Genomic DNA, 140,152 nt, shown 5'->3' with positions numbered 1-140,152 from the left:
ATGATGCAGAGTGATCAACCCGGGCTTTTGATTTTCCAGGGAATGCTTTTCCCTTCATAAACCCCTTGTCCTCCCCTCACAGAACATATGCATCTGCTAAACTGGAACATAAAGTTCTGGAAATCTGTCTGCCTACATGATGGTATAAATCAGCCCAAGTTGCTTTCCTGATGTAATGCTTTGGACAGATCCCTTCTGATTTCCTGGACAGGATTTTGGAACAACCAAAGAGAAAATAGACTGCCCTAATTAATGTACCCCATCATGGACATTAAGCCTTGTAAGGCAGGACTTCATTAGATAATTTGAGTGCTACATTAATGCCCAGACACACTGTAGATGTTCTGTAAGGCTGTTAGTTAACAGGAGGTAAAACACAATGGGGAGATTATTAAAATGCTTCGTTGAGAAACTGCAAAAACTCCAAAATACTGTCATCCAGTTATGGGACATTATGGATTTCAAGTAGAAAATATTTTTAAATCTCTTAAGCAATAAAAATTTTAAATCTGTAATAAATCCTACATCATCATGTGTCTTGTTTATGGCTTCAGGTATGTGTATGAATGATGATGCACTATTACAGCCTGTTTTGGAAACGTGCCTTTGCCAAATTAATAGATAGGCTGCAATGGAAATATTCATAACAGTAATTTTCTGATTAAATGCTTTCTTCCTGAGCCTCCTTAAAAATACACATAGCTAATACAAAGGTAATAATAAGATACATAACTGCCAGCAATCCATGCAGCATCATTAAGGTATGCCAAAAAAAAGTCTTCTAAGATCAAAATATCTGCTCATAGGCAATGGTAGACTTTTCTTATCATTACCAGGATGGCAGTTATTTTAGGGGAATGATTCACTCATGCTATAACCCCCATGAAGTGAATGAACTAACCTCTTTTGAGTCAATTGAGTCACACCTAGCTAGGAGAAGAGTCCGACCCAAATAATACATAATTAGATCATCAGCTGCTAACGCTATTGATCTCCTGAGATTTGGGGTGGCCTGAGCTGCCCTCATTCTCCAGCTGCAACTCAGAGAATGGGCTTAATTCTTGAAAGAGAAATTTTTAGAAGGCACGTGGAATGCTAAAATAATGCTGTTGGATATCCATCTTCTTGGAAGTATCTTAATTTGTTGCTGTTAATATATAATCAGGAATCAGATTATGACCTTGTCAAGCAGAGCAGCTATTGTACTATTGGTTATATAACTGGGGAGCCTGCCTGCTGCCTTGTATCACACCTTGCAGGAAAATGCAGATGCTATTCAAATAGACTTAAGTCCTTAATATCACATTCAACCTGCCACAATCTCTTCTCAAAAGCTCAGCCACAAAGACGTTCTTTAGATAAATCCATGTTTGGAAAGTAAAAAAAAAATGGATCAATATTTAAGTTTAAAAAAAAGAACCTTTGTATTATTGTCATGTATTGGGTATTTCATGTCTATTGCTTTTGAAGAACACGGTGTTCTTGGAATCACTCAAATTGGTACACTCTGTTTCTAGCGCTACTTTTCCGGTGACGGGTACATAAATGCAGTGGGTTACATATGGCTTTGAAATATCACAATGGTATCTCTTGAAGTAAAAATAAATATTTCCATTTCAGGAGCTTATGCTGTAATTGAATTTAAAATGTTACATGCAAAAAAATAACTAATTTTATTTAGAATACCTTATTGACAGCACAGACTCTTAAATCTGTTTGAAAAACGGATCGGGATCAGGTACAAATAAAACTCCTTCCTTTCCAAACACATCTGTATTCAGTCCTTCAAGCACTAACACACTGAGGCACAGAGGATCCTTCAGAAAGATCAGAAGGCCCTCACACTAACTGCAGGGGTTTTTTCCCTCCTTTCTATGGCATCTGTTGTATCAGAAATCACAGTGAAAAGAAATTTCATGCTCAAAATTGAAATCTTTTCTCACATTTAACTCAGCCAAAATCCCTGTGATGGCAGAATTAAATTTGGGTTTGTTCTCAAATGGTAAGGAAGATACAATATGGAACAATTACTGGGTTTTTTTTTACTCCTAACCACAAAGCCTCTCACTTTCTCTCAACATTAGCACCATCTGAAGCGCCGTCGGTAGCTGCCGAGTCAGTCTATTGTCTCTGCCCAGAATTTCTCATGACTGTTTTTTTGGAGGGACTTGTCTGTGATCTAGAAGAAATAACATTTTTTTTGTATAATGCAGTGAGTATAGCAGATGGGAAGTGATATTCACTCACAAAATCTTACATGTAAGCAGCATGTAACCTCAGCTGGGGGCTCTCTCTTTCCCAGCACATTCAGAAAGGTGGGCTGCTACTCTAGGGCCAGACCAGGGACCACAGCCAAAAACTGAACTCCAGACTGGTCAGACTCAGACTGGGGAGAGAAAAATAGTGGTGATTTCTATGTCTCTCTCTTCTGCCAATATTTTTATTTCTCACAGTAAAAAATATCACTAGAGGAACAGATCTCACTGTGTGTAACTCTTTTTTCTGCTATTTGGTTTGTTTAGTATCCTGGGTAGAAGTGTAGTTCTACAAAATGCCTTCTGCATGCAGGAAGAACTCCCCTCTGAACATCTTCTCTACCTGAGCATCAGGGAAAGAAATAGATCTGTAGCTGATGACATTTCAAGGACAAGGAAAATAAGTGTTCAAAGGAGAATTGTCTGGTTTGTGTTTATTTTTACTTGTATCTAGCAATCTGCTCTCCCACAGAAGATGCTTATTTGCAGAAGAGAAGACTGTCTCCTTTTTGGACTGATGCCTGATCTGGAGCAAGAGTGCCACTAAGAACAAGAGGTATGTGTTAAGCATGTATTAGTTAATGCAATAGGTGCCTAGTGTTGTAAAGGCAATTGTATGTGTCACGTGTTAACCAGTTAAGGAGAAATTTTTCATTTCTTCCCATCACACTTCTTATCCACTGACAGAGGTGAAAGCTGCCTTACACTCAGGAAGATGTATTCCAAACCAGGATATTCCACATGTGAGAATTAACTGCTCCCTTGGTGTAGAGCAGCTCTAAGATACAGCTTGGTCAAGTTAGACCAAGTCATGCTTACTGCCAAGTTGGAGGGCTTTATAACTTCACAAGAAATCTTTTCCTTTCAGGAACTGTTTGGAGGAACTTTTCCAACCCTAGTATCCTGTAACAAAGGTTTGAGTAACTCCAGGTTGCAAACTGAAGTAAAACAGATTGTAGCAGAGTGGTGAATAGGTTAAGCAGCAGAAAAGACCTGTTACTTTTTGCTGGAACTGGATCACTAAGAAAATGCGAAAGGGAAAAATCAACCCTTATTTTTAGGTTATTTCTACTGTAGTGATTTTATCTTGCAAACTGCTTCATGTCAGCCATTAAATAACGTTGAGTTACTGGTGTGCCAGCTATGGTATCCAGTAGTTACTGAATATAAACCTGAGTGTTTGTGTTCTCCAAGCCTTTGCCTCAGTAATATCTTTCAACATAATAGCCTCTGCCTGTTGGCTTGTTTTCTCATGGGGAGGGTGACAGAACATTTTGTGTTCTCTTATCTTCAATAGCAATGAAACAGGAGGAGCTCCACAATGCGAAACCAAATCTACTGCTATTAATACAACATCCCAGCCACAGAGAAGAGATTTGTTTATTTACCAAAGCTAGAGATGCCTCTCTCTGACCTTTCCAGAGCTTGTGTGCTTTAGCTGGGAATAGATTCCTCAGAACTGGGTGCTCTTTTTAAAAATATACAGTAAAAAACATACACAGACACCCCCGAAGCAGAGCCCAGGCTGTAACCCCAATCGCATCGAATGAAATGACACACAGGTTTGAATAGTTAGAATAAGTCTAATTAGGGCACAGTCCAAATTCAGTTTTGATTGCTTTGCTAGTGCACAGAGATCAGTCAGCTTTCCAAAGCCCACTCGCCTTCCTTACTGCCACTCAGAGACACATTTAGCTGACTATAACCACACATGGGCCCACTTTCTGTCTGAGACTTAACATCTGTCTGTAGCCTAAAAAACCTGTTGGTATAGAATATTTTTCTTGAATAATTAAAAAAGTGCTTCAGACTGTAAGGTATTTGGTTTAAAATGGGAAACAAACCACACATATTGTCTTCTGGAATTCACCCTGCTGTACCTGTGCTTTAAACCAGTGAAAATCACTGCAGACACAAATCAACATTTGTTTAATGATATTTACACACCTTGTTGTATTTAGTCACCTGTCTGTGCAACTTAAGGTAATATCTGCAAGAGTTAAATCTTGCATTAGCATTAAGGATTTGACCTGGTTTAACCTCATAGACTCAAAATCCATTTTGTTAAGCTGGTACATCTCTAGTGTAGAAACAGCCTGAGAGTGCTTGAAGGCTAGCTTTGGTGATGTGTGTTGGACAACTGCCCTGCAACACAGTTGGCAAAAATGAGTGTGGGCTGGCTCCTCAGCCATAGAGTGATCCAGCTCAGCATAGTCAAACCACCACTTACTTTGGTATCTGCTCTGTGGCTGTTGAGTATTTTAGTCTAAGCACAGAGGCAGATCTGGAAGTAGGAACTGGAAACCAGGGAAGAAACTGGCTCTACATGTCCTGATTCCAAACCAGCAGCAAGGTATAAGGTGGGAGCATGACTTCTTTCTTTGGGCAGAAGTACCATATTTGGGGCAGGTTAAGTTGTTCATTGAACCATATATTAAGTCAAAGTCTTGTTTTAATTATCATTTTCTAGGTTCTATATACAGGGTCCTGTGGTTTGACAATGCCAATCACCTGTAGAATTAGAAATACAAGCCAAGAGTCTTTTCTCTATAAGCATTGGCCAATATTATCTATAAATAAAATCATCCAAATATTATTCACAACCATACAACAGCTTGGAAGGCCAAAAAACTGTCTTTCATTACTCCAGAAACTACTTCACACTTTTGAAGAAACTGGTTTAGCAGTGATGCATCTCCTCATGCTCTGACCAACTTCACACTTCATTCTTCCTCCAAATCTAAGTAACAGGCTTTGGGGACCTTGTCTGTATTCCTTCCTACTCAAGTCTGCTCCCATCTGCCTGATCCCCTCAGTGACTTTATAATACTTCTTTTGTGTCACCAGAACTACTGCTGCCTCCTAGTCAAACTTCCCACACTGGCCTCCAAAGCTCCACTCCCTGCTTTTGGATGTGCAGTTTCTGTATCTGTTATTGCATGAATAAGGGCTTGTTTATCTGCACAAAATTTACTATGACCATTGTTACAATTTGGGTTCAGGCTGAGAACTCTGTACACATAGCAAAGCTCTGTCTCCATGGAAAACTGCCAAAAAAGCATCTGATCCTGGTAACTGGGGGAAGGTTTTGTGAAGAACCTGTGGAAAGAGGTCCCTCACCGCGCCAAACTCTCAGCTGGGGTTTCTCCCTGGCAGCCAAGACCGGTGATGTGAGAGGTTAGTCAAAAGTGGGAGCAGATTCCTGTGGGGCTTCAGCAGCCAAATTCCTATCTAGCAAAAGGTTGCTACAGCAACTCTGAGCCTCCAGAGATACAGAAATTATTGTAATGGCTGATGAAATGCCTCCCTACTGCTCTGATACAGGATAAGGAAAATCCTGCCCTTTGCTACAGAGCAGTTACCCACTGCCTCACTTTATATGTTGGCTCTATACAAGCACTAGGTTTCCTGAACTTGCTCAGGAACTGATGGCAACCTATCCCTCCAAAGCAAGATGCATTTCATCATTTACATCCAATACAAACACAGAAATAATAAACCTAAACAAGGACTACAGTTTTTTTCCCATGGAGATGGTAAGAGAAAAACAAAACACATGACAGAATTTAATATACTACTGAGTGGGCTGAACAGAATATAGAAACCTGTACAAAGCCAGAATATGTATTTTCCAGGCTAGAGTGTGTGGTTTTCAAAAACCACATAGATACAAAAAAACCCCATAAACAAAGCAAAACAGGACAAAACCCCTCATAGCTTCTCAATAACTGTCCAGTAGCTTTTTGGCTGCTTTCAGCCTGAGCATGTTTTCCTCTGGCATCTGGCCCGCTCACAGGTCATTCAGTCCACTGGACTATGTAATAAATACCAGACAGAGATGATGCTTTAGACAGAACAGGAACACTTGTGACCTAAACAAGTCCTGAATCTAGAATAGGCTGGACTGAGGATACTGGGGGCATAGAAACAGTAAACATCAGTGTACACCATAAGTGGAAAAACTTTCTCAAAATTGCCCCCATTTCCCTCTTTTCACTTTTTAGCAACCCAGTTTGCTCTGGAAGCCAAAGATGAAAACAGCAGAATCAATTATCTGAAGCGGTACCTCTGCTTACCTGAAATAGCTGGATGGCTTTTAAAATCATTTATTTAAAAAAAGAAGTCACAACTTTTGTACAGCTGCTCCATTGAAACCTGAGCATTTCATTTTGACCACAGCAAAAAGGACCAAATTCCTCTGGGTATAAATGAAATCAAATCGATACAGTTACCTCCTGGCTGAATTCGGTCCAACATGCCTAGAACATCCTTTGAGATTGTTCAATTCAAAATAATGCACTAATCCAATCTCCTGCAGTTGCCAAATGCTGTAACATTAGGTGTCAGCATGCAGCATTTTAGATTTTTTGACTCAAGCTTGGTCCCTTGTTAATAAGAGCATTTCATTGGTTTCTTCTCTTTTGCCAGGTCTCTGAGCTTCTGGATTAACTCTGAAAAGCCTGAGGACAAATTGTGCTTTCAGGGTGTCAAAAAATCTTGCTCAAGTCAGAGAAAAAATTATTTTTTTACTTTCCTCAGTTTAGTGTCTACTGTGAAAATGATTCTCAGAGATCAAGAAAAGCATATAATGTTTAAAACAAAACATTTGTTAACTAAGGGTTTCCTGGATTTTTCTGCTTTCTTATTTATACTGTGTCCTGGACCTTGTGAAATCACTGTTTAACTTCCAGTGTTATTTATGGAAGCCAGCCTGTTGCTGTTTCCAGATCTTACAGAGAACTTGCAGTTTGCAGTTTCAGTACCAGGTGCATAGTCCTTGCTTAAATTAATCAACTAAAAAATAACATACAGTAAGTACTTAACCCTCTCTGTCTGAGTCTTCATAGTTAAGATCTCTTTCTACTTCTTCATTAGAATTTGGATCCTGAGTCCTGTAAGCTCCCCTTGTGTCACAGTTTAGCATTTGGGACCGTGCAGCCTTTTCAGCGCAGCGGAGGTTTTAGAGCATTTTTGTTTTGGAGCACAGAGATTTGAAGCATCCTCTCAGTTATCAATAAAAATGACTAAATGCCTAAGCAAGGAAACAGATTTTCAAAAATGAACCATTTTTATGAGGCTTTGCATGCTGCCACTATTGATCAAAACTCTTCAATCCACAACAGAAAGGAGGAGACAAGGAAAAATGGTTTAGCACACTGGAGCCAACTTCTGTGCTGTGTGGCCAGTCTTGACTTACAACCACAGGGAAAAAATCAGCTTAAAGTGTCACCCTCCTCAGCATCTGGGCCGCAGATTTGCACATTGTAGCATTATGTGCTACCATCCACAGCTGCATAAATGAAGTATAAAGTAATGTTGTTGAATCAGAAATCAACTTTTTACATTCATTTTGCCTGAGCAGAAATGATCACACGTAGTACGAGGCAGTCCAGAATCAGGTCGGTCAGGTTTACATGACTGCTGTCTAAGCAAGGTTCTTAACAGCTGCACAATACAGAGCATTAATGAACAGAAAAGAACCAGAGAGAGCAATAATAAGTAACTCATTTAGAACTCTGTTCTTGTGCCCACTTACCTTCCAGCCCTCGTGTCTGACACCTATAGCTTTCAGTCACATGACAGAAGACACGTGGCATCACTGCTCAGGCTTCAATATCACGCCAACATCAGGTAAAGCTGCTCAGCAGTCTCCTAGGATGACAGATAAAGGTTACAATCTGATGATGACCCATCTGGATGTTAGTGGGATGAAATTACATGGATTTCAAATGCTTCTTCAAAACAACCTGGGGAAATACATCCCAAAAGTTTTTATTTGAAAGAGAAAGTATTGGCTCTGAAATGAAGCACACACTGGAAATAGAAAATTTCAGGCTTAGAAAAAGAATCAGAGAATCATGTAATTAAAGATTACTTTAGGGCATATACATGGAAAGACAACCTTTATTCTGGCATTTTCTAACTTCAGTGTGCTTGCAAATTATTCCTATTTTGGCAAAGATTTTGTATATGTAAAGTGTATATATTATATATAGAACTGAATTAATCTCTGATATATTTTTGCCTCATAAATACAGTTTCCTGTTTCCATGCTAGAATCTACAGCATTAACATATTCAGATGCCAGTTGCTGGATTTATTCACTGCTTGATAATCCAAAGGCTGAGCCTGGACGTGCTCAGCCTCTCCAACTCCCAGTCTTATCTAGCATTTTTCCCAAGCCACCCAGATAAATTATCTCAATGTACTGAGGCAAAGTGAGTCTCTTGTCCAGGGGCTTTGAATTGCTCCAATTTTTTTTTTCATTTATTTTTTGCTTCATCTGCCATACAATTATGAGCTCAAGCATTAACACTGAGTAACAGAAAAGAATTCTCTGTTGCACTGATTTGATTTTTCAAAAATGTATAATGCTGTACCAAGATATTCTAAATAAAAGAAGTAGCTTTAAAACCACTGATTTATCAGGAGTGTGGCAAATTTACTTTAGTGTGCAACAAGCCACAGAAAGAAACACCAACACAGTGGATCTGAAAAGAATTAGAAAAGTGGAAGGAAGACTAGAGGAGAGCCACTAATTCATCTTCTTGCAGAACATATAAGAATGTGCCATATTTGTTTGCACTTGCACAGGTTATTTTCATTAACAGAAGAAAGCAAAAGCAAGTTTCCTGTACATTTTTAACTACAAAAGATTAAAAGAAGACATTTAACTTGCATTGTGTTCAAATTTTGAATTATACCTCCAGTTCATTTTCTTTCATGTCCTCTTTCTGTAATAGAAATGTTCTGCAAAGGCAGCGAAACTGCTCTTTGTGGCTCTGCTAATGTCCATTATCTCAAAGCCCTTTAAGTGGAAGTGAGCTTCTCTGTGTGTTACGCAAACACTTCAGTCCCATTTAATTCAGTGAAAACTGAGGCACACAGTCAGGCATTGAAGCTTCTGTTAAATCTGAGAGCAGAGCAGAGCACAGAGCTTTCAGTATTCCATCTGCACACCCATTCCTTAGCCTTCCTCCTCCTTTCCTGCATATGTACACTCTCAGGAGAAACCCAAAAGGCAAGCAATGCACTAAGCATCCTCTGACATGCTTAGAGAACTATAGTGTCCACAGACCAGAGAAAACATTTCTTCAAAATGCCAAGGACACTAAACATGTTAGGATCAGGAAATCCTGATTGCTTTCATTGAGAGGTTAATAAAAGATAATTGTGTACATTTGCTGTTTCGCTACTCAAATATCACTTCCTTATGACAATATGCATTACTTAATCTGCAAAGGTCAATGGATTACTCTCTAGTTCCTTCCAAGTGTCTGTGGAATGAACTTTGCCATTTTTAATACAGATTTCCCAGCAGAGAACTGGTGGTACAGGTTTGGGGCTTAATATGCCTCTCAACCTGAAAATGCCTTTTATTGCAACGTATTTCTACTGCTCCCCATATAGCTTTCTAACTGTCAGACCTAAGCAGAGACATCCCTGTAGTGTTTATTCACAAATTGCTCAGACCCAGTACAAGCTAAGCATGTGGGGAGTTCAGGTAGCAATTTTTTTAATCTTCTTGCAATAGAAATGATCAGCCAATGTATTGAACCTGAACACAAATGCAAAGAGATTTAGGAGAAGTGAGATATGCTGTCATCTGAAGTGTGACCACAGTTAATGGTGGTTTGGATGAACAACTTCCTCTGCACTGTCAATTGCATCACTTAAAAATATAAACCAGGACTTAAGATAGAAATATTGCAGGTCAACAGATTGTCAAAACTGCAGAAATACATGGAGAATGGCATGAATGAACACTAATCCTGTGAGCTAAACTCCACAGCTGCTGAGTCCCCTTTTCAGCCATGTGGTGCTCCACTGGAAGCAGGCATGTTTGCATGGATACCCCACACAGCCCACAGGTTTGGGAGCTACATTCTCAACCAGCACAGATAGTTTGAATAGCACTAGAAATCTCCATGCAGAGCCAGGACAGCGGGGTTTAACTTAGCAGGTAGTGGAATGCACAAGCACAGCACAGAGACAAGACTGGGGAATTAGGCTGCTGGCAAGTAGCAGCTGAAAGCTGATTGAATACAACAGATTGGGCTTTCATACTGGACAGATAGGCAGCAGCTATTTAAATGGTGTATTAACAGTTTTCCCCTTAATTATTTCCAAACCTTCCAGCAAAGACAAACTCAGTATGACATGTATTTTGGCCTCAATTAATTATTTGCTGTTTCTGTATTAATCCAGTTAAAAGAAAGTGGAATGGTTTGTTGAGAATTTCTGCCTGTTTATTCTTCTAAGTGCCTGGCCTCTTTCTCCAAACAGCTGTCATGTAAGTAACTGAATATATACCTCACAAAAATGGTCACTTTCTCCATATCAAGTGGAATTTATTTTTGAAATGACACTGCCCTGCAAGCAACAAATGGTCACCATTCTGTCCCAGTGGCAGGTGGAAGGCCACGGAACTCCAGAGCTAAAAGTGGAAACTTTATCCCTTCAGAAAAGGGAGATTCCTATCTTGTCAGTGGGTTATCTTTTTTGGTCTGTGGGGAGTCTGAGATTGTGGCATTTTTATGTCTAGTAGAGCTTTTTTCTAGAATTTTCTGAAAGTATATTACTTACAAGTTTTATCTCAGATTCTTACATAGTTAGTCATGCAAAAGCCACAACAGCTGGTTTACACCTCAAAGAATAAACAATTACTAATAAAAACGTCAAACCTCTCCCAAACATCTCTGAAATAAGAGGGTGACCTTCCAAAATATGTTTCAGCAGGCTGTTTCAATGCTGGTCTTTCCAAAAGTGAGCACTTGAGCTTTGTTATTCTATCTGTATTTCCTGTACATCCTCCACAGTACTTCTGGGATCCCTCAACAGTACTAATCCAATATGGATCCAGGGTAAACACACGATAGCACTTGTGACAAATGAGACAGCATGTACTATATGACTTTTATTCAGCTTGTGAGAGGACAGACATAAAGTTTCTAGCAGAATCAAGAAGGTTCATACAGACAACACATAATCTAGTGTAAAGACTGCTGACTGGAACTAAGACAACCCATCAAAAAACCTGATACATATTTTTACTGTCAGGGTGAATTTATAGCCTGAGATTTTTAGATTCCCTTCATAAAAAGAAACCCTCAAGTGTCTGCTTTTTATTTCATCGTACTCAGGGAAGGAAGAACGTCCTCTCACCAAAGCGATGTGAGAATGAATGTAACTGAGACTCTTTCCTAATTAAAATCATTGAATTGACTCTTCTTTGAGACAAAACAGCAAAAAAGTAAACTACTGGTACTGCTTCAGTTTGCCATGGTCTTCAGGCCTCTTTTTTGGATGATTCAGAAGGAATGAAAATGTATAGAAACAATAATACATGACAATCTTGTATGTGTCAGCCAGGATCAAACAAAAGGATTAACTGGAAAGTCACGGTTTCAGGTGTCAACCATAGCTTTTCAAGTAAAAATTGTAAATATTTAGGAGATAAGGGATTTAATCAAAAAGTTGGACATAGCATTTATCAGCAGTTGAGATGAGCTGTATATCTCCCTAGCCACACAGAAAGATTTAGGTCTTGCTCTTTCCCATTAGCCAAGACATCTGTTACAGAAAGAAGAAACACTGAGGCAATGGAAAGTGTTAATGGTTCCAGCTCATCATGGCTATAAAATTCCCACTTTTAATATTTTGAGGCCTTAACAAGTGTCACAACGTAGACCCACACTAAACTTGTCTCAAGACACAAGGATACTGAATATTCCACATTTTCTCCTGGATGATGAGCACCCCCAGGCTTGGACAGAACACCTGTCCAGTGACCACGGCTCGGGAGGTGGGGACGTTCTCAAAAAAGTGGTACTTGCCTTTAAAGGTCAGCCTGAGCAGTGGAGATCTTCCAGCTTTGCAGAGCAGCACAGAGTTCTGCCCAGCAAACAGGAATTAGCAAATCCACTTATCCCCTCCTACAGTTGTCCTAAACAGGTGCCACACGAACACAGGCCAGAAACAAATCACATCTTTACCGTTCTCAATGAGGTTTTTATTCAGCTTTCTTCTTGGTCTTTTCTGTGACATTTGAAATGTGAAAACTCTTGTGTGTACAAGGTAATAAGGTTCACATTTGGGAATGGTACATGAACTCAACATATTGCCCTGAGGCTCAGGCCTGAAGGAATTTCAACTGTGCAGAGATGGAATATGTGAAGACACAAACACAAGGAACATAGTGGCACTGGTAACTGTAGGAAAAGATCAGCATTATTGGATTGATAAAAATAGCATGGGGGGGTAGAAGTGCCTGTAAAATCATATGATTTGGAACAACAGTGCTTCACACTCCTTTTGCACAGGTGTAAAGAGATACACAGGCATTGTTCTAGAGAGTTCAATGCTGCCGTGAGCTCTTCAGATGAAGGCAGTACCAACTACCATTGCTGAGCCACCATGAGGTAGCCACAATGCTTGCTGTATTCTTTCAGTGACTGCTGCAAAATTTCTGGCTGCCACACCTAAATTATTCCTGGAGTACCTAATGCTCCCCCTCCACCTCCTGCATGGCTGATTGAAGCTACAACCTGGCCCTAATTTTGCAGCTAGTCTCAACAAGTACAGTTAACAGTCCAAAGCATTCCTGGCACAGTAGAGCAGATGTGAGCAAGAATTGTCTTTAGGCAGTTGCTATCCAAAAGAGACATAATATATTTTCCAGTTATGCATTCTGGATAAAAATTATGCACTCCAGATAGATAGTTTGTACTGCACCTTCCATTTCAGCTACAGATGTGAAACAGATTCTTGAATTTGCAGTTAGAACAAGGTAGGACAATGTCTGCTAATGCTTTTGCTTTCTGTTTGCAAACACTGGAAAAGAAAATCTGTTTTCTCCACAGTGGAGTGAGTATTAATCCAAGTTTCGTTTTGCTACTCGATTGAAGGCAACATTACACAAATGTGTTCAAAGAGCAAAATTTGGTACTGTATGGTTTTTACATCTTCTGTGCTATAAACCAGGAAATACAATTATTGTTTCATTTTATTTAATCATCCTTTCATACCTAATATTTATCTCTTTGTCTGCCTATCACCGTCTTTGAATGTTGTTGCTAAATGCCATCATTTTTATTGTACAAAGAGGACACAGAGAGACAAAATGCCTATCCACATGGGCCACTGTTGAGAGTTAGAACTGTGGGGTTTTAAATTCTAATCCACCATTCATTAACAGAAAATTCAGAATCTTCATCTAGTATGCACATATTACATCTCCAGCTGGCTTTTTCTTAGAGCTATACAGCTGGAGTACAAAAGTGTTCTGAAATGTCCCAACTGAATTTCAAATGACTATCAGAAATAGGCAAGGATATACATGATACGTGCAGAATACGTATCTAGGGAAATCACAGAAGATCTAGTTCCCACTGGTTGGTTATACATAAATTATTCAGGCAATCTTAGTAAGCCTGTTGATTAGCTGGAGGCAAACGTATCTATTTTAGGTGACCTTAGGGTCAGGATTAACTCATGAAACTTGGATGTCAATGCCCATGAAACAGCTTGAATCACTTCAGCAACCTCATTCAAAAATTTGGTAGTCTCCTTTTATTATCACTTCTTAGTATTTTTTTTTAATCTTCCTTATCAAAGAGGACAAGATTTTTTAAAACCATGTGATAAATGTCTTACAAAACTACACTAGAAACTATTTAGGGTGACTGGAGAAGAAACAGGACTGGGAGCCAGGAGACTACTTCTATTTCTAGTTTGCCAGAGCCTGTGTGACTATGACTTTGAACCTCAGCTCCTGTTTTTGTGAAATGGGGATGGATGATAACACTTGCTGTTCTCTCAGGGATATTGTATAATACAATTTTCATTAAGGTTCATGAAATGCTTAAGATCCTTGATTAGAATAAGTTGCAAATTATTAATCAAGTTACAGTAATCACAGTATCAGCACAACTCCTGCTATTATTATTGTCATTGTTAATGACAGTTAATATTATCAATATCAAATTATAAATTTGATAGCATTGTTCCCATAAAAAGCCCAACCTGCACACAGCAGGAAGATCATTGTGGCTCACTTCTAGGAATAAGAACGCTGCCAACATAGTTTCAACATGGGAGTGGAAAAGAATTCTTCGAGTTCTCCTTCTCAGCAATTGTAGGTGGTAAAAATGAATATCTTTTCAATAACGCTTTGTGACATCGGAGCAGAAGCAGATTGAAGAGCTTAATGGTATTTTTAAAATATGACTCAGGAGAGGTGTTTTTCTAACAGAACTGGCGGGGGGAGGGAAGCCACCCAGGAGTTAATCAATCTTTTAGAAACCCAGAACCTTGAAATAGAACAAGTAGTGTAGGTCACGATAATTTGAGCGCACATGAAACACCATTGACATATTAAAAAATTAGGCATAAACAACAGAGAAAACCAGATCTCTGATACTGGAAGCCTTGAGTTCTGACAGATTAACCCTAAGAATTTTTGTTCTGTGAACGACCAAAAACATTTGGGAGCATAAAGCCCAGACACAGTGTAATTGCACCCATTAATCTTACCACGGAAATATTGCCTTTTAAGAAAACAAACTCCACGTGGACTACACAGATTTATGATGTTTCAGACGGGAAGAGTTTAACTGGTAAACCAAGCACCACGTTTGGTTTTGATTTCTCACTTTGTCTTATTTCAAAAGAGAAAAAAAAGGAACAGAAAAGAATTTGATATTTTGAAGAATTCTGGAAATTCTATTTAAAATACCACATAATTAGTACAAGAGCTTGTCTTAAGGTATATGATAATTTGATCAATGTCTCAAAACTGAAGTGTGTTACTTCATTATGTTACTAATAACTTGCTATGAATTTGTAGGAAATCCTCCACAAGAAACATAGAAAGTAACTTCAGCTTGTGTTCCATCATAAAATGCCATAAGTCTAATAAAAGAGTGGTAATCATGTGCCATTAGTCCAAAACAATGGCTGAAAATGGCATAATGTTCATGACTAAGAAAGGCTTTTCAATCTTAAAATATTACTACTCACCTACATGGAGTGCATCTGGATATCTTCCTTTCAATCTTGAAAAGTCAGAGTGTGAGTTTTTGTTGTGATTCAGTAAATACATGAAATGACAGACACCCTTGTCATGGTGGAACTGTTCATGGCACAGTGCTGTAACACTGAAAAAAAGAGAAATATATATTGTTTATACCACCTGATTACAGCATTTTTTTAATGAAGAGATGAAAAACGGGAGAAAAAAGAAACCATCCAAAATAATGCTATAAGAAACAAGGCTGTATTGGGTGTTTATGTGCCCAACTTGGAATTGGTACCGTTCTCCTAACAGCTTCAAAACCAAAGCAACTTCTTTTGCTCAGGAAGTGGTAGCCCATGTCCTGTTCAACTCTCATTGCACTATGAAGTTCTACAGGTAAGCACTAGTATGATTACAGCTATGACATCCTAATTACCCATCAGCTTCTTACAGATCTAGAATGTAGGGCAATTTTATAACACATTACAAACATCAAACTCCATCACTTTAGAAATACGGTGCTTGGCCACACAGCCTCCTAGAAGCCTGATAGCCCCTAGCCCCTTCTACATAGAGCAAAATTGAGATCCAGAAGCACACAAGAGATATTTACACAGGGAAAAAATGGCAGCTAGCTACCAAATTAATCATAATTAGACCTTAATTAGATGGAAAATTCAGGTCAGGATGAGATAAGAATTCAACTCTCGTGGGCACGGACCAGTGCTTGCTTTCTGAAGTTGTGCATGTTTAAGACAGCAGTCAGGCTGATTTCTCTTTAAGAGAAAAGACTTGGATATCAAATAAGGACAAATTATTTTCTCAGATATGTATGATGAAGCTTGGTTCTGATAAAATGTTGCTCTCTCCCATACTTCTGGATCTCCTATTGACGTCAGCATGGGATAGACAGAAAGATTTTTCCAAACAGGGAAATGGAGATCCTTGTGGCAAATAAGGAGTCCCAGGTGACAAACCAAGTGACTATCAATAGGATACAGAAATAAAAAAAGAAATCTACCAGGCCACACTGTGATCTTTTATAGTTACTGTCACTGAGATCAGAATCTACCTCACTTTCTCTTTTACACTACCAAGGCAGCAAGCAGCTACTTTGTGCAGGAACAGTGATCCAGATCTAGAAATCTCCCAGCATCAACACTGTCCTCTGTATTCAGAGTCTCTCGGTCTCAGTGCAAATCAAATTCTACCTGCTGCTGATAGAGGAACACACATTGCCTAAGAACAAAAATTATTCAGAACAAACTCAGATTATCTTCACTATCAAAATTCAAACTCATACTTTATCACTGATTTTTCTACTGAGTTTGTGGATCTGTTTCATCTTATTACTTTTTGCATTTTGCTGTTTGAGCTATAATGCTTCTTAAAGGGGGAGAAAGGAAAAAAATCCTTGACATAATACCATGAAATCAAAGAGCAGGCTGACTGGAAAAAAGAAATAGTTACTATATTTAAACTGCATTATCCTATGACAGAACTGCAGCTTTAAAACCTTTCTACTTTGATACAGCATTTTTGCAGTATCTGAATATGTCTTAGTAGATTTGAAGTGGTTGAAACATTTTAATAACTGTAATTTAAGAGGAATAAAATAGTACTGTAGGAGGAAGAAACAATGCCCCCATTTGTCACTTATGAAGACTAGTATTTGAAATCAGCTGGGGTAGTAAGAGCAATGAGTTTGGTGATGGCAACCTAAGCCTCATAAAACAATTAGCCAGTCTGCAAAAATCATGACATAATTTGGCACAGTTAAGCAGAACAGTCTATCCAGGCCTGAAATAGGGAGGCTATAAAGGTCAGCATTCAGGTGTATTGGCTCAACAAACTGGCACTTTGTGTAGTGCCCTTCTGTGCTGCATTTAACTCCAGTAAAAACTATTAATCTTCTTTGGAAATTGAGCTATAAAACATATGCTTATGTGTACAGCAAAAGACAATTCACATTATGAGCAGTAACTCTACTGTGAATCTGCTTTGCAGCAATAGGGGTGACCTAATGTTATTGCAATTTGAAGGAAAGCATCCTGCAGTCCTCTCTCAGGCCAAATTCCCATTTGCTTCAATTAGTAAGCATTACAGGAACTGTTTTAATGCTGCTGCCTGATGTGTTGGCTGCTGCTTCTAATATATTACAGTGAAAAAAGACAGTAGGCCAAAGGTATGAATGGTATATTTCCATTATGTGAATGAAATTTTCAACATTTTGTCGTGTTTCTCTTCAAGGTACCGCTCTAAGAGGGTCCACTCTAAAAACAAACCGAAACTTCACTTTGCAGCAGCAAAACATATTGGTTTCCTTCCTTCTTAAAGATGGAAAAGTAAAGCTACCTGCACCTGCTGGAAGTATGAATTGCCTGGAAGCTTTCATGGGCTCACATTGCGTCAGGCAGGGCTGAGGTGCCACCATTCTGATTTGATCAAGATAACCATCCTCTTTAAGAGATGAGACAAATTTCACAGGAAACATTATGAATCCTTGAATAGCATTGGGAAATAACACTGATTTCAATTCACAAATCTAAATTTGTGTGATATCAAGTGATGCCAAAATTAGCAGGTACTGCTTCTGCTGCAGTATCTACATGGGTATTGGTAGTTCGTTCTGCACTATGCTGTCTAGACCAAGCATTGTATCTGCAAATGTTTTTCCAATGTACAGCTGTCAGAAGATCTTTAATGATTTGGAGGGTATCACCTCACTGGTCAGCTACCATCAGTCTTGCACATTTGTGGAAAGAGAGGGAAGTAATTGTGAAGGAAATGTAGAGATTGTTCTGCTCTGGAAGAGAAAGAGCTGCAGAACAGTCCTGAACTCAGTCATTCTTCTCTCAAAATTCACTGAGCTATAACAGAAAACACAGGAAAGAAACATAGGCAGAAAACTATGCTTTCAGGTTCTTTCTAGTTTTATGTAGGGTCTATATTCAAAAGATGGGGGAAAAAAAAGAAGAATCAAATCCTCTATTTATAATGGATGAGAGAGAAACAATGGAAGTGGAGCTGTCAGACTATAGCTGAACTAGTGAATCCCAGAGAATGAGTTCCCCAGAATTCGCTTTCCTTAGCGGCACTTCCACCTGTTAACAAGTGAGATGGAAAGGACACCATATCTACTTTATTATACACTCTGCCAAGCTCTAATTGCACATGCCATGGATCTGGTATGCTTAAAATAATTTTCCACAAGCCTTTTTGGAAACAAGTGCAAAAAGGAAACCAACAATGACACACAAAATTTATCACAGGGAGAAGTAATATGGAATATGAACCAGGTTTATTTCTAATACCGGTTTGTTTTGAAAGTTGCTACTGATGCTTAATTGTATTGCTGTGTTACAACATTTAAAAATAATACTTCAAAAGGGTAAGGAAATTAAATACAAGACTTTCAGAGTCCTTTACAGGTGCTCTGTAAAAATGTTGCTGCACTAAGTGTATTTTTATAACAAGCTTATATATAATGCAGGCAGGAAATTACTCATATAGGTGTGCTGTGCTGTGAGTAAAATATGTTAATTCAAGTACTTGGCTTTATTCCCTATATAATGATTGTGGAAATTGTGTATTTTTCAGTGTTGCCTATGCAGATAATATGGGGACTGACACTGAGTCCATCATGTCTGAAGACAGAGTAACTTGCGTGTTACACACTGAGAACTTCGGTGTGGGTTAGGCAACAGGCATTGATCAATGGTTTTGTTAGCAGAGTGCCTACTTTTGAAGACATCATGTTTTGTAAAAGAATATTTACTTCAGTTATGTTTTGGGGCTGATGGAATCTTGTGTTCATACAATATCCAGAAAAGCATTAACATTTCTGAGAAATGGTAAACTATGAAACTGTCATATTGGCACTCTTTAGCTTTGTAACAATTAGAGGATGTGCAGTGTGAGGTAGTGGCATGAGAAGCAACATAACTGTATTCCAAGCAACACCTTGTCATCTGGCCATGCCAATTAATCTTGGTGATAAACAAGATAAAATTAATACAGGTAAGGCATGGGATAAGTACCTGGACTAGATAATCAGATCTCTAACTCATGAATTTTTGTTCAGAGCTGCCTGTGTAGACATGCTATCAAGTTATCATTATCTGGACAGTGGCTAGTTATAGAGGAGCTAAGGCATTTGTACTTTTGCTACAAAGGATTAGGACCATGTATACCCTAGAACATTTTAGTTTTCAATCGACTGTCCCCTCTCCTCACTCATTTTGGCAATACAGAGGTAAGACTAAGATATTTTCCTTCCAGATCAGATGTACAGTTTCTTATAGCATGGTACTGTGGGTGGTTTGTAATCGTGACGGATATGCAGATTGTATGTAGGATCTGCATTTATGTAAGCCAGCACACATGTAGAGATCAGCTTTTATATTTGCACACAAGAACACAGGTTGTCCCACAGTGCTTTTAAGAGAGGGCATTTATACTGTGCACTGAATTATTTGCTATATGTTGTGTATGTATTGCAGGTGTAATTGATTTCAGTTGGTGTTGATCTGTTTGTATTCACTGAAGTTGCTGTGAATTAACTGGGCGTCATGGCTAAATCAGTCACTTTCCTGTGTTCTATATTGGTTTGTGAGCCCGTGTCAGTTATCAAGATACTGTGCTAAGGAAAGCTGGTATCTCACACCACACACGCTGCTGAAATCACGCTGTTCAGCTTATACCTCCTTACTTTATCTCTGTGCAAGCCAGGGCTGAGTGTGCGTGTTACTGTTATGCTGGCGGGGCTGCGTGCGATGGCTTCAACAGGAATTAGGGAAGTTGTGCAAAAGACATTGCTCGGTGTCATATAATCACAGGATCGTTGAAGTTGGAAAAGACCTTTAAGAACATCGAGTCCAACTGCTAACCCAGCATTGCCACGTCCACCACTAAACCATGTCCCTCAGCACCACAGATACAGGGCTTTTGAGTGCCTCTAAGGATGGTGACTCCACCGCTTCCCTGGGCAGCCTGCTCCCCTCAGAGCAGGGGCAAGACCTCTGGGGAACAAATTCCCCTCAGTGTTGCCACAGAGGCACACAGCTCTCAGGTCTCTCTCTCTCACCTCTGGCGTACACATGGCTGGATGAGACTCCTGTCACGACAGAAGCGAGGGCAGCTCCCACATGCAGGCTTACACTCTTGTCACGACATACGCCGGGGCAGCTCCGCGCCGACCAGCCGCGCCGAGGCGCCTATCGCGACAGCGCGCTCTCCGGGATGCTGACGGCGGGCAACTCCCCTCAGGCGGAGCGCGCGGCTGCCCCGCTGCCCCTCAGGCACCAGCAGCCGCGGGTTGAGGCCGGGACAGAGGGCGGCCGCGGCGGTTCACGCCAGGGCACGAAGCGGTGTTGGGGGCGGGAAAGGGGACGGTCGGGAAAACGGCCACCCCACCTGCGGGCCTCTCCCACTGCGGAGCGGAAGCGCTCCCGCCGCCGCATGAGGCCTGCATCACCCTCCTCCTCCGCCTCCTCCTCTCAGCCGAGGGCGGGCGGACGGCCGCGCTGCGCAGGGCCGCGCCAGGCGCCGCTGCCGCCGCCTCAGCGCCGCGGGCGGGGCCGCGCCTTCCCCCCGCCCCGCGCCGCGCGTCCCGCCAATGAGCAGCGTCCACATGCCGCGGCGGCGAGAGGGGCCCGGGCGGCCCAGCTCCCATAAGTTACATTAGAGCAAGCGCCGCCGGTGTGCGACCGGAGCGAGCGGGAGCTAGGGGCGAGGCCGGGCGCGGGCGAGCCCAAGCCGTGACGGCAACAGCGGCCTGGGCCGGCGGGGGAAGGATCAGGCTGCTAGAGGAGAGAGGGGGGAGGAGGCTAATTCCGAGCCTTCCCGGCGGTGGCGAGGCGGGCAGCGGGACAACTGCGCTTTTTTTTCTTTTCCCCCGGCTTCTGGAGGCGAGCGGGGTGAGGCGCGCTGTTATCGCCCTCCGCGGGGGCGTCTCGGAGCCTGCTGAGGCGAACGGAGAGGCCGCTCGGCCCCTCGGACGCGGCCCATCCCCGCGTAGGCACCCGCCGCGCCCCCCACACGCCTTCCCGCGCCCCTGAGGCGACAGCGGCTCCAGGGCCCGCGTCTCTATCCTCCTTGTCATCAGCTGCCCGCCCGGGGCCGCCTGAAGCCCCGCTCACCCCCGCCGGAGAGGCGGTTTGGCTCCCGTGAGGGGTGGGAGGGGGGCGGGGGCGCCTTTTTCGGCGGCTCTTTTTTTTTTTAGTATATATTTTTCTTCCCCTCCTGGTCTCCTCTGGGAGAGTGGGGCGCTGAGGTGGGCTCGGGGACTCCTCTCTGTTGCGGGAGGGGGTCTATGGTTGATAGCACGGGGGCGCTGGGGAAGAGAGCGAGGGGCTGAGGAGGGGGCTCGCCGCCGCGCCCGCCGCCACTGAGAAGCAGGAGGAGGAAGAGGCGAGTCACCATTTGCTGCTCTCTGCCCCAACCATGGAGAACGCGCACACAAAGACTGTGGAGGAAGTTTTGGCTTATTTCGGCGTTAACGAAAGCACCGGGCTCAGCCTGGAGCAAGTCAAGAAGCTGAAGGAGAAATGGGGCTCCAACGGTAGGTGAAGCGGCCCCACGCCGCCCGCCTCCCTCCGCCGCGGGGATGCTGTCGCTGGCACTCGTCGTCTTTCCTTCCCTTTCTGCTCCCTTTTCCACCCTTTTCTCTTTTTCGCTCATCCTTCTCGGGGCCCCGTTTCAAGGCCTAACGTGTGTGTATTTGCAAAGCCGGCATCTCTTACAGGACCCGGAATAGGAGCGAGGGAGAGAAGATGGCTGACTTGAACTCCACCTCGTGGGTTTCTTTCATACCCCAAGCTCACAGGGCTGCTTTGGGAAGGAGGATGTCACCTCCGTTTCCTTTCACCTTAACGGTGGGAAATCTTCCATTCTGAAATGAAGAGCTGTGGGTTGGTTTTTAGTATTTTTTTTTTGTCCGTCTTGACCTTCATTTTTCCCTGCTTTCTGTGCCTTTCTGTCCCTTACTTTACATTCTTCTCTCGAGTCGGAACGCAGAATTCATCCACTAAGGTGTTTCCTTTTTTTTAATTACTTCTTGCTTGGCCCTTTTACACTCACGCCGTTATGTAAAAATGAAGAGCTAGGAGAAGACAATGCGATGGGATTGGGGTTTTTTTTCTAGCTTTAGCACTGCTTTTGTGCCCCTTGAATTCCTAAATCTAGTTGCAGGGAAATAAAAGGGAGAACAGAAATAGGAAAGTATCCTTAAAATGGAGGAAAGAATTTGAAATATTTTGAGCCAAGTTTGGGTTAGTTTTTCTTTTAAAGTGAATGTTGAGGAAAACCTTTGTCAGAAAAGCATTTTGAGCCTTTGACCCTTTGTGTGCAGCAACAGCAGAAGTCCCACAGCTGGCTGGAGTGATGACTTGGCTGAATTATAACCTGTAGCACCTTCTGGCTAATGTGTATGTGTTTTAAAATGTAAAACTATAGGGCCTATTCAAGTGCTCTAATGAAAAGAGCCACCTTAATGAGGCTTTCAGTATGTCTTGTCAAATCCAACCCAGATGAGTGTGCAGTTCAGGAGCATTACCTGGTGAATGCATTATAATGCTCTAATGTGTTTCTTCAATGATTTCTTTGACATGCTTCCTGGAAAAAAATCTTCGCCTGACAGAGTTACCGGCTGAGGAAGGTAAGCATGTTCATGAAATCTTTTGCTAATTCTGGTTGATAAGTCATCTTTTTTCTTTAAAAAAATGTGCATAACTAAATGGCTTTCTTATACATTGCAGGAAAAACCTTACTTGAGCTTGTGATTGAACAATTTGAAGACTTACTAGTTAGAATTTTGTTGCTGGCAGCTTGCATATCTTTTGTAAGTACAATTTTTTTATTTCATAGGTGTCTATCACAGAATGACAGATTTTTTCCAGTGTAGAGGAACTGTACATACTGAAGTTATTGTCTTTCTCAAAAGGTAGAAGTATAAGATGTAAAGTAAATGGCCGTCTCGTAAATTAGTTTCCGTGTGAAGAGGTTTCTGTATGCCAGAAGAGAAAATTTCAGGGAATCTTTCATTGCATGAGTCATAAATACGTAACTACACGACACAAATATTTTTAAAAGTGCTTCCCAACCTAGTTTGCTTATTTGAGGTGGGATTTCCCAATGCTTTTGTTGGCTTTGAAAACTAACCTCGAGTAAGTGTTTAACTGGACATTCTTCTTGCCTTTGAGTTAATCGTTATCAAGCTCAATGTATAATCGTTGGAAGACATTTTTGGATGCAATGCAGACTGTAAATAGAATTTACATGGTGTATATTCCAGTTGCCTTCCCTTCCTGATAATAGCAAGGTGACAGTTGTTGCTTTTGACAGTGACAAGAATGATGACGGCTGTGATGGCACCATTGTTGACCAAATTTGGTAACTGACCTTTGGATAGTCAAGTCATTAAATGGACATCTTATTTTGCATCAGGATTAAAAGAACAAGAACACTTTTAACTTAATTTTATATTTTTTCAAGTTTGTTTGGGCAGTCTCTTTACAGAATGTGTGAAGGGTATGGATTTGCTGGAAGAACTGGAAAACTGAGGAGAGGCAAAGTATAGAAAGAAGGGAAAGGGTGTATGTCTTGGAGCTGGACAATAGGAACAAAAGTGTGCAGACTATTAAATTGTTTAGGTAGGAGTAAGTTTATAGTAGACTTTGCCCTGGAGTTGTAATTAACTACTTGGGAATAAAAAAAGAGTAATGCTGCAACTCTTGGGGGGAGTGAAAATTGTGGTGACTCTTTAGCTAAGGGCAAGCTAATTGGGATGGGCAGAGGAGAATGTACTCTGAAGCTGTTCTGTTTGATGGACGAAGCGTTGCCCTGTTGTGGCTGCTGCAGTATTTATTCTCTTGTTCCACCACCAAGAGAGGCTTCAGCTATCCTCACACTGACCTCTTTCAAAGCACTTTGGGGTTTGGTATGCATATACCTTTACCAGCCGAGCAGTGGTTGGTGGCATTGATCTTGACCATGGAGGCAGATGTGCTTTCCTGACTCTTCTGTTTCCTGGGGAGGAAACTGGGCTGACTATAGAAAATTGAATAAACAAGTCGTTCAAAAGCTTTTATTTTTTCCTCCTCTTTTGAATTTTCCCCTCCCAGAGGGTGAGAAGGGGATGTGTTTTTGTTCCTGGAAAGTCAGGAGCGTTTCTCATCTCACGAGACAAATGACAGTACAGAAGTTTGTTAGGCGAGATACGTTATGTATTTTTATTGCAACCAAGCAATTGAAAAATCAGATTCACTAAACTTTAAGCTTTCATTGCTGAATGTCATTAAATAAGATACCAGACAGAGGTCATAGAACATACACTGCCAAGCTTGCCTTGAAAACTTGATTAGTAACTGGATTCGGGTTTTTTCAATATGCTTAATTTTTTTCCTATCTAATTAAGAGGAGACTGTAGTCTGATGGAGTGTTGGTTAGATCAGGGTTCTCGGCTTCTGTGCATCTGGCATGATGTATGACCTTGGGCTCATGCTCTGCCTTTTCTGTCTCCTATTTAAGAGTTACTGGTTACCCACTATAAATTCATGTTAGTAGTAAAGATTTTTTTTTTTTGATGAAATGTAAAACAACCTCACTAGGTATATTTTATTTTTACTACTTAAGCACACCAGGGAAGTGCTTTTAGTTTCTGGCTTTATCCTTGCTCAAAGGTGATAATCTGTTATCTGATTTTCTTATTAATGAAAACATATTAGAGACTTCTATAGTAGCTGTAAAGAACTGTGAAATTTGTTGATAGACTGTATTGTTGTAAATATTTGATGTAATTAGCTCATTAAATTCTGGTGGTTTTTACCAGCTACAAGTTCACAATTTAGAAAAAAGTTGAAGATTCCGGTATGAGAGAGGATCTCTAGGTACAGATGTCACTGTTTTCTTTCATGGAGGCTTTTCCAGTGATTGTGTTGGGATTGTAAGTCATACTAGATTCTTACTATAATGACTGACAGCCATTGAGACCTGCACTAGATTTTTGTGCAGAAACGTCCTCTCTTACATGCAACATCATAAATGTCTGTGTTCAAAGTGCCTTTTGTGTCCTTTGCTCCCACACCCCCTGTCAGGTATGTGTCAGTAAAATAAATCAGACTAACAGCTGAATCCCTGTCACCCTAGCTGATTGTAGGGGTCAGATGCTGCGTGTTTGTTGGCTGTAGATACTGTGTCCTACATTCCAAGTTGGAACTGCTGTTGCAGATGTTCTTAGTTAGTAAAAGCCTGGCTTTTGAAAAGAAACAATATAAATAATATCTGATGGTGAGTAAATAGATTCACATATAGACTTGGACGTTGCCTTGGTGAATCTATTAAATCTTTGAAGCCTGTGCAGAAAGAAACCTGCAGAGTGTATCTCTGCAGTTCAGGGGCCTTCACTAGGCACATTAAGGGATGTTTAATTTTTCCATGAACTGTGGCTTTTACTCAGACCTACAGTATTTTCATAAAAGAACAGCTTTTTTTGCTGCATAAATGACTTGGACAAGTTGATAGATGCTAACTGTGCATCTGATACAGAATAATTTCAAATGCCTCAAGCAGTGATCTGTGCTTAACCATGCAGTCTTATCTTTGTGGCATAGTGAATTGTCTTCTACAAGATGCTGCATATACTATAAATTCTTACTTAAATATTAATAGAGTTTCCTAAGACTGTTCCTCTCCTGCCCCCAAATTATTTCTTTGATTCTTAATCTAACTTAGAAGGGATTGATCTGGGAATGTTTTCTAATAGCAGGAATCTGTGTTTAGATAAAAACAATATAATGTGATTTAGTTCAGAGATGATTATAGGCTGTAAATTATGAGAATAACCTAATCTATGTTAAAAGGGAGTGTGCCAGAAAAAAATGTTGCAGGCTTTGCCCTGAAATCACCCCAAAAACTACCTGTTAAGGTCAACAGCAGTGAGTATGTGACACAAGATAAGGACTGCAGTAGAGCATTACACCAACATGGTTTTAGCTAAACTCAGGTTGCTTAGTAGCACCAGAGATACCAACTGATGGGTAGGGGTGATAAAGCTGTGAGAAGTAGTTAATTCCATTTCCATTTTATTTTGCAGAAACTGGGTGCTGTGTATCTTTTTTTTCATATTGCAACATTAAACACTGGAATGTTTTTATTTTCAGAAATATTGAAAAATATTTGATGGATACTTAAGATCTGCTCACCTAGTGGAATTCTAAATGTTGTACTTATGTGTGTGGTCAAGATCTGTTAGGTTTTTTTTGGTTTTTATTCCTCTTTTCTGTTATTCTTATATTCCTCCTCTCAGTAAAAATCTGATGAACAATGGAACTGAAATTGCGAGGCTTTTCTTTAGTATTTCCTGATGTTCAGTGTAACTGATATGGAACAAGTATCAGGACTGCTAGAGTAGTTTTCATCTCCTTCATTTTCAGCTTATTTTTTATTGAAAAGAGATCACTAAAAGAGAGTTTTCTGACTAATAGTTAGTACTCTGTCCAAAAGAAATCTCTCTTAAAAGCAGTCCACAGTTTTACATGACCTGCTTTAATTAGTCCAGGGCTTCTTTTTGTTAGGATAAGATCTTGCTCTCCCAGTTTGCTTTTAAGTTTCCATTGTCAAAATGAAACACAAACAAAAAACCTTGTTAGGTTGCTGACAACAAACTGTTTGCTTTGCCTCTTAGTGGCAAGCGGGTACAGTCTGCTGGGCAACAGAATTCTATCTTGAAACTTCTATTCTTCTGTTTTCTGTTAATTAATGATGAATAGTCATCTGAGATCACTTGCCTCCGTAACTTGTGTCTGGCAAACATTTCCACAACTATCTCTGTAAAAAGCTGTAAGGATGCTTCTAACTGTTTTCATCAGTAGTCACCTCATTGCTAGCTGACTTCTGCATTGTACAGCTGCCCCCTTGTTATGACCAGCCATGAAAGCTAAGTGCTATTTGCCTGTCATTGTGTATTTTTTTGGCTTGGTGTCCTGCAGGCTTACCCCATTAGACTTTCATTAAAATAGAGTTCTGCAAGCCATGGCTCTAGCAGCCCTAAAGCAAATATGCTGAATAAAAGTCGTCCTTTAAGCTACTTATATTGTCTCTTTATATGGGTCTTTTATATCTTGCTATTAATTTCCCTTATATTTTCAGACGTGTTTCTCTTGAGCAGTTATCTTACTATTTTTTTTCCCCTACTCTTTTAAGCTTCTTAAATACATGGTTGCTTTATTGACCATAGTGCCTGAACAGTACATTGGAGATCAATGACCTGGAAATTAAGCTGTTCTCCATGTGATTCTTAAAGTGATTAGGGCTGGAAATATGGTGAGGCCCCCCTGAGTAGTAGTCAAAGAAAAGATTTCTCATTGTAAACCTCTCCAGGTTTTAATGTGCTAGTGGAAACTTTTTTTGACAAGGACTCAATTCCTTGGACAAGGATTGTCTCGTCTCTACCAGCCTTCAGCATATGATCTGTTATTACTAAAAACGCCTAGTTAAATATTTGTATTCCCTGTTGTACTCTCTCTTTGATTTTTACTGTGGTTTTGTTTTTACTTAAAGCTACTATCAAATAAACAACCTGATCTGTTACAGCAAGTGTCCTAAATAGAATCTTAATATAACTGTAGTCTGCTGTAACAAAACCAAGAACTTGCTGTGTATGCTGGCATAGGCTGCCCAGGGGGATTGTGGAGGTTCCTTCCTTGGAGGTCTTCAAGATCTGCCTGGACATGTTCCTATGCGACCTGATCTAGGTGAACCTGCTTCTGCAGAGTGGTCGGACTGGGTGATCTCTAAAGGTCCCTTCCAACTCCTACCATTCTATGATTTCTAAGTCTATATTTACTGAATATTCTAGAACTAGACCTTAGATTGTTCTACTGTTAGTAATTGTGTGGAAACTTCTTGGGGGAGAAGTGGATGTTGCTGACTTCCAGGATTGAGATACTTCATTTTAAGCAGGTCACAGACTGATAATTTAGCCAAAAATCAACAGTGAAGATCTAAAGTATCAGCCCTGTGCTGTCAGAATGTCTGAGTTCACCTACTCGTTTTGAAATAATGGCTCACTGAAAGAATAGATCCCTTGAAAATTTAATTTTGGTTCTCCTTGACATACTTGTATATTGCTGTCCTTGTAGCTACTTTTCTTACCTCTTAAAGCTGCAGGCTTCCTCAATGTTACTTTACATCACATGTGATCTTCAGTCTGAAAAGATGATGGTTCAGCATGGTATAAAGTAGGTGTTTTGTTCCAGTTAACTTTGTGGGTGCCTGCCCTTTTTAGAACATCACAGAACGATTGACTTTAGATTCTCTCTTGGAAGCAAAATGGGCTCTATAGAATTCCAGTAAAGAAAAGGAGGGAAGAAACAGATAGTAGGCAGCTTTTCTGATGGCATTGTGTGACCTTGTATATGCTAAGAAAACTGGAAGTGTGTGATTAGCGTTTTCGGAATCTCTGTGGGAGACAACAGTGCTAACGCAGAGGAGAAGCTGCTCGTGCAATAAGGGGTGATGTGTGAAGTGAAGACTAGGATATAGACAGTATGACTGCTCTGGAGGTCAAAAGGCAGAAATTGTTACTGGGGACTGGAGATTAGTGTGGGAGGAGGGAAGAAATTCTGAGATGGAGAGAGCGTAAGAGATCCTTACTAAATCTCTTCTCCAGAGGGATTACACAGACCCTCAAAATGTTGTGTTGCCACTTGGAATGTTTCAGTGTTATCAATTGTAACCTGGATCTTTATAAGTTTATCCTTTTGTAATAAAAATGTGTTGTTGCATTGGATTTGCTTGACAGTCTGTTTTCTGCTTGAGGCTTTCATGCTGCTGCTCCTTCCTTTTAATGTCCTGGAGTGTTTCAGAATTGAGCAATAGCTCTGAGCAGCGTGTTGGTGGAATTATGGTACTTGCTTTAGTAACGGTTTGCTCACTGCAGTCTTCTAGTGATTCAGAGTGCTGTTGCCTGACTACCAGCCTTAATTATCTCAACACGTTGTTCCTATTTACTGTCACTTTCCAGGCTTCCTGTTGCTCAACATGTTGATGAAAAAGCTCTTCCTCTCTGGTCATATTGGCCTGACTTTTCTTCAGTAGCTACAGAATTCTGCAGAGGCCCTGTCACATACCCATTCAAGTCAAGTGAATGGCAGAAGCCTAGAACTAGAATGTATTTCTACAGCAAATGAACAGAAGGCTCCATATAGGTTTTATTTTAATTCAAGTCCTCAAGTTGATTTTGGTTTTAAATTCCATTTTTTAGTTTTATCAGCTTCTCAGATCAGAATTCAACTTCAGATACACCTATATCATTAACTTAGATGCTTCAGTAAGACACTACATATATTTAAATAAGTAAATGCCTATTTTTCATATTTACTCACCACAGACATTTAAAGCGATTTTCAATTGTGTGTCTTAAGTTATTGGTTAATCATTAACTAGGTTAAAAGTCAGATTCTGTTCAAGTTTTGGAGTTCTAAGTAGTCAGACTGATCTATCTGCATCCTTTTTAATACAGTGCTGAATTGTTTTTTTAAAAGTATTCAGTGCCATAGTTGTTGTCACAACTTCTGCTTTCATTTGTGAAGCAAAAGTAGCAGTATGTTTCCCACATACATAGCTTGCTCCTTTAAAGGAAGAGCAACCTTGGAAATGAACTTTGTACTACTTGAGTAAAGATTCTTTTTCACCTTTTCCGCTGCATATTGCCAACTCATTCATGACCTACAAAACTACACCTTGGAAGACAACAGTTTCAAAAGTTGCTGAAGCCTAAGCAATTGAACCTCAAGCAGGAGCTTATTGGGTCTTAAGCTTGCAAGGTGTCTGTGTAAAGCAGTCAATAATTTAAATAATTGTGTTTCTCTTACAGGTCCTGGCCTGGTTTGAAGAAGGTGAAGAAACAATCACAGCATTTGTAGAGCCTTTTGTAATCTTGCTTATATTGGTAGCCAATGCAATTGTGGGAGTGTGGCAGGTATGCAGATATTTTTCCAACATCGAATCACAAACGTTTTGGACTTGGGTTTTTTTTTTTGAGGACAGACTGTAGGGTCTAGTGTCAGGTACTTCACACAATGCAAGTAATATGTGTTGCTAATTTTAAACAGACAAGAGCCAACATACTGTAAACAGTCTGGACATAAAGTATTGGCTTAGAAGTATAAGGAAAGCTTCAGAAGTATTTCCAAAAAGGCAAAGTGCCTATCAGTGTGTTTGGCCACACAGTGGTGGACACATGAGCATAGGCAGTCCAGAATGAAGGCCTGAACTTAGGAAATAAATCCTGTCTTACAAAGCTGAGAAAGAATCAGTTGTATCAGCTTGTGAAAAAAGGGAGTTGTCTCAATTAAGGGACAAAGAATTAAACACTTCTAATCTAGTTTGTGTCTCTTTCCTCTTGAGACAAATATTGTATTTTAGTATATTTATTAATACATTTAATACCATATTAATCCTTCCTATTTAATTACTGTAGTACCTGTTAAGTGTACATCTAAAGGCCCCACGTCTGTCAAAAGGCAGAAATTTCTTCTGAGAACCTCTAAATACTATTAATGTTTTCCCTACATTATCAACTGTGAGATGAATTAGATGGCTTTTTGTAGTTCTTATTGGCAATTAACACAATTAACACTTAAAATGCCAAGACAAAATTATTTGTATAACTTCTGATTTAATCACTTCAGACAGGGCATCTTTTGTTAGAATTGGTTTTCTGCAGGTTAAAAGTATTCTGGGATTTTTAGTATAAAGTTCTAGTCAAGGTTGGGTTTGTGTGTTCTTTTTTTAAACACATGGTGTTAATGTGATATAATTACTTACTATCTTAGCCTGTTTGGTTTAATGCTTAAAAAAAAAGGCAAACCTGTCCAAAATAACAAGAATAATTAAGAGACATGTTAGAGAGGACTCTGTGCACTGGAAACTGCCAGAAGTGGCCTTGAGTGGCACTGGTGCATGTTCCTGCCTTCTGTTTTGTGCTAGTCCAAGTAAGATGACTGAAGACTGAGCCCTGAAAAATGCAGTTATCAGCAGTGCCCAGCTTCCTGGGCAACTGCTAGAGCTGATGTAGGGGAAAAGGTAATGTTTATAAAGGAATGACAGCTTTTTGCCCCTTCAAGGTCAGAAGTTCAAATCTTCATAAAGTAATTGTTCAAGAATTAATCTTTAACTTGAAACCGAGTTACAATTCTGCATGTAGTAATTTTAAGCATGAAATCTTTATACTGTCTGTATAGTTTAGGGATTTTCTTATGTAGTTGTAAACCCTGTTGTAGGAAATACCCATTTTTTTCCCAGACATGATAGTGTGCATAGAATACCTATATCTGCATGCAGTGAACTTAATTGTGAAACAGAATTGCTGTACAAATTAAATGACTCATTCCCTTGTTACAATAGGCATGGAAAATAAGTCACAGCACATAGTCTCCACCCATAAACGTATCTGTTTCTACAGGTACTAGATGTGAACAACTGAGTCATTGCCTTAGCTCTGCCCTCCTCAACTTTTCCTCTCACATGCACATTTCCCGAAGTGCCATCTACTAGTGCTTCATTGGTTGACAAGACAGTCTAACTACCATAGCTTCAAGTAAACTGGGAACAAAAAGGTAGTCTAACACACTGAGCTGACAGACCTAGCTTAGTCATCTTGAATTCTTTCTTATTTCTCCTTTTTGAAGGAACAGCTCTGTTTAACCCTCTTTTTGTGGGACTTTTTGTACCTTTAAGGTTTTGCTGAATGTGGACTCTCAGTTAATCCACAGAAAAGCAGTATCAGCACTCTTCCTCTGAAGAGCAGAACTAATTTACCTGGTGGATTATGAGGCTAGCATTAATTATAGCATTATGGGTCTCTGCTGGTGTGTCTGCACTGCCTGACACTGAGCTGTGCCACATAAATGTTAGTCCTTCAAGGTAGTTTTGGTATTGTTGGTTGTCAGCTGCATTGTTACGTAGAAGAAGCAGTGTAACCTAGTACCTCAACCTTTGAATATCTGAAGATTAGATTTCTGCTTTGATACCTGCAGAAGGAAGTTTTTATTATCTGGAAAGACTGGTAGATGAAGGGCAGTCATACTGAAAACTATGTGCGCCTTTTCCATTATCTATAATCATCAGGAATGACGTTTGTACTTGTCAAGAGGCTGGAAAATGGAAAATCGGTTGCTTCTCCATGAGCTAGAGAGGGAGTACTGCTAAGCTGTTGGTTTCTTATGTTATCCTTTTATCTAGGTGGCATCATGATGTTGATATCAATCTCCACTAATTCTTAGCTGAGAGAAATGAACTTGAGATAAAAAGGGCATTGTGCTACTATTACTGAGAATAAAAGGGAATGGGGATTCATCCAAGTTTGTAAACTGTTACAAGACTCTGGGGAAGTTTCTTGTCTATATGTTTTAATTTCACTTTCATGTGACTTGATTTGTTGAAACAAAGTTGATAATATGCTGTTTAGGCTTTGTCTTAACTTGATCCTCCATTTCTATCAGTAAGTGAAATTTGGTAGTGCTAGTCCTCTCCAGTCTGAGTCTAAACTGCTGCAGCTGGCACAAGACTATATCCATGAGTATTAATTCTACTTAATGCATTTTTTATGTCAAAAAGCATCCATATATTACATAGAGCTCATTGTGTGGCCTCTCTGTAACAAGACACTGAATATCCTTGATGGGAAATGCTGTAGGGTTTGAATAAACAACTTCTAGGTTCTAAATGCCCACTAATATCTGAATTATGTTGAAGTAATTTCCAGTCAGCAACCTTATAAGGGAAGGTCACAATTCTCTAACTAAGCTGAGTCAGTAGTGTTCATATGATAATGAATTTGAAAAATTGTGTTTTTCCTTGAAGGTTTTAAAAGTTACACACTTTTGCTGTCTTTTAGGAAAGAAATGCTGAAAATGCTATTGAAGCTCTTAAAGAATATGAACCAGAAATGGGCAAAGTATATCGACAAGACCGAAAAAGTGTACAGAGGATTAAAGCAAGAGACATTGTCCCGGGTGATATTGTAGAAGTGGCAGGTAAGATTCATTTATGTAGTACGTACATGTAGTAGTGTATCATTATAAAATTGTTGTGCAATTTGAGACCCTAGGGGGAGTTATCGAAGATGCCAAAGTGTGTGCTTCACTTACAAACAAACTTGAGTCTGTTCATCTGTAATTACCTTAAATGTGCATTTGCACTGAGGGGATTGTTTTTCAAATTGCTTCTTAGTCTAGTTGGTCTAAAAGCAAAGCATCTTAATTAAGTATGGGTTTTAGCACTTGCTCTAAAATTTTATTTTCTGAAGTGTAGTTTCAGAGTATCTTAGAATTTGTCTGTTTTCTGTCACCAAATACTCTTTTCCTTACTCTTAAATACTTAGAGTTTCCTCAGGTTCTTGAATCCAGAAGTGGTGGGTTTTTTTGTCATGCTTTGTTTTTATCTAAGGAAAGGTAATTTAATATAAAGGGTTTTTCAACAGTTACACTTACAGCAGCAGTGCTTTTCAACTTATTTTCTCAAATGTCTTCCTCTGTCCTCTCCACTACCCTGACTGCCATGTGACATCACTACTTTCTCATCTTTCATAATTCTTTATTGCTTCTTTTGCCTATTGCTATATAGAAGACTGCAGATAGCATCACTGTACAAACAGAGCTTCCAATTTCTCTGGTGTAAGCTTTTGAAGTACAAGTCTTAAAAGATTGAACTGTTGCAGCAAGCTTTCTGACAACTTAGATTTGTCCTAGAAGGTGTATCTTTGTTTGGACAGAGTGTAAAAATAAGAGTATTGTATTATCTCTAACTCCTTCATTTTGGTGATAGTGCCATACTAGTAACTTCTCTAAATGGGCTTCAATGTTTCCTATTCCTTCACAGATAAAACTAGGTGGTTCTTGTTAAGTGTCAGGAGTGATTGCATACTCCTGTCTTGTAGGTCATTATGAACTGCTAACTGAGTGATTGTTCCTTTGAGAACAATTTGGGATGTACATCAAACTTTCTTTCCACTACTGTCACTTTGCTTTTAGAGGTGGTAGCTGTCTCAAGAGGAGGTAAATGTATACCTTTAAACTTGACTATCCTCCTATTTTAATTAGCAGGCAGAGAGAGTATGCACTCAAAATGAAGTTGGTGTTGGCTGACTGCCCAGCTTTCATTCCTTGAGAAACTTTTAACATTCACTGAGCTCTGTCTCAAGCCTCCGTTTTGTGCATAAGATGATTCAGCTACAGCAGCCTTGGGCTAGGGTAATTCAGAGTGTGAATCTCTTGAAGGCTGAAGCTAGTTTCCTCTTAGCATCTGTTGGTGAAGAACAAGTACAAATGCAAAGTGCTGACAGCTGAAATAAAGGGTGAATTACGATACCTTCTCACTTACGGTGCTGTTTTGACTTACTATTACCCCACTGTACAGTCAAATCCATGAGTTCTGCAATGGGATTTTGTTTCGGCAGCTGATGTTTTCTGTGGACTTTTGAGGCAAAAAGAACTGTATAAATTTAAGATTCTGCAGTAGATGTCTAGTCTAAATCTTTATTGTATTTTTTTAAATGTCAGCAAGAGAATGGTAGTTTTGGAGGCAGTTTGTATCGCGGGAATACACTGAGGTTGTTGGCTTTGGTACCTTTTAAAGCGGTATTGGTAGAATTGCAAGTTGATGACTATGTATTTTGTACTAGCTTGGGATATCTCACTAAGGAAAAATGCTGTATTTTGCTGCTCTGCCAGGTGTCTAGAGCACAGAAATCTTTCTTATTGGAAGAGGTAAAGATTGCCTTTTCATATTGCAGAAAAAGAAAGCTAAATCTGCATGTGAATCACCACGGGGATGTGCGGGCTTCTACTTACCTTGCTGTATATTGTCAGTATCAATAAATTCAATTACTTCTGCCATCTCTTCAAAAGCCCTGTGTCTCAAGGAGAGAAACAAATTGGAAACAAACTGACTAGCATGCCTAAAACACTACATCTTTTGCCAAACATAGTATCCTATTTTTCGTAGACTTACTGTTGTTTTATTTTAAAATCTGCAAGCAGGACAATGTCTGATAGTCTAATATGTGTAGAACTGATTATCTTTTTAAGGAGGTGATCTAGCTTGTTAACTACTGTAGAAGGTCATGTTGGTTAAAATTGTCACTTAAAACAGTCACAAGCTGTTCTTAAGCACTCATCAAATCTTTCGCATACTGGCAAATATCATCAACTGCAGCTTCAAGTGAAGGTAACTTAAGTGCAGATATTCAAGACAGAAATAAGTGGTTCAGCACGATACAAACTGATTTTGAAACAAATTCTAACTTACAGACAGACAATGAAATTTTAATTGTAATCAGACTCATAAAAGCTACTGAGCAGGTAGAGAAGAGCAACACACTGTGTACCAACTGTAGTGTCAAGACCTGGAGGTGAGAGAGACTGTATGCATGCCTGTGCCTCAAGGGTAAGAGTACTGTGATGGCCTTTGACACGGTGTTTGCAAAAAGATGACCATGTAGGGAAGTGACAGAGCACTTCATACTAGGATACATATCTGGGTATGGAATTCTAGGCAAAGTGCCAATGACATTTGTGTGTCCAGGCAAATATCTTTCAACCGAGTGGCATAAATAACCAGGTGATAGGTTTCTCCCCTATGCCGATATCTAACTTTGAACAACTCTCTACAGCTCTTCCATTACAAAATAGGTGTATTTAATGCTATGACAGCTTTGTTGATTTGAAGTACCTACATGTGAGTCTGACACAGATAATGTTTTGTTGTAGAAGTTGATAGATTGGCATTGCAGTTGGGGGGAAAGTAGGGGAATATATTTTCCTCTTTACATTGCAAAAGTTCCCTGAGAAGAAGTACCACTGAACCATTTCCAAAACCATTTGCTGTCTTCAATAGTTTTGAAGCTGTTAAAGATAACCAGGTTGGTTCAGCATAACCCAAAGGCAGTTCAATAGTGGTTTATATGGTTTCTTTGCCTCTTTGTAGATTTTGACTGCATTCATTATATAGACTATTCAGTCTGCTTCATGGCCTTTCTAAAAGAAAGCTCCTGGAAGATATTTTCTTTAATTGATCTCTCAACAGAGGAGACAGACATGAGTTTGACTTGAACTAATAGGGGGAAGCTGTATTGTTACCTTAGAGTAAATGTGGAGTAACCTGAATTAGATTATCCATCAAGGGGTAGATAACCTACTGTCTTGTATGTCTTGGGCTTCACTGTGCATACATCTATGGCAGAACACTTGGTGGGCAATTACTGGCCTTTGTGTCTAGTAACTAATCAACATAAATGCTATACTATGCCAAAATTTAGCAGATGTACTAGCAGACACTGTAACCTGTTTGCTCAGAGACACTGCAGACATGAATTTCTTAGCTATAGATGTTAGGAAGACTTTCTTCCGCATGTGCTTAAGCAAAGATGGTGGAAAAGATACTGTACAATCAAAGAAGAGCCCTTTGGGATGAAGTTGGAGTTACAGATTTGGGATGTATGCCTTAAATTTGCTTGCAGGCCTCTGGTGTGCATGGTTCTCTGAAGTGTAGTGTGTAAGGGTTACTAAGCTACACTGTTTGTTTCTTAGAATTGATGAGCTGAAAAAAAATCCAGATGCTGTCCTCAAATGGCTCTTTAGTTTGCCTGTCTTAAAATGGATTATTGTGCTGCTGTAAAAGCTTAAGTTCATTGGAGGATGTACTCTAAATTTGTAACTAGTGACTGTCTTATTAGATGTCCTTTGTTGAGGTTTTGTTTGCCTTGGTTAAAGTAACGCTTTAAACAGAAACTTTAAACAGCATGGACTCAGTTCTTAGAAGTTTTATATTAAATCCAGTCTGACAAATGGGATAAACTGGCTGCAAATGACTTCTCTTCAAAGAGCACATTTGTGAACAGAAAAGAGCTTTGTTCACTTCCATTGTATTTTCCTGTCTAAAGTGTTCTGCTTTAGATACTGCAAATCTGACTTTCTGTAATTCCAATAAATGAAAGTGCATTAGTTGCAGTCTAAGTGACAAAACTGAAGTTACAGTAGTTCCTTTTTTCCCCTGAAGTGCTGAATGATGGTTCTTGTCATCAGTTATATCTATAAGTACTCAACAGCTTAAAAATACACCAGAGTTCCCAGAAGCAGTTTCTTATTAAATTAATATGTATTACAGAAGACTTTAGTTTTAAATTTATACCTGGCATAAAGTGTACAAAAATTACTTTCCAAGCCTTTTAATTCTAGTCACAGAGCACTTTTAAGACTTTTCTAAAATGTAGATGCCTTTTAATTGAACATAGAAAAATTTAGGGGTGAAGGTTGTGAAGGAAGATTCTTAAGGTGAATTACATTGAACTCTAGTATGGTTATGAAGAGCTACAGAGTTTCCCTGATGATATAAGCAACAAACATTCATGTTGCAGATCTTACTCCAAAACATCCAAGTCCTTGTGTCTATTACTTTTCTAATAACTAGAATTGTTTTTCAGACTGAGTGATAGAGATGCAGGCTTGCTTTTCTTAGGCAAGTACTGATTTTGGGGGAAAAAAATGAAAAGGATGGAGTAAGACTTGAGCATCTCTTAAAATGAAAGAAAAAGTGGACTGGAAGATTGAGATTTTTTTTCCTACCTCATGCAAATTGTTGGGTTTGGTTTTTAAAGCTTAAGCATGTATTTTGTCTTCTTCCATAAAGTACTGCTTTTGAGACAGGAAAAAAAGCAGAAGATCAATTGTTAATAAATACAAGCAGTACATAAATCTGAGCTTCAGTGAGCACTTTGGCTGTCAAACTCCTAACATATCAGAGGCAGTTCTGAGATAACTGGATACAGTCCAGACTTGACTCCATACTCCACTGAACCTGGAGTTATATGAGGTTCAAGTCAGGCCAAAGCCTGAATGTGTCACTTTCAACACACATTTGAAAAGTGTGCAAACCACATCTCCACATTTTTCCTGCTTCTTGTAGGATTTTCCTCCAGAGTTGCCAGACTTTAATAAAAATAGTGGAATTTGTTCTGGTTTAATTGTCTCATCGTTTCACTCCAGCTGGCTACTGGTGGGAGGGGAAGAGGGTTGGAAAAGTAAGAGTGAGAAAACACATGGGTCAAGATAAAGACAAGTTTATAAGTAAAGAAAAAGACCTATGTGGAAGCAAAGCAAAACAAGGCATTAATTCACCACTTCCTCTTGCTGGCAGGTGTTCAGGACTCCACGAGGTGTAATGGTTATTTGGAAGACAAATGCCATCACTCCAAATACACCCCCCCACACACACCTTCCTTCTGCTTTTTATGCTACATGTCACATCATATGATCTGGGCTATCTCCTGGGTCATTTGGGGTCAGCTGGCCTGGCTGTGTCCCCTCCCACCTTCTCTTGCACCTCCTCACTCCATTTGCTGGTGAGGTGGTGTGAGGAGCAGAAAAGGCCTTGATGCTGTGCAAGCACTGCTCGGTAGTAGCTAAAACATTTCTACGTTATCAAGACTGTTTTCAGCACGAATCCAGAACATAGCCCCATACTAGCTACTGGGAGGACACTTAACGCTCTTGCAGCCAAAATCGGCACAAGTTGTTTGAACTCAACACATATCTGATGCTCATACTTGGTAAGAGCTAATACTGCAGCAGTGTTTTTACTGCAAACATAAATAGTACTGAACAAAATGCTTGAATATAAAGACAGTGTTCTGTTAATGCCATCACCTGGGCTAAGCACACTTCTTTTTAAGACTAAGCAAAACCTGCATGTGGAATTACTAGTTTTTATTCTATACCCAAACGCAGCCTAACTTGGAAACAGCACCTCTAGCTTTGCTGTGAAGATGGTATTCTCTACCTCATCTGGCAAAAGTTGAGACCAGTTTGTTCATTCTGATATTAGGGACTTTTTTTTAGGTTGATAAGAATTTTCAGTGTAGAATACAGATATTGGATCCACCAATTGAAACTAAAGTTAGACAAATACAGGTTAGAAGGACATGCAGACTTACAGACAGGCTACCTGTCCATGGGTGCATTCTGTTGAATGTTCTGATGTGTTCTTCAGAGAGATTGACACTTAAATGTATTTTTACATAATTAGAAGAATTTTAATACAGTATACAGTTTAATACACTATAGCATTTTCTCCCTTGAAAACCTTCATTTTTCATCATAAAATATTTTGCTTCTGGAAACCTAAGCTTTTTTTGTATCCTTTTTTTTCATTGATAAGAATTCAAGGTGTATAAATGTTTTTTAACTTCTACCACTAGCAGTTCTTAGTTTGGGATAATCACATTTCTGCATATACTGCACAGTAAACTCCAGATCCAATTTTCTCTGTCCGGAATGCAGAACAGCATGTGATAGAGAAGGCTATTCCATGAATGTTGTCAGATCTGTAGCACACATCCTAAATGCAAAGAATGAATGTATTCAAATGTGTTGTTCTGTTATCTAGACAGTAAAAAAATACTGTTTTACTAGTATGGTTAAAACTGGATGGACCAAGTGCTATTGTAATCTTCACCTCGCCAGAAAATAAATCTCTCTCACTGGTTTGGAGGGGAATCTCAGCCTTATCTCGTAGTCTCTCTTCTAATTTTGACTATTTGACACTCTTGGCCTTGTATGAAAGCATAAAGAGAGTTGATAATCTTCCTGTTTTGTAGAGCTTCTGATTTTTGGTAGCATTTTATTATAGCCTGTTCAGGAAGTGTTACATACTTAAAACCTGCTATTACGGAAGAAAAATGAAGTTTCTGATGGTCTAAGGAAATCAAACACAATAGGAAGACTGGATTGTATGCATGCAAGGGTGGGGAAAGAGGAGCTAAGCTGAGCTTGTGTTAAGGAAGTTTAATATAAGAAACAATTGTGCTTCAACAGCTGTATTTTTAAATAGAAGCAGTCCATTCTGTTCAGGTGTGAGTTTTAATTATTACTGACCCCAGCAGAAACAATACTCAGTTCTGGTTGCTTAAAGTATGTAGCATCTTACATGTGGTATTTTAAGCCTATTCATTTCAGTTCTTAAACCTTAAGATGATACCTATGCTTTGTGTAGGAATTTTCACTTGCCTCAGTTTAGTAATAAGAAGTCAGGCAATGGTGTGTCTTCATAATGCACAAAGATAAGAAACTTAGTTTTGGGCAAGAGAAGGACTTTGAATGACTCTTTAAGAAACTAAAGATCTTATTAGGAAAAGTGTTTTAAACCACTGTGCCCATAATATGTAACGTGGAAACAAAAGAGTTGCTTACACTTGGTGAGTTTTTGGCAAAAGAATTATTACTTGTTCTTTCTCTCTTTTGATGGTAAAACCCCAAGCATAGTGTATTTTGAATCAGAGGTGTTTTAATAGCAATATGGTAGGTTGTGTCTGCTGGTTTTGAACTATTTCTACATCGGCTTGATGAAATTACAGCATCCAGATAAAGCAGGAGGAAGACCACAGTGTCTAAACAAATGGAATGTGTCAACAATAAACCTTCAGTATCAAAACACATAAAACAGGGGAAGGGACATTTTCATCTTTTTTTCCTTCTCCTTTTTTTGGTGTTTTATGGAAGTTGTTTTGGGGATATTTTTACTCTATTTGAGGAACTGTTGTTTGTATTCCTGAACACAACAGTGGCAGAATAGTTTCAAGCTGTACTGATACCTTTATTGCAAAAGTCCAGTTCCAAGCCCAGCCTGCTGATAGCAGCTATAGGTCGACACTAGCTTTGGTTAATGATAAACATGAATAAGAAAGTATTAGGTACGTGTTGTGTATGAAGAACCATTCTGACTTCTACAGGGAAAAATACTTTCATTCACTCTGATCACTTAGATGGTCTTTTTGCAAACAGATCACTTTCTTTGCTGAGAAGATGAATTGTTCTTGTAACACGTTAATGCAAAAAGGAAGTAAAACTTAACTTTTTATGACATACCTCTCTGTAAACCTCTCAGTCTTCAAATGTGGGAGGGATCAGAGGCAGTTAACAGAGCTGATATTGGTGTTCAAAGTACACATTTGAAGTAGTAGTTTTCTTTTTGAGGACTCTCTTATCATAGTGGATTTTTGGGGTAAAGTTGATATTGCTTCCTGAGCCTGTCATCACCAATAGGTTTGATTTAGAAGATCTGGAATTTAATTTGAGTTTTGGAAGTATGGTCCTGGGTCTCAAGTTCTTTGTGGATATCCAATTACAGCTGAAAATATAATGGGGTCTGAAATTCACACAGCTCTAATAGTTTCTTTTCGCTCCAGCTCCATTGTTTGTCAAACATGTACCTCATCAGCTCTGCCTGCTTTCTGCCTGCTGAAACCACAGGCTAATGTAGCTTGCAACATGCTAATAGTGCATTTTGGCTGTAGAGGTCTCCCAGTGAGTGTCTTGAACCATGCTCTAACAGAAATCTGAAGTTAAATGTTTAGTATTCCTGCTGTCGTAGAAACTGGTAAAGTAAAGGGATATCAGTGCTCAAATGAGATACCTAGATAATGAGTTGATCATTTCAGTCTAGGAGTTGGTCAAGTATTAAATCTGGATTGATGTTGCTTAATCTATAACTTAAGTCAGTTTGGAAGCTTGAATAATCTTCTGTTTCAAGGTAACTTGACAAATGAAATAGGGTAGATTGTGTGCTGGATTGTCCTTTAAAGACTTCTATTTGTGAGGAGCTGCAGTCATTTCCACAAATGCACCCCTGTGTCACTTGATGTGCTCTGATGATAAGTGGGGTTATACCGTGCTTAAAACCAAACAGAGATGTTAATGACTGTACACGAGGGATAAAAATAACCTATAACATTGCCACAGCACTGGGAGGAGTAACATAGGATGTGGGGAGCCTTCAGTATGAGAAGATAAAATGGTAAATGTAATTAATTGGTGGGAATCTTCACAAGATAACATTGCTGGTTACTTCTAGGTAGCTGAAGAAGCCAGTATTTTCAGGTATTAGGTTGTCTGTATTTTAAATGAAAGCATGTGGCTTGTTTGAAATGATTGACATGAATTTTAAATTCCTACTGCATCTGTATGCTTCTCTAGTTTCTGTTAAGGAGTGGAAACTGTAAATTGCTTCCATATACACTCATGCACAGTTAAATAAAACTGATTCTTTTTTTTTTTACCCCATTACAGATTCCTTTACTGTGTACTTAAACTCCAGCATTAAATTCTAAAATAGTCTCCTATGCATTAATAAAAGGATTCTCTGAATAAAGCTCTAATGATTTGAACTAAACCTACTCTAGCTCTTCTAAGAAGCAGCCAATTTTCTAGTGAGAAGGGCTGTTTTAATCAGTACTTAAGTATTTGTCCACACGGTGCTTTAAGAATACGTGTCTGGGCAGTTTTGAAAGCAGCTTATTTGATTTCTTCAGAGCTGTTGTAGAAATCAAGTGACTATTTAGGATTTAAAACTTTGGTGACTTGCTATTTTAGATGTAAAACTCTATGAGATTATATCCATTTAGACTGTGGTGACTCAGTACTGAGGAGCACAAATACACCTAATTTCTTGTTGCCCTTCAGACCATGATTTAATACTTGTACTGGTTCTGTGGACTTAAATGTAATTGAATTTTAAAAGCCTCCCAGCAGTTTCTTTTCAGTGTTAAAGTACATAGTAAAAAGCCTTCTACATGTAGATGAGATCTACAGTAAAAACTTCCTGTGGCTTCCTGTCTATCATAGGATGATTTCCTATCTGTATTCAGTTTCAGTTATGCTCGTGAAAGTATATTCAAGACTATAAATGACTTAGTGTCATAGCTGTTATTTTGTGAAGAGATGCTTAAAATAGTTCTGTAATTGACCCTGATGCACAGCTTTCCTGGCTATTGGAAGTGCCTTGAATATTTTACTACAGCCTTCTCAAATGGAAATGATGAGTGAATATTGTGTCTTGTCTTTAATTGTTGAGAAAGCTGCGATATCATAATAAGTTTGACACCAGTTCTGCTGATCCAGGCAATTGATAACGGTAGTAGTAGTTTTTATGGAAATACAAATGCTTGAGTGTCAATAGTCCTTCCTACTATTTTCGATCTAGTGAGTATTGTGTTTGTGTTTGAACAATTTGGAGCTGTTCAGAAGAGGTAGGTTGGAAAATGACTTGTAAACTTTGCCATATATTCTGTCCAGTTACTTGAATGTTTTAAGATTATTTTTTAACAGCTTCTTTTTGTGTTATGGGGTGATTAAATCTTTAACAGTGTTGTCAAATGTGGTTGTGTATTTGAGGTGGTTGTAGTTTTCCAGATGCTTTAAGTACTTCAGAAATACGTATGCAGATAGGTAGGTGTTACACCACATTGCACTGAGATATTAGCCTGTTGTTCAGTGATCTCTGAAAACCAGCTGCTATGAAATGTCTGCCTATAAACTTCCTCACGACACAAGGAGAAGCATATTGAATAGTTTTGCCATTTTTGGCCTAGGTCACCATTTGCCTAATGCTATTTTCTGTTGCTGCTCAAGGGCATTGTGGCCTAAAGTAGTTTTCACATGCTATAATGATACAAGAAGGGATTTTGTGGCTAGTTATTGGATCCCTTTGTATAGATATGCTTACAAAAATACACTTCTAAGTCTACCAACAAAACTGTGCAATCTTTTGCTGGTCGTAGTGGTTGGGGTTTCTGTGACCTTATGAAAAGTCACTTTGTGGAAGTTTACTTAATGTTTGAAGTAGCACTTGATTCTGCTCTTCTTCACTTTGTTCCGTAGTTTTCCTGTGTGAGTGGTTGAATGTTCTAAGGCTGTAACACCACTGCAGATTTTTCATGGTATTCTTTGTTAATGTGCATTATTGCTGTTGGTTGCATAAGCAGTTCCTGCAGGAATTGCAGCTTGTTTTAATTTTACTGCAGGGACACAGAGTCCATCTACTGAGATCAGCTCTTTTTAGCTGGTCTTTTTAGCTCCTTTCTTTGTTTCTTTGCGTTGTTTTACACTAAAAAGGAACCTGACACTTGAATACTTGCAGTACTAAATCACATTAAGGATGTTTAAGTTATATACATTCATTAGCAATATTGATATGCAGAGTATAGAGCCTCCCCATATGAGTCAGAAACTTGACTCATTATTATGCTCTAGCAAGTTAATTTGCATGTAGCCAAAGTGGTGAAGCTTTAGTACTTCTCTTAAACCCTAGAAAAATCTAGAGAAGGGAAAGTAGGAAGATGGAAGATTTAATTCTGGGATGATGGAGATGCTGGAGCTGATCTGGCTGCACAGCTCTGACAGCTGAGTTCATTTTTCTCTGCCATCTTTAGGAGTGTGCTGTTAGCTGGTATCATCTGCTGCCTTGGTGTCCCAGACATTTGCCAGTGGAAGCTTTTTGGTCTGTCTGTGTGTTTGTGGGCTGGTTTCTGGTTTGGGCGTTTTTTGTGGGTTTTTTTTCCTTTTTCCTCCACTGTTGTCTTTTGCAAAGTCAAAATACATATGACAAGATAAACATCTCATAGTGTCCTGCAAAAAAAAGTAGCTGGTATATGATATGTCTAGTAGATTAGCATTACTAAGAAATAAAGCTAATGTAAACCTGAAACAAACTCCCAACTCTGAAACATCTGGCAATATTCAGAGGATAACTTGAAAAGAGCAGAATTGCAGAAGCATGTTGTTCTCACAAGTGGTGCCAAAGAAAAGGAAAATTCAGCTTCTTTTAGTTTCTAAATAAATAAATGTGGGTAATGTTCTGGTCATTGGAGAGCAGCAGACTGCCTCTGAGCATAGAGAAAACAACCAGAAGACTTTCCAGGACAGTTGTTCTGAAAAGAAACTTAGTAGTTTCTGTAGCTAGAGGTTTTAGTTGTTTATAAATACATAGTCTGAAATTGGTTGTTTATATTCTGAAAATGGTATCTTGAGAATGTTTTCTCTTTGCTGTCAAGTGGTAGCCATGTGATTAGAAATACAATCCAGTGATTTACAACTTCTTTCTTTGAGGTTAGATAGGGGTAGAGATCTTGAAGGGAAATCTGAATTGCTGACGTATACTGGATACTCAGAAAACTGGAGTATTGCAAACCACAAAAGCAGTAATAAGCTATTAGTAATCTCAGTCATCTGAACAGTTACTGGAGAATCATTTTCCTGGCTGGTAGAGGTAATGGTACACTTGATTAGAAATCTCTCAAATAGCAAAATTCTAACTTTGTCTTGTTCCTTTCTTTGTAGTTGGAGACAAGGTTCCTGCTGATATAAGAATTACTTCTATCAAGTCTACAACTCTAAGAGTAGACCAGTCAATTCTCACAGGTATAATTTCTGTGAATTTTGGATAACTGTGACCATAACTGAAAGTGTCTTTTCAAAAATTATTTAAAATGATCCATTAGAAACAAACCTGTAACTCCTCAATTACCATGTTGCATCCAAGTGCAGTAAATTTCTGGTCTTAGTGGTGGAATGTATTATTACTTCCTCATTGGTTTTAGATGTTCACTGTAGTGGGATGAACATTCTTACTGAGACTTGTAATGCTTTCTTGCCCTCCCCACCTCCCTGTGACATGCTCTAGTAACTTGTGGGAAACTGAAATGAAAAATTAAGCATTTACATTGTTGTTTATTCAGCCTTCCAGGTTTGAACATCTTGTCACTGCTTAAATACAGAAGCATGGAAATCTTACTAAATGTCTTCAGTAACAGTTACCCTTTTTCTCTCCCAAGAGAGAATAACTTCAGAAATACAAGGAGCTTTTAAACTGCTGTTACTAAAGACTCAGTACTCTGAAGCCTTATTTGCTGAAATTCTGTTCACACACGTTGATGTGTTTTCTGGTACCAGCTCTCAAGTGCAGGAGCTATATTTAGAGTGCTTTTCAGATTTTTTGAAAACAAAACAAAGTAGCAGTACTTCTGAATATAGGAAAGAAGCTGGGAATCAACCAAGCACGCTCTAACAGTTTTCTTTCAGCTGGAACATGAAGATCTGTCTGCCTGTTTTGGTAGCATAAATTAATGTTAACTACCCCTGAATTTTAAAACAGTGAAGTTTTCATAAGAACCTATTTTTGATGCTGGAATCTGTCTTGAATCGGGCCCCAAAATTTCTCAGTACAGATCCTGAATAGCATAGAGCTGATGAGGCTTGATGTGTTTGGCATGAGAAAATGCAGACACTCTGTTTTTATCGAGCCATCAGAACTGAAACAAGTAGAAGAAGAAATCCCTGTATATGAAGGGAATAACTCCTTGCCTGTGTTTAAGTAACAAAATTCTTTTTTTTAAGAAAACCATGACACAGTGTTTGGGTTGGTTTTTTTTGAAGAGTTCTCTGAAGGTTCCAGCTAAAGGACTTAACGAACAGATGGCTCTGTGACACTTGTTTTGTAAGGAGGAGTGGAGTACCAGCTGCTTATTTGACCATTTCTCATCTTCCTTAAAAGACATAGTATATGCTTCATTAATTCTAACTGTAGAAAGTGTTTACTTAAATCCTTTCCTATTTTCATTAAAAGCCAGCCATTCACTTTCTTTAGCCAGGTGAAGTATTTCCTGTTTCACTTAAGCAGTTAAATGAAACAATTTGAGGAAAGAACTTTGACATCTGAAAACATTTTAGGCCTGGGGATTATAACTTTTTGATTCTTCACAGCACTCAAGGTGATATGGGTGTAATCTCTTCTGACTGTTATCTTTATTTTAGGTGAATCTGTGTCTGTTATTAAGCACACTGACCCTGTGCCTGACCCTCGTGCTGTAAACCAAGACAAGAAGAACATGCTTTTTTCTGTAAGTTACTTTTCCAAAGCTTTTATAAAATAATACAGGAGCTGATGAAGATTGTGCAGAACTTCAAATCTTCACCTAGAAGCTCTTTGACTTATTTGCTCTGCTCTTTATACACATTTGTGTGGCTGACTTCCTGTACATTGAATGAAATGAATTAAAAATTGGAAGTAACTATTATTAAAACTTGTCCTCAAGGAAGATGATTGTTGAAAACAGTGTATGTGAGGAAACTGATTTTTGTCCTTCACAAGAAAGTCTTGGAGGATGGAGCATGTATGTTTTGGAAATGCTTCTACACTACTTTTCTAAAGTAATAGTTAAGACTGAAAAGAATGCCCATGTTGTGGTATTGTGGGGCTGAAATTGAGAACTAGCTTTCTATAGAGGAATGAAGCATATTATTCAGATTTGTTTAAGGGAAGCATTGAATGCCTTTCAGATAAGAAAATAACAATTCTCTAAGTGCAACATCCACCCCTCTCTGAAACACCTCAGGGATGGTGACTCCAGCACCTCCCTGGGCAGCCCATTCCAATGCCTGACAACCCTGTCAGCAAAGAAATCCCTCCTATTAGGTATGTTCACAGGGAGCACCACAAGACACATCTATTACTCATAGTAATTAATACTGAATCTGTCAAAATACAATCCTAATAAAAAAAACACAACTAAAACCTGTTTATAGATTGACTACAATTTTTTTCTTTCCTTTGCTTTATTTCCATCAGGGTACCAATATTGCTGCTGGTAAAGCCATGGGAGTGGTTATTGCAACAGGAGTAAACACTGAAATTGGCAAAATTCGTGATGAGATGGTGGCTACTGAACAAGAGAGAACCCCACTCCAGCAGAAACTGGATGAGTTTGGAGAGCAGCTGTCTAAAGTCATCTCGCTTATCTGCATCGCTGTTTGGATCATAAACATTGGTCACTTCAATGATCCAGTTCACGGTGGCTCCTGGATTCGAGGTGCTATCTATTACTTTAAAATTGCTGTTGCTCTTGCTGTTGCTGCTATTCCTGAGGGTCTGCCTGCTGTCATTACCACCTGCTTGGCTCTTGGAACCCGGAGGATGGCCAAGAAGAACGCTATTGTTAGAAGTCTTCCCTCTGTGGAAACCTTGGGTTGCACCTCAGTTATTTGTTCCGACAAGACTGGTACTCTGACTACGAATCAGATGTCAGTCTGCAGGGTATGTTGAACCAACTTCTTCTATTTTTCTTCTCAGCCACTCTGAATAGCCAGCATGGCTTGAATTCTTTTGGTCGTGAGGCTTTTGGTTCTCATATCTTCAAAATCTTGCTTTATTTTCCTAAGATAAGCTTCCACTTTTTATTCAGTTTTCCACTGTATAGTGTTTAAAGCTTTTATCTCTTCCCTTATTTAGTCATGGCCAAGAATAGCTGTGTGCACACTTGATGGAAGAGAAAGCTGTTTGCAAGCAGCTTTCCATTGACCTGCCTGTAAGCCATTCAGTCTCCTGGTAATGATTTTGTGTGACTTAACCCATTTCAGAAAGGTAGGATAGTTACACTGTAGAAGCAGGAGGGGTATAAGGGTGAAACACCTCCCTCTAATGTAGCAAGATGACAGTGGTGGAGAAACTTGGTAATGAGAAAAAGGTAGAAGATTTACTACAGCAACTTAGATATTCTTAAGGTATTTTCACCACTGAGTGGTCCCACCTTTGTTTGCTTATCTTCAGTAGCTGTTACTGGTCTGATGTAGATCACTGTAGTGTTTTCAGTGTGTGATATTGTATGACTAATCTGGCAACTTGGAGGTGTAGTTGACCCTGTCACCACCAGCATTGCCAGGGTCCTCTTCAGTGTATGGCATATTTTTAGGGAAGCAGAAGTTACGTGCCCTTCCTCCCTTCCCCATAATATTCTTTTTAGAGTTGATTAATTTGGGACTTTTATAGCTAGTCACTTAATGTGTGTTCCGTTGCCAGTTCTTTGTGCTTCCCATCTACTTAATGTTTTGTGTAGGAATTTTATGGAGAAAACACTAAGTTCTTGTGTTTAGTAATTGTAGATGTTCAGTGGCATAGCAACTCCATAACATCAGATGTTCAGAGTCATTACCTTGGGTTAGAATTCCAAATATCTAAATGTTGAGCACTGCACACCAGTGGCAGAAGTTTGTAAGCCTTAAGCACTTTATTCTCATGAGATTGATGGCTTTTTCTTTCTAATTGGTGGTTGACTTGTTCTACTTCCTTAAGTATTGTAGTATTTATACCTAAGAGACACAAAGCAGCTGCTCATCAGTATTCCAGAGGAGGTTACTTGCAGTAGAGTTGCATAACTGCCCTAGTCTTTGCAGGGATTTTTTCATCGTGCAGATGCCAGAAGTGGAAGGCTTGCTGGTTAACTCATCATTTAAGTTGTGTTTGTTTAAAAGCTCAAAATGCTCTACTCTTTATATTTAGAGGGCTAAATGTTTTAAGTCTTGTTCAGGACAAGTTACGTCATTCCTAGTTAACCTCTGACAGCTACAGCGTAACCTTAATTGCAAGATTTTCCAAATGTAGCAGAATCCTAATACCTGTAAATAATGTGCTTACTCTTGGTTTCACTCTAAGTAGGGAGCTTGCTTAGCTTTTTAATAAGACTGGTTTACAACAGTAATTCCACTTGTAGTTCTGGGGTTTGTGTTAAGTAGTAACCCCTGAGCATCCAAAGGAACTCTATACTAAAATGTTTCAGTCAGAAATACTGCTTTAGGAGGAGACTTAATATTTTTAATTGCTTTATTATCTTCCTATGGTATTTCTCTCTGACAATGCACTCACACTGCTTTGTGGACTTTTATAAACTCCTCTAGCTTTTTGATTTTTAAAATGATTTTGAAGATTATAGAGTCTCCAGACCTTCATGGAAATCAGTTGTGGAACACCTAATTGTTAGGCTATATTTAGGGAAGATGTCTGCCTAAAATATAAGGTAGCACAGTGAGGGGAAAGTAAGGCATTGCTAAAATGCTATGGCAAAATGGCTTACACTAATCAAAGGATAACAAGTTGCATTAAGATATACTATCAATTAGTGAGAAATCATTTTTGTCTCTACCACCACTGCAGCAAGTCATGGTAAGAGTATCGCAGCTTCAGGCACTGTGCTTTTTAATCTTCATCTTCCCAGATGGAGTTCTGCCTCCTGATCTCCTAAAAAGGAAACAAATAAAGACTGAGATGCAATTGTCTCAGGGGTACAAATGCATCTTTCAAATTGGTGTTTTTATTTGAAGTTAACACTTCAGCCTGTGCTAGAAGGGGAACTCAAGCTGCCTGAGTGGTTTTAAGCTACCAGGGTACTGGATGGTAAAGTGACTTAGAACTAGAAAACCAGGACAGCAAACACTTTCATTTAGTGGTATTAAGAGAAATTGGCCATATTTTGGCTTTTTCCTAAAACCTCATCATTTAGATGTAGAAGCTTCTCCTATTTGTAGATGGTTCTATTTTTACTTCAGCAAAGGTTAGCGGTTCCCAAGCTGCCCCAGGCTGCTTTTGATTGTAACTGCTGTTTCAAATGTATACATGGGAATTATTTACAAGTCTGAGGCTTAGGAAGAGCTTGGGTGTAACCAGGGCTCTCAGTTGAATGTGTGAGTAGTCTCCACAGCTGAAGTTATGTGTGCATAGTTCATGTGGTTTTCAACCCTTCAATGTACTTAGGCCACAATTCAGTCTTTAAATGAGGTTTGTTAAGCAGAAGTGCTCTTCTCTGTACTTTGTGTTTCAGTATAGGGAACTGTTCAAACATATATGGGATCGAAGTGCAGAGGATCATACCTGGTTTTGTCTAGTTTGTTTATTTGACCTGAACTTGCCTCTTGTACCTGCTTGCTTAGGGCCTGTTTAAGTCTCTTGCATTAGTTATTGTTCAAAGGTGGTGACACTTGTTACTCTGATTTCAGATGTTTATCCTGGACCGGATAGAAGGAGATAGTTGTTTTCTGAACGAATTTACTGTCACTGGTTCAACATATGCTCCCATGGGAGAAGTGTAAGTGTTCTGTTGATGTTAATCATTTGGCTGTTTATCATTGACTATTGTAATATTCAATAGTGATTGTTAATAAATGCAGGCTCAACCAGTGAGAATGCACACTGCAGGGTTGAGGGGGAAGTAATTAACAGTAAAAGGCAGTTAAATTCTAGAAAAAATAAACCTTCATGAAGCTTAGAACAGTCTCCAATGTTGCAATGATTCTTTGATAATCTAAAAATAAGGGTAGGTGGAGAGAATTTCTTTTACTGAAATCTCACTGGGCTGAGGTTATCTGTCCCAGGGCTTCAAAGTCAGGTTTATTTTTTTAACTTAAACAAAAGATGCATACATCTGAAAAGATGGACCTTTGTTGATCTGTGAACTCAATGTTTCCAATTCTTTTGCCTCAGAGAAGGTAAGAGATTTTTTTTTCTAAAGTATCTTATGAACATGTTGGAGTTAATTCTTGAATTCTTACATTCACTATAAATTCCTGTCCCCTGCCCTCAGTAGTTTGTTCAGCTCAGTGTGTTTGTGTTCAAATAGACGTGTCTGTCAGCCTTTGGTATTTGAGCTGTTGTTAAACCCACTCCTTCTGAGAAGGAATAATATGTTAGGTTTACTTTATCAGTTGCAGGTTACTACTAGTGGGATAGATGGTTCTTTCTGACAGCTTGAGGAATTTTTAGGGTTCTGCTTCTGAAAGGAGAGCCTTTCCTCACTGGATTGTTACAGCTCCTTTTACTTGCCATATGTTTTTAATCTTACCACTTCAGTTTACTTCCAGAATAGAATTCTGCTATGTATGAAGTAGAATCAAGATTCATTTATTGTAACCATCTCAACCTTGTAGAGTTTCACATGCCTCTGACTCCATGCAGTCTTCGCAGATCTCAATACCAATTATGTCTGTTTAATTTTCACAGCAGTTAAGAGCACAGTGTTCTCAGCAGCTGCAAATCTTAATTCCCTAATTCTCTTTTGTTTCAAAGCTAATTGCTGTCAAAAGCTTATGATTTCATCTCAGGACGGCATTTACTTAGGCAAGGTGACATTCTAGTTCTTGTAAAGCACCCAGCAGTTATGCTTTAGCTGGTGTTGGAAAAGCTCTGGATAAACAAAACAATAAAATATAGTGTGGTGACAGATGTTGAGTTTAAGACAACAGTCATCAATGTATGTTAATGTTCTGTTTTTACTGGCTGAAACAGTGGAAATGTGGACAAGCATGTTAATGGCACTGCATTCACATACGTACAGAACATTCTGTGAAAGGGAAATTACCAGAGAAAGGCTGTTACTGGAGCATGGGGAAATAAATAGCTAAATTCTCAGACCTTTAAGGCTGATTTATTTCTGTGTTATGGACAGCTTTTTTTAAAATCAGTGGCTTTGCAGAGATGTTAAGTAAAGTGACTGACTTCATTTTGGCTTGCAAATTGAAAACAGTTTGATGGGGACCTTAAGAGGCAGCCTAGTCCAATCCACAGCTCTAAATATGAACCATCCCTGACAGATATTTCTTTGTTGTACTTCAGGTGCTGTTGTGTTCCACAGCTGTGTAGGCAACCTATTCTGTTCCATAACCATCAGACGTTTTAGCAATAAATCTATATTTTTTCACTTAACTTTAAAGCATTTGATAGATGACTTTCCCCGAAGGTGCATTCAGAATATAAAATTCCAAGTATTTCTTACTCAAAAAGCAAAAATTTCTTGCTGACTGGTTTGCTCAGAATGTTGGGAGATGCTCAGACAGTTTGGAGTAGTTTAGTGGGGTCTCAGCACATGCAGTGTGCATGCTGACTTGCAGACTGAGAGCGTAAAACCAGTAACAAGTAGAATAGTGGGAAAAGCTGCCAGATGGCATTTCTGTTCTGAAGTTGAAAAGCCTGAAGGTTTAAGGAAAAAAACACCCAAAACTTCATCCAGAACTGACACCAGCAACTTAGACTCCATATGCACTTGCCATTCTTCAGAAATCTTTGAGGAGGAGCACAGAGGCAAGGGAAACAACAAACCCTGTATAACAATGAGAGATATGCAAATAAGTTTGGTTTCTCCCAGTTCAGAACAGCTGAAAACAGGAAGCATTAGCTCTAACAGATGAGCTGACACAGAGCTGCTGGGAAGTTTAGAGTTGAGGCTTTAAAGCCACCATTGGCTGTGGAATTTGTGCCAAATGAAACTTTAAAAATATACTGGTTTTTTTTTAAGATGCATTTTGTTCACATACTGAGTTATACAACACTGGAATTTGTTTGCAGTGCTGAACAAAGGCTTACATAATCTGACATGTCATGCTCTGTGTTGTGAATTCTTATGGAGTAGTGATTCATGTCCTTCTACCACCAGACCTTTTTTCTCCTTCTTGAGAGTTTTAATGAAAAATGTTATTTATGACTTATGTCTTGCTAATTTTGGTAGCAGGGCAAATAAGTGTTGAAGAGTCTTGGTTCTTCTACTCTAAAAGTATGCTAATGTTCCAGAAAAATGAATTAATTTGCTCTCTGGTTTCAAATGTGAAAACAGAGCTAAATGATGCATTACTTTAAAAAAAAAAAAAATATATATATATACCTTCCCTTTTTCTAAAGGCTTTTCCTGCAATCAGATTTCCTGAAAAGGGAATGATGGTATCTTCTTCATGGTGGAATTCATCATTAAGAAATACTCTTTCGTAATCATACACACTTTTGTCGTGGCATTTGCATGATGAAATAAACTTTCATTGGTCTAGGATGTTCACATATAGTACAGATTAATAGCTAAGAAATTAAAGAAGCTAAATCTGCAGAATATGCAGTAAGGCTGAGGAAGCTGAACTCCTAAGGTATCCAACAATATCCCTCTCCTACTTGGATCTCCCTTTCAAGTCCTGCTCATACTCCACTACTGTTTTGTGTGCCTCACTGAGCTGTTTGCTTACCATCCACGTTGCTGTAGGACTGTCACTGGAGGAAATAAGGTTTTGTACTTCAGGTAGTGATGTCATTGATAATCATGTCATTTTGTTCGTGACTCTTTGATCTGAACTTCAGAACTCACCTTTATCAAACCTGTTCTTCTCAACAATTTCTGGTTCCAAGTCCATAACTAATAAGCATTATACTAAATGAAAATACAGTAAAGAGATTAAAGAAGGGGAAAAGGTGAGATGCTAATACTAAATAACTAACTAAAATCTTCCCCTTTTCTTCCTTTGGAAAGGCATAAGGATGACAAACTTATTAAATGTAGCCAGTATGATGGTCTTGTGGAACTTGCAACGATCTGTGCGCTCTGTAATGATTCCTCTTTGGATTACAATGAAGTAAGTACATACCCTAGAACAGGGGAGAGTCTGAGAATGAGGATAAATGTTTGTTCTCATCTGTCTATGTAATACTTCCAGTGATGAATCCCCTTCTAGTCAAGGGGGAGAGTATTTAGGTATTCTTAAGTATTCATTCCGGGAGTTACTTGTTTATTGAACACTGAGAAAACTAAAGCCAAGCAGCAAGTGTAATTTGGAACTTGGACTTCTCCTGATGTGTAGAATACACTGCTACTTTCTTGCTTTGCCTTGCTTTTGTAAGGTTGCTACATCTCATCATGACATAAATGCTTGGTGATAAGGTACTGACATCTTTCTCTGCTGGTCTCGAGAGTTAAGGCTTGAAATTTCCTCCAAATCACACTCCTCAAAGCTGCTTGTTTCAAATAGTTTTGCTTCGTTCTGAAGCCACAATTAAGTCTTGTAAAACGTTTTTGTTTTCCATTGTGAAACTTGAACTTTTGTTTCTGGATGGTTCCAAGTAAGGTTTAAAGTAAACCCCTGTGTTTCTATTTGCTTTGTGTTAACTAAAGGCTAAAGGAGTCTATGAAAAAGTTGGTGAAGCCACAGAAACAGCGCTTACCTGTCTGGTTGAGAAGATGAATGTGTTTGACACAGACCTGAAAGGACTTTCTAGGATTGAACGTGCAAATGCTTGTAACTCGGTCAGTACTCTTATCTGGAATTCACTGGGGGGTGAGTTTTGTAGTGTGTGTTACCTAAATGCATTTTAATGCTATTGTTTTGGTGGTTTTTTTTAATAAGGTGATAAAACAACTCATGAAGAAGGAATTCACTCTGGAATTCTCAAGAGACAGAAAATCTATGTCTGTCTATTGTACACCGAACAAACCGAGCCGCACATCCATGAGTAAGATGTTTGTTAAGGTCAGTTCCTCATTTGAAAAATGGCTGAAAAGGTAGCACAATACTAAAAAATAATGACAAAACTAACTAGCTAATTTGCAGATTCAGAAGGACTTTGGAATTTGAGCAAATGACGGGGTTTTTGCCTCTGCAGGGTGCCCCTGAAGGTGTAATTGACAGATGTACACACGTCCGTGTTGGAAATGCTAAAATACCATTAACCTCAGGAATTAAGCAGAAAATAATGTCTGTCATTAGAGAATGGGGAACTGGTAGAGACACACTACGGTGCTTGGCTCTGGCAACCCATGACAATCCACCCAGAAAAGAGGAAATGAATCTTGAGGACTCCTCAAATTTCATTAACTATGAGGTAAGTTTAGTAAAACATCCTGTTAACGTTTCTCCCTCTCCAAACTGGAGAATGGTGACTCCTTATGTTTGATTGTTTCTTGAGGAAGTTACACCTGAGAACTTTCTCCTTCTGTATATTTTTGGGTGTCAGACAGTAGTTACCCACACTTGTGGAGGGAATGCTCAGTTTGAAAAGAGACTCTGTCTTTGAGGAAACTTTGTTCTTAAATAGCTGGTGTTCATGCTGCTGCTTGGCTAGAAGTGTGAGAAGAAATCAGTTAAGCAGCCACCTGCAAATTGCATTGTTTTACATATGTACATAAAGTCCTCAGGATCATAACACCTTAAACTGTTCTCAGAGACTGACTCTGAAAAATATCCAAAAATTGCATTGTGGTTTCAGCTTTAAAGGCTTTCAGTTTGACATTGCTTAACTGCAAGAACTCTTTGGGGATTCTGTGATGAAACATATCTGCCATTTTGTGCTCTGAGAGTCAAGTTCACTTCCCTGCCTCCATACTGTCAGCAGCAAGAGCTCGGTCCATGATTATCATCTTGGCCACTCTGATTTTCCAATGAAATCTGTATCTAGGATTTAGGGAGAATGACTACAATTGCATGAAAGTTTTTGGCTTGTGCTCTGTGCTTCTGGCACAGACTAGAAAAAAGAAAAACTTGACTGCTTGCAAGTTGAATTCCAAAGGCTGACAACTAGAGCACATTTTAGTTACTAAAACAAGTGCAGTTGAAGCAAGATACATTTGGAAAGGTAGGATCCCATTTCAGAGTGCAGTCATGCTCTGGGAATTAACTATGTCCTCCCAATAGGCTTGACGTGTAGATGGTACATGTAAGTATTGTGATTCCAGAAACATAAAATTATTTACTTCCTCTTACTTGTTAATGTGCCTGTAGATTTGTGACTTTCCAGTTCTTATCCAGCTGTCCGAATTCAGTGTCAGAGCTCAAGTGCTGTGAAGACTTAGTCTGGTGAAACAGATAACCTCTCTGGAGTAACCCTTTTGGGGGGAAAAAAAACCCTGGCATAAGAGCAAGTATATTGTTCATAACACACTGGTTTTGACCAAATAGCAGGATGACGTAGGCCTCAATGTCTTAATTGCTCATTGTAAAACCACAGAATGTTGTGGACAAGCAGTAAAACCAAACGTCACTACACTGAGAGAGACTGAGCGTGCAAGCAAAATGACTGTTTCACTGATCTACAGGATCTTGCACTAAAACTTGGTGCTGTCTTGTTTCAGACCAACTTGACCTTCGTTGGCTGTGTGGGTATGCTGGATCCCCCAAGGATTGAAGTAGCTTCATCTATAAAGTTGTGCAAACAAGCTGGTATTCGAGTTATTATGATTACTGGCGACAATAAAGGCACAGCAGTTGCTATTTGCCGCCGCATCGGTATCTTTGTGGAAGATGAGGATGTTTCCACAAAAGCCTTTACTGGTCGTGAATTTGATGAACTGTCACTTGCTGCCCAGAGAGATGCTTGTCACCATGCCCGTTGCTTTGCTCGTGTAGAGCCTTCCCACAAATCTAAAATTGTTGAGTTTCTTCAGTCTTTTGATGAGATTACAGCTATGGTAAGTAATTGAACTTTAGCTTGGTTTGAAAGGCACATCCTGTCTTTAAACCCAAATGACACCATTTCACATGCTTCATTCTGGGAAACATTTGCTTCCACATTTCCTTGAACTCAGAGCCTCAGAATAGTTTTGCACTTCAGTGATTTGTTTAATTAAAGAACTAAAACCACACCCAGTGCAAAACTCCTTTCTAGTCCCATGTCTAAGTGCTCACCTTACTTACTGGTTTTTTCAACTTTAAATTCTTGTTTTAGACTGGTGATGGTGTCAATGATGCCCCTGCGCTGAAGAAAGCAGAAATTGGAATTGCCATGGGTTCTGGTACTGCAGTGGCTAAAACTGCTTCTGAAATGGTCTTAGCAGATGACAATTTCTCAACTATTGTAGCTGCTGTGGAAGAAGGACGTGCAATTTATAACAACATGAAACAGTTCATCCGTTACTTGATCTCCTCCAACGTTGGAGAAGTTGTTTGGTAGGTTTAAAACGTTTTTCCTTTGAGTGATGGTGGAATCTTTTGTTAGTTATTTATTTACTTCCAGTATTTCTCACTAAAACCAGAGAAACAGGTTCTCCAGGGAATTGATCACTGTGATTGTGTGGAAATCTGCATAGTTCTAGCCTATACTGGCAAATTTCAGTGTGCCACAAAAGAGAAACGTTGCATTGCATGAAATATTCGGTCTCAGTAGGTGGCTAAATGCTTTGCAATTGTTTCTGTGGTTAGAATAATTCTCTAGAATAGAAAAATTAAAACCTTAATCGAATATTACAAGATCTGTTATTTCAGATAACAGATGTAACTTAGGTGTTTAAGTTACAGAAGAACGTGTCTTCTGTGTCTTAGTGCCACAGAATGCGTTTCTGGTAACAGAATATTGATCTCCTACCAGTTGCCTATATCAAAGCAGACATTCTCCCAGAGTGCAGTATAACACAGAAATTGTCTTACCTTGTTCCTTGTAAACTTTAAAGCTGTCCTCCATATGTTTTTTGCTGCAGCCCCTGTTTCTGTTCTGTTGATTCGCACAGGCTTGGAGCTGTCAATGTTACATGCTCACTAGATTTTTACAGGGTCTAGCAGTAATCTGGCTAAATGAAGCTTAGTCATTTGAGCTAAAATGCTATTACATCTGCAAAAGTTTTAGTGTCTTCTAGAAAGTGGCTTGCAAGCCTTTGTGCTTGTATATATTTACCTATACAGGCACTGTGTGGCAAAAAAACAAGGCTAAACCAGAAACTCTTACATTCCAGAAGTTACCAGAAGATAATGCTTCAAAACTTACCTGCCAGTGGTTAGAAGTGTTGGCTCTTGGATATGTTTTTAGTTCTCTGAAGATGAATATTCAGCTTGTGCTATGAAATTGACAACTCTGAGAGAACACAAGTGATTCCACAGGCTTAGGCTTAAGCACTGAAAGGGTGTATTTACATGCACAACAATAAGCTTATCATTGGTGGGATTTTTTTTGTAGTATCTTCTTGACTGCAGCCCTGGGTTTTCCTGAAGCTCTAATTCCTGTCCAACTGTTATGGGTAAACCTTGTGACGGATGGTCTCCCTGCTACTGCTCTGGGCTTTAATCCTCCTGACCTTGATATCATGAATAAACCACCACGCAATCCGAAGGAGCCCCTTATCAGTGGATGGCTCTTCTTCCGTTACCTGGCTATTGGATGTGAGTAGTAATAGCTTCTCTTAACCATGGTTCAGTGTTTAGTTCTTTGAATTTTTAATTGTTTTTTAGACTTAGGTAAATCTTTTGAGATCTCCTGAGAAGCAGTTGGTCTAATATCCTTGCATGCTGAAATCCTGCAAGCTAGCAATAGGTGTTCAGTGGAACTGGTATTCTTCCTTGATTTTGTATGGAGATTCCAACTTTATTTTGCACAGTTGCAGGCAGTGCAGTGATAGCAACAGGAAAGTTGGGATGTTTAATTGGTAGCAGCTGAGGCACCAAAAGCTTTAGTTGCATAACATCATCGTGACATTCATCACTTCTTCAGGGCTGTTTGATTTTGCAGCTAAGAAGCCATTAGAAATTTTACATCTCTTGCATACAGTCTACAGTGCTAACAAAACCACTTGGTTTTATTCAAGGTTACGTTGGTGCTGCCACAGTGGGTGCTGCTGCTTGGTGGTTCATCGCTGCCGATGGTGGGCCAAGAGTTTCCTTCTATCAGCTGGTATTTGCTCCCTTTAATGTCTTTGAGGGGGGGAAAGAAAGATCCATGTTTCTTTCATACTGCAATGTGAAATGACTGTAGAGAAACAGTAGGTTACAGAAATTTATATCATGAGATGTTTTCAGACTCCTTACTGTAAAACTTGATAATAATTGATTAGTCTTAATACTAAAGCTCAAAAGTGAGATGCCTGAGCTTCTAAACACTTGGAAGGAGTCACTGTTGTCTTGGGGTGGGATTTTTCTAAGGCTGACACAAGTTTAAAACCAGTGCTTATAGGAATCAGGACGTTTTTGTTTTCATGATACCCACTGCTTATTTCATAGTTGGCTATTTTACAATGTAAAAGTTAAAGATCTGTGGAAGTCAGTTCACACTGTTCTGTTCTAGAGCCATTTTCTGCAGTGCAAAGAGGACAATCCAGACTTCTCTGGTGTTGACTGTGTGGTTTTTGAGTCTCCCTATCCAATGACAATGGCTCTGTCTGTACTTGTCACCATAGAGATGTGCAATGCTCTCAACAGGTTTGTATCTCCAAATAGAAAAGCAAAGTTTCTGCTTATCTTATCTTTTGTGCAGTTGGATTCTAGGGGTATGGACAGCCCAACTGATGAGTAGTGAGTCATATTTCCTTTCTGAATCCTGGTAGTGCAAACAAAGTGACTCTCTTAGATAACATTTGAGATCTCTTAGCATAAAGTGTATTTTTAAGTCTGCCAGTTCACTCTGGTATTTTATTAAGCTTGAGCAACTGAAATATTTTCCATTATTTCTAATCTAAGCTTAATCAATCAGATTATCCCTCCTATGTTTGGTATAAAGTGATATCAAGGAGAACTAAAATAAGAATGCTGAAGATATGGAAAATAGCTTTTCCTGCCCTAAGGGAGTGTGGGTTTAGCCAATTAATACTAGATTATAAATGGAAAGCACTAAATAGCACAATGTCAAGGGTATTTTTCTTCAAATAGCTTAGAGGTCAGTTAATTTAAAAACAAATAAACTTTAAATCCAAGGGTCCTGCCATAGTCCTACAAAGTAAGACACTGCTCTACATCTGATGTTCTGGATCTCGGCCTCTTCTGCAGCACGGCCTAAGTGCAGATTGAATCTGAAGAGCAGAGTTAAAGAACAAGCACTAAGGTGCAAGTGTTTGGTCCTCTGTGTAGCCAGTCTTTAAGTGAACTTCAGAAGTGGATCCTCTGGGTCCCAAGGCATACAGCAGCCTGGAGAGGGTTATGTCTGTCTTTCCCTTCCCAGGGAGAGGATGTCAGAGTCTTAGTGAAAAAGGTGAACTAGATCAGGTGTGAGCAGGACACACAAAAGCTTTGCAAACTAAACATGAGGCTGAACTGTGACTGCTGGCTAAGCAGGCTTCCAGGTCAGTTTAAAGTTGCAACATGTATAAAAACCATCCCTCAGTATCTCTTTCCTTCGTGGCTGGAATAACTGTGACCTGCCCCACTGCTTTTCTTTCTATCTGCTTGTCTGATTTATTGGATTATTCCTTTTGGGGGTTACATATACACAGAGGTACCACGTTTCTGTTGCAGTCTGTCAGAAAACCAGTCCCTGATGAGGATGCCCCCGTGGGAAAATATCTGGTTGGTGGGAGCCATTTGCTTGTCCATGTCACTCCACTTCCTTATCCTTTATGTGGAGCCACTGCCAGTAAGTGCCTTGTATCTTACACCCATCCCTGAGCTTGGAAACAGAGCCACAACTTGTCTGGAGCTGAAGGCAAGGGGTAGAGTAGGAGCACAGACGTTAACGCTTGGGCTTTTCTTTCAGATTATCTTCCAGATCACGCCTTTGAACGTGACACAATGGCTGATGGTATTGAAAATCTCCCTACCTGTCATTCTGCTGGATGAAACACTTAAATATGTGGCCCGTAACTACCTGGAACCTGGTAAAGATAGTGTGCGGCCTCCCACCAAACCCTGTTCCTTGTCAGCATGCACCGAAGGAGTTTCCTGGCCGTTTGTGTTCATTACTATGCCCTTGGTTATCTGGCTTTACAGCACAGACACTAACTTTAGTGATATGTTCTGGTCTTGACTGACATGGTGACAAGTTTTACATGCAAAGAAAAAGTTTAACTTAATTTTTTTATTGTTTAGAGCAACTGTCTATTTCTGCTGAATTTTCACATGAACATACTTGCCGGTGATGGAGGTTTCATAATCTAGATTTTGGTTTTCTTGCTTTTTTTCTGACTTCAGTGGGGGCAATATATTCCTCTTTTATACACAGTTAAAGTGTCCATTGACATGTACAGAGAACTAACACTATTTTATGCAAATATTTTTTTGTAGATGAGAAGCATGTACAGTGTTCTGTTCAATAGTCTACTCGTCATGTATAAAAACAAACAAGGAAATTCATTGTTTTTGAGCCAGCGGACACTTACCAAATTCGATTGGCAGCAGATTTTAGGGAATGAGTGTGTGTCGTCTGAAACTAAAAAAGCATGTTACTGTTTGTCTTCTGCATGATCATCCAAACTTTAATTTGTCATAAAGTCAGGTTTTCTTCCAGAGCAGAGCTCCCTGCGCTGGGTAGGGAGCACTGCTGCCTCGGGCAGGGTTTCTTCTCTGTTTCCCTTCTTCCTGTTCCCTCACTCTCGGTTCTCAACTGTCCTTGTTTACACCAGTTTCTGTATGAGGGATGCCTGATCTTGCTCGTGCAGAAAATGCCATTCCAGGTGCAGCCTGCTGGGGTTCTTCCATACTCTCAACACACATAGGGTTGCTTTTTTTTTAAAGATTATTTATTTAAGTGTCTATTGTATTTTATTGTGACAGACCTTACTTTGCCAGTGTTGCCCACGATGCAGGGATAGGGAGGGCTGCTTCTGTCTACTTAAATCTAAACCAAACCTTTTTAACAAACACCATCTGTTATTCAAAAGAGGGTTTAATTTGGGTTTTAATACCTTATTTGTGTCAGATCCTTTTTCTTACCCACCCCCCCCCTCACCCCACCCTCCACTTAAGATCAAAACTTGTGATGAGACCTGGAAAAACAACTTGCACTGCATAGCTAGAAATTGGATTTCCTACACTTAGGGCACTAATGATCAGTTGTATACATGGAGTTATTCTGCTGGCCTGTTCTTAGCCTGACTTGAAGTAACAAGCTCGTGTGTGTTTTTTGTAAAATCTGTAAATAGCACATGACCAAATTGAACATATTGTATAGAACTATTTTTATTTTGATGTGGCACTAACCACCTTCATTATTACGGTAAATGTTAAAGCATGTTTTCAAATTCAGTCCTGTATCAACAACATGTAAGTCATTAACAGTCCTAACTGTGGTGTTTTTCTCCAATGCCTTCCAACTTTCATCGACTAAAGTGAGTATTTCTCTTCCATTTCACCATGCCAGTGGTGACTTGCTGTAAAATAGCATATGCTGTATACGTGTTGAAGAATAAATAGTAATTTCCTTCATTCCCATGCTGTGTTTTGTCAAACTCTGCTGTGCTACATTATTATCACCACTTTAGGCTCTTTGTTTTGTGGTCTTGAAACTCAAAATTGCTGATTCCAAAGGCAAAGCGCTTGCTTTTGGTTTAGTGTTATTTTAGGTCTTGTTTTGTAGTGCTCGGGAGCCTTGGTGCCCCGAGATCTTACAGCTTTTGGTCTTAAGTTTGAGATAAAATTGGACAAATCTGTAACTTAAGACACTGACAGCTGTTCACGTGAATGTTTAGTGTCCAGAACACTCTGGTACTTGTGGTCAGGTGCTGGTTTACTCCAAAGCTTTTTCCTGCTCTGACATAGGGGATACCCCTCTGAGCTGACCACCCTTCCCTGGTATCTGCAGCACTCACGGTGCAGGCACTCCTCTTTGCAAAAACAGCTTATTGTTTCCAGCAAGTGGAAACACTTTGTACAGTGGCTATATAAAGAGACAAAAGAACAGTCTCGGCTTAACCAGAATAGGCTTTGAAATCATGGTGGGGTCGCTGTGTCTTTGTGGAGTAGCAGGTGCTGTGTTATCTTCTGCTGGCTCAGTCTGCTTTAGTAACCAAATTGAAACAGCTTTCTGACTCCTCATAGAGGAAGATGAGAGTTAAAAGTTATGCTCTGTTGGTGCCTGCTGGAATCCAGTGAGCACAGATAACTCTCTAGGTTTCAAGCCTTCAAATATAGATGCTAACCTCAGAATACACAGCTCCGATCTGGAACTCCACTGCCTTGTGAACACTCGCTGTTTTATGTAGGCTTTGGCTTGTTTCCATTGATGCTGAGGTGACTCAGGTAGGGGAGCTGGACCTGATGATGTCGTGGTGTGTTGCCAAACTGTCAGCATTTAAATCCCATTGGATGCCCTCTTTAGGGTGGAAGAGTCTGTCTTTGCCCAACTAAGGCCACTTGCTGTGTCAATAATAAACCAGCAGTACGAGACTTGACCCCGTTTCTTGAAACAGGAAGCTAATAGGCCATCTGATTTAGGATTCCTTGACATCAAAATATGTACAAGTACATTATTTGTTGGAAACAAGTACTAGCAAGTTAGTTCAGTGTGTTCCCAATGTTCCCGAGGGACATTTTCTGGAGCAGGAATGTGGCTGAGTCTTTGTGTGCAGGTTCTGTGGGAGCCTCTGAGCACCATGTCTGTGGGCTTTGGAAAGCCAAGTAGCTGTTACCATGAACAATTCTGCTTCTGGTACAATCCCATTCCTGTCTATTACACCAGATAATCCTGCTACACCCCCTTTCTCCCTGTCTCTAAGAAGTGGAAAGGGAAAGTGACTGTTGCTAAGTAGAATTCAGTCTTCAACAAGTTCTCTGTTGAAGATGAATCTCGCTGTTGTGTCATGGATTGCTGGAGTGACAGCTGAGAGCTCACCCCTGGCCACCTCTCATGGCACTTGCATTAGTGCCTTGTCTTCCTTGGACTTTGCCATTGAAGGCTGATTCCTGGGAGGCAGATGGAGTGGGATCATCCCTGCAGGTTCCTGAGGTTACAGGAACTTGCCTCTCCTTTCATCTAGGGAGGCCAAGAAGAGAGGACTTTACAATTTAGAACAGAAATATCTGCCAACATCTCAAAGTTGAAACTCTTGCTTAGTTTCTTTATCTCCTCCGTATTTCCTCTCCAGCCTCCTCACTGTATGAGGGTCATCTGGGGAGAGAAAGTAGGTAAAACTCCTCTTGTACTGCATTAGCCCTGTGAATATATTTATGGGAACACTCATTGAAGCAGAAATAGCTCAAAGTTACCCAGGTTTTATCTCTTGCCTTTGTTTGTAGAAAGTAACTTTATACCTTCTGTTTCCCTTTGCTCTTGTCTCATGGAGCTGCTTCATCTCCACCGTTTTCCTTACTGTCCTTACAGACTGCTGCTTTCTAGTGAGAGGTGTGTTAAGACTAGGATCAAGCCAGTGATTGGTGGTACCTTATACCAGGAACACCAGGAAGGATACCAGCTTATCCTGGGAAACCAGTGGGCTTTGGTATGAGAGCTCCTCTTGAATTCAGGGTTCTGCAGGCTGGGGCCCAATTCAGAGCAACGAAAACGGGTCAGGCAGCTGCAGTCCTCTGTCAAAGATTTAGACAGGGGCTTTTATTTTTGTGGTGCCAGGGCCCCTTCTGCTTTCAAATGTGAGTGATTCAAAGTCCTGTTTGTGAGCTACACAACAAGCTGCTCCTCACTGGCATCCACGCAATAAAAATAGTTCATACTTGGTTTCCTAAGGTATTATTGCCACTAAAGGAGTGTGAGAGAGGCTGCAGAGAAAGATGTTCCAGTCTGTCAGGATGGGAGGAGGCTTATGTTTGTAGGAAGGTCATTTTTGGAGAAGGCTAATGGTAAGAGGAGTTGTTAATCTGATGATAAAATGCAGTACAGCAGTGGTGTCCCTGGTGCGAGCACACAGCCGCTGCACAGACTGTGCCTGGCAAACGGCTTAAAGACGGTTCTGTTTGCCCAGATGAAGGGAGGTAAAATGGATACAAAGTTGTCTGTCTTGCACCTGTCTCGTTTCCTTTTTTGCACTTCTAACCATTAACTGTTTCCCTAATCTCTGCTAATTACATCCTTAATTGCATTAATATGCATTTTCAAATCTTAGCAGGAGAGCCTAAATTTTCTAGTGTAGATGAGGTGTTTTGAAGAGCCACCATCAAGCTGTAGGGAATCAGAGGCCACTTGTTCTCTCCTAGACACGAGGCTTAACCCCGTGCTGGTGCGTGGGGGCCAGGTACAGCAGCAGCCTGTGGTGGCTGAGCTCTGCCCTCGGCCCACACACCGACCTGTCTCGTTTAGTGACACCTTCAAAGCTTTCCTACTGCTTCCCAGAATAAGCTGCATCGCTTGGAAAAGGGACATTGTTAGGTCGCTTTGGGGCTGGAATTGCAATGGAATACCTTGATTAGAGAAAAAAACAAACCACCTTTATGTCACCTAAAACAACCTGACCTCAAACTGTGCAGTATGGAAGTTGAAAGTAAAAACTACCCATCCTGGAGCCCCAGCAGAGGAAGGCAAACGCTGTCTGAAGGCTTCTGTGTTCCTTTTCACTGCAGTCTCTGGGGCAAGCACTGCCTCTGCTGAGCGTAACGGGGCTCTGCTGCCTTCAGACAGTGTAAGGTTCCAGGCTTTGAGAACCAGATAACCTGAGAGTGTCCCTTGGACGACAGAGCAGCCAGTTACCAACCTTAACATTCTTTCTGCTGTCACTGTTGATCTTAGTCTTGCTTGTAAAGTGATACTCAGCCTTCATCCTTTCATTAACTGATGCCTTTTCTTTCTTTCCTTTTCAGCAATACTGGAGTAATCGCTTCCTAAACAATTTTGCAGAAATGTAAGGTTGTTTTGTTGCGTGCATGTGTTTTTAGCAACACATCTACCAAAACCTTCTGCATGTATCATGTGTAAAAGATTCTTTGCTTTCCCTAAACCAAAACTCATTGTGTTCTCTGTGGAAGAAACGTGTGGTACCATTAGGACTTCATTACCCAGCCGTACAAACGTGCAATATAGCTTACGAACGGGCAACTCTCTCCAGAGAAGTTTGGTTTCTGTGCTGCATGGAGAAGAGTTTGTTTATCCTTTGAACGAGAATTGTGGAGCTGGCAGCCAATTTTTTCCCATCTTTCTGTATGTAAAATGTCAGTTTATACAATGTACAATATCAAAGTAATGCATGCCTTTGGGTTGTAGACAAATCTTGCTCTGTATTGTATCATCCAACCGTACTCCTCTCCAACGGCTTCTGTACAATGCTGTAGCCTATTTATAAAGTCATTGAAACGATTACCAATGAATGTTAAACCATAAAAGCCTCCAGCTCAAAACTTTGGATTTATTTTTGTTTTTCATGTGTGCAAATCGACCTCTTTTGCACTGTCATGTCACTTATTTAAATCTAAGGCAGTAAGGCAGGTGTTGGTGCAATCCAAAAACCATCGCGATGCGTTTGTCTCAAAAGCAACGAGCGCCGTAGCCGGTTCCCACAACTGCATGTACGACCTCTAGAAGTTGTAAATAAGATCCAACTGTCTGTTTCCATGCTGACAGCGAGAGGCATCACACCTAGTTTCATTTGTATCAGGTAAATAAATCTATTCTACAATACGTGCCGTGCGTGTTCTTTGATGCACTTTGTCTCCCGCAGGTACACGTGTCTGTGCTACACGCAGGCCAGGATGACACTTCCTGGCCCCAACACCATTGTAATCTTTCCTCCCAGAACTATGCAGATGCCAGCTGCTCCTCCAGCAGCACTGACCTCCACACTGGTGTGATTTGCTCTCTCCAGGGGCTTGTGTGTGTGTTTAAGGGACACTGTCAAGTACTTTGATCACTCAGTTTTTTTTTAAATGCTCCATTGTTTGTAAAACCCCTCTGAGAAACTGAAATAAACAATTCTTTCCCAACTACATCTTCATTTTTTGTCCTTCTCTGTTTTCTAAATTGCCCCAACCTGCTGCAGCTGCTGCTCCTCACTCCCCTCTTCCATGGGCAAAAGGAAGCAAAACACCTTTGGTTCATCTACACAGCCCCTCACAGGAAGGGCTTGCTGGGAGTGCTGCTGGCAGCTGGGGCTGCCTCTCTGCCCCAGGCTGCAGTGCCGGCAAGCACACTGCAGCCCTGCAGCTCCTGCCATAGGCAAGCCTTAGACAAGGCCAAGGCCCTCCAAGAGTAAAAGCTGGACCTTCCAAGTGTCCTTTAACACTCTGCTCCACAGCCCATAAACTGAGTTTTGTTTGGAGTAAAGGAGAGGGAGCCTGTGGAAACACACCAGCCAGCTTCAGTAATGTGGTTTCAATTAAATGGAATACCACAGCCTGCAGCTCCTGATCTCAGCTCACTCTAAATGAGGTGACACATCCAAGATCTTTCAAACATAACCATGTGAGCATTAAAAATACAGGGGCTGCAATCTGTTGGTCAGCTGCATCCTGGGCTGCTGGAGGATCATCAATACTCGGGGCTGAGCTGCTCAAGGCTGCTTCCTACTATGGTAGTGTTGCTCTGAGAGAGCCCAGCTCTGCTCCCAACCACTGGCTGAGGCTGTCAGAGCCTCAAGCTCTTATCTACAGCTGCAGCTCTTCCCAACAACTTATTTATAATCTGTGGGCACCAGCACCCCCAGGAAGGCTTCACACTCAAGGATTAAAGTCATTTGTCCACACCATGGTGGAAGAAGCTGCCTCATTAACACTTCTTTCCTTGTCAGGGCGTTGCTCTAATTAGGAAGCAATGAGAGGAAAAACGAGGCTCACTTCTTTCTCAGCAGGTGACTGAAGTCCAGTTTCTCAGCCCTCCTGTGTTGTACCAGTACAGCTGTCTGAAAGTTCCTCCCACTGACCTGCTACCCTTTTCTTCAACTTGCAGAAACTCTTGACACCAGCACTGGGACCAAATGTGAAAAGTCAGTGAGGAGATGAAGTCTTTATTCAGGAACAGCTCTCATCCCGTGCTGCTGCCACAGCGAGTTAAATTCCACGGCTGGCTTCAGCATCTCTGCCTTCAGACAGCACCTCGCTGGTGAGCAAACAGAGACCAAACCCATCACTTATTTTTAAACATGTCTTTAAATTATGATCTGAAAGCTTAACTCATAACTAGTTACCCAAATGAACTGCAAGCAGCACTTTGGAGTACAGCCACGTGAAGAAAATGTGATGCTCAGTGGGCTGCTAGGTACTCACGTGCAAAAGTATGGTGTAAGAGATGCTGAGATAAACAGCTTCATCTTCCCCTTCCTCCTCTCACTGCAAATCCCTTGCATGGATGCACCCACTGACAGCCACAGAGCAAGGAAACAGTTCCCCATAGCTGAAGTTATTGGATATTACAGACATGATTACATCAAACTCTAAATTCACAGGGCAGAAAACAGCCCTATTTTTACACTGAGGTGAGTTTGTGAAACCCACATCCGCCCCCAGGAGCGTGGGTGAGGAATGAGAAAAGCCTCTGAGGGAGGAGATGGCAAATTTTCTTTGCAACCTCAGCTAGAAGAAAGCCCCAGGAAAAGTCAAAAAAGTCTAATCAAGAGGAGCAAACCCCTTACCTCCAGCCTTGGCAAACTGAGTTTCAGCATGACATTGTCCTCCACAGAGCAGATCCCAAAGGTTAGCTGGAGCCACCACCTCCTCCTTCCCCATGTGTTAAAAGCTGCCCTGGCTAGCTGAGGAAAGGTGAAAGTCTGCCTCCATTCCCTGCTCCTCCTCTTGTAACAGCCAGCAGCAATACTAGAGGCCAGGAGCTACCAGAACCAGCTAGAACTTAGGCTAATACAGGAATTAGTGCTTGTTTTCAGAGTAATGCCAAACTTCCCCCATGTTACTTGAGCAGATCCTGCATTGCAGACCACGTGGGGCTACCAGATGGACAGAGACTGTTCAGCCCATATGAATCCTCCTCTTACTTTCACCACAGACCTCCCAGGAAAGCCAGAGCAGCACTGGGCTTACGCCACCTTCCCGCTCCATCGTTGACTAACCAGCACCACATCGAGTTTTAGAAGGCAACAAAAGCTCCTCAGTCACAGATGACAGCTTTTTACTCCCTTCCCAACAGACAAATAATTATCTCAAGGACCATATGGACAGCAGCTTACACAGAACAGGCCAAGGAAGATGCACATCCACATGCTGTTCCTGCTCTGCTGATGTCATCACGTCTGTTGGAAAAACAGTGCTCCAAGAGGATAAAGCCAAGTTACCAGCTTCAGCTCATCAAACCATACTGCATGTCAAGGAATAACACAAGATACTGTACAGTAAAGGGAAGGAAAACAGGAAAAACAACAATAACAAAAAAGCAGGGAAATTTTAAAGAGTTAGATGGCTCAGGGAAGGAGTTGGCATCTCAGAGCAAAGCACGGGGCAACACACCAGCTCTCCAGCACAGGAACAGGCCTCTTGTGCTGCCAGAGCAACCCAAGCTCTTGGATCCACTGCCAATGGCAGTAGCTCACTTCTGCCAACCCTTCAAGGCTCCCACTAGCCCAGGGAGCCCAAGTGGGAGATGTTCCAAAGCCCCCACCAGCCAAGCAGTTGCTGCTGCTGCTGCCGGCTCCTCCAGCCACTTCCATCTGATTGGACTTTTTGTTCTCTGTAAATATTTAAGCCATTTATATTAAGTCTCAGGGTGTGAGGAATTTTTTCTCCCCTTTGTCCTCTAGACAAGTCTCACAGCTCTCTTCAACAGAGCTGAAGGAAAACAAGCTAGCTGAAGTGACTGCAAGCACTGTTGAGAATGCAAGGTCAGTGTTCCCTGTGCCCTTTGCCCCTGGGTTGGAGCAGAGTGTGCTCAATGTGGTAGGTGGCATCTGCTGGCCTTTAGAGATGGTGCTGTGAATGGACAGATGGAGAAAAGTCAGTCCCTTTTAGAATTCTTTATGTTGGGAACTGTACTGTGCTTGTTACATCCTCAGCCCACCAGTGAGCACACGTTGCTGTTTTGACAGGGTGGTGGAGGAGGAGAAGGAACCCGATCTCCACCCTGACAGAGTCCTTGGCCTCTCTGGGGAAGCTGTTTGAAAGGGAGGCTTTGGCAGCACAAACATCCATCCGTGACCCACCGCAGCAGAGGCTTCCCCTGCACATTCCAGACCCAGCATTACACAGCCTTTGAGGTTCAGGAGCAAGGACAGGGCTCAAGACAGTAAGTGAAAAACACAGATTATTCTGTTTTCTTGTCACCAGTGGCAGACGTGGCCTAGGCAAAGGGCTTTACTCAGTATAGAAATTGGTGCATTGGAGTTCCCCACATAAACACTTTACTTTTCCCTGAGCTGTGTTTGCACCACAATAACTGCTTTTGAAACCTTTTTTTCCACCTAAACACTCAGCCCCTGGCATCTCCCTGCCTCCTCTTGGCATCTCAGCCAGTAGGAAGAGCAGGAGTTGGAGCAGTAGCCCAGTTCTCCCCCATCCAGGCCAGCATTCCTCAGCCCTGTTACCTTTCCCTGGAGATCTGGGTACTGGAACAACACAAACATGTTAGTTACCACCAAGGCTTTAGGCCAGGGCTCCAGCAATTCAGCAGCAGCTTTAGAGCTCTTGCTCTCGCCTCCTCAACGTGCTTAAACCAACCCCAACCTTCTGCAGGGCTATGAACTGAACAGATAAAGGATCTAAAAATACAGGGTGGGGAGAAGCAGAAATGTATTTAGTTTAAAATCACAGGTTTATACTGAGCTTAAGCCCACCTAAGGTCACGACATTTAGGACCCCTGAGACAGCACTATTTCAGATCTGATTTTTAAGGAATATTTGGTTATAATACATTTGTGTAAGCTGAACTTGACAATGGCAGACACAGCCTTTGAGAATTCCTTACAGCTGAGCTCTAATAGGGTTTGATGAGTAAGAAACATTCTCTGCTTCTGCCCTGGATAGATCAGTTTCTACATCCCTGAGCTCCTGAAAAGCAAGGAGGAAAGAATCACCACATAAAAACAGGCCTAGCAGGTAAGACACTTATTGAAAGGAAAAAACAGTCCTTAGACAAGTTAAATCATTTAGCCCTTACCCAAGCCTATGTATGTTTTGAGGAGATTATGCCCCTTTGCATCACTTGTGTCTTTCCCATGACTAAGTAGGAAAGAATGAAAACTAACGACATCTGTGATTTAAGTTCAAGGATTCCAAGCAAACGTGGGCACGCTGTCCTTCCCAGCCCCAGCGCTGCGTGTGCAGCTGGGTGGCAACAGCTTTCTTACCTCACCTGCAAACTGCTTCATTCTGGGGAGCTTACAACAGGGATCTGGTAGAGCCTGAACTTCACTTTCTGCCTTTATGATCTTTTCTTCTAGGGTGCAGAGCACATCACATCACTGAGGGACAGAATGAGGTCAGCTGCCTATTATGGGCTAATTGTTCTATTCCCTGAACTAGAATACCAGGAACTGATTTTGAGGGTACAGAATCTCTGCAAAGCCAGAGATCACATTCTAAAATTAGAGGAGTGCTAATGAAGGCTCATTAATAGACAAGAATCCCTCTAGAATTCTGAAGCTTGTGCTAAATGTGTGTTTATGAAACCCAAATGCACTTGACGTGCATTTAGCACCTTAAAGTTCCTTACAACCATTACAACTGTATCAGCACAGACTCTACACGAGCTCCACAATCCCAGTATGTTGGGTATTTACAGAGTCATCATCTGCAGGATCTGACTGAACTTTCCACTTGCAGTAGCCACATTCTGGGAAAACCAAAGCAGTGAGGATACAACTTATTCTGACAGATCTTAAGGTGGTCTTGCACTCGTTTGCTAAAGCCACAATTAAGTGCACTGGTGTTTTCTTTCCAGCACATCAGCACCACTGCTCATCTTGAACTGGTTTTGGTTTCCCATCCATTCTAAAAGGAAAGATGATCACATTATCTACAAACATACTAGAGAATGGTTTTGGTGGTTCTCTGTGGTTCTCTGAGTTCCTGTTCTATGTAAATGCTTCAGAGAAATACGTGAGGCCGGTGGATTCCATCTGCAATTAACGACCCACTTAAAGGAATCATTAGAATAAAATGGCTGAGCAGTTGCAAAATATACATCACATACTTATCCTAATTAAATGCATCCTTTCTTTAGTTTAATGCCATCAAGAACTCCACTCCTTCATCCACAGAGGTCTGGAATGCAACTGGAAAGCTAAGGGAGCTACCCAGCTTGCAGATGTGTAACACACCCTGATGAATGCTCCAGCACAAGGAGAAAACAAAGCAGGGGTTTTATTTAAAGAAAAGCTTTGAATTTGCTTGGACTTGTGTTCTTTGTTATCAAAGACACGCAATGAGCTGCAATCTGTTCACAGCAGCACACAGCAACGGTATAAACAGATTCCTCCTAAGAAAAGAACAGGATCAGGCCTCATATCCACCAGAATGTGATTAGCAACATGTTTGCTCTAACTGGAATACAGACATTTGGTGTCTTTGTTCAATGAAAGAGCAGCAACAGCTCATGCCAATTCAATCGCCAAGACAGCAGCAGATGCTTCTCTCTTCTTCCCATAGTCTTTAAATGACCATAATTCAGTTTGATGCTTTGGAAAGCCTGAAGCCCATAAAACTCCAGAGACAACAGATACCCAGCTGTTCTCTTTTTTTAAATGGATAAACTAGAAGACTCCTCCTCTGTAAGATGCAGCATATTGAACTATTTCCAAAGCAGACAATAAAAGAAGTAATCTGCCTGTTCTTGAGCAATTTTCTAGTTGATGTAATGCACATCACAGAGGGAGAGACATTTTACTCATGTCTGCATTACACATCTACAGCTAGGGGGAAGCTTGTCCCCCATGTCATGTGTTTGGATCAAATAGTCATTTTTTCCTCCAAGTGATATTCAAAAACCATTTCTTTAGCTTTGTAAAAAACAGTCTGTGTGCTCCAGCATACCTGTGGTAACAGAACAAATATAAAAGGGATTAAATAGCCAGCATGAAGATAAAAATACATGTTTTAGTAAAGAGTAAGGAAATCAGAACTGGGAGAAAAATAAGAACAAGAAGTAATTTTTCCTCCCACACATCAAGCCCACAGAAGTGCAACGTTTTCTAGATTACACAAAGAAGCTCCCTCTTGAAACACTGACGTAGAGAATTTGTACATGAAGCAAAGCAAGTTTGCTTCAAAAGGCAAAGGCAAACACAGGAATTCAAATAATACCTGAGAGAAACACAAAGTATAGAAACATGGCAAAAAACAAGACGTGTATTTGCGTAACTGAACATTTCTATAGCAAGGCAAGCAAAGAGGCACGAACTCTTTGTGTATCATCTGTAAATGTCAGTGCTGTATACAGAATGTGAAGTGCTTTGAGTCACTGCTGGAAAAGCTTTTAGTAACATACTGAAATAAAACTGAACTGCATTTCAAAAGAACCATTCACACCCAGCCTGTTCAGTGATTACTGAGGAAGTGACTGTCACTCTCCAACACTGGCTCAACTCTGTACACATAGAAAACAGTCAGCTACAAAAGTGTTCTGGAAGTCAAAGCTGCCAAGGGTACCAGCATTCTCCCTCACAGCACAGGTAATGCCCCAGAGTAAAACAAATTCATTCAACAAACACAGGAAGAGAAAAATGCTGCTTCAGCCACGCTCAAAGCAAGGCAGCCAGACTTCACCAGAGCGAGCACGAGCCCCAGTGGCAGCATACAAACAAGAGAGGAAGACATTTTCCACAAAGGAGTACAAACCACTGTATTTACAAATCCATCCAGCCCTGGACAGAATTTAGACAGGCTTACTACACACTTCAGATCCTAATGCTTTTAGTTTTAGCAGGAACTTTTGGAAGTTCAAGTTGCAAAGAACCTCCGATACAATCAGTCCCTTTCCACTTAATAAATAAGAAGCTTCAGGAATCTTCATGGCATTGAGATGCACAGAACTGTTACATGGTCTCAGAGTCTTATTTAAAAAAAAAACACAACAAGTCCTTTGTTACTGTAAAAATCAGAGTTGATGTTGTTCAAAGAGCAGCCTTGGTGGTGTGTTCAAGTGCCAAAGCAAGCAGTGTGATGAGAGGCCATCACTGCATGCCAAACCACTGTTCCTGATCTGCCCACTGAGCTGCTTCGCTGTCACTGCCTTCCAAGTCGCCCTCTTCTCCACTTCCCTCCATATCATCCACATCTTCTTCCTGGGTTGCATCTGTTGGACTTTCCTCTTTTTCCATTTTCTGCATTCCTTCCAGTGACTTCTGATCATTTGGATCCAAACTGAGGGAAGTAACAAAAAGAAACCACTGTCCTAAAACCTCTTTTCTTATATTTGTGATGTTAAAGATAAAAAAGGGGGGGAAAGTCTCATTTTGTTGACTACATTTCCTGTTTAACATCAACAAGTTTGATTGAATAGAAGATGTAACCTCACCTCAGGCTGCCTGTAACACCAAGTATCAAAAAGCTTTACATAAAACAATTTTGAACCCCAAGAGTGCACTTATCCAGGCACCACACTCTTCCAGAAAACCCAGTCAACTCTTCCAGACAATACTAATTATAAAGTAACATGAAAGCAGGAAAAAGCAGATGACCTATTTAAATAAGTTTCTAGGGGACATCATGTGCTGGATTTAAGGAAAATTCAACTTTAAAATTCAAACATGGTAACATTGAAATGGCAACACCCTGAAATAACATTTAGGTTACATTAAATTGAATCACAATACTAAAATGTACTTTGTAACTCTTTTTTATATAGCAACTTCTAGTCTGAAGGAATGGATCTTACAGTGCCTGACTGCAATAATTAATGACTATAAATAAATCCATGCTTTAATCCTCCTGTTGGTCAAGGAATCACCTGCTTAGTGACATGTTTAGCATTAATGCAATCCCTACACTTTGCACTTCTCTGTCCAAAGCCAACTAATTCACTAACAGGACATCATTTGTATGGTTCTGCTTTAAGAGAGGATGATATAAAGCTACCTCTGATGCACATTGTAATCGATTTGTGGCTCAACCTGTTACTTAGTCAAGTTGCTTACTGGGTTTTACACTGCAATCTCAGAGTCTGTGCTTTACCTCAGGGCGATACTGTACTGATCCATCGCTTCCTGATACTCATTGACAGCCACAAGAAAGTCTCCCAGGATTCGGTGCAGAACACAGTCACTCTGATTAGCCAGCGCGTTCCTCAGCAAAGCAATTCCATCTTCATACTTCTGTTCTCTACCTGTTCATGTGCAAAACTACAGCATTAATTAATAGTCTGGATAAGTCTGTAAAAAGTCAGAGTGTGCACGAGCCAACAACACAAGACTATTGCTGCCTTCAGATCTGCACGGGGGACAGCAGTGATTTAACTCTGAACAATGGCTTTTTATTGCAATAAATGCTACACTCCAAATCACATACACCTGGAAGTCAAAACATATGTTGGCAGTTGGTTTAAGTGATGGTGTAATATCAGTTGCTAGATGCAATTCCTGGGATTTTTCCTTCAGGATGGGACTGGTAAATCCCTGGGCTGTACCATCGCTGTTACACTCTTCACACAGATGGGGCTGCAGAATCCTCTTGTGTAAAACAAGATGCTTTAAATAAAGCCAACATGAGGAAGAGAAAAAGGAACTTACTGAGAAGTTCTGCTTTCTTGACCACAGCTTTAATGTAATCGGGTCTTTGTGTTAGTGCTTTGTCCAGTAACGTTTTTGCCTTCTCCTGTGTGACTGGGTCCTCCAGACAGACCGTTGCCAACAGAGTGAGTGTCTGTGCATTGGCTCCCAGAGTTTTATAGACATTATTTGCCATAACCATGGCTTCACGGATACTGTTGGATGCCAGGTAACATTCAATGAGACCTGATGATACACAAAAGGAAAACACTTCAGTTTTTGAGTTGAGTTTGTCCTGCACTCACCCTCCTCCATTACTTGCACTTGGCAGCCTCCAAACACCTGACACTCCAATAAGCAAATACAAATTGCAACTGAGAAAGTGACTCTACACACCATGATTTTTAAAGTACAATGATGCCAAAGAAACCTGCAGAGAGGAAAACTTGGACTCAAATACAAAAGCAGCAGAGAGTTCTACAGAGAATCTAAGACAAACACAGGAGATGGATGACAATCCCCTAGCACCAACATCTGACATGAGATCAAGTTGTGACAAGTCACACATTTCTTCCTTAGGTGCAGAAGCAAAACTATTCAAGCAAATGTAGAGCTGCATTGCTGTACTTCTACATGCACACTTGTACAGCTCTGTGCCCAGCACAAAGCACAAGGCAGGGAACGGGAGGAGCAGGAGAATCAGATCAGCACTCTGCATTCTGAGCAAATGAGAAAGCAAAAAACAAGGCTGCGCTGCTGAATATTACAGCATCATCAGTTTGGTTTTACTTGGCCAATAACGCATGGAAGACAGACAAGTACCACTGAAAAAACCTGAGAGACAGGGAATTCATGAAAATGAAGCCTGAAACACATGATCAAATCCCAAACTGGTGCAAGGTAATCAATGGTACAAAATATACAATTGTACACAAATATACATGATACCAAATGTACAAATCTTTGGTATCTTTCCAGAAGCCTAACATTTTAACACATCCATCCTACAGATAACTGACTTCATAACTTTTATTTATGGGCAGGTACTTAAAAAAATAAGATGAGGCCTAAGACTGAGTACACCTCATCTCAGGTTTTTGTCCAGTTCTAGCACTGAGATGTTAATACAGCATCTGGACTCTTCACAATGCCTGTATTCTCTAGTAACCCTCATCTGATCACTCTTCATAGAATCACAGGATCATTACAGTTGGAAAAGACCTTTAAGATCGGGTCTAACCCTTCACCTCCCACTGCCAAGCCCATCACTAAACTAAACCATGTCCCTCAACACCTCAGCTTTGCATCTTTTAAATACCTCCAGGGATGGGGACTCCCCTACCTCACTGGGCAGCCTGTTCCAATGCTTAACAACCCTCTGAGGGAAAAAGTTCTTCCTCAGCTCCCCTGGGGCAACTTGAGACCATTTCCTCTTGTCCTATCTCTTGTTACTTGGGAGCAGAGACTGACCCCACCTCCCTCCAACCTCCTGTCAGGGAGTTGTAGAGAGTGATTATATAGTTGGGTAATAGTAATTTACTTACTAGAAAGTCAGCAGGAGAAAAGAACTCCTGTCTAATCCTCATCATGACACCAACTTTCACACCAAACCAACACTGTGCTTGTGAGCAGTTTGCTTCACTCACCTTCGTAGCAATCCAGCCTGCAAGGCGCAAGCCGGATGGCTTCACGGAAGTGTATAATGGCCTCCTGGACTCGGCCCATGTTCCTGAGAGCAGCTCCTTTCAGCAGCAGAGCTTGGACACTGTTACTATTAAGCTGGATGGCTTTGGCTCCTAAGTACAAGGCACGAGAGTAACGTTTACTGTAGAAACTATGACACCTATGGAAAGACAAGAGGGACTGTGAACGTGTGCTGCCTGGGAATGTTCACAGAGCTTCCAAAGCAGAAAGAAGAAAAGGAAAAAGAAATACAAAAAGTACAGCAGCTGCCTGCATTTTAAGAATATATGTACAAGAAAAAGACCTTTCCAGGAGGTTTTTTTAAAAAGGCAGCATGAATTTAACTACTGCTGCTATTTAATCATTGTTACTCACAGTCACTCTGACAGGTTTAAACATACAAAAACCATCCAAAGTCGGTATTTATGGACAACTGGTAGGATAGAAAAGCACTTTCTGAACAAAAAGAGCTGAATCCACTCTATCAACTGCAATTGATGACATGAAGCAAGAGCTGAAGTAAGAAAGGGAAGAAAACTTACCCAGATACCACCCAGGGTTCTGCATGCTGATCAGAAATATTGAAGAGCCGGCAGCCCAAGTTCTCCACGTCCTCCAGTCGACCCTCACGTGCCAACAGATAACCATACACATCCATTCCTACAGTCAAGTGTTTGAAGATCAGTCATCAAGAAACAGAAAGTTCATTCACACCAAGAGAAAACAAACCCATACATGCTTCCTTTAAACTGGGTAACCACCAGCCATGGCTCAAGACACACAGCTTCTGAATGTCAGTTCAGAAAGCCAGGTACAGCGCCACACAACATGCCACTGCACACTTGACTGAGGGGAGCTGCTGCTCTGACGTTACTTATCAGATCATTACACACACTTTTAGGATTGACTCACCTTTTATTAAGTAAGGATCCAGCATTTGTGCTTGCTCAAATTTTAGAATCGAGTTTTTGTTGTCTCCAGCTCTGAAATACAGGTCTGCTAAGCTCCCCAGCAAGTCTACGTTATCCCTCAGCAAGGACTTTTTCTCTAAAGAGCTTCAAGAACAACAAAAAAGAAGGACCTGTTATTCACATAACACCACGTTAAACAGAATTCTATATAAATACTAATGTATTATTTGATTACAACTTGCTCTTTGAGCTCTTACCAGATGGTATTGATTGCTCTTGTGTTATCTCCAGTGTGCACAAAGGCATATGCCTTGATCCACACGGAGAGCCAGTCCAGGTTTGGAATACTCTGGATTATGTTGATGGTCATAGAGGCCACTTCTGCACCTTTCACTGACAGCGAGAGCAGCCCTGTTCAGAATGGTACACACATCCACTTCAGACACCAGAAACGGCTTTTCACACCATTTTTGTGTAATTTAAAGACAGTTACCTAGTCCCAAGCATAATTCCAATTACAATACTGCTTTGCACTGAAACATGTCAGTGTGCAGACACCTACCCAGTATGGCATCAAGTGCTAAAGGGCACTGCCTCAGGACTTCTTTGTAGCTCGTAACAGATGAGCGTTCTTGACCTGCTTTCTTGTATAGATTTGCCAACATCATATTGATCTGCAAGCAACAAAAATGTTGGTAGAGTCAAGTATGAGAAAGGAAGAAGCCTCATGAAGAAAAGGTCACCACTTTGTCTGGCATGCCTGCCTCCCTCTCTCCTGTTCTGGACAGAAGACAAAATCACCTGTGCCCTCCCTCGGAAAACAGTGTGACATTACCACAGAGTGTGGCATTTAAATTGTTGCTTATTGCTGAGTCCAAAGATAAAACATTCTTTTGTATTTGCACAGTGCATCTTGAAATCTCAGTGCACAGCATCCATCTATGATGCCAAGAAGGACCTGTATGTCCCTCACGTGAGCCTGCTTTCAGCTGCTCCCTCTGTATCAAAGGAAGTCTTTCAGAGAATTAGCTTAGGAAGGCAGAGAAAGTCTCCATTTAGCTTCTGAATGAAGTAATGATTGATGAGAGAACAGAACCTGAGCTCTCCACAGCACAAGTAACTGGTTTCTGCTACAATACTTTATTTTACTAGTGTGTACAGATGTTTGCTTTTCCCAATCTCTTCTTCTTTTTCTGTTCTATAAGTTAGTTGTAGAAGAAAAACAAGTTTCTTCATCCTTGCACACACCCAGAACTCCACACCTCCTGTGTGCAGTACTGAGGAGTTAACCAGGTCATCCACACTAATTCATAAAAAGGCACACAAACATTTCATTGTTTTCACTTCTTTCGAATTCTTTCTAACAGAGGGAGTACAAAATTTGTCTGATTCAAAGGAGCCAAATAAACTAAGCTAATTTAAACATTAGAAAGTGTTTCTAAACATTTAACTAATACAAAAGCAAACAGCAAGACATAATGCCAATATACCTATAAGCTGTGCTCTTTTTTCACCAGATACTGGCCTACAGATTCATACCACGCTGTCCAAGGACTTGTGACAGACATCTGCCAGAACTAACCTTTGGGGTCCTCTGTCTGGAAGGAATGCCATCAAGAATAGCAATGGCATCTTTATCTTGCTTCAGCATTGTATAACATTCAGCCATTTTGTATTTCACTTCAATTTCTGATGGTAAGCACTGAAAAAAATGAAGTACAATGCTGGTTCAGTCGAGTAAGAAACCAAATCTCCTAGTCAAGACCTTGAGTTTGCATTAGGAAACACCACATTGATATGTTCAAAATTAAACAGCTTAAAACACCACATTTATGCTACAACACTGAGTTAGCAACATTAATTGTAAGGAGGAACACCATCATGAGTCCATCTTTAAATACCTGGCTCTGGGGAGTTGATGCAGCGTTCCCAGTCGAAGGTCTCACTTTTGAAGTTTTACTTAATGCTTTTTTCTGCTGCAAGGCCATTGTATACTTACTGACAGCATTTCTATACTCTTTATCGTGGAAGAGAGAGTCTGCATGATATACAAGGAGCTGGTATTTCTGAGATGGTGAAAACAGTTCCCTAGAAGAAATGGAAACAGAAAGGCTGAGATCAGCTGACTGAACACAAACCAAAACCTTACGGATCCAAAGCATTTGGAGCTTTCACTTGTCTGCCTTTGACTTCCAACTGTTGCTGCTTCTCCACTGCACTGGAAGGATCCTTGAGTAACAGGTACTATCTCCTGACAAAGGAGTTATCTTGCCAATTTCTTTTATCTGTATACAAACAAATGTAATAGCCCTTCCTGACACCTCTCCACTAACAACAGCTTATGTTTAGCTGATTGGCCACTGCTTTCCTTAAGGGAGCAGCCCTCATCCTCCCCATAACACACCACGTGTTGTCAACATCCATTAAAGTGAATGTTACCTGAACAGACTGGAGCTTACAAGGCAACCCAGCTCCTTATCCTGGTCCTAATCTACATTTTCTTATACTTTACAAATTCCCTTTGTAACACTCCCAGTATATTTGCATGAGTGTTGAAGAGTCGAGGTTTCTGAAAAGGATTTTGGCTTCAATTAGTACCTCAAAACCCATTACAAATGTAACAATGCTCTAGTGTCCAGCGACAGGGCAAGGGGTAACAGACACAAGCTGGAACTTCACTTGTGAGGGTGACAGCACATCGGCCCAGGCTGCCCAGGGAGGGTGTGGAGGCTCCTCGGGAGGTTCCCAAACCCTCCTGGACACGTTCCTGCGCCCCCTGAGCGAGGGGAACCTGCTGTAGCAGCGGTTGGGCTGGAGCAGCTCTGCAGGGCCCTTCCCACCCCCACCATTGTGTGAAGGTGAAGAAGCGAAGTCCCGAACAGCAACGGGACTCGGGGGATGCGCCGCGCTCCACACATGAAGCGGAAAATCGCCGCGTCTCTACCGGAGCGCTCACGTTGCACCCCACTGGGGGGAGCACAGACTGCGCTGCTCACGGCCGGGCTTCATCCCCCGCAGGAGCCTGGCAGAGGGACAGCTCTAGGGACCCCGCTCCCTGCCCTGCCCACAGGACTCCCCCTGCCCACAGGACCCCCCCGCTGCCCCTCAACGCTCGGCTCGCCCCCCGGTGGGAGGGGCCACTCACGGGTTATTGCCGCTCATGGTGAGGAGAAGACCGCTGAGCAGCCGCACGTTGGAGTGCAGCCCGGCGGCCGCCATCTCCCGGACGTGCTCCACCACGCTCATGGCGGCGGCGGGGCCGGCGCGGGGCCGGCGGCGGACGGTAAAGACGCGGCGGCCTCCGCTCCAAGATGGCGGCGGAGCCGGGGCCCCGCGCGCCTGCGCAGTGGCGGCGGCGCCGCTGAGGGCGGGCGCGGCCTGAGGGAGGCCGTGGGGCCTGTGGGGAGGAACTTTGCGGCTCAGGATCGTGTCACCGGAGAGATGTTGCGTCTGTGGACTGGAATCTGGCCCTTTTTCTCCTAAGAGTTTATTATATGCTGGCTGCGGCAGGTAAATGTGACAGATATCAGATATAGCGAAGCTCCTGCCTATAAAAATAGGGTACTGAGGGGAAAAGCCCTTTGAAACCGAGACTGCAACCCAGGGAAATGCCTCGCTAGGGCTGCTGTTAACTACAAAGCAAAGCTTAAAGGAGAACTGCAAAAAACGACTTTTTAATTGAAAAAAAAAGAAAAATAGCCATCCTATTACTACTACTGCAGATGAAATCAGGGACCTTTCAGTTCAAACGTGCCATCGCTGCTGTCTGGACAGGAATACACCTCAACAAACACACCAAGCAGCAAAACATTACTGGTGCTGGGCTTTAGCTCCCAAAAGTAACACAAAAAGCGTGTTGGTGTTACATGATGACAGCGAAACAAGTTGTGACACAGATCGCAGAATCGGAGCGGCCTGGGTTGGAAAGGACCTTGAGGGTTGTCCAAGCCTCCTGCCATGGGCAGCGACATCTTCCACACCACCAGACTGCTCAAAGCCATATCCAGCCTGGCCTTGAACACTTCCAGGGATGGAGAATGATGAAAAGAGATGGCTCAGGATAAACCAAAAGTAGATTTGCAGTTCTTCAAGAAGCCATCTGACCGATGCCAACTGATCAAAACAGTCAAAGTTCTTGCCAGTATTGTGTGATGATTGTGTTGGACTGCTCCTGTCACCACAAAGGCAACCTCAGAGTAAGCTGTCATCGACCTGTATTACCCTTTGAAGGTGTTTTAGTGCAATGGAGCACTGCTCTGTGAAGGCCATGCACAGCTCCTATATTAGCCCATTTTCAGTAGGAACCATACACCTCCTACTGATTACTATTGCACAATAATCATGTTTTTTTCATTAAAAGCCGAATGTCTGGTTTCTTTGAAGGCTATCTATAAGACACCAAGTAGTTAACCACATTAATTACAAGCAAAGTTTATTGAAAACAAGGTAAAAATCACCACACTTGACAACACAGCGTGAGAGGTATGTTTTCCCTGGACATACGATGCTGAGACTCTAGCCAGTAGAGCTCCCCCTGCCTCACAGGTAAGCCCATTTCTTCTCTTAAATACAAGGCCCTGTTTTAAATGCTAGCTGTGGCCACTGACAATAAAGCAGCTTGCATCTGAAACAGCGTATTAGAAATCACTTATTAAGCACCAGCTTAATAATATTTGTTTATGCTACTCAAATGATCCTTTTGATTTCCCTCCCTTTATCCCTCATTGACTGATTTGTGGCTTTGTTTTTGTGGGGTTTTTTTTCTTTGTAAGCACATTCTTCCTTGGTACAAAAATGTATCCAAAACAAAGGCAAAATACCTAAACACTTTGCTGTGGAAATGTTTGATGCTGTTACTGCTTTGCTCCATCACTGCCCAGGACCTGACAGACTCTTGTTCATGAACTGTCTCTTCACAAAGCAAATCCACCACTGCAGAAGGAAGTACAAAGTCAGCAAATATGCAAAAGCAGTTTCCATGCAATAAACAAAATAGTGACTTCAAAATATTCAACCTCTGTCAAATATCAAACATTGAGGCTCCAGATTTGCTTTCCACACTGGTTTCTACTGGAATTTAGGCCAGGAATAGACCAAATGAATTTATCATACAGGACTCTGAATTAAAGCAGGACCTTCTGCTTTCTTTTACCTTATTTTTACTGCTAATTCCAATGTAATTATAACCAAGGGATGCATCAGAAAGCTATGCCTTTGGAAATGAATTATCCTAAACAATTTTAATATTAAATGCAGCCACATTTGCACATGAAACACAAGAACAGGCAGGAGGCAATTCACTCATTGATTAGCTATTTCTTAAGAAAAATCTGGTTATGAGGCAAACTGGTCTACTTCAAAGAAGCTACCAAATCAGAACTGCCTGGGAAGATAAACAGCACCTCTCATGCCTGTGAATTTCCATCTGAAAACCTTGCCCACAGCAGATGTGCGAGGCTTTGAGGACTGGAACCAGACACCACTTATTACTGCCCTGCTTTTTAAAGCAGTGCAAATTGGCATTTGCTGTCTTAACACATTACAGATTAAATGTATTGGTAACTTGCAGCCTGCTGTTCCTCTAGCCTTGAAAACCAGGGAAGCTTGTGCTGAAGTTACCCACACCCACTCCCTCACCCTTTCATTGCTCTAAGCTCTCACCTTACTGGGCTTGTCACTCTGAGGATCAAATACTTTTTCACAAAGGCGAAGGCCAGTTTCTTGCCTCAGCTGCTGCAGGTAGGCCCTCATCACCTCTGAAACACAGCACAAGAGAAAGCAGGTTATGTAAAGCAAGGCAGCACCAAGTCAAACTGAATTTAACAGGGAAGCATCAGGTATCACTGCTGAAAGCAAAGAGTTTTCAGATCTGCAGGTACTTATCGTCCAGCTGAGTTGCTTTGCTCAAGTTGGGATTTTTGGGATATTTGTAGCACTAAAAAGGATCATCCAAACTGTTTTCTTCCAGTTACCTCTGCTCATTATTGGGGGGCTTCCTATACTGCCAGTGCAACACTTGGCTTGGGCTCCACTACAGGGTTTAGCTAGTGATTATATGGATGCAAAAGGCAGACTCAGATCCCTATTAATTTGTTCTGTTGGATCTATGGATCCAGAGGAGTCACCAGGCCCCTGATGACAGAAAATTCAGCTCATCCTGTCCTCAGAAGACAGAAGTCCAGATTTAGAAGATTCAGCTTTAAAGGCAATTCTAGTTGCAGCACAAAATACTAAAGTATGAACCCAAGGTCCCAGACTAGCCTTACCTTCCTCCTGCTTGTTGCCAGGTTTGGCATAAATGGCATTCAGTGGAAAGCCAGGCTCCCCAGGGATTGGGAAGTTAGTGATTCCCAGTGTGTACATTTCTTTTTCTCCTTGGCCTTTGGAGTTACACTGGAAGAACCAGGCAAACAATAGATTAACAGTTATAAACAAAAACCAATGAAGTATTAGACCTAGGTATTTTACCAATCTGTAACACACAAAAACTCCTCAAGAACAGCAACACAACCTGTCTCTGGAGATCACAGCCTTGGAGTATCTGTGGATAACTGGGACTAGGGTTAACAAGGTTGTCTGTGCCACTGGGAGAAGAGTATCAGCAAATCCTTTCCTGAGTACAATTCATTTCTCTTACCTTTTGCAGCTTTTTCAAGCACTCAGAAATGTAGAGGGTTATGTAGATGAGCGTTCTGTCAGCCTCGTTCTGCAAAACAAGAGCAAGCACAGAGCCCAGGCACTCTTACATTAAGGGAGACTTTATGGAACAGATAAAAGTTTGAAACAGGAATGAGTTCAAGCCATTTCTGGCCTACAGTCAACCCACAAGAGACAGACTTGCAGTTCATGACATTTACTCAACTAAATGAGTGGAAAAAAAGCTTTTGTTATCTAGTAGAATGATGTCATTGAAAAGAAAGGTAATATTCACATCAACCCTCCAAACAACTGCTATATGCAGAGTACCCCAAGAGATTACCTTGATCTCATAATTTTTGAAGAAAACGTTGGCTTTGAAGTAGTAGATGGCTTCATCTATAATATCTGTGTCCTTAGCTAACAAAAAAGATATACAGAGTCAAACAGTGCACTGTTACACTACATTTGGCCATAACTTTTACTCACTGGAATACATAAATAAGGATTACTGCAAAGGCAAAACCTTGGCATTTACAAAAAGCAGAAGACAGCACTGTGTCAGGAAAGAGCTGTTGCTGTGTGAAACACCGCTGAGCTCAGACTGTAACAGAGAAGCTTCCTACTCTCAGCAGGAGCTTTAACTCTCTTCTCCTTCCCCCATGATTTTTCACTTCACAAACAGCAGCAATTCAGCAGTTCCCCACTTTTCTACCAGCTGAGTAACTCACCAGAGTTTTAGTGGCATAAAAGCCTTCTCAGGACACAAAAGTGAGCTTTGAGAATGGACACTACCATCAGACAGACTTCATTACCTGTCTGACTTTGACCTGCTTTTGCTACCATCCAAACCTGCTTAAATCCAGAAACATTTCCTTTATATTTCCTTTCTCAAACTAAACTGCTCCACTACAGGGGGCAACACACCTGGAAAGTGCTACTTCATGTGCTGGAGGGGAATCCATATCAGGCTGCCTGTGGACACTCTTGGGATGCCCAGATTACAACTTCATTTCCATTTCTGAAGCTCCCTACTCTGAAGTGCTGCCTATACTCTTCATCCTTCAGCAGCAGACCCAAAAGCTAAGTTCTCTACAGCTAAACCTCCACTTCCTCTAAAGGCAGAGGGTTCACACAACCACATCCTCCCCAAAACCTACTGAAGAGCACTCAGACACAGGAGGAAACGGGACAATACTATCTGTAGGCTTTAATTACTGAAACAACCGATTTAGCTGGAGCAGGGAGCGTATTTATCTGTGCATAATTATCTTCCACAATTTGCACAACTTAAATATTCTAAACTTTCTTCCCTATAACCTGCAAAGCACTCCATTTCCACTCCTCTTGGCACTCTTGCTAGGGCTGTCTTGGAGCAAACCATGAGGTGATGATGATGAGCTATACACAGGGAGGTGTTTAGAGATTATAATAAATAAACTTACTTTCCCGAGGTGCTGGGCCTTTGAACTGGCTTCTGATGGGTAGCAGTGCCATGTTCCCAATGAGCTTGGTGTCAGAGTCCATTAAAGTTGAGTGGTAAGCCTACAGACAGGGGGGGAGAAGGCTGGTTATCAATACTATAAGAAGACAGACATTTCTGTGTCTGATCATGTATCTCCTGTCTCTTCATCAAACAGGAGTCAAGAGTCTAGTTTGTTCTAGATACTTTTCCTTCCACAAACAATGGCTAGTTTTTTTATTAGGTCCAGATCTGTGTCATTCTGGTGAAAACTGTGCAGACATCACCACTGGCACCACTTAGGGTCATGGTGGCGGGACGTGGGGTAAAATCAGATCAGCTGGTCTGCAGGCATTGCTTCATCTCCAGGCTGCCTAACCCCACTCTGCACAGCACCAGGGGCTATTGCACAGTTATTGAAAGTAAGTTGGTCATTAAAAGATTATATTTTATTCCCAAGACTATCTAATAATAGATCATAAATAAAGCCAGGCTTAAAACACACCCACACACTCAAAAAAGACCATTCTGGGTACTCTAAAAGTGTTCTAAATGAAGAAAAAAACCCATAACTAAACAAATGAAACAACAAATCTTTCTGCATATGCCAGATGCTTCCTGGGATGCTGATTTTTAACAGCTGATCAGTTTAGTGTTAGGCACTGGCCGAAGAGTCCCCTGTGCTGTGCCAGGCCCCTGGGAAGCTGAGGCTTTGCTGGAGAGACGGGTGCACCTGGGGAGTGTGAGCATCTCCTAGCAGGAAAAGCCGTTTCTTTCAACCAGAGGAAGGTTGTGCAGACAAAACCAGAGCAAAAAGCAGCTTTTACCACCCTCCCGGCTGCGGGAGGATCCCCACCAGGAAGAAGAGGAAGAGGAGGGCGCTGGCCTTGCAGCAGCCTCCCATACACAGCAATTCCCTGCTCTCACACGGCTCCCCGCAGTTATAGCCCCCTTTTTCCTCCCTCGCAGCTGCCCATGGCCAGACCCCGGCAGCTGAAGCCCCTTTTCCGCAGCCCGGGCTCGCCACCGCCCGGCCGCGCTCCGCCGCCCCCAGCCCTCCGTCCCCCCGACCGCGGCTGCCGGAGCGCCGGGCGTGAGCCCCCTCACCGGCATCTCCAAGGGCAGGGAGGTAATTCGGTGGGGCCGGGCGGGAGGGGAAGCAGACAAGAGCTGGCTGCAAAGCTTCCTGCTGTGGCTGCGCTGCCGCAGGAAATGAGGCAGCAGAGGCGGTGCGAGGAGGGGAAGCGGGAGCCGGAGCAGCTCGCACCGCCCCGGGGGGCACCGCTGCTGCCGAGCACGGCCGGCGCCCACAAGGTGCTCCCCAAGCAAGCTCAGATGGGGACTTGTTTGCTTTTTCCACTCCCACGGAGCTTCTTCCCCTCCCTGCACTGCGAGTAACCGCTCCTTGGGCCCTCCATAACACTCTTTTTCCTTTCCAGGCACCCTGACAACTTGCTTCTTCCCTGGCAGAGCTGCTGACCCCGGCGAGGATAAGAGCACAGGTAGAGATGCTTTGCTCACAGACGGTTTTCTCTTGTGTGTGTGTGTTCACAGCACTCTGTTTGCTTGCTCTGCCCCGAGATGCAAAGCACAGCCAGCTGTGCAGGGCATTGGGTGCAAGGAAGCACAGAATGGGCCCAAATGACTCATCTTTTAAAGTGGACACTCCTGTTACTATCAAACCATACTCTGTTGTGTGACCCAGCGTACTGAATTTGACCCCTGGGAACTGACTCACCACATTAGACTGGGAGAAAAAATGGGGAGATTTGGAAGATGAGTCAAAGCAATTTAACTGTAGGGCTGGGGTTTGTCCTTTCGACACACCACAAGCGTGACATGTCCCAAGGATGGAGGTGAGTTAAGCCACTAAAGATTTCCCAACATCTCCATGGTTTAATTTAGCCAGATTGGGCCCCACCATGCTGTGATTAGCTCATATGGGTATAAAGACTTGCCCCATCCTGAGGTTAACCTACACTGTAACTATTAAACATCAAATACTTTCAGGGCTTTTGGCCCCATGTTTCAAAGCTCTGAAGGGATTTCTTTTTTCCACCCCTTCCTGGTGACTGCAGTGACAACTTGAAACTGAAGCTGCAGTGTTCACTAGTTGTCTGGAGCTGGGAGTAAGGTTTTAGCAGTGCTGAGTATCCTGGGATTCGTAGATGTCATAAGGCTGGTGGTTTTTGGAAACCTTACTTTGAAAAACCATTTTAATAGCACTTAGTATCATCTTATTTCCCAGTTTTTCCTTTGTTCACATTTAAAATATCCCATGCAATCCTCCCTGACCTCCACACATGGATTCTGGGGAGCCCTTTTCCTCTAGACATGAAGGATTTGCTGGTCCTTTGAACTTCTCTCCCTGTACTGTAAGTGTTCTGCTATGTTGAAGATTTTCTTGATGTATAAACCACATAAAGCCAAGCACAAGTTGTAAAAAAACCTGGCGTAAGACTGCTTAAATATCTGGGATCTTCCCCAGTGCATGTAAAACATGAGTTCCTCAGGAAGGATGAGAGACCACCCACTGCCCACATGTCCTTTTGAAGCTGCCAGTCACCTCTTTGCTGAATTGAGGTTCAGTTCATGCAGTGCACTTGTCACCCTTTAGAAAAATTCTTCCACTCATCTAATAATGAAACTAACTACTCCATAGTGGAGATTGGGTTTGTCTCTTTTGCAAAGCATGAGATTTTTTTCCAAGCTTAAATGCTTTTTATGCTTAAATGAGCTGCATCTGTGAGGAACATCCCCATGTACTAACAGTAACACACACACACACACAAGAAAAAAAAGCATTTATTAAAATAGTCATGAGGTCATATAGCACATTCTTCACTATAAATATCAGTTATCTTACAGGTGAAACATCAAATATGTTTCTGTAGGGGTGGATTTGTTTTTCTGTTCAATTTTTTACACAAGGAAGGTATTTCCCATTTTTGAACACCTTTTTTACTCATCCACATGATCCTGAAAGTACTCATCCACAAGAGCAGATTTATCTTCTTCACATTCCTGCCAAAAAGAAAACAAAAAGGTAAAACCTGACTTTTCCCTCATGACTGTTTACATTGCTCTGAAATGACAACAGAAACAGTGTCTAACATTCCACAAAATATGTAGCAACACGTTCTGAAAAGCAGGTTCTAGAGCTATTGGAACTGTACAGCTCAAAATCTAGATCCAGGTATTCTGTGTACTTAAAGAGGACAAAACTGAATTAAAAAGTGGAATAAAAGCACTGAACTTTTTCCTTTAGGATTTATGAACTGAATAATAGAACTCAATAATAAAACTAGACAGGGCTTGGAAAGGATTTTAACACAGCAGGCTTCTATCACATATTTTACATGACAGAATTGATTCCTAATCCATATCTCACATACAACATATGGGTTCAACACAAGAATTATCAGGGGAGTTTGAACAGTCATGTAGGAAGAAATCTTAATGGTCCTTTCTGAGCTTGGAAGTTTAAAATGCCATTATTTTTTAAAACCAAGGCATTAAACACAGGCATTTGATCAGTCTGCAGACACAGGGTGATATGAAGGAATTTCCCTTTTGTAACTGTAAATCACAGAATGGTGGGGTTGGAAGGGACCTTTAGAGATCATCCAGTCCAACCCCCCTGCAGAAACAGGGTCACCTAGATCAGGTCACATAGAAGCATAAATAGAGATGATCGAAGCATTATCATTAAAGACTATACATGGCTTCTTTTGAACCATGCTAAGACAATCAGGCAAAGAACATATTTATCCTAAAACTTATGGGTCCTTTTTAATTTTTCATCTTCTCCTCAGAAGTACCCCTTACCTTTGGTTCTTTAAATTCCAGATCCTCTCCATACTGAATGGTGAAGTCGATGTGCTGCAGAACTATGTTTATACTTTCCTCATCGGAGCGATCCAAAGGTAGAAATCGAACCATGCCATAGTCATCAATCTACAGAAAGGATGCAAAGGACGTGAGTAAGAAAACAAAGTTCTTGCTCACAGCAACCTAAACAACATGGTAACATCTTGCTTGTCTGGGCTGCTGAGACACTATTTAAAGCCCCACTGCAAACTAGTGGCAGCTCCCCACTTGTAACACCTGGCTATCAGTCCTCAGTTCTACACAGCAGAGGAAGCTGTTTTCCAAAAGTGCTAACAGAACCGGATTCACCAAAAAAAATGTACTGAGTACAATGCAAATGTGGGTATCAAGGATTTGATGCTAATCTGAAAAAACATAACATACCCTGAGTTAAAACAGACAAAAATGACAATGTTCAGGTGCCTGAGAATCCTTCAGATCCTGACTTTGCTAAGAAGTCTGGTAGGTAAATACATAATTTTGGGGCAAGGGGGTGAAACTACAGTAGTACATCTACAACAGCAATGAAGTCAGCAACCACACAGTGTGGCTTATAAATACTGGATTTAAGGCTACCAACTAAAAAGCAATTTACCTACCAATCCACATATAGATTTAGTCAGTTTTTTAAACATTTTGCTTTTCAATATATTTGTAGAGTCTTCAATCATAGAGTACATATCTGGATCCAGGTACCTAGGAGAAACAAAGTCATCCTTAACATCAAAAGAATCCTTGGCCACAGAGCAAATGAGTCATTGTGCTTTTATAGAGCTACCAAATCCATCCAGCATTCTGCACCCTGAATGAACTTTGTATCAGGAGAATTCAAAATGTTTAAAGATAGTTTTTTTAAGGATTTGAATATCTGGGATGATGCCTGCTGGTAGAAACAACTGAAGTGGGTTTGAATTGCTTTTTGCTAAGGTATGCTCAAGGAAGCTTTGAGGAAGAGCACTGAAGGAAAAGCTTTAATTTTAGCACAAATGTAAAAGCAACATGTAGGTAATTCAGTATGTTCAGTATTAAATGGTAGAACCACCTGCAGCTGAAGTTTTGAAGTACAGTACCCTGGTGGGCACAACGACCTGAGGGTTATTCAAGACTGACTGAGTTCTTCAAGGTAAATACTTACAGACAAATCCAGAGTTACATACAAACACAGAGCTAGCCTTATGACTCTGACTTCATTATAAGCATCCTATCTAGACATTTAAAGTTCAACATAAAACAAATGCATCTTCTTCCTGTCAGAAAGAGTATGTTTTAATTGTGAGGCACATTAGACTGAATTTTGAGTGAAGTTCACCTCAAGATCTTACAGTACAGAGACTTTTTTTTTTTTGCAACTTACTTTTCTATTTCCTTCTTGGCTTTCTTGCTCAGCAAATCCATTTTGGTCATGACATTGATCTGTGGAATCTCTAAAGAGATCATTGCACTGAGTGCTGCCAGAATCCCAGAGATAAACTTGGGGAAGATGAAAAATGATATGGTTAAGTTCAGAAAAATACAACATCAACATGCAGAACACTCAACCACAGACCAAATGAAGCTAATTTATCAAGAAAACATGGACACAAAGCCATAGAAGGAGTCATTCTCTCTGTTGGAAAAAGGGTGCTATCTATTTCCAGAGCCTCAAATCTGCCACTAAAAGGGCATTAAGCCAAAGACCTTCTTGGTATTTGTACTGCTAGATGAGAAAAGGGGCCTGTTACATCTCCAGATCTGAGAAAGCTCTCTTAGACCCACAGTGTTTAGGTTGGAAGGTCTCTTCTCCCCAGTAATGAACGGCAGGACAAGAGGAAACAGCTTCAGGTTTCCTCAGGGGAGGTTCAGAGTGGAGCTGAGGCAGAACTGTTTCCCTGAGAGGGGTGTCAGCCCCTGTGCCAGGCTGCCCAGGGAGCTGGGGGAGTGCCCAGCCCTGGAGGGATCCCAAAGCCATGGAGCTGAGGTGCTGAGGGCTGTGGGTCAGTGCTGGGCTGGGCAGGGTGAGGGCAGGGCTGGGACTCCAGGAGCTTCAAAGGCTTTTCCAACTGAAATGATTCTAAGGGACTTTAAGAAGTTCTATGCCAATACTCAAAGTACAGCCAGATTCAAAGTCAGATCAGGTTGCTCAGGTGTTCTGCCCACTGAAGTTTTGAGTAACTCCATGAACATACACTACACAATCTCTCTGAGCCCTGTTCCCACCTGACCACTCTCACAGCACAGGTTTTCTTTAAATCCAAACAGAATTTGCTTTGCTGCAACTTGTGTTTGAGGCAGCTGAAGACACCAACCAGATTTCCCCCAACTTCCAGAGTGCTTCTCTCTGGGCTAAATAAACCCAGCACCCTAATTGCCAAGATTTCTCATTCTTTATAAACTTTTACAACAGATACCTTAAAAGATTCCACCATAAACTGAGAGTCCACAAGAAAAACTCCACAGATGCGGAACTCCCACTGCTGAAGCTGCTCCACCAGCTGTTTCATCACTGGCAGGTGGGTGTAGAGTTCAATCTGACCTAGGGCACACGTAGGATATTAGGATGCAGAAATGTGAAGCTAATGGGAACAGTTCAGTTTGCAGTTGTGCAAATATGGGCGTCAGACAATACAGGTAAAACTGACAAAGAAGCTTCTTTCTCTTCAGACAACTCTGTATTTGGATGAATTTATGCTGGAGAAGTGGAAAGAGAAGGTTTTTTCCCTCCCTTGACCTCCAACTAGCGTTAGTTTGCAGTTGCCACGGTGTTCCCACACCATATGATGCTATTAGAATTCAGTGCTGTCACCCAGATTAGCCTGGGACCAAGTTTCACTTCTGAAAGCGACCCTGACAAGCATCAACAATGCAAAAATCAACGTGTGAATGACTACAGCCAAGGCAAAAAAGGACTGCAGATGTTAGCTTGAATATGATGAACAATGGGAAAACAGGCATTTGTTTACCTGGACAGTCAAACAATACATAGTCATCCTCCACGTGGCCAAGGCTCTCCTCTAGCCAGTTAAAGTTATTGGCAAAGTATTCCATGCAGAACACCAGCCCGCCGTTGGGGCCAAACCGTAAGGATTCATCTTCCATGACGTCATCCACTTCAATCAGCTCGCGGATATCTGGAACGACACACACGCACACACAGCGGGGCGGCTGCAGTTCGGTCGGGCGAGGCTGGCGCCGCCAGGCCGCCGCCGCTCACCTGCCATCACCGGGTAGCTGAAGTGCTCCGCCGCCGGGTCCAGGTTCACCACCTGCACGGCGCGGCCCAGCGCCTCGCAGTGCTGCACCATGGTGGAGCAGTACGTGCTCTGCAAGAGACACACACATACAGCGTCAGGGTGCGACCGCCGCCTCCCCGCGCTCCCCCGCTCCCCCGCCGCCGCCTCACCTTCCCGCTGCCCGCCGGGCCCATCACCAGCTGCGCGTACCGCGGCATTGCGGCAGCGCCGGCCCGGCGGCGGCGGCTGCGCTAACTGACCCCTCCAGTGTCCCGTAGCTCTCCCGGTCACGTGCCGCGGGTCAGCGCTACGGAGCGCCGGCGGGTTCAAGCCGCGCCCTGCACGCGCCCCTCCCGCGTCGCGGTGCGTGGTGGCGGCGGCGCGCGGCTCTCGCGAGAGGGCGGCGGGGCTGGGGCCGGGCGCACGTGCCGCGCGGTGTGTGGGAACCGGAGCAGCCGCCGCGGCCCGGTCACCGCGGCCTCAGGGGCCTCCCGGGTAACGCCGTGCCGCGGCCTCAGGGGCCTCCCGGGTAAGGCCGTGCCGCCGCCCGCTCCGCGCTTCCCCCCCTCGCCGCGGGAACCGCGCTCAGCCCTCACCCCGTTCAGCTGCGGGCCGCCTCCCCCCGCCCCGGCTACCGGCATCCTTCCCTCAGTTCCCACACCCTCCTTCCCTTCTCCCGTGGCACCGCGGCGGCGCCTCTGCAGGGATTCCCCGTCGCCTCTCGTCCCTCAGCATCCTCCCCGCTCAGGTACCCGGCGCCCTCCTCTCCCTCAGCCCCGGGCCCCCTCCCCGTATCGCCTGACCCTCAGGTACCGCCGCCCTCTTGTCCCTTAGCTCAGACCCCCATCCCGCCGTGTCAGTGATCCTCGCCACATCAGTTACCCTCGTCACCACTTTAACCCCCAACCACGCAGCCCCTGCGTCCCGCGTCTGGGATCTCCGTGGGTTCCAGCCTCCTTCCCCTCGCTGGGACCCTCTGCCAGCTTTCCCTGCGGTCCCACTACGGCGAGCCCCAGCGCTTCTGCCGCCGCGGCATTTCCCCTCAGCTGTTTTCGCTGCCCCGACACGGCTTGTACAGCATCCTGGCTCCGAGTCTCCCTCACACAGATCCTGCTTGCTCCCATAATCCTGGTGTGCTTCTTGTGCGTTGCAAACCACTTCCCTGTTGACTTATTTTCCAAGCTTCTTGCCCAAAAATGCACACGTGCAAACGTATTAAGTGTATTAGTGGGCTAAGTTTGAGTTGGGGTTGCTTGTTTTGTGGCATTTGTCCAGGATTTCTTGCCAGTGCCATAGAATTAGGTTGAAACTCTTAAGACACTGATTTAAATGACCCTTTTTCTTTGCTAGTATACTGGCAGCACCTCCCTCCACTGCCACAGCACACCATCTGTCCGTGTGCCACTATTCAGCATGATACTTTGCATTTTGCTTCACTCAGTATGTTCTGTAATTCCATGTGGTGTTCTTACAGACCTTTCTTCATTCTACACAGCATTTTCTGGCACTTTGGAGGGGTTTTTTCCCTTATCTGCTAGAATTCCATACTGCTGGGTGTCTTTTGCAGCCATCTTCCCCATGTTTTGTCATTGTTTCTTGACTCCTCTTTCCTTCTCCCTGATTTCTCCTGCTTTCCTTCCCATTACACCTATTTCCTCTGTGATTCATCAATGTCTGGGATTCTTGTTGATTTGAGAAAGATGTGAATAACTTTAACCCAGAGCTTAGGCCCTGATTCTTTCATTCTGTCACCTCCAGGCTTGTGACATGGCCACAGATGTAGCTGAGCCTGTGGTCCCTGACTGCAGAGGAGACCTAAGGAGCGGTCCCAGGTCAGATGCCGACTATCCTCTTCGGGTTCTCTACTGCGGAGGCAAGTGCTGCAGGGGTGGTTGTCCATGCTTCTTACAACGGGCTGTTTGTGCAACCTAGCAGAAAGAACGAGACACTTGCACATTTTGTTTTGGTCAGCTTTTATTGAGAAGCTAGAGCATGGTCAGCTTGACCTCTCTGGTCAGACTTTCTGAAATAGCCTGTGTAGTTTATTTTATCTAAAGCATTTTTGGTGAAAGGACTTCTCTCTGAGGGATGGAGGTACTTAGAGCTTTCTGTGTGTAAATGAAATGGAAGTCCTGCTCCAATTGTGAACTGCTGGGGAGCAATCTCTTCCTCCAAAAAGCCAGTAAAGCTGTTAGCACAGAAAAGGCCTCTGAGCATTAGTATGATGAGTTAGAATTCAGGAAAGTAATTATTGCACTGTGTTTAGAATTATTCCCTGCTTATTACATTTGTTGTCATGTGGATGGAATTTAAAGGGAAGTAAATAATCTTGACAGGTATAGTTTTTTAGGTAGGTATGTTATTTTGCTTTGGGCTTGAATACAGTAGCATGGGAATAGAGAAGAATCCCTGTTCTGTGTGAGTGCCTGCACAGTTGGTTTGCATTTGTTCTGGGGCAAAACCCCCCTTCTGGGTATTGGCAGCTCTTGGTGAAAGGAAAGATAACCCAATCACATGGTAATTTATTAGGTATATCTTTTTGCCTCAGGTAGGACTGATGTTTCTTTCTGTAACTTCTCCCAAAGCTGTAGGCACCTCCTTCCCTTCCTTCGATGACTGGCTGCTCTTGTGTGATAGTTTTGTCCTAATGCAGAGCTTGTGAAGAAATGATTGACTAGAGAAAAATTAACATGTGGAGTGGTATCAATAAAGTAACCTTTTTGGGTCAATATGTGGTTATAACCTGAAGTTATGGCATCAGAAATCATCCCTAACTTAGATTCAAAGTGGTATTTTAAATACTAAGGCTGTAGGTGTAAACTTCTTTTTGTAATCCATTCTTTTTTTTTCCCCTTCTTTCCCCAGTCTGTTCCTTGCCAACAGAGGTGAGTTAATTTTTTTGTAGTCTGAGTTTCTCCTCTGTCCAATGATTCCTGACTGTGATGATTCTTTGATCTTTTCCAGCATTTCAGAACTGTGGCAGTTCTGTGCTTCAGCCACCGTTGTCTTTAGGATGACACAAGGTTTCTTACATGCTGTACAGCATCTGTATTCAGTCATCTTAAGGAGCAGTGGCTGAGCTGAATAGCAAAGGGATGTTGGTGCATTTGTTTGTGACATACTTCATAGTTAACCCTGCCAACAACGCTGACACGACCTTTCTTTCCCAGTACTGCGAGTACATGCCTGATGTGACTAAATGCAGACAATGGTTGGAAAAGAATTTTCCAGATGAGTTTGCAAAACTGACAGTTGGTAAGAATCTTTTCCAAACTGATAATGTGCCCTTAGACATACTCAGGAATCTTTGAGCCTGTCCAGTTCTCATCTCTTCCCTTTCTTTGCTGTACCAAGTGTGAAAGTTAATCCTTTTCCTAGGAGTCTGCCATGCTTTTGGATGTTATGAAAATGTGTTTGATAAGGTCAGAAAACACCAATGTGTAGTTTCAGTAATAATGTTTGAGCTTTCTTAAGGTTCCTACTATAACCAGTCATCCATGTACTTATTCCTCATCAGTTTGTTAGGTTTTGTGTCTGTCCAGTCTGCTGTGGATGGCTGGAGGAAAGGTCATTAATAACAAGGAACTTCTGGATTTGCATTTGGGATTTCAGTTTTAACACTATCATTAATTTCTGTCTCTCCCTGGAAATTATGTGAAGAGACTGTGAAACTGTAACTGTATTTTTTGAGCTGATGCTTTTCTGAAGTCTAATTTGCTTAAGTAAGTGGATGTAACACACACCAGTCAAGAGGCTGCTGCACTTAAGCAAAGAGTTTATGGATGTAGCAAAATATCACTGTACCTTGCTTGCTGTTCCCATAAAGCTGTGGTTGCCTGACTACTACTTTTATTCTCTTTCTTCTCCCTATTGCTTTCTGATGTATTTAAGAAAATTCACCTAAGCAAGAAGCTGGGGTCGGAGAAGGCCAAGGAACTGCAGGAGAAGAAGAAGAGAAGAAGAAGCAAAAGAGAGGCAAGGTCTAAATAGTTGATTGTGGTACTGATTTATAAGCTATTTGGGGGACCCCTTTCTCAGCTGCTGGTGTGGACTGTGGCACAGATTCCTTGCAGTTTGGTTGTCAGCTGCCCTTTGCCTCTGCACAAAGATAATCCAGTTCTTCCAGCAGTAGCAGAAATAGCAAGTGAAAGATGACTGGCATCATGTGTCTTATTGTTCCTGTTGCTGCTATTGCACTTACCCAGGGAGGCATTCTTCTCAATCTAAAATCACACAATCACAGAATTGTTTAGATTGGAATAGATCTTTAAGATCGAATCCAACCGCTAACCCAGCACTGCCCCAGCCACCACTAAACCGTGTCCCTAAGCTGGCAGGCCTCCCAGAATGTTTGTTTCTGCCCTGTTTAACAGCAATTCACAGGTTGCTTGTGGAGCAGAACTGCTTTCCTCCATTAATGTCTCATGACGTTGCTTTTTTCTCTCTGCCCTCCACCCCTCCTCTGCATTCACATACAGGATTTGGTTTTATGCTCTTAACACTGTCAGCTATGTCTCCACTAACAGCTATGTCTGTTCCCAGTGATAATGAAAAACATTTTCAAAACCCAACTTTGGAAGATATAAAATAGATGAAACCGTTTAAACAGACTTTTATCATCTGTTATTGGAGTTCTTTCTGTTTGATTAGTCAGCACATTTTCTTGCAGCATGGGGTGATGTGGTTAGTTTTCAGTCTGGTTTTTGGTACTAAAATAATGGTATTTAAAATATTTAGGGGTATTTAAAGTTTTGTAAACTACCACTGTATAATGGTATAAGATTGACCATAAGAGAGAGAGTAAGGAAAAATAAGCAAATGCTTGATATTTTTATGCTGAGAAGCCTTGAGAGTATACAAAGTTAGCAGACATCTTAATCTGACTTGAGAAATCCTAATGAGCAGATGTATCTTTTGTCTGCTTTAGTCATACCAGTAAATGCCTGATGTGCATCCTTCAAGTTGGCCTAAAAACAGAGTGTAAGAAAGAAGTTAAATCATGTGAAGTTTGGTTGTCAACTACTGTAGCTGGCTGCTCTTTCAGAGATTTTCTGCTAACTCCTAAATAGACACATGGTTCATACCAGGAGATCTATAGAAATTAATCTGCTGGTCAACCCAGCAGATAAAACCCCTAGATGTGAGACAATGTGCAAAATGTGTTTTTGTTTACCAACAGGGATGGGCAGAAAACAATGTCTTTGTTTATAGGGATGAAATCTCACCTTAGATGCTTTTTTCATTGCTTAAGCATGACATCACTTAACTAATTATCTAACCTTATATACTCTGTTTTAAAGGTGGAAGAGGTCAGATAAAACAGAAAAAGAAGACTGTACCACAGAAAGTTACAATAGCTAAAATTCCCAGAGCAAAGAAAAAATATGTCACAAGAGTCTGTGGCCTTGCAACGTTTGGTGAGTTGACTTTTGTTCAATGGTGTCCTGGCTTTGGCTGGAATAGAATCGCTTTTCTTCCTGGTAGCTGCTACAGGGCTGTATTTTGGGTTTACACTGAAGAGAATGTTGATAACACAGGGGTGTTTTGGTTATTGCTGAGCAGTGCTTGCATGGAATCAAGGCTATTTCTGCTTCTCATCCACCCCAGCCAGTGAGTGGATTGGGGTGGAGGGGTGCTCACAAGAAGCTGGGAAGGAGGATGGCCAGGACAGCTGCCCTGAGCTAGCCAAAGGACTATTCCATACATCATTCCCACTATATAAACTGGAGTGAGTTGGCATTGGTCAATGGGTGGTGAGCAATTGCACTGGGCATCACTTGTCTTTTCTTCTTGAGTTTTATTTCTCTTCATTACTACTATTACACTTTATTCTTCTTACTGTTGTTATATTGTTTAATTGTTATGCTTGTTCTTAAGTTTTATTAACTTAGTAATTAAGTTCTTAATCAAAACCTACGAGTTTTGATTTTTCTTTTCAGCTTCCCTTCCTGATCCTACAGGAGGTTTGGGGAGGGGGAGGGAGTGAGTGAGGGAGTGAGTGGCTGCCTGGGGCTTTGTTGCCAGCTGGGCTGGAACCACGACATGTGGGTTTTGTTGGGTTTAGATGTGCTGACCTTGAACCTCATGATGCTGCTACATTGAGTGATCCACTTCCATCTGTGTGAGGTGAAAGTCCCAAGGTGCTTTTAGCAGTTCCAAAGCATGTCAAAGGCACACTGGCTTCCCTCAGTGATAAATTATTAAAGCCCTTATTTCCATGGTGTTTGCAAACAAATGGGGTTACAGGATTTTTATGAAATGGGGCTTCCCATAGCAGTTCACTCTTAGACATCAGAGTGGTCTATTGTCTTTAATTATAAACATGTTCATTTTCAAGAAGCTTCTTTCCATCAGTCCTGTAAATATGTTATTGGCAATTATTTTACCTATTCTGGAGACTGATTAAGGCTGAAATTGCCTTTCTGGTGAAGCAGTCAAATTATTACCAAATCCACTAACAGTGCTGTCCCACATAACTTTGGCTCAGCTGCAAACAGCCACAGGATGGTTTTTAACATCTTACTTCACACATGGATCCCAAATTCTGTTAAAAAGGGAAGTTTTAACCTTGATTGCATTAACAGACTTGTTTCATATTTCCTGCACAAGAGCATCACCAGTTTCCCTGAGGGATCAGTAATATGCATGAGCTTGATCTGAACGGGATGTCTGCCTTGGTGCTGGAAGCTAATCTCAACAATTGTTGGGACATGTTTCTGAAAGGACCATTCTGAAGCACTTCTGTGGAAAAACTTGTTCAGTAACTGTGGAGGTTATTCAGAACTGGAGGGTCTTTTTAAGCAGCTCTGTATGAGCTTGTTTGGTGAGTGTATGCAGCATAGAGCTGTGTAAACAGAATGTGTAGAGGACATACAGTGATTTTTGCCTTCAGGACTTAACCAGATTTGTGGAGTCTGTTTTGTGTGTAAACATCAGACTTCTGCTTTCAATGGAAACTGTGGGAAAGCTTTAACTGTAAACTCTCACTAGTTTTTCCACAGTTAAAACAAGATTTTGATTTTAAAGTTGACAAAATACTTGTATGATAATGACTGTACTTAAACTGCCCATTTTCCCATCCACAGAAATTGACCTTAAGGAAGCACAAAGGTTCTTTGCTCAGAAATTTTCCTGTGGTGCCTCAGTAACGGGAGAAGATGAAATCATCATTCAGGGAGATTTTACAGATGACATCATTGATGTAATCCAGGAGAAGTGGCCAGAGGTAATAAACCCTTTCTTCTGCCAGTTTTCAACAGTAGCCTGTGACTTTCCAATGATTTTGAAGACGAGTTTTGTCTCTGACAGCACAGGTGGTTGTGTGAAAATAAGAGACCAGTTGTTTCATTCCCACATATGGGTGACTAGGTCAAGGGGTGATTAAAAGTCAAATGCTGCTCCTGTTCAAGAAACACTGACTCCCTGAGCATGTAGTGCTGTTACTGTGGGTACAGTGAGGAAGGCATGTCTGAGTAAGTCCAGCTGTCAGATATCTATGAGTTCTCTGACCATTTTTTATAGGTGAAGGCTTAAGTATTCTTACATTGCCACCTTGTTTTTCAAAAGCTCTTAAACTATTGCAAAATGAAACACACAAACAAGAACCCAGCACACACTTGTGCTTCAGAAGAAGGGATTAGCTAATTTTGGATTGAAATGTTGACAGTTGAGCTGTTTTGGTTGGGCTGCTGTAATTGTAAGCACTTTCTTGGACTCTCCCTTCTTCTGGTATTTCTGGTATTGGAGTTTCCTGAAATAACTCTGTGGACCTGTCTTTATTCAGAGCCTCGTGGCCTCAGCTGTGTCCTACAGGCACATGTCACTCGTGTAGAATTTACAGCAGGGAGTCAGGGATGGTGCTGTGTTCCTCTCCCATGTTTCATTACAAGTACAGTGCTGAATATGGAGACATGCAAGAAGAAAATATACTTAATATTCTGTGTTCTGGCCTTTTTCCCCTAGGTGGATGATGACAGCATTGAAGATCTTGGAGAAGTCAAGAAGTGATAGTGAAAGACTACCTTTATTTAATTATATGCTTATAAATGATGTAGCCAAAGTGAGGCTTCTAAATCCATTTGCTCTGCAGTGAAACTGTGGAGAACCTGTATCCTTGGCATTTTCACTGTTCTGTATAGGCTGCTTGGAGGTTTTTTTTTGTTGTGATATTTGCCAAAGTTAAATTGGGGTTTTATCATGCTTAGGCATGAAGTAGGTTTAAATAAAATCACTGTTCCTCACTGAATACAGTTCCTGTTTTCTTTACAGCTGCTTATCTCTAACAAACTCACAGGAAAATAAAGTCATTAAAAGCTTATTTTTCATCTGCTATCTCTTCTGTTGAACTTCAGTGAATAAGGCATGTGAATAAGTGAATAAGGCAGTGTAGAGAAGCTCCTACCTCTGATGTATCTGCATCAAGGCTCAGAAACCAGAACAGGACAGAAGTTCTAAAGGCTTGTTAACAATTAAAGGAAAATGAATCCTGAAGTGGCCAGACAGGTGCACTAGATGATGGCTGGAGGTCCCTGCCAACTGAACTGTCTTATCCTATTAAGTGGAAACACTGTGGCACTTGTGAATATGTCTGAAATGTTTAGCCTGTTTTTGTAATTCCAAATGATCTCCTAACCCTGCTGGTCTGCTAGGTGAGGCAGTGTTAGTGGCTTTATGCTTCTAGCATACTGCTCATTCAAGAATGGTAGTAATTACAGCTTTATAGTGACCACTGTTTCTTTCCACAACCTGTCTGAGGCAGACAGCAGGGTGGTTGCTCTCCCTCCTGCAGGGAGCTGCTTGGCGCTTCAATTTGGTGTGTGATGTTTCACAGCTTGTTTGCAACATTAAATGCTCCCTGGAGGCTGAGTCCTGGAATTGACATTCTCCTGCCACTGTAAAACCTGGAGTAGGTCAGACCTACAGTGACTTACCTACACCCTGTTCTCTATTGGTGTGTTCTCTGTGGTTTTGTCTTGTTTATAAGGTGAGGGCTGTAGTTGGTCAGTGTATCTAGCGAGATAACTGTAGCTCTGGAGTTGCTCCATTTAAAAGCTGAGCAAGGTGTTTACATCAGTGCTGTAGCGTCCAGGCGGGTTTTCGCTTGTCTCCTGTTTGTAACGATATAATTCACTCCACTTTCTGCAGGTGGCGCCTCGCCGGGAGCGCGGCCTCAGGCGGGCGCGGGGCTCGAACCCGCTTCCCGGCGCTGCGAGGGGCGCGGCTCGGGCCTGACCCGGGCGGGGGCGGGGGCGGGGCGCCGCCGTGGCGACAGGGCCGCGCCAACGGTGGGTTCGGCCGGGGGTCGCGGGGTTCGGGGCGGGGGCCGGGGGGCTGGACGGAGCGGGGAGGCCGGGAGGGGGCGGCCCCGCCGTGCGGGAGGGCAGGGGGGAGCTGCGGGCCAGCCCCTGAGCGCCCGCCCGGGCTGTGGCACCTCAGGGCCTTCCCTCGTCAGGCTTCGGCGCCCGGGGGAGGCCGCGGGGCCGCGCCCCCGCCGCGCTCTGTTCCAGCGGCTCCGCGTTTGTCGTTCCTGCAGGGTGCCAGGTCAGCAGCGGGCTCGGCGGGTCACCGTGTGGTGCTTCAACAGAGGGCAGGCTCCGTGCCGAGCTGCCATAGCAGCGTCCGCTCAGCCCTGGCAGCGCTCTGGTCCCCAGGCCCCTATGAATTCATCGGTGACACGTTCTGCTTCACCCCAGGTAAAAAATGAAAGTGCGGGTAACAATCACAGCGCTATTTTTAGCATGAAAGCACTCACTGTGCCACTAACGGTTTCAGTCAGGGACTGCAGGTGGTACCACAGGCACAGGGAACTTGAGAATGGTCTCTGCATTTCAGATGAAATGCTACGAACACGCCTCGAGTCTGTTAGCAGAGGATTTGTCACTTCTTTATAAAGCTGAAGTGTGCTCCGTGTATCACTTGTTACAGAGACCAAGCCCAGCCCTTGAGAACAGCACCGTTCAGAAACAGCGGCAAGAGCTCCAGCTTTTGATTGCAGAACTGAAAGATCGTGATGAGGAACTCAGTGACATGGTTGCAGTGCATCAGAGGCAGCTTCTGGCCTGGCAGGATGATCGTCAAAAGACACTGACTTTAGCAGAGCGTTGCAACTTCTTACACAGTAAGCAGTATGTGTATAAAGAATAAAACCTTGGTCTTTTAAGTACATTCAGCTGCTTTAACCTCTCAGTAAAAATTTGTCTCATATAGGGAACCATTTCCTACCCTTCAGCCTTAAATTTGGTTATCTCCTTCCTCAGATCAAAACTTCCACCTTGGTACTGAAGTGATGTTATCTTGAGGGGGGTACGATAATCAAATGGTAGCTCTTTCTTGTAGGGATATGTAGATTGCTTCTCTGAGGGAAGAGAACAATTCACAAACATGCTGATGTACTGCAGAGGCCTGTGTCCTCAGGTTCTGCTGCACAGCTCTGACATCACCCACCTGGCAGCTCTCAACAGTCTTACTCAGCAGCCGTAGTCCAGAGGTCACCGTAGAGTCTGTGTTCCGTCTGACCTGGGTGGTAGGGGAATCCTGCTTCAGAGCATGCAATGTGGGCATCCATTTCTGAATCACATGAGTTTAAAACACTGCATGATGGTCTCTGAGCTGTTTTCTCACACATTCCTTTTAGGTGAGCTGAAGAAAAGAAATGAAACTATACAATTGCTGACCAAAAGGTTAAAGTTCTTAGAATCTCAGCAGAATGACAGTAAGGTAACACTTGAAAATGCACAACAGAAGTCTGAAGAGCTGTCTCAAAAAGTAAGAGATGCAACTGTTCACTGTCAGGCTCTGGAGGTAGGAGTTGAGTAATGGTCTGATTTTGCAGTCCCTGCACATACACAGTTGCCAGTGGCATTTGTGAGTTTCACTAGTGAACAGGTATTTCACATTCAGCCTCCTGGGCTGCATTTGTGTTTTAGTACAGTAGTGTTGAGGTTGATTTGTTGGGAAAGAAAAAAAGGCAAAAAAACCCTTTCCTAAGCTGGGATTTGGAGTTTGCTGTTTATTTGCTTAGGTGTGGGAAACACTACTCACAACAAACTTGCCTCCCAAAGTGTGAGGCACTGTGGTTGCAGAAGCAGCTTTGGCCCTTAGAACAGCACAGGGACTTGGCTAGGAAGCACCAGAAGATGTTATTTTCAGCTTTTGATTACTGTGATGAGCTGTAACCTTATGAAACCAGTTTAAGGATATGAAAAGAATTGGTGTTCAAGGGTTCCAGATGATTTCTTCCAAGTGATTTGTCAATGATGTGTGTCTTGGGATCATTATTCCCCTGCATGCAATGCAGTCAAGCAGTTTTGTGCACTTTCATCTGTCTGATCGGCTTGACTTAAGACCTGCAGGATATTAAGCCCCTCGATTGCAGGCAGGTTTGGTGGTGGTAATGAACTGAGGAACAGTTTTTCCTCCAGTCCTCTTTTCTGCAGATCCTCCCAGCTAGTTCAGAATCCCACATTGCCATTCTTCATGTTGAAATAAAACTCTGCCCATGTTTACTGGAAAAACAGCGACTTTGAATCACTAAAGCAGTAGTAACGATGCTTTTCTCTCCATTAGGAGAAAAATCAAAGTCTCCACTGCTCAGTTTTGGAACTGTCTGCTAAAACAGGCCAGCTGCAAGCGAGGGAACAGGAGCTTCTTACTATGCTTAAGCTGAAGGTAACATCTGTCGTCTCCTCAGGCACTGAATGTGGTCACACTGCAGCACAGTTCCTGGTGGCTGGGCCGCAGTGCTTTAGCCTCTGCTGATCTCACTGCTGTTTAATTCTGAGGCTTGCTGGAGAAGGGAAAAGTGGACCACAAACAATAAACTGGTTGATTTCCATAAACAAGCTTGTTTCCTGGCTTTGATTTTTTTGGTGGTTTGTTTTTTCTCTTGAGCTCAGAAGAAAATCTGTGAAGCAGCAGGAAGAGACGAGTGTCAAGATGGTATTTTGTCCAAATCCATACATGGAGATAATAAGAATGCATTCTGTTTCATATTTCAGGATGAGGTTATACTTGAAACAACTGAGCACATTACTGAGTTTACATCTCAGTTCAGAATGCTGGGAAGTGCACTGTGTGAAGCAAAGCTGGAAGAATTCAGTCTCAACAAAGAAAAGCAACAACTCAAACTGAGGCTGGGAGAACTGATACTTGAAACAAATAAGCTGAAAGGTAAATGTTTATCTTGGACCCCTAATTCAGTGCAGACCAGCATGATTACTTTTCATTCTGGGAAATACTACATTTTGTTTTAAAGATGACCTGTGTGAAAAGGAGAAGGAAAATAATAAGCAGCAGGCAGAAATCACTCACCTCAAACAAGAAAACGGCAGCTTGAGGAATGACCTCGCACTTGCTGGTAAGTGCAGGCAGAGAGGTTTTCATGTCTTACCTTTCAACAGCTCAGAGAGTCCAGCCAACAGCAGTTCACTAATATCTGTGAAGAAAGCAGCTTCTTATCTAGCTTTCTTGCAGTTTCATAAAGGTACATGCCTTTGTGTGTCATCCCCTGAGAGCAGGATCTAAGGCTTCTGGCAGAGCTGTTTATAACGTCCTGTAAAAGGCACAAAGTTCATCGGTCTGATTGTCCATGGAGGAGTGAATGGCTGAGAGGAATCTCTCTTGAAACTTCTTGAGACTTTCATGTCACCTGTGGTATTCACACAATAAGTGGAGATGGCATTTTCCCTTCTGACATTGCCTGGAAAATGGTGACCTACTGAAAAGAAGCCGCACGCAAATCCTAAAGCTTAGGCCCTATGAAACTACCAGCTCACTCACTCTGTCCAGTGTCTGGAAGAAGTGTGTTTACAAATTCACCTTTTCTCTTGTTTTTCTTTAACTGATGGGTTTGATTTAAACTGGTTTAATATGCAGGGCTTGGTAAACTGCAGCTTGCTATCTGTTGACAGCTTCACCTTGGTTTTGAGTAGAGAGGAACTGTGCTGCAGTGGGTAAGAAAGGCAGCCTCGTGGCTGCTACAGTGTTTTTCTAGACAAGCCATATATACCTTGAAAGAGGAGATGATCAAAGGTGTCCTTTGCTGTGAGATGATTTACTTGCCTATCACTTCTTATCTGCCATAACCTTTGCTATTATTATAAACCAAATAATAATAGGATTATTGTATGCTTCCCTGTACGAGATATGACTTAGAACTAGCCACTGAATTTCCTTTCCATGGGAGAATGGTACTGTGAAAAAGTAAGATAAATCAGCCACTGAAGTAGAACAGTGCTGCTAGTAAAATAAAGCCAGGTGCTGGTGAAAAGTCCAAGGGAAAAACCTGATCTGTTTAGTTGTCCTACAGTTTTTGTGCTTTTTATTCTGAGGGGAAACAAGCCCCTGATCTTAAGAAAGTGCTTTTCTTTTGGTTGGGTACCTGTTTGTACTGCTACAGACATTGGACTCACTTGTGTCTAATCCCTTGAAGTAATTAAACTCAATTTGTCCATGTTTTGAAACAGTTGAGAAAGCCAAGAGAAAGGATCAGCTCCTTCAGATTGCCAAGTCCAAACAAGAGCGGGCTGACGCGGAGCTGTCCAGGTTGCGACAGGTACAACCCTGGTTGTGTTTCTCCTCTGAGGTTAGAAAGGCATCTTCAGCAGCATTCAGACCCGCATGGAACAGTATCAAAAAGTTAGACCTAGCTATTCTTAATTAAGAAAAAAACCCATCAAGCTTCCTGTTTCTGCCTTGCTGGAATCTCTATGAAAGCCCCACGGTACAAACCCTTGGATTTACATGTGCTTTTAACCTTGTTTGCATAACTGTATTGAGCCTACAATGAGCAAATGCCACCCCCATAGCAGTGAAGTGGGGCACCCTGTTGAGATAACAGCTCCTCAGTGCCTCTGGATGTGACTGAAGAGCTATGGGAGCAGGGTGGGCTGCCTCACACACATGCCCAAGGGGAACACACACAGCCCAGAGGAGCACAGTGTACACAGTTCTGTTTTTCAAGAGAGACCTAAGCCCAGTGTTTTCACTTGTGCTCATTTGGGGTTCTCAAGGTATGCTCTAATTGCTTTTTTCTTGCAAATAATTGGTGTGTTATCTTCTACATTAGCTTCACAAAAAATCCCCTGCAGTGAAAGCCAAATACCATGATCATCATTCTGTGTCCTGTAATTCTGCATCACTTTGAAAAACATCATAACAACATCTATTAAATGCCAGATAACAGCAATGTTGTTATGTTTCTGGTTCCTTGTGGTTCATTGTTGAACACCACTGCCTTTGCCTTATAGAAATACTGCTTATTGCTGTAAAATATCACTTTCCTAAATACATGCAGACGTGACCCCTTTAGATTTGGAAGGCCTTGCCAATATTTGACTACAGGTATTGGCTTATTAAAAGGTTTGAAGAGTATTTTTGGAAGACAAGCAACGTGGTAGTACCTAATGTCAATGTCCTGCACTCTTTCACTAATGCACGTTACTATCTTTAAACAGATCTATGTAAAACAGCAGCATGACTTGCAGTTTCTTCATATCAATTGGGAGAGCTCTCAGGAATTAAGGCAAAAGCATGAGAAGGCAGCACATGAAAGGAGGTAAAGCAATCATCTTTTTTTAGTAGTTTATTCTCAGAGAGAGACATCAGTGTTTAGCCACAACATCCTGAAAGAGATATGTTCTGTGTCAAGGTGGCTTTGCTGGATTGACTACAAATACCCAGTGAAGTTGTCAGATACCTTTTCTTTCATGGAATCAGAAAATTGGTTGGAAAAGCCCTTGAAGCTGCTGCAGTCCCAGCCCTGCCCTCACCCTGCCCAGCCCAGCACTGAGCCACAGCCCTCAGCACCTCAGCTCCAGGGCTTTGGTATCCCTCCAGGGCTGGGCACTCCCCCAGCTCCCTGGGCAGCCTGGCACAGGGGCTGACACCCCTCTCAGGGAAATGGTTCTGCCTCAGCTCCAACCTCAACCTCCCCTGGGGCAACTTGAGGCCGTTTCCTCTTGTCTTATCATTCATTACTGGGTTGAGAAGACTGACCACCACCTCACTGCAGCCTCCTGTCAGGGAGTTGCACAGAGTGATTGTGTCTCCCTTCAGCATCCTCTTCTCCAGATTAAACACCTCCAGCTCCCTCAGCCTCTCCCCATCAGACTTGTGCTCCAACCGCTTCCTGAGCTCCAGTGACCATTCCTGGGCACACTCCAGCCCCTCAGTGTCTTCCTTGTAGTGAGGGGCTCAACACTGAACGTGGTATTTGAGGTGTGGCCTCACCAGGGCCAGTTACTTGGTCAGGAGACACCATGAGTATCAGTCACAGAATAAAGCAGTGTATCCAGGCTGGAGAGTTCATGATGTTTTTCAGAAATGCAATAGTCTGGTGCTAGGGCTGTCAATCTGCCTCACTGCTACTTTTGTTTTAAAGTTAATGTTGCCTTCAGATTAGGAGATTGCTGCCCAGCCTGGAGGTTCAGGCAGAATCACCACACTGTGTAAAACATGAGGGAACTCTCAGACTGATGTTGGAAAGTAACAGCCAAATCTGGGCAGGCATCTGTTGGGTTTTGGCAGGATCTAGCTGCTTGTTGTATATGAACTACTGCAGAGCCATGGCTACAGCCCCTGGTTCCTGTAGAGCTTTAACCTTGAGTACAGTTCTGTATGCTCTTTAAATGCAGCATTCCTGACTGCTTGCTTTATCATGCCATTGTGGCACAGGTGTGGCACTGCCTACCCCTGAGAGTAACAGCAAGACACACATGGTGAGGACTGAGGGCACTCACTGAGTGTGAAATTGCACATGTTCTAAAAAATAGGGTAAAAACCACCTCTGAGATGTAAGGAGTAGATAACAGACTGTTAGTGACTGCATCAGACTGGGAGGAAATGAGCTCAGCATACCCAGACCAGCGTCAGAAGTTGTGAAAGTCTCGGCGGTCCTTATGGAAGAAGAAGAAAAGCAGGATGTTGCATCAAGCTCTGATGAGCCAGGCACACAGGTATTTTGTGAAGCAAACACAAGGCCATTGGGTAACAGGGAACTCTCTGAGAATGGAGTGGAAAGCGTTGAGTCATCTGTAGCTGAATGTGAGCATTGGCTTCGTGTCACTTCTTGTGTCGATTTGCAAAGTGCCTTGGTCCAGCACACGGTCACATCTGACCAAACTGGTGATGAAGATAAAACCTGGGAAGACACAACTGGAACTCTGGCCAAAATAGCAGAGAATCTCCTGCTGCAGTTCACAACTCTGAATGTGATTCCTGTAGCAATAACTCCATCATAAACCAAAGATGCATGGTGGAAGCCAGCACCGTGCCTGGGATGGTTTTCAGACCCATAAAAGGAGATGGAAGTATGTGGCATGCAAAAGATTGCAGCTGTCTCAAGACTGCACAAGAGATGAAATGTGCCAGCTCAGGAAGGTTATGTGCTTGTTACATTTAAGAAATAGATAGGTACAAGCTGGAGTTCTGCAGAAACTTGAGTGTACAAGCTCTCAATAATTTGTGTTGTCTCAAGTGATGTTGAAAGTAACTACTCTCTTAAAATTAGTCTCCCAACTTGAAAAGTAGCACATTTAAAATCAGTTAAAGAGCTCTAAGGTATCATGATGCTATTTTCATGCATTTATTTTCTCTCATCTCTCATCCCCAAGAGCTGTGTGGGTAGGAGAAGCTGCAGCACCACACAGCTGCCAAATAAACTCATTGAGAAAAATGCACCTTTGAAAAGTCTTCTCATTTCTCTTTTGAAATCCCACATGTGGTTTGTAAATCTGGTGGGTAAAGTCTGTTCTGAGCAGAGCCAGGCTTACATCTACAGTGATGTTCCTGTAAGCCGAGAAACAAACCTACATCTTGTGGGATGCTTTAGTGGCCTTGTTGTTTCTGTTGAGAAATCACACAGTGACTGGGCAAGAATGTAGGGCACAGCTCTCCCTCACAGGCTGCTTTCCTCACTCAGGGCAAGAAAATGAGATGGCAAGATCTAAAGGACACCAATCAGTCCACTCTCCAGTGAGTCTATGTTTGTGGGACTCTATCCCTGTGTCTGTGTTTGGGGGAGGATTTTTTGGTTGGGGTAAGCAGAGTGGAGTTCCTGATGCTGAGAAATGTTGGAAAAATACTCAGGTGTCTCAGTGGTATGGAAGGTATCTGAGATAGAAATGCTGCTTGTGGCTGTGGTTTTATGCCTGCACAAGCAAGGGCATTCAGAGCTGTGACTTGCTGTGCATTTCTTGTGTTGGTTCCTCTGTTTCCTTTCCAAAAATTGACTGACTTGCCAAGTCTATTTTAGAACGATTTATGAAGTTTTATGGAGGTTTCATAGCTGCCTTTTAGACACAGAAGAGAAGGAGCAGCAGCTTTGCAGCTGGTTGTGTGACAAGTACAGTGAATGAACAGCTGTTTAAACCTGCTGAGAGTCTCAGCCAGCGAGTCTGCCCAGTGTCCAAACAAATGAATGTTGTGGAATGGAAATATCTGCTGGAGGGATGCTTTCATGGCTTTTAAAAGGAAAATGCTATAGAATTGGTTACTGCAGTGAGACAGACCTGTTCAGAAACAGGGTGAATGGGCAGCCATTGAAAAAGAATGCTGTCCTGGCACATTCCCACCCAGCTTAGCTGAGCTGCACACTGCGTGCAGATGGACTCTCTCTAGTTTCCACTGTCCATAAATCATTAAAAAGACTCCACTCCCCATACACCTACCCTGACATTCCTTATCTACTTGCCCAGCAGCACAAATGGCACACTACCATCCCTCCAAATCTCTTTTGAGGCTGAATCGTGGCACCTGCTTTCGCTTTTTGCCTTGTCCTTAAGGGGATTTTAGGGCAGAAGGAACAAGTTCAGTGTAGGCAACACCAGTAAGGGAGGGCTGCTCTGCCCCTTTGGGATTTGCTGCTGAGCTATCAAGTTTTCTTGGTGCCTGCATTTGGTTCTAGGAGTCCTGCTAACTGAAGATGGATTGACTCAGTGCAAATCCCAGACTGTTTGCTCTCCAACCTCTGCCAAGTCTGATAAATTGCTTCCCCTATAAATGTGAGGGAGGCAGGAGGGACTGCAGTCCTCAGCCTGGGCTTCTCTCAAGGCATTAATGGCAGAGACCAAACACAGCATTCCTTCTGGGACTTGAATCTGGATCCTCCAGTTTTCCAGTGCTGCTGATGTATTGTGTGTGTAGGGAAGGGTGCTGGCACCTCCCTGTCAGCCCAGCAAATATTTCTGACGTGAGTTCTTGAATTTGGGAACAGCCAACAAGAAGGTTGTTAACACAGTCAAATACCTTATCCAACTGCAAGAGGGATTGTGAAATACTGTTGTGCAGGAATCATTTCTGCCTGCTCTCAGTGACATCACTTAGGCTGGACCAGCATTTGCTGCCTTTGGGTTTTTATCTCAATTCTAGTTTTAAGGATGGAGTGTCAGCAGTTGCTTGTTCAGGCTGCTCCTGCAGGACTGAGCCCGTTCCTTGAGCCATCTGCTTGCCTCAAAACCAAACCTGTTTTTCCCCTCTCCCTCTCAGCTTGTGTGTTCTTCACAACTGGCTGTACTCAGTGCATCTCCTCACGTCCCCCATTCTAGGCTGCTGCAGCTTAGTCCCTCACATCTCCAGAGCCTTTCCTTGTCAGGAGCACACAGGCATGAGCTCTTTAAAGAAAGCCAATTGTATCACAGTGTTGAGAAGTGAGATGAGACACAGCAGACACTTCTGGGCTGGCACCTCTCAGCAGGGCCTTTTTCTTAGAGGGAATGTTATTTAACAGTAAACCTTTTTGTAACAGCCTTTGCCAGGTGTGGAATGGCTTGTTCCACCAGAAGTCACTAAAGAATATTTAATGAAATGGTGCAAATTTGAGGATAAGATTTTCTGTACCAGACATGGATCTTGGCATTCTTTACCCAACCCAGGCACTGTGCTTCTGGGCTGTTGGGAAGTGTGAGGAGTATTTCATTCTAGGGAGATGGTTACTGAACTAGGGAGAGGGTTGTTGATGGTTACTGGTTTATTTACTTGTTAAAAAAAAACTATGGGAAGTGGAAATGTAACAGCTGAGGATTAAATTCAGTGCAGAGCTTGAAACTACCAGCAGAAACCAGGAGGTGGCTTTGAGCAGAGCCCAGAGGGCTGAGTTAGGGCTGAGCAGGGTTCCTGTGCTGCTGGAGTCGCTGACCAGTTTCCTTCCAAACGTGCTGCAGCTTTAATCATTTCTAGTCTTAGCTTGTGAGCAGTTGGTGCAGGAGCTGAGTGAAAATTGTGCTTTAAGGAATTGAGATTGAGAACTGTTCTTCTCTAGGGCAGGCTGTGATGAGGTTAACTTCTAGTTTCAGTCATTTGATGTGCATCTTAAGAACTGAAGATATTTTGTGTTAGGGCGAGCTGGTGAGTCGGTGTTTGGACACTAATAATATGCAGAGTGTGATTTGTTGCTTTAACTGCCATTTAAATTGCTTTTCAGATATTCCTCACTGCACTCAGGTGTAGCCAGTGCTAAATTCCTGTCTTGTTTTGCTTTAAAAGCTCGGGGAAGATGTCTGCCAAGAGATGGAATGCCTCAGCTCCCCACTGAAATGCTCATCAGGCAGCTGAGCTTTGGGTTTAATCACAGTTTGCCCCAACAGCACTTCACTGTTTGAATAAAAGAAAGGCTCTTTGGGAAAGCTCTCCTGTGATCTCTGCAGTGAGATGATGGCTTTAAAAGACTGTGACATTCCCTTGAAAAGCACACCTACAAATATTAGTTTGCCTAATGGTTGCTTTAAAAAAAGGGGAATAGAGTATGGGAGAAGAAAGTACCAGAGTGTTGGGAGGAGCTAGATGTTGCCTTTCATGTGCTCTTTGCAAGGTTAAACACTCAGACAGATGGTAGTGGAGCTGTTCTTGAAACTGGTTGAATGTCAAACTGTTCTCCTCAGAAGATGAAACCCATCTAAGGAAGCTGTTAGACATGGGAACCACTCTGAGGGACAGGGTAATCTCACAGGCTTGATGGTTTCCTTGGCTCAGGGCCCAGTTATTTATGTTGTCCCTTGGTTTTGCTTTGAAAGTTGAGGGAGGATGGTGATGCTGTTTCTGGCAATGCCTTCATTTCTTTTAACAGTGAAGAAAATGTGGATCTGAATTCTTTTCACTTGGATTCTTCCTGCTTGACATCCACCCAGGGAGGAGACAGGCTTCAGAGATGTGAGAGGTTCTCTGGTGAAGACTTGCCTCTGGAGATCAACAACCTTTCAGTGACTGAGCCAACGAGTAGATGCTGCAGTGCTGCCCTGGACCAAGTCAGTATTTTATTGCAAACTGTACTTGATTCATTTTAAGGGGAATTGTGACTGATGATAGGAAAGCAAAGGTCTGCTGCCATGGGAGAACCAGGGGCTGGGATGTGAGACAGCAGGCCTACAGCAAAGATGTCTTTTTCTAAAGAATTCCTTGTTGTCCACATGTGTCTTGGACAGCAGAAGTATAAATGAGTTTAAATAAGAGGAAAGGCTTTTTAAGTGAAAGGCTTCAGGAGAATGGATGCTGGCTCACTGGTGATTCCAGGAGAGCACCTGAGTAGGGACACTGTCATTAGAAGCTATTAGACACTCTTGTTCTGTCTCATTTTCCCTCTTTCTCATGTCTTTGTTCATTCTCCCCTTTATCACTGAAGCACTGCTGTTGTGTGCATGTGCCTGTGAAGACCTGTTAAAAAGCTGACAGGAGGGACCTCTGTCCAAGAGGAACACCAGCATTCAGTCAGCCTGGAGCAGAGTTACCTTGTGGTGTTTGGAAGTGAGACATTTCAAAAGGAAAGCAAAGGCTCTGGGTGTGTTCTGCTCCTGTGACACATGCAAAAAAAGGCTGATTTTGTAACCTTGACTCACTTTCCTGTCTCCTCCAGGACCCCAGCTCCCCCATAAGTAAGCTGCAGCGTGCACTGGCCGAGTCCCGTCAGATAGCTGCTGACCTGGAGCTCTGCACCCTGCTCCACACGAGCCCAACCAGCAGCACCATTGCTACTCTATCTGTTGCTCTCCCAAGACTTGATGTAGGTGCCAGGAACATCCTTTCCCTCATGCTTGACTTGTGCTATGACATTCTACACATGCTCTTCAGGCTTTGCTAAATGGTGCCTTAGCACCAAGGACTTCAGTTTCTATCTAGAGGGTTCTTTTATGGCTCCTCAGGGTCGTGACAGGATTTGGCACGTGTCTGAACAGATGGAAGGAAGGAGGCATTTTGGAGCAAGCTATGGGAGGTCTAGGAGAAGGCAAACAGGGGTCTGACTGATAGTCAGGGCTGGTTTGTTACACTAGGTGTGTTTATGGAGAGGAGGACAGTGCAAGAAATAGGTGATACATGGAATAGTTTGGGATATGGATTGAAACCAGGCTCTCAGCCTAAATAACCTCAGAGTTTTTGTGGGCTAATAGTTTTGGTTCTTTCATTGCAGGGTCAGAGAATGTTCTCAATAGTCCAAGAGAATAACCTGGATACAGCTGCCAGGGTAATTGCTTTTATGAGCATGAAGGCTGATAAGGAGTTTCTGTGTCAAGTATGTGGGCAATGGGAGTAACTGGAGAAAGGGACACTTGTTTGTTTTCATAAATATCCTCAAGAATTTCTTCCTTGCTTGACAAGGGGATTGTACTTGTCACTAGAAAGGAGTAAACTTGTGCTGATGTGGATCACAAAGGGAGAGTTGAGGCAGACTCCTAATGAGAAGGCTGAAACCTCAACTTTCTCCTGAAAGGTATTACCTCTCCCTAAAAATATTGCACTCCTTTTATCCCCTGGTGAATTTGACCAGAACAGTGTTCCTGTAAGCAACAGACAAAGCAATTTTGATAACATTCAGAACCATAAAGCCATAGCTGGGACTGACAGAGAGAAGGGTTTTGTGCCAGCGTCTGCGGAGCCTGAAAGGATATTTTGTTCAGGAGTTCATTTGCAGCATTTCATTCAGTGTGAAAGACAGCAGCAGTGTAGTCTTTTGCAAAGACTGTCTTGTAGGAGGGATTCCTGAAAAGCTCTCTGCAAAACAGTGGTTGCTTGTGGCTCTTGCCCAGCCCCATCAGCTGTGGCTCCTGCTTACTGCTTGGCACGTTGCAGCTCGGCCCAACGGCCCGTCCTTCAGCAGCGAGCGTGACTCTGCTTTATAACGCCCCTGCTGCATTTCTGAGCCTGGAAATTGGCTTCTCATTCAGAATGCTTGCTTTGGTGGATAGAAAATAAAGTAGGCTGGTGTTTACTGGTGTGGGGGGAGCTTCTGAACCACATCTGTGGAACTTTGATCTCGTTGCAGAGCGGTTCTGGGCAAAAACTCGTCGAGCGTGTTTTAGTTAATCTGTGCAGGCCAAACTGATCTGTGCTGAACACAAGGTTTACCTGAGGCTATTTTAAACTTAAAACATAGTCTGTATCAAATGTAGCCCTTCAAAATGAATCCGTTTTTGTACCAGTTGGATTCTGTGACATGCCTGGGGGAGGGAGGGAGGAGAAGAGGGAACTAAAGCTGTATCCTTGCTGCTGGCCACTTGGATTCTGGCAGCTCTGTCTTTATTATCTGAGTTCTTTGATTTGCACGTAGTCTTTTTGCATTACAATGCAGACAGCAGAACTTGCAGAAGCTCTCCACAGAACACAGTTACCTGCTGCAGAAGGGAGAGGTGCTAAGCTTCCTTCCTTTTCTCTGTGATGTGAGTATTAATGTCTTTTCAACTTGGGGTTTTTTGGTTGTTGTTGGTTTTCTTTTTTGTTTCCTTCCTTACAAATGCATCTGCAATATTAATGCAGGCCTATGAATTTCTTACTCTGGCACAGGATTCCAAGTGCACTGCTCAGAATGCATGTCCAGTAAAACTCTTGTGATTACTGTAACAGCAAACAGATGTTAAGGCAGCGAGTAGGTTCTTTAGTCAAGTCATTAAACTTTTCTCAAGACTGTTCCTCATTCCTCTGGGCAGTCAGATCTCACAGCTTTGTTCCTGAGTACCTGCACACCACTTATTGTAGTTAAATCCTTCTGTGTGTTACAGATAACAGGATCAAGGATATGAACATTGTTGAGTAAGAGATAGGGAAGTGTGTTTCAGTGCCACGGCCAAAGGCTGTTTTAGCATATTGTTGCTGTGCTCAGAGCTCCAAAAGTAGAATGTCTTGAATAGAGCTGTCACAGGATACAAAAAGCAGCCTTGCCCAATGGCAGGTTGTTTTTACTTTTTGAATCAGGAAATTTCTCCCTCTCTGGTTATTTATTCTGCTGAGGTGAAGTGGATGCTTGCCACAGGCACCCTGTTGTCTGGGTCTTAGGACAAAAGAGTAACCAAATATGGGTAAAACACCCAACACCACACAAACCAAGAACAAACTGGCAACAATGAGGGGAAAAACTGACCAGAAAAGAAACCTTGCAGTGCTGACACAACCCAAGCTGACACATGTCTGCAAAGGGAAGTTATCACACAGCAAGCTGGCACGTGAAGCTGTGTGGTCCTGGATTTCTGACACCGATCGACTGGGATCCAACGAGGAGCTGGTGCTCGGCTCTTCTCTCTTGGTACATTCAAACTGCAGTCCCTGAACTGCTTCTCCCCTGTGGAGCCAAACCCTCTGTGCCCCTGGGGAGTGATGTTGGTTTGTGACACCCTTCTGTCTTTCTGCATTAAGTCTGGAGACACTAAGTCTTCTTTCAAAATGAGTTGTGTCTGCTCACTGCTGGCTAACAGGGCTCTCCTGGGAGAAGGGTGCTGAGCAGCTGCACTGCTCCCATGGACTCAGCTCTCCTTTTCCCAAATAGACCCCTAAGGTAGAAGGAGCTGGGAGTTTTATAGATCAGAGTCAGCACTGTGACTTGCATCCTGAAACGACTGAGGTTAAAACCTTTCAGGAGCAAATCCCCCAAAGTGCTGAGCAGCGTGCTGAGCCAGCAGAGCTGTAAGCAGCCAGACAGCCCACAGAAATAATCTCCTGTGCTTCAAGTGAGGAAGAACTGATGGGACAAACAGCCCCACAATTCACTGCACACCCATGACTAGTGACTCTGCAAGTCACTGGCTGCTGTGTAATTTGTATTTTCTTCCTTTATTAAAAGGCACCAAATCACTGGGATCAGGTAAATCCAAAGCAGCTTTTGCAGAGTTGATGGCAGGTCCAGAAGTAACTAATGTTGGTGCAGTTTTGTGTAGAGGAGTGATTGGGCTGGACTGGGGTTTCTTTTAATTGCTTTGAAGTGGGCAGGTGCAGTGCTAAACATTTGGTTCATATCCCAGCACTAACTAGCTGATGGTGGGTTATGCATTTCCCTTTAGAGAGGGGTGGGGTGAGGGAGGCTGGAAGAGCAAAGGAGGAAAGCCATGAGTAGAAGGATATCTTCAGTTTTGGACACAGCAGCACGTGCCACTGCACATAAATCACTCAGTGGCTGACCAAGGGCACAAAGATCCCTCCTTTCTGCAAAAGAACACACTGGAAGGGTTTTCTGTGACACCCCTCCCTGGTGTCCCTGGGGCTCTTGTCTTTCTGGCAAGTGCTTTCTTTACCTTTCTCCTCCTCATGTTTTTATGCTAATGCTTTTATTGTGTTTGCAGTGTGAAAAGGTACATAGTCAGTTGACCTGTGTGTGATTGCTCCATGTGCTTTAGAGGAGATTTTCCTGTCTTTTAACACAAATCTTTACCTTTCTGCAGTGGAGGAAGAGGTTCCCAGCACAGAGTGGATCTTGAGAGCAGGAGGTCATCAACCCAGCAGCTCCAATGGAAAATTACCTCATGTTTTCCACGGTTCTCTGGGTGCTTGAAAGACTCACAAGTGGCAAAAAAAGATGGGGCTTCTATTTTCTATTGAAACAAACCATCCAATTATGCCAAGAGTAACAAAGCTATTTTTGTAACTCAGAGCTCAGGTCGAACACCAGCTTGTTTGTGAAGCAGCTTGTGTGTGATTCTTACAACAGGGGAACTGTTTTTCTTTCTCCTGTGTGTTTTTGGGTGGATGGTGGCTCAGAAATATTTATAGAGCATGACACAGCCCAGCATTCCCTTTTTTGTTATTGTTAGTTGATTGTTTTTGTCCTGGACTTCTTGCCACGGAGAGAATTGAATGATGTTTGTAGGAAGTTCCCAATTAGCGTTGCAACCAGGAACTGCCTCTTGAAATGGGAGAGCTGACACTCACCAGATGGGTGAAGAAGGGCTTCCCCAGGCAGGAGCTTGCTCTTCAAGGTCAGGTATGTGCAGACCAGCAGCAGCCAAGCACCAGGTGACACTTTTTAACATTGAAACCGGTTTTGTCTTTGTCCTGTTATCACAGTTTAGATTTCTTAACTAAAAGATCAAATAAAGGTGGTAACTCTGCTGTGTCTGTCTTGCCTGTTCTGACACATTCAGGAAGGAGTTTGTGGTGGTTCTCTGGGACACAGCAGCTGCTGGAGCCCTGTGTGGGCTGCTCAGTCTGTCAGGGCTTTGGGACACCAGCGTTTTTCCTGCGTGGGAGCAGCAAAGAGGTGGGAGTCTCTGGCTCTATTCCCTGCCACAAATGAACTGCAGTGAAAAACAGCCCTTCCACCACCATTTCCCCTTGTTAACCCTTTCATATAATTTCCCACTCTCTCTTTAATGACCAGAATGACCAATGGCCTCAAAATTAGTTGATGAATTCTGCTCATAGCTGCTGTCCACCAAATTCTTCCCCTGTCCCCAGCGTCACCCACAGTGGGAATCTCAACTTCTCTCCTGTTGTTTCAAGTCTCCACAAGCCTTTAAAGTGTATTTGACTTGAGAAACTTTCCAGGCTCCATCCTCAAAGTCTGCTGCTGTGGGTATGACAAAAATCCCCCTCCCAAAGCCACAAACAGCAACACCACGATGCCCTGAAGCTGCCCAGAAACTATTAAAGAGAGACTGGTGCAACTTCCCAACAGGAGTGTTTCAATGTTTCAGTGAGTGAACACACTGAACCCTCTTGTGAATTTCAAGTGCTCTGCTGATGGCTTTAAAATCAACAGAGAAAACTGAGCTCGGGAATCTCGTGTCACAAGAGGCTGCTCTAGGTGTGTGGGATGGGAAGAAGGGGAATGTTTGGGTTAATCGATTCAGGCACTGACTTGCAGACCAGCTGGATTCTCTGCCACGCTCTCAGGCTCATGTGGAAGCTCAAACTCCTCAAGCTCAGCTGTCTTATTTCTGGGAGCGTTACCGATCCTGCCGGGAGAGCCTTTGCTGCCGTGTGCTGCTGAATTATTACCAAAGGCAACAAGGCTGCTGTTGGGCCGGGGCCTGCGTTTGGGGGAGCACCTGGCTGCAAGGGGAGAACGAGAAACAGGTAACAGCGACACTCCGAGTTTCTCAGAGGTGTGGGGTGAGCATTTGCGGGGTTTGTTTAGAGAAGGCTGAAGCGGGAGCGTGTTGGGGGGTGTTTCTGGTGCTACAAGCGGCCGTAGGACGGGAGGGAGCGGCGCAGCGCGGCGTTCAACCCGCTGGCGCTTGCTGCGTTGTGGAAGAGCCGCACGGTGTCCCGTGGCGGGGAGGCTCGGCCGTGTCCCCGCTGCCGGGGGGTCCCGGGGGGGTCCCGGGGGGTCCCGGTCCCGGCTCCCACCTGCGCGGGGGCGGGGCGGCGCGCGGCCGCTGGGGGCGCTGCGGCGGGGGGCGGGGCGGCGCGCGCCGGGCTGCGCGGGGCGCGGAGCGGAGCGGAGCCAGCGCGGCCCCGCCATGAACAGCATCAAGAACGTACCGGCGCGGGTGCTGAGCCGCCGCGGCGGACACAGCCTGGAAGCGGAGCGGGAGCAGTTCGATAAGAGCCAGGCAAGGCGGGCGGAAGCGGGGAGGCGGCGGCGGCGTTTCGGGGTTGGCTTTGGGGCTCGGGGGCCCCCTGTGGAACCGGCGCCGGTCCGCGGGGTATTGCCTCGGGGCGCGCTGAACTCGGGGGTGTTGTCGGGGGAAGGATGGGGAGGAGCGAGTCCCCGCCGGGACCCCCTGAGACCGTCCCGGAGAGGCGGCCGCCGTCCGTCCGTCCGTCCGTCCTCGCTGCCGGCGCCGCGCACGCCCCGCCGCTCCCGCCTGCCCTCCGCACCGCTTCCTCGTGCCGTGACCCCGCGACGGTCCCGCACGGATACCGGCAGCGCGGCCGGGTCTCGTCCCCGCCGTGCGCCGCCGCCTCGGCGGGCAGCAGAGCCGCGGGCAGGCGGCGCGTCCCGCCCCCTCCCCCGCATCCTCCGGGGCCTTATCGGCAGGTAAACACGGCCGTGAGCAAACAGCGAAAGTTTTGTGTCCGCGGCCGGGCCCGGGCGCCGCCGCACGCAGGAGCCCGGAGCTGCCTCTGTGGTGCCCGGCCCGGGAAGGCGCATCTCCGCGGCCGTGCGCTGCGTCCCGCTCCCGCCCCGGCCGCACGGAACACCCCAAAAGCGGGAGCTGTTGTGCAGCGGGGAGGGGTCACACGTGGGGTGTTCCCGCGGGGGTCGGGGTGTCCACGGAGAGGGCATCGGAGCGAAAACAAAACCCATGGAGGTTCGTGTCGAGTGGTGTCCGTAGCCCTTCCCCGGCCCCCGCGGGGTGGGTGATGCTCAGGCGCGAGGGGTCAGTGTACGGCTGGTGGGAAACTGGTCATGCCAACAGCATGGGCATAGAGGGACAGGCCGGCCACCTGCTCCGGCTGAGGTGACACACCTCCTGGCACACGTCCTCTGAACACTCTGGTTTTGCAGATGTGAAGTTATCAGAGGTGTTTTTCTCCTTCGCCTTGCTGGTCCTTCCCCAGCCCCTGGGCTGGTTGGGTTCCAGAGGCTGCCAGCCAAGGCCACCGGGGATTTCGGGGCTGGGGGGGGGGGGGTCACGGTGCTGCTCGGCCGTGCCGGGCACGAAACGGAGCTTGTTGGGTTTGGGGAGCAACACGAGAAAACCGGCAATTCCGGTTCCTTCTGGACGTGTCTCCTTCAGTTGTCCCGCTGGGCACCGCCGGGGAATAACCGCGGCGGCAGCGCTGACTCGTGTGCCCAGGGCAGCCTGTGCCCAAGGGCAGCAGCACGACCCTCCCCTCCTGCCCTCTGGCATTGGGGACTTTGTGATGGGATGAGTCCTGGGTGAGTGCAGCTTTGCTCTCAGTTGCAGGGGTGCTGTGGGCATAGCTGGTGGTCGCTCTCTGAGCTGCACCCCTGGCTTGCTGGCTCCTGGACACATCCATCACCCAGAACTGACCTTTTTGTTTCAGCAACTGCTGAAAAACTCTCCTAAAGGAGCTTTATCCTAACGTGGCTTCCCAGAGCAGTGACAGAAGTGGGATCAAAACTGTTCCAATGTCAGCACTTGGGTATTGATCTGCTTTCTATGTGTAATTATAGCAGCTGTAGGGATGGCTGCTGGTTGCCTCTGTGTCCTGGGGGTGCTGGTGGCACATCCCCTCCATGTGCCTCCACCAGCTGAGGATTTCACACCACCCTGGAGAACGATGCTGCCCACACCAGGAGCCCCATCTCCTTTCCCCTGCAAAGGCCAGAGTGATGCCTGTGGGTGCAGACAGGGGTTACTGGGCCTGGTGTGATCCTGGGTGCTCATGGGTGACATGAAGATCACCCCTTTTCCCTGAACATGCTTTCTGGGGTCTCGTGAGGGGGTGATGCAGACATCCCCTCGCAGTGGCTGTGTGGGAGGTGGGAAGCTGCTGTCCTGCAGTGGGCACTCGCTCTGCAGCCTGTAGGAGGCAAAACTCCTTTTCTGCAGTCAATTTTTGCTTTTCTTAAACAACAGGGTTAAAATTCCAATGAGCTGCAGAGACACCAGGAATACAGTGCATGTCTCTGCTGAGGGGTGATTTATTTGGGGTGTAATTTAGGAAGGAGAAGCCTTAGGAAGGGAACTCCAGAGCAGCCATTTGTAGTTCAAACTGACCCAGCAGCCCTCGTGCCACCCAGCCAAGGAGGTTTCCAGCTTGATGTCCTGCTGCCAAAAAATCCCTCCCTGCCACGGCATCATGCCAGGACCCAGCATCCACCTGCCAAGTGGGGACTGCAGCCCCATGAGGTGCCAGGGGCCGTGGGCAGGGAGGATCACACTGTAATTAAAAAGCAGCCTGAAAAGAAAGGGTGGATGTAAACCCTGCTCCTTCATTTGGGCGCTTTGATCCTGCTTTAGTCACCAGCTTGGTACGTGAGGCTGTGAGTAAGTGTTGGGGCTGCACCTGTGAGGGCTCCCACAGCCCGTGGCCAGGCAGGTTTTGGGGTTTGGGCCCCCTCACTGGCAGGACTGGGGCTGCAGCACCCCGCTGGTGACAGGGATCTGTCAGCGGGTTGCAGGAGGGTTTCAGCTGGGCTGGTTGTGCACCTGCAGGAACAACTGGGACCTGCTCATCTCCAGATGTGCCAATGATGTCCCAAGAGGCTGAGTCAAGGGTGAATCTGTTTCAGAGCCATCCTCCATGTCCCAGGGAGGCACATCCTGAAGGCACACATGTCCCAGGCTGCAGCATTGCCCTGTGCCCTGTTCTCACCATCCCCTTTTCATGGACCTCCTGGCCAGCTTGGGTTTGGAGCCAGCAAAAGCAGCCCTGAGCTGGCAACCCCAAGGGACTGGCCCTGGTTTGGTGCCAGTGGTTTATTTGGTGCCACGCTTGACATGGCACCTGCACTGTGGCAGTGCTGGGAGCTGCCTGTGCCTGGGTCTGCTCCTCTGGGGCTGGAGGTAAAAAGGCTCAGTTGAAACCTCTGCACTGAATCACCAAGGATGAAACCAACCTCTCCAGTAGCTCCCAGGCTGAGTTTTAGCTGGTTGGACTAGAAATGAGATTATAGGCAATAAATACAGTAAAACCACCAGCACCAATGGGAATTACAGCCTGGTTTTTGGGACAGGCTGGGTCCCAGCCCTAGTCCCATCCTGCTGGGCAGGGCCAGGCAGCTGAGCTCCTGTCCTAGGAATGTGGATGGTGTTTCCCTTCCTAGGGGTCTGCCCTCAGCTCATGGTTTGCCCTCTGTGCCTCCTCCCAGCCCTGTGGGACTGGAGGCTGAGCCCAGCTCCTGCCAATGGGTTGGGATTAGTGTAGTAAGTTGGGATGAGTGTGATAAATTGGGATGAGTGTGTCTCGCTGCTCCTGTGGTGAAAATCCAGGTTTGAGAGATGTCTGCCCTGTTCCTCCCCATGCAAAGCACCTCAGGCAGATGCAATGAGACCTCTCACAGCTCTTTGCCACTGGATGACATTTCCAAGCTGTGCCATGCAAAACAGGCAGCTTGTCCCTCTCAAACTTTGTGTCCTGGCGATGAACCATCTCTTTGGTGGTGTTCTGGAGGTGCTGGCAGCCCTGAGGGCCTGTGGCACATCTCCTCTCCAGCCCAGCCATGGTTGAGGGTGCAGCATCTCACCAGCTCCAGGCTTTTGAGTGGCTGCTGGGTGCTTTGGGAGGTGCTTTGGGCTGTGCAAGTGCCAGTTCCTGGGCACTCCAGGCTCGTTAACCTTCGAGGATAAGAGGATTACAGCAAGTCACCAGCTTAACTCCGCTGCTGCTCGACGGCCCCACATGGCAGGGTAACACCGAGGCTCTCCCAGGGTGGGAAGGCAAAACCAGCCCCTTTTCCTGGTGATTGGGCTCAGTGCTTTGGGAATCCTTCACGGTGGTTTTGTTTAGGGGTGGATTTGGTTCATTGACACCTTTGGCATCGTCCCTTTGGCACGGCATCAGGTTCCTCCTGCATAAGACAGGAGCACTTGATAGCTCAGTGTCAGGTTCCTCCTCCTGTGGGAAACCACCTCGGTTTGGAGGCATTCCTGGGCCAAGCAGCCCTGTCAAAGCAGGTGCTTTCCCCAGGAGGCAGGAGCAGGGTTTGGTAAGGCTTTACAGCTTGTGAGGCTGCAGGGAGGGACCGTTTCTCTTCCGGCAGAGCGCTGCTGGCGGGGCTGCTTCCTGCCTTCCCAGCTGGGACCTTTTTCCTCTGCCAGTGACCAAAAGCTCACAGAGGCAGGCACAGCCCAAGTGCTTGTGTGAGGGTGAAGCAGCTCAGCTGAGTCTGCAGGGACCCAGCGAGGAGGAAGATCCTCATCTATCACAGCAACTGGGTTTTGCAGCCTGTTGTCACGTGAGAAACGCAACTGACCCCTGCCTGTGGTTGTCTTTTGGAGTGAACTGTTAAATTAAAGTGTGCATTAGAATCTAGATCATCCTTTGATGGTCTCATCACAGCCACCACTCTCTCCTTGCTTGGGGATTGCCCTCTTCCCACCTGCTGTTTGCACACAGAAGCACTGTCAAAGATTTTCCCCCCACCCCCTGGTTCAAAGGCTCCGTGTGATTAGACAAACAACCCTGGAATTTGGCACCTTGCTGTTGTGCTCTAACGCTCCCTGGGCACGATGCTGAGTTCAGGCTGCACAAACACTGTTGGACAGGGGCAGGGGGGAGCTGAGCTCAGGTACTGACCCGTCTGTGACCGGCTGCACTGGAGGGGAGGGGCTTGGATGGGATAAAAACCCTGTTTCTCTATGTCAGTAATTGACTTTGAGGCAACAAATGTGTTATAAAATGGAGGCTATTGCCCCAAAGCTCTGGGTGGCTGTGCCGTTCCCAGCTGGCAGCACACCCAGATCTTCCCTTTGAGGGGATGGTGGGTTGGGGAGCGGGAGGGCTGTGCTGATGGCCACTCTCTCCTCGTCTCACAGGCTGTCAGCATCAGCAAAGCCATAAATACACAGGAAGCACCAGTGAAGGAGAAACATGCCCGCAGTATCCTTTCCCTCAGCTCACCTGGATGGCACAGAGGAGATCCAAGGCTGGGGCAGGAGGGTTTTCACCCCACGAGGCTCGAGCCAAGGGAGGTTTAGGAGACAGGAGACCCACGCAGAGCTTGGCTGGGGGATGGCATTTTGTAGTTTTATCCATCAGTGAAAGTGGAAACTAGAGCAGTGCCCTGCAGCAGGGGAGGCTGCACCAGAAAAATAATGAATGGGGTTTTTATCCATGGGGGCAGCATCTCTCTGTTCCCTTTTTAATGGAAGTTGAACAGGAATAGTCCCCAGCCCAGCCTGTGCCCTGCTCCGTGTGTGTCCAGTTGGCCTTGACCACAGGGAAGGGATCATCCTGGGGACACACCATGAGAAGGGAGCGTTCACCTTCTGGTCCTACGCCATCGGGCTGCCCCTGGCCAGCAGTGCCATCCTCAGCTGGAAGTTCTGCCACGTCCTGCACAAGGTCCTGCGTGACGGCCACCCCAATGTGAGTGTCCCCTCTGAAACATCCCTTGCCAGTGGGGAAAAGTGTTTGGCTCCCTCTGTGCAGAGGTTGAGATTCCTTCCCTGCCCCAGCCACCTTTCCCAGGCCATGGGGCTGTGAAGCTCTCCCTTACCTCACATCTTCCAAACCTCCCCATGCAAAGCCCCAGCCCCTGGTTGCTACTGAAGAGCTTGAACTTCATCTCCCGAAACTGGATGGCACAAGGGGCCAGATCCAGCCTCTTCCCCAGCTTCAAGGCAGGCAGTTGGGCACCTGCCCAGCTCGGTGCCAGCCCCACCATGTTGCATCCCCCTTGTTTTTGTCCCCAGGTCCTCCAGGACTGCCAGAGGTACCGCAGCAACATCCGAGAGGTGGGGGACCTGTGGGTGAGTGGGGCAAAGCTGAGGTTTGTACCTTCCACGGGATTTGGGGGCCAGTGCTGGAAACCATCACGGGCATGGGGAGGGCAATACAACACCTGGAATAACCCATTGCCTGTGACTCTGCTTGGAGGTGGTTACATGCTTGATGAAGGGGCAAGAGCTGTAGGGCACAGGGTCACGGGCACACACGGGCTCGGCTGCATCCGACTGCATCGCTCTGGATTTGCCACATTTCCCCTCCTGTCTCCATCAGGGCCATTTGCACGACAGGTATGGGCAGCTGGTGAACATCTACACACGGCTCCTCCTCACCAAGATCTCCTTCCACACCAAGGTGAGACCCTGTGGCACCCCAGCACCCCGCTGTGCCAGGGGGACGGGGCTTCGTCAGGGGATGTAAAGCACCAGTGAAATATATTAGCAGCAACCACTAGTTTGGGGTTTTTTTTCCCTTCTTTTACCAAGCATCTCGAGTTCCCCCCGGGCCTGGAAGTGTCAGATGAAGTGCTGGAAAAGACTGCAGGGACGGACGTGAACAACATGTGAGTGTCGTGGCAGGAGCACAGCACCCAGCGCTCGGTCCATCCTGCCACAAACTGCCTCCTGTTTGGGGCAGCCATCGGTGGTTTATCATTGACTGGATGAGGCCCAATTCCTCCTGCACATACAGAGTGGTGAGGACTGCAAATGCAGGGGGCAAACCTGCCAAATTCATCTCGGTCTGAGCCCTTGTCATCACGAGCACCCACAGTGATTATGAGCAGCTGGAGTAAGGATCTCTATGGCACCGGGTAATGATGTTTTGGGTTTGTTTTTTGGCAGCTTCCAGCTGACAGTGGAGTTGTTTGACTACCTGGACTGGGAGCTGAAGCTGTCAGAGTCAGGTGAGGAGGCAGCAGGTCTCTCCTGCTCACCCTGGGGCTCTTGAGCAATAGTTTCGCTCTTTGGTCAGGAATGGAGTTCTGGCTCGGGAGGCTGAGCCTGGAGGCTCCCGTCCTTCCTCCGCCTTTGATGAGACTTCAGAGGTTGATTCTCAGCCAGATTCCCCCTGTTGGTGCTCTGTAGATGTGCTTGTAGAGGACTGTTTCAGGAACGTGGCTGGTTTTAGCCCACCTGAGCAATGCAGAGTGTTGTTTTCCAGAGAGATGCTGCTCTGAAGTCTGGTTTTATTTCTCCGTTTTTGGTACAATCATACTAATTCTAATACCCAAATCCTTTCTATCCCATTCAAAGCACAGGATGGGGCTGTAGCTCTTTCTATTCACTTCACCTTGTTGAAATACCTCTGGGGAGAGCTGGAGGCCCCTGCCCATGTTTGCTTTTCCTGGTGCCTCCTCCAGGAATTTTTAGATGGCTTAAAAACGCGGCGGTTTCTTCCTCAGCTTCAAGTCAGGGACAGGGAGCTGCCCTGGAAAGCAGGGCACAGCGGGAGGGACCCACTCCCAGCTCCTGTCAGCCTCCAGCTTCTCCTCCTGACCCAGTTATACAGAGAATTTATATTCATAAATACTTTAAAGCTGAGTGAGGAGGAAGCCAGAGTGGATATGCTGGCTGGATTTCTGCCAAGGGAAGGGATCAGTTTCCAAGCCGGGGCAGGCGAGGCTGCGGTGCTGCCCTGCCAGGCCCCTGCCCTGGGATCTTCTCTCAGCTCCCTGCATGATTAAACAGAGCAAAACCCCCTGGCTGCATCGTGCACTGACAGCTGAGGGCACCCGTCCTGCCATTGCAGCATCCTGGGGTTGAATCCCTCCTCTCTGGGGTTGGGGTACCCAGGGCAGGGCTGAGCACCGCTTCCTCCATGCTTCATTTGGATGGCTTTTCTTGCTGGGAGAGGGGTTGTTCCTGGCTCAGCAGGACAGAGTGGGGCAGCAAACCCCTTTCACGTCGTGTCCCGGCACAGCCACGTCCGTGGTGGTTAATGATCAAGCGGAGCGGCCCGGAGCAGGCCGCGCGTGCCAAGATGGCGCCGGCGCCTCAGCGCGCTCTCCCCCGCAGTTTTCAGGCAGCTCAACACCTCGATGGCGGTGTCGCAGATGTCGGCGGTGCAGTGCCGCCTCGCCCCCCTCATCCAGGTCATCCAGGACTGCAGCCACCTCTACCACTACACCGTCAAGTTAATGTTCAAGCTGCATTCCTGTGAGTCCCTCGGCACGTTCCCGGGTCAGGCTTTACGGGGAGAGGTTCTCAGGGATCCGACGGGTGTGGGTGCAACCATCTGTGGCCATGTCCCTGCATTTCAGACGGGCTTTAAAGTTCCTTAAGGGTTCCTTAAGGATCTGCTCCACCTCATGTAGACATCCCATGAAGGAATTAGAGGGATTTGTCCTTGGTGAGCTCTAAGTGATGTGCCTTGGCCCGCCAGCCCCTGCCTGGGGTGGTTCAGGGTTCCCATGCCCACCTCTCCCTGCACCATGTCCCTGCTCCCTGTGCCAGGGATGAGGACACCCCACTCCCATCCTGACCCCTCCCACCCAGCTTCCCTCTGGCTCTGTGACTGCATTTGCAGCCCCGGGTGAGTCACGCTGTGCCCGTCTCTGCCGCAGGTCTGCCGGCCGACACGCTGCAGGGACACCGGGACCGCTTCCACGAGCAGTTTCGCAGGTAACCTGGGCACGAGGGGTGCCAGTGAGGTCCCTTCCCTCCTGCCAGGCTCCCTGCTCTCCTCCCCTGTGAGCAATTTTCCTTTCCCCCCCCTTTCCAGCCTCAAAAACTTCTTTAAGAAGGCATCCGACATGCTGTATTTCAAGCGGCTCATCCAGATCCCCCGGCTGCCGGAGGTACCGTGGGATTTCAGTCGTGTGTGATGCTTTGGAGAGTTCAGGGTGCATGAGGGTGTCCCCATGGGTGGGTTTGGGATGTGGGGACACTGTGGAGGGACCTGCAGGCTCATCCCAGCAGCATGGGGGTGGCTGCCTCCCTCCCCTTGGCAGTCTGCCTGCACCAGTCCCTGGAACCCCGGGTGATGCCACTATGACTTGTCCCTGCAGAGCCCCCCAAACTTCTTGCGGGCATCTGCGCTGGCAGAGCATGTGAAGCCAGTGGTTGTCATCCCTGACGAAGCCCCTGAGGATGAGGAGCCAGAGAACCTCATTGAGATCAGTACAGCTTCCACCACGGAGCCACAGGTGAGGACATGGGGATGGGGACTCTGGGGCGGGAGGGAACAGGCACCTGCAGCCTGCCTCAGCCCAACCCCCTCTGTCTTCCCCAGATCACCTCAGATGTATTTGAGCAAACCTTTGGGCCGCCCAACGGCGTCCGGGACGACAGGTATTGGTTGGGAATCCAGCGGAGGTGGGGATGGGACAGCTGCTGCCATGTGAGACCAACCTGCCTCTCTCTGCAGGGATGCACAGATCGAGAGCCTCAAGAAAGAGGTGGATATGCTCCGTGCAGAGATGGAGAAGATCAAGCTGGAGGTAAAGCCCAGCTGGGGAGCAGCCAGTGTGGGGTGTTTTTTGGTGGTGTGGCATGGAAACGCTGATGAGATGCAGCAGGAGTGGGGTCAGGGCACCCAGAGCTGCTTTTTGGGGCCTTTCCTAATGCCAGGACCTTGATGTAGATGGGATGGGGACACACAAGACCCATCCCTTGACATCCCAACCCACTGCTTGTGGAGAGGATGAGCTTTTCTGTACCTCTCACAGCCACTTTGCCCAAATCACAGCCGGGCACCTGGATAGGGGTGCTGGGGAGGGGCAGAGCCTTGTGCAGGGCAGTGCCCGAGTGCCCACCCGTGCCCCGCAGGCGCAGCGGTACATCACGCAGCTCAAGGCCCAGGTGAACAGCCTGGAGGGAGAAGTGGAGGAGCAGCGGAAGCAAAAGCAAAAGGCGCTGGTGGACAACGAGCAGCTGCGGGATGAGCTGGAGAGGCTGCAGCGGCTGAAGCAGGACAGCGACAGGTCCCAGCGGCTCTGCGCCGAAGCTGAAAGTAGGTGCCCGTCAGCACCCGTGGGATGCCCAGGCTGTGGCTGCTGGTGCTTTCCTGGGGGGCATCAACAAGAGTGTGGGCAGCAGGTCGAGGGAGGTTCTCCTCCCCCTCTACTTTGCCCTAGTAAGGACACTTCTGGAGTGCTGTGTCCAGTTCTGAGCTTCCCAGCTCAAGAGGGACAGGGAGAGAGGCCAGTGTAGGGCCACCAGGATGCTGAGGGGACTGGAGCATCCTCCTTATGAGGAAAGGCTGTGGGACCTGGGGCTGTTCAGCCTGGAGAGGAGAAAGCTGAGAGGGGACCTTCTCAATGCTGATAAGTAGTTAAAGGCAGGGTGTCAAGAGCATGGGGTCAGTCTTTTTCTGTGGTGGCCAGTGCCAGGACAAGGGGTGATAGGCACAAGCTGGAACACAGAAAGTTCCATCTAAACACAAAGAGAAATTGGTTTGGTGCTGAGGTGAGGGAGCCCTGGCCCAGGCTGCCCAGGGAGGGTGTGGAGGCTCCTTCATGGGAGGTTTCCAACCCCACCTGGACACGTTCCTGTGCCCCCTGAGCCAGGGGAACCTGCTGTAGCAGGGGCTGGGCTGGAGCAGCTCTGCAGGGCCCTTCCAACCCCATCATTCTGTGGTTCAGAGAAAGCCAACGCCACCGAGATCCGCTACACAAAGCTGAAGGAGAAGCACAGTGAGCTCATCAACACACACGCCGAGCTCCTGAGGAAGGTAACACTGCTGCCTGTGCCAGGGGCCCAGTGCTGCTGTCATCCCCCTGCCCCTGTGGTGTGTGCCCAACCTCACCCTGTGTCAGTCCTATCATCCTGCACCCAGGCACCTGTGAGCAGTGGGTGTGAGGCACCCCTTCCACTCATGTGGATACCATGGAAAAGGCATCTCCAAGCTACTCCCCCAGACAGGATTTGGGCAGAAGGGTTGGCGAGGGTCTCCTCTGGCAGTAATGCCGTTTAATGCCCGTGTCCCTGTGCAGAATGCTGACACTGCAAAGCAGCTGACGGTCACGCAGCAGAGCCAGGAGGAGGTGGCACGTGTCAAGGAGCAGTTGGCATTTCAGGTGGAGCAGGTCAAGCGGGAGGCTGAGATGAAGGTGAGCCAGCATCACGCTGAGTCTGACCCCACTGGCCTGGCCCCAAGCCCTTCCCAGCCTGAGAAACGTGATGTCTGTGCACAGTGTGGTATTGGTGTCAGTCCCTGATCTGGGGAAGAGTTGTCCTGGCCCCTCAGGAGAGTGTTTCTTACTGTGTGCTCCATTCTGTCTGCCCCAAATCTACCATTGCAAATTTGATGGCTTTGGGTGCCTTTTGTTCTTTGGGGGCCCAAGCTGCAGGCTGCTCCCAAGATTCCTACCCTGGGGAAACAACCCCTCTGGGATCCAAAGGCAAGGAAAGGTGTCTGGGCTGGTGCTGAGCGCCTGCCACGGGTGTGTGGTTGCAGCTGGAGGATCAGAGTGTGCAGCTGGAGCAGCTGCGGCAGGAGCTGGACACACGGCGGGAGGAGCTGGAGCAGGCTCAGCGCTCGCTCGGCCAGGCCAAGCAGGTACAGGGCCAGGGGCACAGCAGGAGCACAGGGCTCAGTGGACTGAGCCAGGAGCTGGGCATGGCCTCAGCCTGTGGGCGTTGGGCTGGTGGTGTGGAGGTGGGTGGGTGATGGGGGTGTCCTGGCCCCGCTCAGGTGGGTGCAGAGCTCAGCGCCCAGGTGGAGGCTCTGAACACCGAGAAGGAGCTGCTGAGGCGGTCGGTGAGCGAGAAGGAGTGTGAGCTGCTCTCCACACGTGGCCTCGTCGAGGAGAAGGAGCTGCAGCTGAGCCAGGAGGTGGACAAAGCCACGAGGGAGATCCACGAGCTGCAGGGCAGGCTCCTGGAGAAGGTAATGGTGTTTTACTGGGAGGGAGCCCTGGCTCAGGCTGCCCAGGGAGGGTGTGGAGGCTCCTTCCTTGGAGGGCTTCAAGACCCACCTGGACACCTGGTTCCTGTGTGACCTGATCTAGGTGGGACCTACTTCTACAGGGGGGTTGGACTGGATGATCTCTAAAGGTCCCTTCCAACCCCTGCCATTCTGTGACTCTGGGTGGGGAGCTTGGTCCCTCTCCACTCGCTGGGGTGAGGTGTGTTTGGGTGGTGCTGAGCCACAGCCAGTGTAGCCAGTGGGATGTGACTTGTACCAGCAATAATGTGAAGCTGGGGTCTAATCCTGCAGAGCCTGCCTGGACACATTCCTGTGTGACCTGGTCTAGCAGGGGGTTGGACTAGATGATCTCCAGAGGTCCCAACCCCCATCATTCTGTGATTGTGTGAAAGGGGCTCCCCAGGGACATGATGGTGCTGGGGCCTCATTGATAAGGGGTCCTGTGTCCCAGTTGTGCAATTGGTCTCTTCCTACAACCCCACAGAGCAACCAGGAGCAGAGTCTGCAGCAGCAGCTGCTGGATGAGCAGTTTGGGATCCTGCAGGAGACGGTGCGGGAGGCCGAGGGCATCCTCCGTGACGCAGTGGCCAAGTTGGATGACCCGCTGCACATCCGCTGCACCAGCTCCCCAGGTACATCCCAACCACAGGGCCTGCAATGGGTACTCCTCCTTCCTAGATGGATGAATATTGTGTGTCAACCTCCTCCAGGCACAGTTCTTTTCCTACCAAACATCACACCCGAGGAGGTTGGGGCCAAACTGCCAGGAGCAGAGTTTGAGCTCTCATCTCAGCGCTACTTTGCTCAGATTCTAGTGCCATTCCCGAGCCAGGGCTTTGAGGGCTTGAGCTGCCTTGATTTCCCCTCAAAGGAGCCTTGTGGAGTCACCACTTGTGCTGGTTCAGACACCCACCAGGCTGGCTGCTCTAACGAAGCTGGATTCATTGCAGATTACCTGCTGAGCCGGGCGCAGGCGGCGCTGGAGTCCACGGACGCCCTGGAGAACGGGCACGCGCAGTACGTGGCCTCCATGGCAGGTACCTGGGGCATTGCTGGCATCTTGCTTTCAGTTGTTATACATCCAGTAGCCCCTCAGCTGCTTCCAGGGCTGTGGGCAAGTGTGCAATGCCCTGGTGATGGCAGAATGTGGGGGGATGGAGTTGGAGGGTCCCCATGTGCTCATTCAAGGAGCAGCCTACAAGCTGGAAGGGTCAATACCAACCTGTCCGAGCTGCTGTGCTGATCCTTGGGTGCCTTGGAGGGTGGGTTGCAGCCCCCAGGGCATGGCCCTTGGTGCCCTGGGCCAGCAGTGACCATGTCCTGTCACCAGCAGATGCTGCAGGGCTGGTGGGGGCTCTGGCCCTCTTCACACACCTGACAGCTGACACCATTGTGAACGGCAGTGCCACGGCTCACCTGGCTCCCACCGACCACGCTGACCGTGAGTGCCAGGGGGCTGCAGTGCTGGGGGGAGGATGGTGCTGTTGGGGAATGTTTATCATGGAGTCATAGAATCTTGGAAAAGACCTTTAAGCTTAACGTCCCAACTATTAACCTCACTCTGCCCAGCCCACCACTGACCCCTGGCCCTCAGCACCTCAGCTCCACGGCTTTGGGATCCCTCCAGGGCTGGGCACTGCCCCAGCTCCCTGGGCAGCCTGGCACAGGGGCTGACACCTCTCTCAGGGAAACAGTTCTGCCTCAGCTCCAATCTCAACCTCCCCTGGAGAAACTTGAGCTGTTTCCTCTTGTCCTGTGCAGAGACAGACCCCCAGCTCCCTGCAGCCTCCTGTCAGAGAGTGCTCCTGTCTCCCCTCAGGCTCCTCTTCTCCAGGCTCAACACCCCCATTCCCTCAGCCCCTCCCCAGCCCCTTGTGCTCCAGCCCCTTCCCCAGCTCTGTGCCCGGCTCTGGCCACGCTGCAGCCCCTCAGTGTCCCTGTGGCAGTGAGTGAGGGGCCCAGCACTGACACAGCTCTGGAGCTGCAGCCTCCCCAGGGCCCAGCACAGGGGACAATCCCTGCCCTGCTGCCACACTATATCTGACACAAGCCAGGATGCCCTTGGCCACCTGGGCACGCTGCTGGCTCCTGTTCAGCTGCTGTTGAACACCCCCAGGTCCTTTCCCTCTGGGCAGTTTCCAGCCCCTCTGCCCCAGCCTGCAGCATTGCCTGGGGTTGGTGTGGCCCAAGTGCAGGACCTGGGATGGAGAGACCCTCTGCCCAGTGAGCAGCCTGGCACTGACCCATCCTCTCCCCAGGGCTGACGGAGACGTGCCGGGACTGTGGGCAGCAGAGCCTGGGCTACCTGGGCCAGCTGAGGGACAAGCAGACGGTGGGACGAGCTGAGCTGGGGGCCGTGCGCCAGGCGCTGCAGGGGGTCCTGCAACTGGCCCAGGTAGGAGATGGAGCCCAGCACAGCCACCTTCCCACCCACAGCTGGCAGGGGGCTATTTGCTGGTGTTGGTATTTCCTAAAGGAAGAATCAAAGCAGGCAGTTACTGCAGGAGGACATGGCCTCTGTTTGTTGTTTTCCCTCGTTGTCCAAAGCTGGAATCTGAGATTCGGGGTTGGAGTGAGTACTTTGGAGTGGTTTGTCCCCCACAGCCACAGGTTCTGGTGTTTTCCTTGAGGCATCTCAGCTTCTGACCCTTCCTGGTGGTACATGAGATAATGACCCTCAGGTCAGCTCTAGTTACTCACTCCCGTGGAACAAAACTTCCCAACTGTCAGGTGACTTGTCTCATGAAACCCCACATGAATCTCTTCCATTAAATCACAGCCAGCAGCTCTCCAGAGCCCTCTGGAGTCCTGCCCTGCCAAAACTGCTCCTGTGATTGAGTTTTGTCACTTTGATTTGGGGTGTTTCTTACCCCTGAGGTCCCTGTGCCATGTTTGCTGCAGGTTAGTAGCACATGTGCCTCCACCCTTGCAGTGGGCACCCTTGCTGCTGCTGCAGATGTATTTAGGGAGGGGGAAAGAGGGGTCAAATACCTTGGTTTAATGTTGTTCCTTGCAACTACTCTCATCTTTCCCTCTGTTTAAAACCTCCTGACTGCTGCTGCCTCCTCTGGCAGGAGCTGAGGCCCAAGAGCTTAGACATCAGGCAAGAAGAGCTGGGGGACATGGTGGAGAAGGAGATGGCCTCCACCTCCGAGGCGATCGAGGATGCCGTCAGGCGGATAGAGGTGAGGTGAAGCTGCAGGATGGGCCATTTTGGTACCTTGGGGCAGCAAAGTTTCCATTTCTCCTCCACCACGCTCACCCTCACAGTGACATGGCCTCCAACCCCTCCTCTCCTGTGCTTCCCCAACAGGAGATGATGAGCCAGGCCAGAAGCGAGAGCTCCGGTGTTAAGCTTGAAGTGAATGAGCGGTGAGTTTTGACCTTGCTGGGCTGTGCTCTGCTCCTAAACCCCACATGCAACCTGCTGCTGCATCCTCCTGATGCTCAGCAGAAAACTCTCCTTCACAAGGGTGGATTTCTGTCTTGCACATCCAAGCTAATTGTTCACAGCTGCTTTGTGGGCTGCTTAGAACTAACCTGCAGGCTGTCCAGTCTCCAAAAAAGACCCGTTTTCTAGCTGAGGCCAAAGCCTCCTTCCCTGGATGTGGCATCAGAGGATGCTGAACACTTTTTTTTCCCTTGTTTCCCTACAGAATTCTGAACTCCTGCACGGATCTGATGAAGGTCAGTACTGCAGAAGCACAAATAGGGCATCAAATCCTGTGCCAAACTGTATCTTCCCACCTTCACCAGCACCAAGCCTCTGTAAAATCCCCATCAAGCACCAAAACCTGTTTTATCTTCATTCCAGGCCATTAGACTTCTTGTAATGACATCTACGAACCTGCAGAAGGAGATAGTGGAGAGTGGGCGGGTAAGAGCTTCCCTGCACTCCCCTCTCTGCACTGACAGGAGGCACAGGAGCATTTCCCACAGTGACACACTCTGGATTTCGTGGTTTCCCGTGTTAGCAGCACTCTGCCAGTCCCACTCGCTGCAGATGGGCTGCTCAGCCCTCTCCTCTCTGCACACATCCCTGTCTCCCTTGCAAAGCCTTGCCTGTCTAAAGATGATGGCCCCGAATCAGCCCAAATTTGCAGGCTTTGGGCTCCAAAGCTAGTTTTCTTTGCTATGTATCTAAGCAGGCTGGTGAGAGTGTCCTGAAGGGCACAGAAGGGCTGGCAATCCCTTGCTTTTATGGCTTTGAATACGAATTGGTGTTTTGTTAAGCTTTATGTGGATATTTGCTATGAATTTCTGGATGTATGTGGTGGTGTATATTGGAAGCAAGTTGCTGCAGGCCGTAATGTTCTGGTGTCAACAGGGGGCAGCAACGACTCAGGAGTTTTATGCCAAGAACTCGCGCTGGACCGAAGGGCTGATCTCTGCCTCCAAGGCCGTGGGCTGGGGAGCCACGCAGCTCGTGTAGGTACCCCCGGGACCTCTCCCAGGCTTCTCTGCCTGCTGCTGGTTGAAGGTCTGATGCTGATTTCTAAGGGTATAGCAGGAGATAACACAAAGATGATGGAGTGGAGCATCTCCCTTCTGATGAAAGGCTGAGGGAGCTGGGGCTCTGTAGCTGGAAGGAGACTGAGGGGTGATCTTATTAATGCTTAGAAATACATAAAGGGTGGGTGGCAGGAGAGTGGAGCCAGGCTCATCTCAGTGATGGCCAGTGCTAGGACAAGGGGCAATGGGTAGAGGCTGGAACAGAAGAGATTCCGAAGAAACACAAGGAAGAATTTCCTCATTGTGAGGTGAGGGAGCACTGGCAGGGGCTGCCCAGATGGGCTGTGGAGTCTCCTTCTCCAGAGACATTCAAACCCAGCTGGATGAGTTCCTGTGTGCCCTACTCTAGCTGGCTCTTCTCTGGAAGGGGGGTATTGCACTGGATGATCTTTTGAGGTTCCTTCCAGCCCTTGAGATTCTGTGGTTCTGTGATAACTAACCTGCACTTGCTTTGTAGTGCATGGTGAGTTTCTCTAATGTGATGTCCCTTCTGACCTGTGGTGCAGGGAGTCAGCAGACAGGGTTGTCCTGCACACAGGGAAATATGAAGAGCTGATTGTCTGCTCCCATGAAATCGCTGCCAGCACAGCCCAGCTGGTGGCTGCCTCCAAGGTGGGTACCACAGCAAGATCGGGTCACTGTGTTCCCACAGATGCTCTCAGGCAGTGGTGTGTGGCTGGCTGCCAGTCCTGCAGCCTCCTCCCAGAGAGGAAGGGAAGCTCTGACTGTTTCCAAGCCAGACTGTGATTTTAATCCACATTTCTTCACCTGCATTGATATCCCTCCCCATAGCAGGGCTTGCCTTGGAAATGACCTGTAAAACCTCCCATCTTCCTTCTGTCAAGCTGATTATGTAAAGAAAATGTTAATAACTAATGAGAACCCCCAAAGAGACAACTGCAGGAGCCAGCATTGAGAGTGATGGATTTTGGTCATGGCTGGCTTTCCTGTTGGTGTGGGTGGAAGCCATGGGTAGAGGTTTCAGGGGGGAGGCAGGCTGTGGGGAGCAGGACCCCATCCTGCTTTTCCAGCAGCTGGTTTTAAAATTAACAGCATTGTTAAAACACAAAAGCAAGTTCTGTCTTCCCTGATGCTGCTTATCCATGTGGGCTTGGCTCAGGTGGGAGCAGAGCTGGTTTAGTGTCCTGGAGCTGATGGGCCTTGTAGGAGTCCCTTTGTGTGGCCATGATGGGATCCTCAGCAATGACCACATCTCCTACTTTCTGTCCATTTGTTTAACCTGTGGGTTTTCATGCCAGAGGGCTGGTCTGATGTGATGGGATCGGTGTCTCTGCTCTCATGCAGCACACGGCTGCCTGGGGGCTCCCCCAAGCCAGGGCTGCTGGTGTGGGGGTATCTCACAGCCATCCCCGTGCTCTTTGCAGGTGAAAGCTGAGAAGAGCAGCAGGAACCTAGTCAAGCTCCAGGAGTGCTCACGCAACGTCAACGAGATGGCAGCCAACGTGGTGGCTTCCACCAAGTCAGGGCAGGAGCAGATTGAGGAGAAAGGTGAGGTTGTTTTTTGCGAGGAAAGAGAGAAAAAAACCCTCCAAATCCGTTTCTGGCCCATAGAACACTGTGAGATGTCTGCCCCACGCTGCTTTGGCACGTGAGGCTCTGTGCATGGTGTACACTCAGCCTGAATCCCTGCTTTTCTCCACAGACACCATGGACTTTTCAGGCATGTCCCTCATCAAGCTGAAGAAGGAAGAGATGGAAACACAGGTACAGCCACGAGCGTGGCTTGGGTGCTGCTGCCCTGGGGCCAGACTGAGGTCCCGATTCCCTGGAGTCCCTCCTCCTGCCCCCACCAGTGGAAGGGAGGGGGTGGAATCACAGCCCTGGGCTGCACAGGGACCAAGGGGTGACTGTTTGGGTGCAGGTGAAGGTGCTGGAGCTGGAGAAGCGTCTGGAGAGCGAGCGGGTGCGTCTGGGCGAGCTGAGGAAGCAACACTACGGCCTGGCCGGGGCCTACGACGCGGCCGAGGACGGGGAGGCAAAGCCGGCGCCGGCCCCTCGGAGAGGCATCCTCAAGAAGCCCCCTTTGGCTCAGAAACCCAGCCCTGTGGAGGTAGGGTCTCCCTGGCTGTGGGAGGAGGGCTGTGTTCCCAGCCCCAGGCCCTGACACTTTGCTTTCTCCCCGTTGTCGTTTCAGCCTTAGCGATTTGCCGGGCTGTCGCCCCCTCGCAGGGCCAAGGGGAGCGGGGACGGGCTCCCCGGCGCCTCACGGTGCCTTGGCTGTGCCTTCCAGCAGGGTCTCTGCCCCCACCCGCCTGCAAAACTGGATGGATGGGATTTTAAATGATAGGGGGTTTTTGTTCTTCACTTGATTCCTGGCTGTAGAGCAGGGGGGGTTCCTGCTGGCTCCCTGGGCAGCGCAGGATGCCCTCTCCTCCTCCTCCTCCTCCTGTCAAACGCCTCTTCCCGGTTTCATTTCATTCGGGATTCCTATTGGGTCAAACTTTTTTAAACCCCAACTTCCTCAGCACTAGAGGTTTTCAGTCAATGTAGCTCTCTACTGTACTGCTCAGACCCTTTCCAAGAGCTGTGAACTGTTTGGAAGGTAGGAGACTGCTGGCCTTTTTCTTGCAACCATTTTTTTAACCTCCCCTTTTTTTCAACCTGAGGAATAATTTGACTTTGTCTCAGCATGGGATCAGCCCTCAGCAGAGAGGGAGACTTCAGCCTTACCAGGCACAAGGCTTGTGTAAGGGAACAAGCAGTTACTGACACACACTGGCAATAAGGATACAATTGTTTTGTGTTCCTTTTCTATGTTTTATTACTCCAGCACTGTCAGGGGATCAGTTGTGTTATGTTTTATATTTAAGATAATTAGCAGGATTGAATCTAACCCATGGCCTGTGGGAGCCAGGGGGTTGAGAAGTCTGCAGCAATAAGGAATTACTGATGTGGAGAGACACGGGGGCAGAAGAAAAACCCTGTCAGCTGTATCTTCCCTTGGAGCTACTCTCAAGCTGTAGATTATTAAAGAAGCAATATTTAAAATACACGTGGCAGTGCTTGGTCAGTGTGGTGAGGGGAGGAGGCTGATGGCAGGGCTGGGGCTGGCCCTAAAGGAGGATTTTCTCCCATGAGGAGAAACTTGGTGTTGAGGTGAGGGAGCCCTGGCCCAGGCTGCCCAGGGAGGGTGTGGAGGCTCCTTCTCAGGAGGTTTCCATGTTCCTGTGCCCCCTGAGTGAGGGGAACCTGCTTTAGCAGGGGGTTGTGCTGGATGAGCTCTGCAGGGCCCTTCCCACCCCCAGCATGCTGGGATTCTGTGGTTTGAAGCTCAGCAAGAATGCCCATGATGCCCATGACAGGATGAGCACAGCTCCCACGTAGTTAAAAGAGATTGGTGAGGGTCATTCTGAACAAGTCAAGCATCAACATTTTCATCCAATTCCTTGTGACTCCTCAAAAGTCAAATTTCATACAAGCCTCAGTAGAAAACCAAGACTTTGTGTTCCTATGATGAATAATAGGCTATAAAGCAGCCAGTTAACTAGAATTTCAAGCTGATGGAGCTGAAGGACAGTTATAAGGGATTTTATTTAGACACATCACAGTCTGATGATGATATTTCCAAGGTTACCTGTCACAAACCAGCCTGTACAGTTTTATGAGCCAT

The 140,152-nt window shown here is 44.3% G+C and overlaps 7 protein-coding genes across 13 annotated transcripts; 4 read left to right on the top strand and 3 right to left on the bottom strand.

Annotated features, from left to right (window-relative positions):
- Positions 1-20,962: 20,962 nt before the first annotated feature.
- ATP2A2 (ATPase sarcoplasmic/endoplasmic reticulum Ca2+ transporting 2) lies at positions 20,963-66,918 on the top strand. Its single transcript, XM_062009563.1, has 20 exons — positions 20,963-21,832; positions 22,910-22,927; positions 23,028-23,110; positions 30,146-30,250; positions 33,170-33,308; positions 45,441-45,521; positions 46,914-46,999; positions 47,728-48,192; positions 50,925-51,013; positions 54,209-54,311; positions 54,848-54,979; positions 55,080-55,202; positions 55,336-55,554; positions 56,801-57,136; positions 57,394-57,614; positions 58,615-58,817; positions 59,240-59,325; positions 59,716-59,849; positions 60,879-60,996; positions 61,117-66,918. Exons 1-20 carry the CDS (start codon positions 21,715-21,717, stop codon positions 61,384-61,386), a joined length of 3,129 nt encoding a protein of 1,042 aa, XP_061865547.1. The 5' UTR covers positions 20,963-21,714; the 3' UTR covers positions 61,387-66,918.
- A 7,069-nt stretch (positions 66,919-73,987) lies between these two features.
- ANAPC7 (anaphase promoting complex subunit 7) lies at positions 73,988-81,799 on the bottom strand. Its single transcript, XM_062009629.1, has 11 exons — positions 81,617-81,799; positions 80,373-80,559; positions 80,054-80,173; positions 79,034-79,145; positions 78,729-78,882; positions 78,473-78,615; positions 78,103-78,220; positions 77,524-77,720; positions 75,899-76,123; positions 75,345-75,495; positions 73,988-74,534 (listed from the first exon to the last, which is right to left on the bottom strand). The coding sequence occupies exons 1-11, from the start codon at positions 81,715-81,717 to the stop codon at positions 74,345-74,347; spliced, it is 1,698 nt and encodes a 565-aa protein (XP_061865613.1). The 5' UTR covers positions 81,718-81,799; the 3' UTR covers positions 73,988-74,344.
- Positions 81,800-82,886: 1,087 nt separating this feature from the next.
- Positions 82,887-88,594, bottom strand: ARPC3 (actin related protein 2/3 complex subunit 3). The gene is made up of 8 exons (XM_062010339.1): positions 88,574-88,594; positions 87,677-87,856; positions 86,553-86,652; positions 85,451-85,527; positions 85,109-85,177; positions 84,738-84,864; positions 84,133-84,227; positions 82,887-83,403 (listed from the first exon to the last, which is right to left on the bottom strand). The coding sequence occupies exons 1-8, from the start codon at positions 88,592-88,594 to the stop codon at positions 83,341-83,343; spliced, it is 732 nt and encodes a 243-aa protein (XP_061866323.1). The 3' UTR covers positions 82,887-83,340.
- A 762-nt stretch (positions 88,595-89,356) lies between these two features.
- Positions 89,357-93,964, bottom strand: GPN3 (GPN-loop GTPase 3). The gene is made up of 8 exons (XM_062009880.1): positions 93,819-93,964; positions 93,630-93,738; positions 93,379-93,546; positions 92,827-92,951; positions 91,794-91,909; positions 91,039-91,135; positions 90,398-90,526; positions 89,357-89,593 (listed from the first exon to the last, which is right to left on the bottom strand). Exons 1-8 carry the CDS (start codon positions 93,864-93,866, stop codon positions 89,531-89,533), a joined length of 855 nt encoding a protein of 284 aa, XP_061865864.1. The 5' UTR covers positions 93,867-93,964; the 3' UTR covers positions 89,357-89,530.
- A 4-nt stretch (positions 93,965-93,968) lies between these two features.
- DENR (density regulated re-initiation and release factor) lies at positions 93,969-101,893 on the top strand. Of its 2 annotated transcripts, none has more exons than XM_062009881.1 (8): positions 93,969-94,177; positions 95,407-95,521; positions 96,514-96,533; positions 96,819-96,903; positions 97,540-97,623; positions 98,949-99,065; positions 100,734-100,873; positions 101,611-101,893. In XM_062009881.1, exons 2-8 carry the CDS (start codon positions 95,416-95,418, stop codon positions 101,653-101,655), a joined length of 597 nt encoding a protein of 198 aa, XP_061865865.1. In that variant the 5' UTR covers positions 93,969-94,177; positions 95,407-95,415; the 3' UTR covers positions 101,656-101,893. The 2 variants fall into 2 exon arrangements, with proteins under 2 accessions (XP_061865865.1, XP_061865866.1); XM_062009882.1 differs by having other exon boundaries at positions 94,149-94,396.
- Positions 101,894-102,855: 962 nt separating this feature from the next.
- On the top strand, positions 102,856-118,892 carry CCDC62 (coiled-coil domain containing 62). Of its 5 annotated transcripts, none has more exons than XM_062010173.1 (14): positions 102,856-102,932; positions 103,181-103,340; positions 103,573-103,765; positions 104,282-104,412; positions 105,214-105,315; positions 105,645-105,816; positions 105,902-106,003; positions 107,112-107,200; positions 108,102-108,202; positions 113,708-113,885; positions 114,491-114,637; positions 115,043-115,096; positions 116,201-116,288; positions 118,278-118,892. In XM_062010173.1, exons 2-13 carry the CDS (start codon positions 103,305-103,307, stop codon positions 116,285-116,287), a joined length of 1,392 nt encoding a protein of 463 aa, XP_061866157.1. In that variant the 5' UTR covers positions 102,856-102,932; positions 103,181-103,304; the 3' UTR covers position 116,288; positions 118,278-118,892. The 5 variants fall into 5 exon arrangements, with proteins under 5 accessions (XP_061866157.1, XP_061866156.1, XP_061866159.1 ...); XM_062010172.1 differs by having other exon boundaries at positions 104,282-104,448; XM_062010175.1 differs by lacking the exon at positions 114,491-114,637 and having other exon boundaries at positions 104,282-104,448.
- Positions 118,893-120,236: 1,344 nt separating this feature from the next.
- Positions 120,237-139,532, top strand: HIP1R (huntingtin interacting protein 1 related). Of its 2 annotated transcripts, none has more exons than XM_062010313.1 (32): positions 120,237-120,389; positions 125,229-125,292; positions 125,639-125,781; positions 126,108-126,164; positions 126,415-126,495; positions 126,627-126,703; positions 126,984-127,045; positions 128,157-128,297; positions 128,705-128,762; positions 128,863-128,938; positions 129,149-129,286; positions 129,373-129,431; positions 129,508-129,580; positions 129,909-130,092; positions 130,724-130,812; positions 131,075-131,191; positions 131,539-131,640; positions 131,776-131,970; positions 132,494-132,641; positions 132,960-133,046; positions 133,343-133,450; positions 134,268-134,404; positions 135,084-135,194; positions 135,323-135,381; positions 135,666-135,696; positions 135,824-135,886; positions 136,337-136,437; positions 137,028-137,133; positions 137,907-138,030; positions 138,185-138,246; positions 138,404-138,592; positions 138,677-139,532. In XM_062010313.1, exons 1-32 carry the CDS (start codon positions 120,297-120,299, stop codon positions 138,680-138,682), a joined length of 3,141 nt encoding a protein of 1,046 aa, XP_061866297.1. In that variant the 5' UTR covers positions 120,237-120,296; the 3' UTR covers positions 138,683-139,532. The 2 variants fall into 2 exon arrangements, with proteins under 2 accessions (XP_061866297.1, XP_061866296.1); XM_062010312.1 differs by having other exon boundaries at positions 133,340-133,450.
- Positions 139,533-140,152: the final 620 nt, after the last annotated feature.

This window comes from Colius striatus, chromosome 17 (genome assembly GCF_028858725.1).
Source record: "Colius striatus isolate bColStr4 chromosome 17, bColStr4.1.hap1, whole genome shotgun sequence".
Classification (NCBI taxonomy): domain Eukaryota; kingdom Metazoa; phylum Chordata; class Aves; order Coliiformes; family Coliidae; genus Colius; species Colius striatus.
Note: the sequence above shows the minus strand (reverse complement) of the source record. Positions and strands in the feature narration are given on the sequence as shown.

Coding starts and splice junctions, on each gene's coding strand:
- ATP2A2 (XM_062009563.1), top strand. CDS start 21,715: ATGGAGAACGCGCACACAAAGACTGTGGAGGAAGTTTTGGCTTATTTC. Junction 54,312..54,847: donor CCTCTTTGGATTACAATGAA/GTAAGTACATAC, acceptor TGTTAACTAAAG/GCTAAAGGAGTCTATGAAAA. Junction 55,555..56,800: donor CAAATTTCATTAACTATGAG/GTAAGTTTAGTA, acceptor GTCTTGTTTCAG/ACCAACTTGACCTTCGTTGG.
- ARPC3 (XM_062010339.1), bottom strand. CDS start 88,594: ATGGGGCCAAAAGCCCTGAAA. Junction 85,528..86,552: donor AGGCCCAGCACCTCGGGAAA/GTAAGTTTATTT, acceptor CTTTTTTGTTAG/CTAAGGACACAGATATTATA. Junction 84,865..85,108: donor GCTTGAAAAAGCTGCAAAAG/GTAAGAGAAATG, acceptor TGGTTCTTCCAG/TGTAACTCCAAAGGCCAAGG.
- DENR (XM_062009881.1), top strand. CDS start 95,416: ATGGCCACAGATGTAGCTGAGCCTGTGGTCCCTGACTGCAGAGGAGAC. Junction 99,066..100,733: donor CTGTGGCCTTGCAACGTTTG/GTGAGTTGACTT, acceptor TCCCATCCACAG/AAATTGACCTTAAGGAAGCA. Junction 100,874..101,610: donor TCCAGGAGAAGTGGCCAGAG/GTAATAAACCCT, acceptor TTTTTCCCCTAG/GTGGATGATGACAGCATTGA.
- GPN3 (XM_062009880.1), bottom strand. CDS start 93,866: ATGCCGCGGTACGCGCAGCTGGTGATGGGCCCGGCGGGCAGCGGGAAG. Junction 93,547..93,629: donor CAGCTACCCGGTGATGGCAG/GTGAGCGGCGGC, acceptor GTGTCGTTCCAG/ATATCCGCGAGCTGATTGAA. Junction 89,594..90,397: donor TGGAATTTAAAGAACCAAAG/GTAAGGGGTACT, acceptor TCTTTTTGGCAG/GAATGTGAAGAAGATAAATC.
- CCDC62 (XM_062010172.1), top strand. CDS start 103,305: ATGAATTCATCGGTGACACGTTCTGCTTCACCCCAG. Junction 104,449..105,213: donor TTCACTGTCAGGCTCTGGAG/GTAGGAGTTGAG, acceptor TCTCTCCATTAG/GAGAAAAATCAAAGTCTCCA. Junction 114,638..115,042: donor TTGCTCTCCCAAGACTTGAT/GTAGGTGCCAGG, acceptor CTTTCATTGCAG/GGTCAGAGAATGTTCTCAAT.
- HIP1R (XM_062010312.1), top strand. CDS start 120,297: ATGAACAGCATCAAGAACGTACCGGCGCGGGTGCTGAGCCGCCGCGGC. Junction 129,432..129,507: donor AACGGCGTCCGGGACGACAG/GTATTGGTTGGG, acceptor CTCTCTCTGCAG/GGATGCACAGATCGAGAGCC. Junction 135,697..135,823: donor CCTGCACGGATCTGATGAAG/GTCAGTACTGCA, acceptor TCTTCATTCCAG/GCCATTAGACTTCTTGTAAT.
- ANAPC7 (XM_062009629.1), bottom strand. CDS start 81,717: ATGAGCGTGGTGGAGCACGTCCGGGAGATGGCGGCCGCCGGGCTGCAC. Junction 75,496..75,898: donor CAAGAAAGCAGAACTTCTCA/GTAAGTTCCTTT, acceptor GCACATGAACAG/GTAGAGAACAGAAGTATGAA. Junction 74,535..75,344: donor CAGTACAGTATCGCCCTGAG/GTAAAGCACAGA, acceptor TACTTCCCTCAG/TTTGGATCCAAATGATCAGA.